At 38.8% G+C, this 121,896-nt stretch overlaps 3 protein-coding genes and 1 long non-coding RNA gene across 9 annotated transcripts; 2 read left to right on the top strand and 2 right to left on the bottom strand.

Moving 5' to 3' along the window:
- Positions 1-2,925: 2,925 nt before the first annotated feature.
- On the bottom strand, positions 2,926-53,186 carry LOC310649479 (charged multivesicular body protein 3). 6 transcript variants are annotated; one of them, XM_083377933.1, is made up of 8 exons: positions 51,141-51,338; positions 50,308-50,578; positions 36,583-36,722; positions 15,919-15,979; positions 14,871-15,050; positions 7,257-7,378; positions 6,823-6,937; positions 2,926-3,310 (listed from the first exon to the last, which is right to left on the bottom strand). In XM_083377933.1, the coding sequence occupies exons 2-8, from the start codon at positions 50,531-50,533 to the stop codon at positions 3,171-3,173; spliced, it is 984 nt and encodes a 327-aa protein (XP_083234059.1). In that variant the 5' UTR covers positions 50,534-50,578; positions 51,141-51,338; the 3' UTR covers positions 2,926-3,170. The 6 variants fall into 6 exon arrangements, with proteins under 6 accessions (XP_083234059.1, XP_083234058.1, XP_083234056.1 ...); XM_083377932.1 differs by lacking the exons at positions 36,583-36,722; positions 50,308-50,578; positions 51,141-51,338 and adding an exon at positions 18,332-18,434; XM_083377930.1 differs by lacking the exons at positions 2,926-3,310; positions 6,823-6,937; positions 7,257-7,378; ... (1 more) ...; positions 15,919-15,979; positions 51,141-51,338 and adding exons at positions 25,270-26,947; positions 28,705-28,820; positions 53,010-53,186.
- A 143-nt stretch (positions 53,187-53,329) lies between these two features.
- On the top strand, positions 53,330-69,652 carry RMND5A (required for meiotic nuclear division 5 homolog A). Its single transcript, XM_083377938.1, has 9 exons — positions 53,330-53,607; positions 55,446-55,588; positions 58,040-58,174; positions 58,292-58,392; positions 61,034-61,200; positions 62,242-62,407; positions 64,690-64,792; positions 65,909-66,063; positions 67,679-69,652. The coding sequence occupies exons 1-9, from the start codon at positions 53,466-53,468 to the stop codon at positions 67,740-67,742; spliced, it is 1,176 nt and encodes a 391-aa protein (XP_083234064.1). The 5' UTR covers positions 53,330-53,465; the 3' UTR covers positions 67,743-69,652.
- A 2,480-nt stretch (positions 69,653-72,132) lies between these two features.
- Positions 72,133-85,272, top strand: LOC310649534. Its single transcript, XR_014494254.1, has 3 exons — positions 72,133-72,241; positions 82,702-82,957; positions 83,790-85,272. It is a non-coding gene; the product is annotated as an uncharacterized lncRNA (long non-coding RNA).
- On the bottom strand, positions 80,745-94,363 carry CD8A (CD8 subunit alpha). The gene is made up of 6 exons (XM_083378031.1): positions 94,148-94,363; positions 85,157-85,501; positions 84,751-84,855; positions 83,443-83,556; positions 81,754-81,790; positions 80,745-81,269 (listed from the first exon to the last, which is right to left on the bottom strand). Exons 1-6 carry the CDS (start codon positions 94,191-94,193, stop codon positions 81,215-81,217), a joined length of 702 nt encoding a protein of 233 aa, XP_083234157.1. The 5' UTR covers positions 94,194-94,363; the 3' UTR covers positions 80,745-81,214.
- Between the last annotated feature and the right edge of the window lie 27,533 nt (positions 94,364-121,896).

Raw genomic sequence — 121,896 nt, 5'->3', positions numbered from 1 at the left:
TTGTATTTTAATCGGGCATGTATTTAATTATCTTTTAGTTTTTGTAAATTTCTGTGTTTTATTCTTGCCCTGTACACCGCCCTGAGTCCTCCGGGAGAAGGGCGGTATAGAAATATTAATAAATTAAAATTAAATTAAATTAAATTACTCCATGCTTCCATCCACTTTTGTATAGTGCTCTGATGTTCGGCCAGCAGCTTAAGCGCTGTGAGGAGTGGTGGATTTCTTGACTTTAATTGACATCTTAAGAGATCAGAGGTATAGGCATGAATGGGTAGAGAGGAGTTTAGCAGGATCTTACTATACTCCCGAATGAGAGCTTCTTGTCGTCGTAAGTGCGAGGGAACTATGTGGCTAAGAACTGGTAGCCAGTGAATAGGTGTAGATTTTATGCACCCAGTAATTAATCTCATCGTATGGTTGAGTTGAACCTCAACAAGTCTTGTATGTGAGCTGTTTATCCATACAGGTGCGCAGTATTCCGCTACAGAGTAGCAAAGCCCAGGGCCTGCGCATTGAAGAGTTGGAGCTGAAGCTCCCCAAGTTGTTCCACATAGTTTTTGCAGAATGTTGTTTCTGCTGTTAACCTTGGCAGCCATATTCTGAATATGTTTTTAAGACAGGGTCCTGTCTAAGGTGACCCCCAGATATTTTGGAGTTGCCTCATATGGGAGCAATTTGTTATTTAGGTATACATTGAGTTCTCTTTTTGCCAGTTTATTATTAAGGTGGAAACATGATGTGACTGTCTTACTTACGCTTGGGATTAACCTCCATTGGTGGAAGTATGTGCTCAGAGTTGTAAGGTCGGCTGTAAGTACACCTTCTGTAACTTTGATGTCCTTGTGGCTATATGCTAATCCCAAGTCATCAGTGTAAGAGAACTTTGTTGATAGCGTGGGTGGTATATCGGAAATATATAAGTTGAATAAGGATGGGGCCAATACAGAGCCCTGAGGGAGTCCATTATTCAGATGTCTTTGCTTACTAATTTTATCGCCCATGACTTGAAAGGTCCTTGCTGAGAGCATGTTATTTATTAGGCCGCCCATGGTCCTACAAGGGACAGCGTGGAGGAATTTGCTTAATAGACCATCCCTCCACACTGTATTGTATAAATCTTCTTTTTCAGTGCTGTCAGAATTTTGAATGGTCACTGAACAAATGTTTTAAGCAAAGACTACTTATATTGGCAAAAGGTCTTATAAAATATATTTCATCCTTCTCAGTATAGATTTATTTAAAACATAGGACTCAGATAATTTTTATTTATTAGCTGATATTTTGGATATAGTTTGAAATAGAATTAACTGAATAACAATGGCAACTTCTTATAAAGAAAACTTATATAAAATGTTTTATAGATGGCATTTACCATCTGCTAGATTAGCAGAAATGTTTAAAAATATGTCTAGTAAATGTTGGAAATGTAACCAAAAATCCAGCACTTATTACCATTTGTGGTGGACCTGTGTTAAAGCAAAAAAACTTTGGACAAAAATACAAACTTGGTTAGAAAAAATGTTAGAAAAATATGTAGATTTTAAACCTGAACTTTTCTTATTAGGTATAATACCAGAAAAATTGGATAAGCAAAGTGTATATTTAACATTGCATGTACTAACAGCAGCAAGGATTGTATTTGCTCGGTACAGGAAGAATCAAGAAACATCACTAGACGAAGAGATATTGGACTGTGCTGAAATGGACAGACTTACATTGAAGATCAAAGAGAAAGAAGATACAGAGTATTTTCAAACATGAAATGTATCTTATCAATGGTAGGAAAAAAGGGGTGGAGGCTAAGAATGTAACTTGTATTATTAAGCAGATTAACTAACCCAGACAACACTAAACACTAATCAAATGTAATAATAGAAAATTAATTAAAAAGTTTGAAAAAACAAATAGAATTAACTCTGCTTTGTTAACTTTACTTGCTGAAAAACTTTTGATATGAGCCAAATTAATTTCTTAAGCAGTGATGAGTAGATATGGATTCCTATTTTATTAAATGGGTGGAAATGTTTCACCAACAATCCTGTGTGAAAATTCTAACAAACAATTGATTTCAGAAACATTGCAGTGTGCAGGAGATTGGACTTGATAGCCTCTTAGATCCTTCTGTCCTATCTCAGGTCACACACAGATTTCAAGCTTTGCTGGGAAGTTTATGAAACAAATAAATGGCAAATAAATGTACACACAGTAGAAAAAAACAAGTCATTAAAGTACAGCCAGCTTGCCTTAAGAAAGTTCCACATCCAAATAGCAGGGTAGTAAGTGGTCAAGTGACAACCAAGGATCCTAATTTTATAAAAGGGCCATTAGCCAGTCCAGGTGCAGAACCAGGCTACAAATTACAACCATATATTGTAAATGAATCAGCATACCACACAAACCAACTAAAGCCCCCCCTCCCCGCCCTCCAAAGTATCCCGAGTAAATCAAAATTCTGTCTCTCTGCATTACCAGAGGGATAAAATCAAGATCACATTAAGTGTTAATACCATTTTATAATGCCGTGGTAGGACCACACTTGGAATACTTGGTCACCAGAATATAAAAAGATATCAGACTCTGAAAAGAGTGCAGAGAAGAGCCACAAAGATGATTGGGGGCATGGAAGCTAAAACATATGAAGAATGGTTGCAGGAATTGGGTATGGCTAGTCAAGCGAAAATGACTAGCGGCGACATGATAAGCAGTGTTCCAATATTTGACGGGCTGTCACAAAGAAAAGGGAGTCAACCTATTTTCAGTTGCATTGTTTATTTGTAAGGAACTATTACTGTTCTTTTATTAATCTCACCTGAGACTGTAATAAGCATTAAAAGCTGTTTATTAAAATCCAGCTAATGCTTTAAAAATCTGTATAATACTACTGTGATATGTTCAAACTAAAAAAAAATGAATTTGAGGAAATCATAAGTAAATCGTACATATTTTATTTTAGTTTGACAATATACTAGATTCTCTTTATTGTGTCAGAGATGTTTTGACCTGACATACATTGATATGGCAAAAAGGGTTAAAAAAAATATTTCTGAACATAAGCGCACAAAAAATAGAATATATACAGGAAAAACGTCTGTAGGAAGATTTATATTATAAAGGCATGACAGAATTGCCTATGGCAAGATGAATCCAGCTATGCAACTGCTTTCCTTTTAGCTACGAAGTGTAGCTAATCTTGACTGCATGGCTTCAATATCTTCCTCTTCATCATCTACAACAGCTGCTGTGGCCCCTTCAGGCTCCTGCTCCGGAAGAGCATCTGTAACCTTACTAGGTGCTTTGCCCAAGGCTCCTGCAGAAATAAACCAAAGCAAGCAGGTAAGCAACAAAAAGAAACACTGCGATATAGAAAGGACCATCTTAAAACCAGTTTGATCTAACAGTTAAGGCAGACATGTCAAACACAAGGCCCGGGGGCCGGATCCGGCCCGCGAAGTGGTTTCATGTGGCCTGCGAAGCCATCCTGGAAACAGTGAGGGAACGGCCCCTGCTGCCTTGGCCCTGGCCCAGAGACCCTCCTTCTGCCAGAGACCCTCAGATCTGTCCCACTCCTGCCCAGGCCCCAATAGGCATCCTTGATGCGAATGACGTAGAGCTGGCCACGCCCACCCAGTAGGCCATACACACTCTAGCCACGCCCACCCAGTAGGCCACGCCCACCCTGGCCATACCCACCCGGCCCCCTGAGGGCAACCGCAATGCTGATGTGGCCCTCAATGAAATTGAGTTTGACACCCCTGAGTTAAGGCATGTAGCTAGAAATCAGGAAACAGTGACTTCTAGTCCTGCCTTAGACACAGAAAACTGACTGGATGTGTTTGGTCCAAGTCACTCACTTACAGTCCAACCCATCTCACAGGGTTGTTGTGAGGAAAGGAGAAACGAGTATGTTCACTACCTTGATTTATTAATAAAAAAAATAAGGGTGTTTTAAAAATCCCTTCCTGTATAAGTGCTTGTTTAAAATATTGTTCAGAGAGTAAAATCAGCCTCATCCTGTTAATGGACCAGTTTCAATGCAAGTATTGCTCCCCCTACAGAAGATACATTTGGGCGCTACTAGCAACCCAAAGAAAGTGGGGGCCTTAAATGTCCAGGCAAAACAATCTAAGGAACTTTAGATAATAGCTAAAATTATGCATGAAAGGCTTGTATAAATCTGACTAGATGTAACAAAAACTTTATAACCAACAGTTAGAACTACCTGTTTTATTGAAAGCTGTCATTCCCCCTCCCCCTATTAACAAAATTTGTTCTGAGTACAACTCAGTTCATCAGTTTTAATCTTTAGAACTATAGCCTGCCATCAACAACTCTTTCTGCTTGATATAGCTTTGGGAGTTGAAAATAGATTTCAAATTAATTAATTCATTATATGCGGAGAGGATTCATTGGAAGAATCTTGCTGCCCAATGCACTCAAGGAAAGGAACCAATGATGATAATGAATTCATTCTAAAAACACTGCCTATCGCTCTGCAAAATTAAAATTTAAAGATATCTAGGGATGAGTCCAACTGTCCAAATAACTAAATGGTTTAAAGATGGCATGAGCATTTGAGCAAAGAAGCTTGGAAAAATTTAGTAGAAAAAACATGGTCACTGGTTCCCTAAAGAGGCCCCTTATATCCCAACGAACTGGCAAGGACGTATTATGTGAGAACCAAATATTAAGAGAAAGAATATTAGGAAGGCAGAAAAGAACATCTGAAAACCAGAATAAATAGGGTGAAGTGTAGAGACATTGATGCTTTCTGAGGTTGGTTGTTTTCTTGCCTGATTGTTGTTCTGATTACAATCACCCTGATACGTAGGTATTAACATCAGGATTAATAATAGACTAGCAGTCAAACAGTAAACAATAGCCTAATCAAGGAACTACCAAGAAGAAAAAAGGACACCCACCAACACAAACAAAACAAGCCATCTCCTATAAACAGAGAGCAAACCCCATTCCTTTCTAGCACTGAAGTTGTTACGTTGTTGAGTAATGAAACATCTATAAGAAAACAACCAAACAGAAAGCAACAAGAACTCTACAACCAGGACAGAGCTAGACCATGACTGGAACCAAATAGGAAACAAAGAATTTCTACAAGGAGAATGCTTCATTGCCAAGAAAAATCTAGACAAATAATATAAAAATATTTAGCAACACTAAAAGCATGTATTCATGCCGCTCAGACTATAAAGATGAAATAAAAATTATTTTCTATGCATTTTACTTATATAGGAGATTATAGGTAGCTTTTATGATTTTTATGTTGTAAAATACTTCTCATAACACATAGTTTAAAAAAGCCTCTAGATTACTGTTTCTCAACATGGGCTACCTTAAGATATGCAAACTCCAGTTCCCAAAATTTTCCAGCCAGCACAGGAGTTAAAGTCCTTTAAAGAGGACTTGAGAAACACAAGAGAAAGTATGACTCTTATTGAAATGACTCAATTAATTTAAGCAGCTGTTTTGGCCTACTTTTATTTGTTATAAGACTTTAATAAAAATGTCTTGTTTGGAATATATTTTCCTACTCCTTATTTTTTTAGTACTGAATATACTACAGCGTCAATAAAAGGTGTGAAATTTCTATAGGGAATAAATTCATATTAGAACATATTATGTCAAAATGAAGTTGAAATTGTATATGTATTAAAGGAATGCAGTCTACTTCTAATTTTAAAAGGCTGAAATCTCAATGTTACGAAATTCTGACAATCTTACCACCTGGGTTAGAGAAAACACAGCATGATAATTGATAACTGGAGCAGTGAATAATAATGCTTAACCTCTTCCCTCACAGTTTCTCGCATCCATACTGTACAATTACCACGTGTGTAAGAAATAATATAATAAACATAATAAATTATGAACGACTGCAGAGGAACTGCCCTATTTCCTCCCCCACCGCTGGGTCTACACAGACACTGGCCTTGTGCATATTCACTCACCTTGCAAAGATCTAGTGAGCCTTCGATTTCTTGGCCTGCTTCGGTGCTTCAGGCCTTCAGTGCGTTCACAGAGAATAGAAGCCTAAAGTACCTCAAGATCATGCAAGATCAGTAGTGCGACATCTCGTGCTACCGATCTCACATGATCTCAAGGTATTTTAGGCCTCTGTTCTCTACAAAAGAAGGCCTGGATGAGAGTTGCAGCAAAAGGGAAGGCCTGAAGCACTGAAGCTCAGATCCATCTTTGCAAAAAGCCTTTGCTACCAAGAATGGAAGCCGGGAGGGCTGCATGCGTGCCTCCAGGCCTCTGTTTATAGCGGCAAAGGCCTTTCCTCAAACCCTTTGCCACCGTAAATGAAGGCCCAGAGGAACATGCGAGCCCCTCCTGGCCTCCATTCTTGATAGCAAAAGCTTTTTGCAAACTCAACTGAAGCCTATAGGGAAGCAATCTCCAGTCCCTGCAGGCCTTGGCAAGCCTTTGCTCAAGGCGAAACTGTGGCAGAGAGGCTGGAATGGAGACAGCTCCCCTGATCATTGAGATCTACATAAGTGACCTGGTCAGGCAGGATGGGGGGGAGGGGGAAACATGAAATATCTAAGTGGGTCGGGGGAGGCCTTGGGGGTCAGAAGCCCTAGCCACCACTCCGAGGTCTTCCCCACCCTAGATACCTCATGCACTTAATGACCTGCACATTCGATTAGCGAATGCATGGGCAAAAGCAGGGAGTGATCACGTTCAAGTAACATGATTCACTCCTATAAATCCTTGGGTTATGAATGTAATTGGCAGGCTCCATTACATTCATAACTCGAGGATTACCTGTAAAGCTATGTGGACATTTATGCCCCCACTCACCAGCAGTAATTTCAAACAAAATTTTGTCAATCTCTATCTCTGCTTCCTCTTCCATTTCTTCTTGATCTTCCATACTTTCAAAAGTGTCCTCTAGCATGTCTTCTATGATACCTGCCTAAAGGATGTGCAGAAATTAGATCATAATATTATTTATATGCACACGATAGTAAGAAACCAATCCTCCCAATCACACCTTTAAAAGATCTAACTATACCAAACTAACTTCACCAATTCAATGGACTGGAATGTATGGCAAGCATTTGCTCTGAGCTGATTTTAAATCTACAAAGGAAAAGGGCAGGTGAGAATATGAAATCAGGAGACACAAATAGAGAGTCCATATTTGAAGTCTAGCCGCATCTCTTATATAGTTTGTTACATGTTAAATGTGTAAATGATACACCCACTATACTTTAATAAACTTTTAATCTCACCTTCATCATTTCTTTGGATAGCTCTCTCATTGTAGCCTGAATTTCAGGGATTTTTACTAGATTTTGCATAGCTTTCATGACTTCTGTGCTCTTTTGCAGGGAACCAGCTACTTTCAGGAGAGCTGCCAAGAAAACGCATGGAAGGTTTTAAATCAAGCTGAGATCACTGGAAGAGCATCTTTGGCCTCAAGATTGTCATGGCCACCCAGTTAAAGCTTCCTATTTAATTCAGAGGGGAATGAAGATAGTCAAGGTTACAAAATACTAGTATTTTTCTCATAGCTTACCTTTATAAAAACCCATAAGAATGAATATGAACATCATGTGTCTAAAATTCCAGCCTTTTTCCAATTGTTCTATTATACTTTAAAGTCGTACAATCAAGGTAAAATAATATTCCATTAAGACAGTAATGTAAACAACTATAACAACAGTAAAGTGCTAAATTTAGTTTATTTCAGTAACATTCAGTGTTTTTCAGAACTAAAACAGTTAACTATCAATAAATGAGCAATGTTAAGTTTAATGTATCAGTAGATGGATTTTTAAGCAAGAAGAATTTGTAATTTCCAAAAATACTACATGCTATTTTGCAACCTAGAATCATCTTTTTTTGACAGAAAATAGTACAGCGAGGAGAAAAAAAAAAGATCTCCTGCTGATTTTGTATGTTTGCCCACTGACAGAGAAATGATCAGTCTATAATTGTAATGGTAGGTTTATTTTAACAGTGAGAGGTAGAATAACAACAACAAAAAATCCAGAAAAACGCATTTCAAAAGAATTATAAATTGCTTTGCATTTTAATGAGTGAAATAAGTACTTGACCCCTTTGCAAAACATGACTTAGTACTTGGTGGCAAAACCCTTGTTGGCAATCACAGAGGTCAGACATTTCTTGTAGTTGGCCACCAAGTTTGCACACATCTCGGGAGGGATTTTGTCCCACTCCTCTTTGCAGATCCTCTCCAAGTCAAGGTTTTGAGGCTGACATTTGGCAGCTCAAATCTTCAGCTCCTTCCACAGATTTTCTATGAGATTAACATATGGAAACTGGCTAGGCTACTCCAGGACCTTAATGTGCTTCTTCTTGAGCCACTCCTTTGTTTCCTTGGCTGTGTGTTTTGGGTCACTGTAATACCCTTTCACGATCCATTTTCAATGCCCTGGCTGAGGGAAGGAGATTCTCACCCAAGATTTGATGGTACATGGCCCCATCCATCATCCCTTTGATGCAGTGAAGTTGTCCTGTCTCCTTAGCAGAAAAACACCACCAAAACATAATGTTTCCACCTCCATGTTTGATGGTGGGGATGGTGTTTTGGGGTCACAGGCAGCATTCCTCCTCTTCCAAACATGGCAAGTTGAGTTGATGCCAAAGAACTCAATTTTGGTCTCATCTGACCATAACACTTTCATCCAGTTCTCCTCTGAATCATTCAGATGTGCACTGGCAAACTTCAGACAGGCCTGTACATGTGTTTTCTTGAGCAGGGGGACCTTGTGGGTGCTGCCGGATTTCAGTCCTTCATGGTGTAGTGTGTTACCAATTGTTTTCTTGGTGACGACGGTCCCAGCTGTCTTGAGATCATTGACAAGATCCTCCCGTGTAGTTCTGGGCTGATTCCTCACTGTTCTCATGATCACTGAAACTCCATGAGGCGAGATCTTGCATGGAGCCCCAGACTGAGAGAGACTGTTACTTTGTGCTTCTTCCATTTGCAAATAATCGCACCAGCTGTTGTCACCTTCTCACCAAGCTGCTTGGCAATAGTTTTGTAGCCTATTCCAGCATTCTGTAGGTTTATAATCTTGTCCTTGTCATCCTTGGACAGCTGTTTGGTCTTGGCCATAGTGGAGAGTTTGGAATCTGATTGATTGCTTCTATGGACAGGTGTCTTTTATTAGGTAACAAGCTGAGATTAGGAGCACTCCCTTTTATTTATTTATTTATTTAATTGGATTTATATACCGCCCTTTCCCGCAGGACTCAGGGCAGTTTACAGGGTATTTAAAACAAGAAATACAAAAGTTAAAAACAATTAAAAATAATTACAACAGTCCCTGAAAAAGTAAAAAACCCCAATTAAAATTAAAATACTCAGCCTGGGCCAGAGAGCTCGAAGAGCCAGGTCTTCAGGTCCCGGCGGAATGAACGGAGGTCGGGGGCAGTCCTAAGCTCCACGGGCAGCTGGAGAACGCCCTCCCCCTGGGTGTTACCCGCCGGCAATCTTTTACCGGCGGCACCCTGAGAAGTCCCTCCCTGTGGGAGCGCACTGGACGAAGGGAGCTTGATGCCGGCAGCAGGTGTTTCCTCAGATATCCCAGACCCAAGCCATTTAGGGCTTTATAGGTCATTACCAGCACCTTGAATCTCACCCAGAGGGCAACCGGAGGCCAATGCAGCTCGTGGAGTAGAGGTGTTACATGGGAGTATCGGGAAACCCCCATCACAACTTGCGCGGCCGCATTCTGCACCAGCTGAAGCCTCCGAGTGGTCCTCAAGGGCAGCCCCATGTAGAGAGTGTTGCAGTAGTCTAAACGGGAGGTCACGAGCGCATGAGTGACTGTGCGTAGGGCATCTCGGTCCAGGTAGGGTCGCAACTGGCGCACCAGGCGAACCTGAGCAAAAGCCCCCCTGGTCACGGCTCCTATGTGGTCTTCAAAATTGAGCTGGGAGTTAAGGAGGATGCCCAAGTTGCAAGCCCTATCAATGGGGGGGGGGGGTAACACCTCACCCCCCATTGTTAAAGGTGGAATGGTCTGGTTAACCTGAGATGCCGATATACACAGCCACTCAGTCTTGGCAGGATTGAGACGAAGCATGTTTCTCCCCATCCAGACCTGGACCGCCTCCAGGCAACAGGACATCACGGCGAGGGCATCGCTGGGTTGGTTCGGGGTGGAAAGAAAAAGTTGGGTATCATCAGCGTACTGATGATACCCCACTCCGAAACCACGAATGATCTCACCCAGCGGCTTCATATAGATGTTGAACAGGAGGGGCGAGAGAACCGACCCCTGAGGAACTCCACAAACAAGAGGCCTCAGTGGATCTCTGCCCTCCCATCAACACCGACTGCGAGCGGCACAGGAGATAGGAGAACCACCATAAAACGGTGCCTCCCACTCCCAACCCCCTGAGACACCGCAGTAAGATACCATGGTCCATGGTATCAAAAGCCGCTGAGAGATCTAATAGGACTAGGACAGAAGAACAACCCCTGTCCCGAGCCTGCCAGAGATCATTCACCAGCGCGACCAATGCCGTCTCCGTGCTGTGTCCGTGCTGTGTCCGGGCCTGAAACCCGATTGGTACGGGTCCAGATAATCAGTTTTCTCCAGGAACAGAGGAAGCTGATGCGCCACCACATTCTCAACAACCTTCGCCAAAAAGCGAAGGTTGGAGACTGGACGATAATTATTTAAAACAGCCGGGTCCAGGGCAGGCTTTTTGAGGAGTGGTCTCACCACCGCCTCCTTCAAGGCGGCGGGGGAGACACCCTCCTTCAAAGAAGCAGTTATTACTGCCTGGAACCAGCCTCGTGTCTCCTCCCGGGCCGCATAAACCAGCCAGGAGGGGCACGGATCCAACAAACAGGTGGTGGAGCTCAGCCTCCTCATGATCCTGTCCACATCATCAGGGGAAACAGGATTGAACTCAGTCCAGATAACATGCTCAAGACCGTCCGATTCCTCCACGTCAGACTCTGCCCAGTCAGAGTCCAGGCCGGCCTGGATCTGAGCGATTTTGTCCGTCGATGACTAAACTTCTGGGACGTCCCTGTAAGGGATCCTCCCTCACCTCCTGGTTAAGGAGGGAGCGAGTCACCCTAAACAGGGCGGCCAGGCGATTATCTGTGGACGCGATGAGGGCAGCGAAGTAATTAGACTTCGCCGTCCTCATCGCCGCAAGATAAGACCTTATAAAGGTTCTTAACTGCAATCGGTCAGATTTGGATCGGCTGGACCTCCAACTGCTCTCTAGACCCCGTCTCTGACGCTTCATCTCCCGGAGCTCCGCAGAAAACCATGGAGCCCAGAGGTCGCGAGGGTACAACACAGTCAAGTGCCCTGGTGGCCGCCCTTTCCCAGGCATCCACCAAGGCATCGACTGGGCTGTGGGTGAGGGCGATGGGTATAGAACTAAGCGCCATCTGGAACCATTCCGGGTCCATTAGGTGCCTGGGGCGGAACCACCGGGTCGGTTCTGCCGCCCAGCGGTGGGGGATGACATAACGGAAGACCAGCCGCAGGAGGTGATGATCTGACCATGACAGGGGAACAATGGTTGGAGAACCCCCTCCCAGATCATGCAACCACTGTCCAGACAGGAACACCAGGTCGAGGGTGTGACCCCCCCACATGAGTCAGGCCCTGAATTACTTGGGACAGGCCCATGGCCGTCATGGAAGCCATGAACTCCCGAGCTAACTCAGACAACCCTCCCAGTGAAGGCAAGTTGAAGTCCCCCAGAACTATAAGCCTGGGGAACTCCACTGCCAACCCTGAGAGGGTGTCGAGCAGCTCAGGCAGGGCTGTTGCCACACAGCTGGGCGCCAGGTATGTGAGCAACAAGCCCAACTGAGCCGGAGGGCCACATCTCAGGAGGAGGGACTCACTCCCGGCCATCTGGACAATGGTGGTCTCCCACGGGCATAAAGTCTCCCGGACAACCACCGCCACCCCACCACCCCTACCCTGAGCCCGTGGCTGGTGTAGCACAAGGAAACCTGGAGGGCATAACTCGGTCAGAGGAACACCTCCCTCCGAGCCCAGCCAAGTCTCCGTGATGCACGCCAGATCCGCACATTCCTCCTCGATCAAATCCTGAATGAGGGGAGCCTTGTTAACGACAGATCTGGTGTTAAAATAAGCCAGCCTAAGCTCAGGGGTCTGATCGCCCTCATCCCCGGGCAAAAGGGTGCTAACCGGAGGGTAGGAGCGCGCCACTGCACGCAGACAGCGGGGGTGCAATACCAGATGTTGATGCGGCCATTCGTGCAACCACCTGCTGCCATTCCCTATCGTTGTGGGGATTTGAAGAGAGTGCTCCTAATTTCAGCTCATTACCTGTATAAAAGAACCTGGGAGCCAGAAATCTTGCTGATTGATAGGGGATAAAATACTTATTTCACTCATTAAAATGCAAACCAATTTATAACTTGTTTGAAATGCATTATTCTTGATTTTTTTGTTGTTATTATGTTTCCCACTGCTAAAATAAACCTACCATTAAAATTATATCTGATCATTTTTTGTCAGTGGGCAAACATACAAAATCAGCAGGGGATCAAATATTTTTCCTCACTGTACATTTCAGACCCAAATGGATCTATGTTTTGACACCAACTTGCCTGAGGATGTTAATTGAGCTGCTTCTGAATCTTCTTTTTCCACATGTGGAGTATATTCCAAGTCTTTGATGCACATTTCAACTAAGCACATAGCAAGACAGCAAGAATGCAGGTGGAAGAAAATAATGGGTCCTCGGTGTTCTCTGAGCTTGGTTGTTTTATGCAGATGTTTCATTAACAAAATAGCTAAGAACAAACCCCACTCCTTGCTAGCACTGATGATGTTACCTAGTTTGAGTAATTAAATGGCTGTCTAAAAACAAGCTCAGAAAGCACCAAGGACTCATTTCAACAGCTACAAATATTCTCCTTATTAGAGGCAAATCATCTCAAATCTAATCAAATACCAGAACAAGTTCATTATGGAGCCTAATTTATGGTAGCAATGGAGATAAGAAAATCTTTTCTTTTTTCTTTACCACCAGGTTCTCACAGTGTCACTCAAAGAAGTGATTTGGAGTCTTTTAGAGTGTGGCCAAACTAGAAATGTACAAAACCCTTGATATGACCAAATGACTAAATTCATCGTTACTAAGACTCTCTTAATTGGACAGCAATAATCCAACTACAGATAATCCTTGACCTATGAACAAAATTGATACTAGAATTTCAGTTGTTTAGCAAAACAGCATTAAGTAGTCATTACATGATCATTTCATTCAATGTCTGCAATCCACTTCTCTCAGTTGTGGTTGCTAAGTGTCTGGATGGGTAATTTAGCAGATGCAGTAAAACAGCTGCCTGCCAAAGGAGGGACGTGGTGGCTCAGTGGGTTAGGATGCTGAGCTTGTCGAACAGAAGATTGGCAGTTTGGTGGGTCGAATCCCGAGTGCCGCGTAACAGAGTGAACGCCTGTTACTCGTCCCAGCTTCTGCCAACCTAGCAGTTCGAAAGCACGTAAAAATACAAGTAGAAATATAGGGATCACTACGGTGGGAAGGTAACAGCGTTCCGTGCGCCTTTGGCATCTAGTCATGCTGGCCACATGACCATGGAGACGTCCTTGGACAAGTGCTGGCTCTTCAGCTTTGAAACGGAGATGAGCATCGGCCCCTAGAGTTGGAAACAACTAGCACGCATGTTTTACCTTTACCAAAGAGTTGGAAACAACTAGCACGCATGTTTTACCTTTACCTTTACCAAAGGAGAGCAGGCAGTTCCCCTCTAATAGGTCTGCTCAAAATGTTGGATGTGGGCCTTTTAGTGATAATCCTCCCCCAAAATTAGAATGCTCTCATTAATTATGTTTGGTACTATCCTCACTGTCTTTTCAGTGCTAAAGACATTTTTATTCTCCCATGCGTTTCAACAATGTTCACATTGGTGTTACTTTTAATGACTGGTTTATGTTTTGTTATTTATTGATGTTTATCTTGCTGATCTTATTTTGAATTTTCCAGCTGTGGTATAATATGCATGTGTTGTTTTAACTTTTTCTTTTGAATTGTAAAGCTGATTTTTAATGATAGCTTTATTTTTTAATAGGAAGTGATATAAGTATATTAAATTAAAAAAATCATGCCACATTATAGACTAGAAGTGCTGTCTTTCTGATTGCGCTTAATCTAATTTTCTTAACTTTCCAAATTGTATAATCTAGAAAACAAAACCCTTCTGGATCCCAGTACGACAAACCAACATTAAAATTTTTGGGAAAACATCTTTTAAAAAGAGAATATGGATAACTTGCAAATGGGAAAAAAATTCAACTTCCCTTGAATAATTTTTAAAATGTTATTCAACTTCCTTCCGGCCCAACCAAGAGAAAAATCAGCAAAAATCAATTAGTCCATAGAATTTACCGAATTTCATGTTTTCATAGTGTAATACATGAACTTTATTCTTTATTCCTTAACTAAGGTTAAAGACTTCCTTCAGAAGCATTATTCTGATTATATAGACAAAGAGATAATATGCAGATCACACCATTGCATTTCAGCATAGATAACTCGAAACTGATTAGTACCTTCTAAATGTGTGTGTCCCTTTTCAAAAATCCAGTTAATAATGTGAAAGCAGGGTAGACCAAGTGGGATTTACATGCAGCCCATCTCTCCAATAAGGTGTCTCTGATGCAGGAAGCACATGTACACATAATTTAGGAGTATTTTTTATTCAAAAATAATTATTTTTATTATTGGTTTTGTTAGTCTGTATATTAAGCTCCTTTATTGCATTTTAATTAATGTATTTTATTAAAAATTCTATTAATATCTGTATGTGAGGGCCTCATTGCTGACCCCAAAAATAGCCTTACCTAGTTGGTTTTTCATCCCCATCAGGACTGAATTCATGTGGGCCCTGGAAGCATAGAGTTTACTCACAGCCTTGCGTGAACGGATCATTTCCTTGGCCAGGACAACACACACATCTTTTTGTCCCTTTTTTGCAGCATCTTTAATTGATCTTTTTACCTTTTCTTCTTCTCTCTGAATATCTAAATTCAAGGAAAAATATAAGCAGGGTTTATAAGAGTTTATCTCAGGATTTTAAAGAGGAATGTTTCCTGATATCACGCTAACATGGGAAGAACAAGTGAGATTTTCTTGTCACCAAGGTGGGCTCCAGCAACAAGATTTACATTAACACTAAACATCCTTTCTTATGTTCTTTCACATCAAAAATCCTCTTTAATCTTTTTAAGAATATGAAATGGGATTTAGTAACAATGTTTGCTGGCTTGTTAAGAAATATATTCCATATATTTCCAGGAGTTCAAGATAGTTTACATGGGGATTTCTCTTTATTTCACTCTCTTAATAATGAATCTGTTAAGTACTTAGGCTGAAATAAAATAATTTTATATGGTTAAGTAGGCTTGGAACTGGGTCGTTCGAGTCCTAGTCCAATCTTAACCACATTTCTCATGGTCTCTTAGTCTTAATATCCAGCTGTGAAATCTAACCTGAATTTTAAAAAAAAAATATTTTCCAACAATTTATTGACACATATTTTAGCTTATTTTGAAAGAACTTAATGGCCACCAATATCTAATATATGTCTTGAAGAATATAACATGTGCCATGGTCATGGCTACTTAGGAATTTAATTGAATCACCTGAATGCAAGTTGTGCTTAGCTGGGTTCCAGTTGCACTGGAATCAGGGCAGTATACAAACAAAGGCAGCTATGTAAAATAATTTAATTACTCTAGGATAAAACATATGTAAGCTGAACTCACAACAGATAACCTAAAGTTAATTATTATAGCAGAAATGTGAGTAACAATTTTATAACACTAAACAAATCAGAAATAGTTTATTAATATGTTACCACTTTCATTAAAAAAGTATGGCAATACAGACCTCTAATTTGTCTATCAATCACCCTCATTTCTTTCCGTATTTTCAGTGACCACTCATTGACCTGAAGATATAAATATTAAAAATAAGTTTCAGAGATTGAGCTCAAAATTAATGAAATTTTGTTATAGGCTAAATGTCTCAAGAGAGGCAATTTGGAAATAAACCTCCATTTGATTATTAATGAAAGACACTCGCACGGTTACTGGTGGGATAATATTGGAAGAAGGATAGTTTGCCCACTATAGAAGAATGGGTGTTTAAAGTTTCGAATCTTGCAGAAATGTCTAAGATTTCTGCTTATTTGAAAGATCAGTCACAGGAAAGATATATTTCAGTTTGGAGGAGATGGATAAATTATATTCAGAACAAATATGGGACTAAAAAGTTCCATTTAGCTTATGAGTAGATTTTAGTGGGATATTGTTATTGGTACTTTGTTTGTAGTTATGTTAAAGGGGAGTTAAAGCACATTATGAATTTGGTTAATTGTACGAATCCCGAGTGCCGCGTAGCAGAGTGAGCGCCTGTTACTCGTCCCAGCTTCTGCCAACCTAGCAGTTCGAAAGCACGTAAAAATGCAAGTAGAAAAATAGGGACCACTACGGTGGGAAGGTAACAGCGTTCCGTGCGCCTTTGGCGTCTAGTCATGCCGGCCACATGACCACGGAGACGTCCTCGGACAAGCGCTGGCTCTTCGGCTTTGAAACGGAGATGAGCACCGGCCCCTAGAGTCGGAAACGACTAGCATGCATGTGCGGGGGAACCTTTACCTTTACCTTTATATTATGCATAATTTTTATTTAGAATATGATTATTGTAACTATAATCCTGTATTTAGCTCTGGGAAGTGGGCGGGGGGAAGTGGGTGGGTTTGGGGTGGAAGGGATTTGGGGATATATTGTAAAATTTTGTTTTTGTAAAACTCTTTAATAAAAAAAATAAAGAAAGACACTCGCAGATACAGAACTTTAATTATACACATTAGAAAGCATTACATTACTTTTTGACATAATCGCCATTCAAATTGAGACACTTGTCATAATGTCTTACAAGGTTTGAAATTCCTTAGTAGTAGTTGCTTGGCACCAAATCTGGGTTATATGGGTGTGTGTGTGATCAAAAATTTCCCAACAGAACTGCTTCAAAAGTTCTTGAGTGCATCTAGTGATGTGCAGACAAGCATTATTGTGAACCAACAACACACCAGAAATGGTGCCATAGAAAATCCCACCAAATGTGAAGATGCCAAAAGAGTACTGCTAGTGAAGTTCATGGAGCGTTGTTCGACCATCAATTCAAATGTCTACTGTGAAATGTTACGAAAACTCAAGACAAGCCATCCATAACAAGCGTCAGGCATGCTAACTTCTGGTGTGATATTGGTTCATGATAATGCTTGCCCACACACCACTAGACGCACCCAAGAACTTTTGAAGCAGTTCTGTTGGGATGTTTTTGATCATTCCCCCACCTTCCTAATAGCCCAGATTTGGCGCCAAGCAACTACTACCAAGGAATTTCAAACCTTGTAAGATGTTATGACAAATGCCTCAATTGGGAATGGCAATTATGTCAAAACGTAATGTAATATTATAGCTTTCTAATGTGTATAATAAAAGTTCTGTATCTGCGAGTGTCTTTCATTGATAATCATATGGAGGTTTATTTCCAAATTGCCCTCCTAGAAGGCAGCAATAAAGCTCTTGTTCCCCATGCAAGGCTATTAAGATGAAATCCAGCAAGTTTCTCAGGGAACAAATACTGAGAAGCTTTGAAGCATCTTATAAATAACAATACCACTTTCAGTGTAGCTTAAACATCTGCATTTGCTTATCAGATCAGAAGGATTAGGCATATACTCCAAGTATATATGTGGGGTAGAACAATCACTTGGAGGTTTACTTTACCAATTTTGACACCAAGTCAAAATTTACTGGATTCCATGAACCTCAATACACCAAAATAAATAGTTTAAAGCATACAGTGTTGCACGAGCCTAACCAATTGCTTTATTTGCACTTGTCTGATCCTTTACCAACCAGAGGATATGAAATGTACCGTACGTTCCTGACCTGAGGAAGCATACGGAAACGAGAAGTTTCTTTTCCGTAAATAATGCAAGCAATCCTGGTTCCAAATTGATTTTTAATAAATGTGCAAGAGCTACGCTGTGGGAGGATGTATCTGGACAGTCGCCCCTTCCTGTCCAAATTCACTAAGGCTCACACGGGGAAATGACTCCGCTGCTCTTATAGACAGGCGACGGGTTTGCCCGACAGCGACAATCACAACTAGACACATTCCTTCACCAGGACCGGCTGCCTGTCCTTCAGCCTTCCCGCTGTTCATCCTCCTCTTTCGGCCCATCCAGTCCCACCTTTGATCCCCTGAACTTTTCTCCCACGACCATTACCAGTTCTTTGGGCGGCTTTTCTGGCGTCTTCCCAAACAAGCCCATCTCCAACAGTTCTAACTCGGTTTTTCCGGCTTCCGGTCCCGGCAGCTCTTTCTACGGGACAAACAGGAAGTGAAGTAAACTATAGAGATAAAAATGGTAGAGCGATGGTTTCGATAGAGACTCTTCGCTTTTCCAATACAAATAGAAGACCAGGAAGAAAGGCGTATTTTAAGGTTAGCAATAGGAGGATACCGCCCACCCGTATCCCCTTTCTGCGAGAAAAGCGGAAGTAAGACAAATGTTTTTCTGATGGAAAAACTTGTTAGTCTTTCCAAAGTGCAGGTGGTTCAGGATGTTGTAGCCAACGAGATGAGTAAATACAGCAATTTGGAGGGAAGGGCTCATCTGACAGGATTTTCAGATCCTATGAAATGCTAATCACAACAATCGATAGACGACAGCAAAAAAGTATCCGCAGCTCTGAGATAACAAGAAATGGAAGAGTACTGCCTCTGTAAAACCTGTATAATGGCATGTAAACAGGAGGCAGAGAAAGTTTGTAAGTCTTTGCTGAATAGGCATGGGGTAGTTGCGTGCCAAATAAGACATTGTGAGATTTGCGGACCACAGAGAATGGAATTAGCAAACCCCTCTCCTCTCTACCTCAGAAGGTAATTAACATTCTTTCTAACTGAAGGTGTAATTGGTTAGTCGGTGCCTTTGTGCTTTGCTGGAGATTCCTCTTTTGAGAGAAGCAACCCCCATTTATATCGCCCTTCTCCGAAGACTCAGGGCGGCTTACAATTTAAAGCACAAATCAACGTTCTACGCAACAGTAAAGGTACCCATGTGAAGGAGATTTCTCCCGTCCAATGATTTATTTGGCCAGCTGTCTCAAGACTTTAAAAAAAACAACAACACCCACGTGTTTTGGGTTTATCAGCTTATTGTTGCTGGTTTGAATTTTTGCAACCCAGGTCTGACCCTGATCCAGGACACCAGATTAGTATGATTGGGTTCAGTGAATATCTGTTGTTCCTTACGGCTCTCTTAAATGCTATTTCATTGCAGAAAACTAAAATTAGTTGTCACACAAACGGTGATGTCATGCATGCACATATAAACGTTTCTTTGATAATATTGCCTCACCCCACCAAGTGAGTCGGTTTAAATCCTTGGTCAAAAATGTGTCAGGATAAAAAAAGTAATATAAGGATATCTTATGTATCAGTTGGAGACCAGATGAAAGCAGGCTGTGGCTTATCATCTTATGTGACCTAGTGAATAATGATTTTTTAAAATAAATCATGAAGATTACAGGGTTGTAAAATGGAAGTTTTTTATGACAAAGACCTGCCTCAATTAAAGCAGGACTCTTGAAGCTGTCATTGTTTGAAAATGAACTTTTATTGAGAGGCAGTGAAAGCAGAAAAGCAAGGCAAGATCTGAATATTTCCTGTGCAAACTGAACCGTTACATTAAAACCCCAGTCTTCAACCCCCCCCCCCAAGTGCCCAACTGCCCAGTCCATTTCCAGCCAGTTCACAGGTGTGGTTATGGGAACTGGAAGCTGAAAGAATGATGATAAAGTGCTGTTCCCAGGCACTGCATCTTCTTCCCAGCAAAGTAGAGATAAGGCAGATGACCCTATGGACATTCCTCCTCCCTTTAATACCCAAAGAGATACATCAAAGATTGAAAGAACAAAGCAGAGGAAACACATCCCAGAGCCCACAACTCATGGTGGCCTAGTGATGAAGATAATCGCCTCCCACTCTGAAGGTTGAGAGTTCAATCCTAGGTAACAGAGGATGTTTCTCTCCTAGGGCACAAAGAAAAATATCTGCTGTGAATTCCTGGCCAGTAAATGCTCAGCTCCATCCAATCATCCTGACTCTACCCTGAACTGAGGGACTACAGGGCAGGGGGAAAAAAGCAATATGTAAGTTTAAAATAAAATTGATGAGAAAAAAATCATAGGATATGTTAGATGTATTAAAGAATGGTATTTTTATTCTTTTTCAAAGTAGTAAAAAATTAATACAAACTAAAAGAAAGAAAAAAATAGAAAAGTCAAAGGTGCAAAGGGAAAAGAAAAAATAGTAAAGCATAAAGAATAAAAAGAAAAATATAAAAAAGTGACTTCCAAATGTTATCACAAGAAGTATAGACATTTTTAGTGACTGTTCACCTCCTGGTAAATTAGAACAAATGACCTCTTCTTCCCGGATCCCACCTTTTCTCTATAAATAAATTTATAAAGCATCATTATTTCAGTCCTGGTTTATTAAGTTACAAGAAATAATAAAATATCTAGTTTAATGATCAGACAAACCAAATTTATAGTCATTCCTTTTATTTCTAAGAATTTTAATGTTTAATATTTTGAAATAATATTATTTTTTTTGTTCCTTCTCAAAGATTCTACAATAAGTCTCTTTTGTAAACCCAATATATAAAAATTATCTGGGTTATTCTCTTGGTTTAAAGCAGACATGTCAAACACAAGGCCCGGGGGCCGGATCCGGCCAACGAAGTGGTTTCATGTGGCCCGCGAAGCCATCCTGGAAACAGTGAGGGAACGGCCCCCACTGCCTTGGCCCTGGCCCAGAGATCCTCCTTCTGCCAGAGACCCTCAGATCTGTCCCACTCCTGCCCGGGCCCCCATAGGCACCCTTGATGCGAACGATGTAGAGCTGGCCACGCCCACCCAGTAGGCCATACGCACTCTAGCCACGCCCACCCAGTAGGCCATACCCACCCAGGCCACACCCACCCGGCCCCCTGAGGGCAACCGCAATGCTGATGCGGCCCTCAGTGAAATTGAGTTTGACACCCCTGGTTTAAAGTTTGTATATTCCTTTTATTAAAACATCAGCCAGTTTATTTTGTTATGTCCAGTGTAACCTTTTTATTTTCATTTTTGTTTCCTGTCATTGGTAATTCTACTTTCCAGTCAGTGTCTTTCTTCTCAGCTAAAACATATTCCTCTTGAATGAACCTTTACTGTCAAAGTACAACCATGTATACACTGAGATTGGTTGAGCCTCCCTTCGTGCCCCCACCCACAACTTACAGTGACACAAACCCTCCATCTTATTACACCATGTGAGCTAATTGCACAACACACCGGCCTCGCAAGTCAATTATGCATAAAGTTTATAAAATTATTTCCCATTCAAAAGCCTAACAGCCCATGGATAAAAGCTGTTCTTCAGCCTGTTGGTACAGCTGGCTATACTCCTATATCTCCTACCCGATGGTAGGAGAGTAAAGAGATACCGTCCAGGGTGAGTCATCCCTGAGAATTTTCCTCACTCTTCCAAGGCAGCGAGCCCTGGCGATGTCATCCCAGTGGTGTCAGGGGACAGCCCACAATATCTTATGTTGTGCTCACCACCCTCTGTAATACTTTTCTATCCACGGCTATCAGACCAGCATACTAAACCACAATACCATATGAGAGTATGGTATGGTCTCTATAGTAGACCGGTAAAAGAGGCTCATAAGCCATTGTTCTACCCTGTTCTTCCGCAAGACCCTGAGAAAGTGAAGTCTCTGTTGGGCCTTTCTGGTCACCTGGGTTGTATTAACATTCCAGGTCAGATCTTCGCAGAGGTAGACTCCCAGAAATTTAAAGGAGGAAACTCTCTCCACACCGTCCTCCCCGATGTAAAGTGGGGCAGATTCTTCCTTTCTCTTCCGGAAGTCTAGCACCATCTCTTTCGTCTTGCTGATGTTCAGGTGCAAGTTGTTGTTACAACACCATATGGAATTTTTGTACCTCTGCCCTGTATGCTGTCTTATTCCTAACATCTTTTAGACAGTCTATCTATAAAAGCAGTATCACTGTTGACATTATTGATGTCAATTTCTGACTGTTTTTTCTAAAGTATCTTTCAATATTACCAATGTTAGAATATTTTGTGCCATTATGTAGCTGTTAATCAGGTTTGTGTGTTCTGCTTTAATCAAAATCTTTGGTTTCCTCATGTCCAGTTTTTAAAATTGTATTTTTTATTCAAAATGGTAGGATTTTCCACCAGGAATGATTCTTTATAATTGTAAAATCTTATTTCTTAGTTTGTTTGATGCTTTTTAAAATCAAAGTTTTAATCAACCTTTTGCTGTTTACTTTTTTAAGTTCTTAAGCTTGTAGTTAAAGTTTTCTTTCATTAAAAATTGAAAGCAGACTCACCTGGTGTTTTCAAACTTTTTCCAAAGGTTCCTTAACAGATGAAAAGTAGTAATAAGCAATTTTTGAACGTGACTAGAAAAAGAAGTATGAGAATATAGTGTCCTTTTATGAGTGCTGATCACTGTTTGAGGACGATGACTATTCCCTCATCTCCCAGTGCTGAAAACCCTCGATAGATTGCTGTTTTGCAAGGAGCAACTGTCTAGAGCATTTGTAGCAGATCTCTGGTGCTCTCCTTTATCTGGAAAGCCAATGGACTCACTGGTTCTTCATTCTTTATTGCAGTTATCAGCTCTATCTTTTGCAGAGCCCTCTTCAGTTCCATTTCTTCCTCTGGAAATCTGTATTTTTATTAATTCTTTACCACCAGAAGCCATATGGAACAGGGCAGAACTGTCTGGATCACCAAATTCCCATCCAATCAAATCGACCACACTCAGACATTGATTCAAAACACCCCAAAATGTCTAGTAGAATAATTAAATATGGCAGTGAATTTGTCTTCAGATGACACAGTAAATCATATGAAATCAAATTCATGCATGAAAGTGCAGCTTTTCGGCTTAGCTTGCTCTTCAACTGCAGCTAGTATTTCAGTTTTCTTTGATTTCCAAGATTTTATATTCAAAATAACAAAACACTTTCTTCTAGGCTGAAGTTTAGGGATAATAAGACTGAATTTGTACAAATTGGAAGATTTAGCAAATTTGGAAATACCTCCAGCTTTAAATCATTGCAAACTGACAATAGCAACACTATTCAGAAATCATTTTTTCCTGTTTCTTTGATATTTTGTGCCTTTTGTTGTCCTGTACCTCTGTGTAACTTCAGGGTAGTTAATGTTTCTACTGGAGAGAGATCTTGATCACTGCCTCCCTATTTCTCTACTTCCCTTTTATTGCCTATTATTTCACAAAACTTTCAAAAGGAAAGGGGACTAACTGATTTTGCAGATCTTGTTCATAGCAACAACTTACAATCAGAACATGGATTTAGAAGCAAGACACTAGCACTTTGTTTTATCTCTTTTTCGTTATGGAGAAGAAAGAGATTTTTGTTCTACCAGATCCAGGATAGCTTAGAGATGATCACCATGAAATGACATTTTTCCATGGTTCTTCAGGAGTTCAGATCAATGGAAATAAAGGGGTTGCAGAGTGGAAAGAGTGATAGGATGAAAGTCCCTTTCATCAAAAATAAAATTAACAATGCATCGTTAGGCAAGTGAATAGAACAACCAGAGATTTTTTAGGTATCTGTATTAAAGACTATCCTTCAATCCTTGAGTACCGTAAATAGAAAAGTATACTGGCATAAATTGTGCAGTCCCCTTTGTCAATCCTTACTCTGCCACAATAAAAAGATACTGTCCTTATGGATTTGAGGGTTTTGTTTCCCCTCCGAACAAATGCTATTTGCCAATGAGAAAAACCACTACAATTCTCACTGCAGGATAGGATGGGATTGGATAACAGTTAGGGAAACTTAGAGGTAGCTACTAAGCAGGGGATGTGAAGTGAAGCAGGATACTTGTTTGAAATAGTAACCCCTGCTCTGTATCTATGATTTGTTAGGCAATCCTGAATACACATTTAACATTCTTCCAAAAGAAAACTAAATCCGTTTTCAAAAAATAGTTCGATAATTAACATTAATATAGAGAAGAAGAACCAAATTTGGTAGCAGTTTTTAGAGATTTGGGGCTGCCTGGGTCCAACAGTTTTGAAGGTCACAAATATCAGTGCAGCTTTAGTTTGTATACCTGTAACTTAGCCTACGAAGCCAGCCAATTGTGATTTATTAATAAAATATCAATTTATTCAGCAAACCATGCTTAAGCCACCCATGCCTTCAAATGGCCTGTGAATTCAGTACTTCTTTCCATGATAAAAAGCCTCTTGTGACTAATCTCTATACTTTAAATGTAAACCACTTTTAAATTCATGTTTTATTAATTTTCAGCTATAATGGAGACGAAAAAGAATACAACCTACTAGCTATGAACAATAAAATACAAGCCTACAGATGTCAGCATAGGGATAAAGCTTTTATTCATGTCAAATTTGATGCTAGGTGACAATGCTGGACAAAATGCTAGAAATGAGACATCAGAAAGGGGTGAATTCTGAATAACAACTTCTATCAATTATGGCAAGAGATTTGCTTATCTGACTCTCCATTTTTCAGGAGTCAACTTCAGATAAAACATTTAAATAAAAACGATGGAATAAGCCTTATTTGGTATACATGAGAAGAACATGACTGTTTAAAGAATAATAAGAGATAGTTTGGAAATGGCTGGAGATTAAAGATTTGTCTGGGAAGTAGAGTTCCATTTTTTATTTTTATTTTGCAGAAAGGCTAGCATATAAACAGCAATTTAACCTAAAAATGTTAAAATGATTTAATATTGAAAATTATTACTCTTTTAAAATAATTTATTTTCATGAATTTGTTTTTAAATGTATACTCACAAATAATACATTATTCAACAGAGGTATGCTGAACAAACTCTAAAAGAAATATATAAATAAAAGAATTATTTTTTTGTTAAAATGTCTGTTCACCCAAATCTTATGTTAAAACACTTGCAGAAATATACTTTTGTTCACAAACATCTGGATTTGTGCTTGCAAGGAATGCAAACAAAAATGAATATTAATTTAAATGTTCAAACATTGTAAAGGAAAGCTATAACTGTACAAACACATATTCATTATTTCAACATACAAGGCAACCAAATGATTCTGTCATCAACATTAGCATCATGTTTATTTTACTTCACTGCACTAACATTTAAACTAAAACTTCAAACCATGCGGTCTGTTTGTGACTAACATTTAAATGGCAAGCAGTAATACAGAAGAAGTTACAAAGGAACATTATTAGTATACAATTAAGACAGGCTGTGATTTGATAAAAGCTGATGATGTACATATGGCTTCTTTTTCTTATAAGATGCCCATCTACAGACAGGACAGCAATGTCGCCCCCCTATTAGCCACATCACAATGCAATTCTGGTGAAAGACATGGCCACATGGTAAGCCCATTAACAGACACTCATTTATGAAATTTTCTAGACATACAACACATTCAGTACAGTGCAGCATGCCAGCTGGCCAAACTGACCAATCAGGCTCCAAATCATCTCTAGTACTGTATGATCCATATGACTTGGCTTTGGCACATGAACAGGTCTCAGCACTGCAAAAAGTTTCTCCTTCACAAGGTGTTAGATGGGTTCTTCTCTCATCCTCAAATAACTCTTTACCATTATTTGGAACCTCTTTGCATTCACTATCTGAGTCATTTTCACTTTGGGAGAGTTCCATCATTTCCTCTTCTGAGTGTCCATCAAAACATTTAAATCGCCATATAGGTAAATTTTTGATATAATCAGTTGGTATCAGAGGATGAAGCCACAAATCAGGGAAAGCTAAGCGATCAAGAAAGAGATCTGGGTCTTCATCCCAATCAGATTCAAAGGGGAAATGCTGAAAAGATGTGATTGGATGGAATAGATAACTAGTGTACCAGTCCCAAAGGCTTGACAGCCACTCTAAGTTATTGGCATTTATTTCATCACTGTTATTATGTCGTCTTTTTTTCTCAAAATAATCAATTAATAAACCATGTCCCAGATACGTGCTGAGGAACAAGGCAGGGTGTGATGAGTAGAACATCCAGTCAGCTCTTACCCAGGAAGCAAGGGTCGTTGTATTAGAGTAACGGAACAGTTTTAAACTATATTCGTAGAAACTATCTAAATAAGGTAATTGCAAAAATCCCAGAACTGGTAGCCAGGAAATGATTAAAAGAGAATTATAAGTCCCTAAAGTGCTTATAAGAACAACAAAGCGCTTTATAGTAGCACCTTGGGTGATAAATAAGTCCATCCATGCCATCAAATTAACTAAGACTAAACTTAAAACAAATAAATCATTAACTTCAGGTTGTAAAGATCGCAAGAAGGAGTCCATAGCATGAAGGGATATAAATTCACCAGTATTATTTCCATACTTGTAAATCCCTTCAGGAGTTCTAAGAATATAAGATGGTGTCTTATAGATGCCCATTTCTGTGATGTGACTCTTGTTGTCCCAGTTTTCTACATTCACAAAAATAAACTCAACTCTGCCAGTAAATTTCACACTTAGTGCAGAGAAGAAAGCCGGAGGCTGGTCTAATTTAGCAAACAAATATATTTTCACTCTATACTGGTAACTTTTATTCCATTCTTCTTTCAAGTGTTCTGATTTGAATATTGTTTTGATTCGAGAAGCAGCATGAGCTGTTATCCATTTGAAAATATGTTCTGTTTCTATTTTACGTCCACTATATTCTTTAAGCATCACTTTCCCTTTGGATGTACTTGTTTGTGGAACTGACATAATTAATGTGGACCTTACCCAGCCTCTTCTTCTGCAGTATCTACAAAGAAAACATTCAGTTAAACTAAATAGTAATTTAAAAAATACTTCTTATAGATTAATGGTAGGGTATTAATAATTAATAATAATCTGTATTAATAGGTAGATTTAACATTTCTAATATATGCAGGAGCCCATTAATAAGTCATTCAACAGAACTGGAGAAAACCCCACAAAAAATGATCTCAGAATTCCTGAATTCACTTAATTTGAGTAGTGAGTAGTTCTGCTATGAAATGAGGACTGTTGTCCATGACAACTTGGCAAATGCCTATTTTCAAAAACAAAATTACTTTATTTGAGCTGTTTTAAAAAGTGAAATATAATATATAATTACTAGGGAAGGATGATTGGTTAAACTATGGTTTAAAACATTATTGAGAATAGCAGATCTGAAAGTAGTTCAGAGAAAAGAAAAGGTGGTATAAGAAATAACAATAGAAGACATGGCAACAAGGATTCAGAACAAGGCATTAAGGAAGTATTATAGGGAGTTGACAAAGACAACAGGAGGGGAAGAATAAAGAAAAGGAAATGAAAGGTGCACAGCAAGAAATAGGGAAACTGGAAGATAAGGTTATGGTGAAATGCAGCAAGTGACTACAGTAATGGAGAAGGGAAGGCAGCAGCAGCAGGCATTAAAACCAAGATGTCTGAATTAAAACCAATACTTTGGTACGGTAGATAAATTCTTGAAAAGAAACTCAAGGTGAATATAATCACCCAAACCCAAACAGACTCAGCTGTAGAAGGGTATGAATAAAGACACTGAAGAAATGATGTCAGCTGTAACTGGGAAGAGCGCAACTTTTTGGAACAGCACAGAAAATATATTATGGGGCCTGAATTGAGTGCAAAACTGTTGTACGTTGAAAGTTTTCAAGGGAAAATGAATTAGAGAAAGTGGATTAACTGATCACAGAAGGCTGAATGAGCGAACAATGAGCCATGAAGTAATATTTATTTTCTTCTAAAAGTTGATTAAAGCTGAACTAAATTAGTAGCATGCTGACAGATGAACATTGCTTTTTTTTTGCAATTCAGAATTGGTATTGATAATATCCCCAAAACTGAAAAATAACTCTTCCTCTCTCTGAGACCATTCCAAAATCTAGTAATTCTGAATGTTTCCACCCAAAGCATAAAGAATACACCAGCTGCCTGCAATTAGTGCAGGTTCGAGTCCCACCAGACTCAAGGTTGACTCAGCCTTCCATCCTTCCGAGGTAGGTAAAATGAGGACCCAGATTGTTGGGGGCAATTAAGCTGACTTTGTAATAATGCCGCTTGGGGTGTGTGTGTGAAAGCCCTAATAAGCAGGCATATACATAGAATGAAGGCTACTGCTAAGCTTGTAAGCCGCCCTGAGTCTTCGGAGAAGGGCGGGATATAAATGGAATTTAAAAAAAAAATATCTTTAATCCTGGTATATCTTTATGTCTAGAATAATGATTGCAATACACAAATAGATGACAGTATGTCAAATAATCCTTATTGTATTTTGCTTTGGAAAAAATCAGAATCCTTGTTGAAAGCCAAGTTATTTAGCGAATATTTTGAAGTACGGAATAGTTTCAACGATAAATGGTAGTTTCCTTGATTCATAATAAAAATGAATACTGCAACCTGAAGAAATTTATTGTCCAAAATTAGATCACGGTAAAGTGTAGATGGCTATTACTTATCATCAAACAATCTTATCCCCATTACTTTTTCTTCTAGATGGCTACAATATTTCAGATATTTCAGAGAACATACCTGGGGTCACTGGAACAATTAAAAGTGCCTGTACGTATACCAAACCTTGACACTTTCTTCACCATTTTCTCCCAGTGGACTTTTCCCATTAAAGGGCTCCGGTCATTTGCTACGACCTGTTTAAAAAAATGAAGAAAACTTAAATATACAACCGGTCAAAGATTCTACATACTTTGTAATAATCCATCTTAAAAAAGCATTTTTATCAATTCACTTCCATCTTTAACTAACCTGTGTATCAAATGTAAAATTTATATTAATCAGAAATCTGAATTATATCAATGTCTTCCATTGGATACACTTATACAGATAATGTATAATTAAATTCTGATGGTGAATGGAAAGCTTTTAAAAATATAGTGAAATACAAAAAAAGTTCTACATCACTAAAAATGAAGATTTATATGCCACAGTAAAAGAATACCTTTAAGTATATTATAGTAATTAAGATAAACATAATATCCAATTAACAGGAAAAAAGATCCATATAACTATAAAAACCTGTACAAAATAATTTTAATTTATTTATTTTATTAAATTTATATACTGCCCTATTCCCGTAGGAATTATTATCATGTTCATCATTAAATCCAGACCGTATAAGAAAATACATACCGTAGTTTCCGGCGTATAAGACGACTTTTTAACCCATGAAAATCTTCTCAAAAGTCAGGGGTCGTCTTATACGCCAGGTGCTGAAACTTTAGGGACAGGGCTGGCTGGAAAACCTGGAGCGGATCTTCCATTTAGTCTGCACAGGGAAAGCGGGACCAATTGGAGTAGAAGCTGCAGTCTGTGATTTTTTACAGGTTGGGGTCTGGGCTTCTTTCCTTCTAAAGTTGAAGAGCAGCTGTAGGCAGGTGGGGAATGCAAGAGCAACTTGAAAGGCAGGTGGGGAATGTGTAGCCAGAGCAGCAGCTTAGCTCTAAGGACACTCAGGAACTGGGCGGGCTGGCTGGAAAACCTGGAGCGGATCTCCCATTTGGTCTTTTTTTTTTAATCCCATTTATATCCCGCCCTTCTCCGAAGACTCAGGGCGGCTTACAATTTAAAGCACAAATCAATGTGCTTAGCAATAGCCTTCATTCTATGTATATGCCTGCCTATTAGAGCTTTCACCCCCCCCCCCCACAAGCAGCATTATTACAAAGTCAGCTTATTGCTCCCAACAATCTGAGTCCTCATTTTACCTACCTCGGAAGGATGGAAGGCTGACTCAACCTTGAGCCTGGTGGGATGAGAACCTGCACTAATTGCAGGCAGCTGGTGTTACTTAAGGCACTGCGCAGGGAAAGCTTTAGAGTCAATTAGGAAAAGTGAAAAAGTGAATTAGGAAAATACGAAACGGTTGCTGGAATTGGGTATGTGTAGTTTAACAAAGAGAAGGGTGAGGGGTGATATGATAGCAGTGATCCAATATCTCAGGGGCTGCCACAAAGAAGAGGGAGCCAAGCTATTCTCCAAAGCACCTGAAAGCAGGACAAGAAGCAGTGGATGGAAACTAGTCAAGGAGAGAAGCAACCTAGAACTAAGGAGAAACTTCCTGACAGTTAGAACAATTAACCAGTGGAACAACCTGCCTCCAGAAGTGGTGAATGCTCCAACACTGGAAGTTTTTAAGAAGAGACTGGACAGCCATTTGTCTGAAATGGTATAGGGTTTCCTGCCTTAGCAGGGGGTTGGACTAGATGACCTCCAAGGTCCCTTCCAACTTATTATTATTATTATTATTATTATTATTATTATTATTATTATTATTATTATTAAAGTTTAATCCACTTGCACTGTTTTATGTTTACATGTTTGATGACAAACAGCCTTATGTTTATAAGTGACAGTTTTCCTACTAAGTACCTGCATGTCATAAGCATTTGAATTAAAATTACCATATTAAAATCAAATCTGATGTTTTTTAATTTTTATTTGGTATGCGTTGGAAGAGGGGTAGTCTTATACGGCGAGTATAGCCCAAACCCTATAATTTAACAGGAAATGTAGGGGGTCGTCTTATACGCCCAGTCATCTAATACGCCGGAAAATACGGTACTATGTCATCTTCTCATTTTTAGAGCATAAGAGTCTTTAAAACATGATAAACTCATATCCTGGTTGTAATCCAAAAAATTAAGAAAATAACTTTCTAATTATGTAAAATTATCCTTTATGCCATATCTGAAGCTTGATGGACCCAGAGCACTTTATCAAATATGACAAATTCCATGTTTTTAGGAATATAATTCAATATTGCACTGACGTCCTAAAATTATATTCCTCCTAAAATTATACAATATATAGTCAAAGCTAAACATATGAGTTAAAGAATTTTAAATTTCTTACATTACTCACATTAAAAAAATCTAAAGTCCATGAATTTTTTAAAAAACTTTGAAATATCCAATATTTGTTTGGATGAATTTATTTAATATTTAAAATGTAAGTATACTTCACATTTTTAAATATCTGGACCCCTTGTTCCATTAAATTTGAGTATTACAATATTTAATTCCATATTTGGAATATATAATACTCTTACTCATGGTCATGTGATCAAAGTTTGGATGTTTGGCAACTGGCATATATTTATGACGGCTGCAGTCTTCCAAGGTCATGTGTCAAGTAACCTTCTGACAAGCAAAGTTAGTGGGGAAGCCAGATTCACTTAACAACTGTTACTAACTTAACAACTGCAGTAGTTCACTTAACAACTGTGGCAAGAAAGGTTGTAAAATGAGGCAAAATTCACTTAACAACAGAAATTTGTGCTCAGTTGTAATCATAAGTGGAGAACTACCTGTGTGTGAAGGTGATATATTTGACTATTATTAAAATCAAATTTTAGAATAATTGAGATAACTATATAATGAAAATAATTACAATTAAAAAGTTTAGATCTTTTTTTAAATGAGAACCCAAACTTAGAGTGTGGAAGTAAGTTATGCACTAACTTGTATTTTATATTAAATGATTTCCAAGTTAAACTGAAGCTAACAATAGACTGTTTTTCATGTATGAGCTTATTTTACATATTGGCATATATTATCATAATAATCCTGTCATTCTTCTAATGAAGGAATTAAATCTGATTCCCAGTACAATCTATAAAATGCTATAAAGATCATATATAAGGCCAGCTTAGTCAACTTAGTGTATTTTGGAAGTTTGTCAGATTTAGCAATATTTAATGGGGGGAAAAATCTCAATTTAGGAGATCTGCCTCTAAAATTTGCAAAGATATTGAAAATTTTATACATTTTTCTAATAATGTTATATACAGCCAATTAACAAAATAATCTTTAAACTAAACAAAAACCTTTAAAACATTAGAAAAGAGAGTAAAGAAGTTAATGTAATCTCCAAGTTGGTCCAAAAGGAGTGTTAATTGTAGTAAGTCTCCTTCCAGTATGTATGTATGTATGTATGTATGTATGTATGTATGTATGTATGTATGTATGTAATAACCTTGCAAATATGGTAGATTAAAACTACTTTCACCATAAAGTAGCCAAATTATTCTAGGGATTTTAGCCTTATTAACTTAATTAAAATAAAAAAATTTCTTATTAACTTATCTTTTTAAAATAGCTAATAAAAATGAATATTGGAATCCTCTTTAAAATACATCTGGCCTGAATAATTTATGATCAGCCTGGTATTTAACAAAATCTCAATACATTCACCACAGCCAAGCATTACCACAACCAGGAAGAACCACCATAAGAGACCTTGCAGAGTCCTTCCAAGCCTCATGGATGCTACCTGCTCGCTTGCTACTGCTGCTGTTTTGCAAGTTGTCAAACAGCTGATTGGCACGCTAGCTATTCCTTTTTGGCCTGCAATTATTTTTAATTTACCAATGTGGCCCTTTCACTTCTACAAGTTTTGCAAATCTGAAATATATATTACTCATATTGTAATATTTATTTTACTAACAGTAATATTATTACCATAAAGTTTAATGGAAATTTTAACATCAAGTTCTATCTATTGAATTTATATCTATACATTGGATATGTTTCATTCAGGTTACGTTGATATATTTTGAGAAATATGTAAAGCAGATATTTTATAGAAATTATTCAAATAATGAATTCAGGACCACTACTATAATCAAAAGATATAATAGAGCCTAAAAACAACAAATTAACAGTATAACCAAATTATTTTCTTTCAAAACTGTAATTAAGATGGATCAGAGGTTGTGGCTATGCTTCAAGTATCTTGGTACATCTGGACTCATGTTTCCATTTTTATATCCAATTTTAAATAAATATATATCAAGATAATTTTCTCTCTCACACGCACACACACACAGAGGGACAGAGAGGGGGGAGAGAAACACACTACAAGGTACATCTTAACAGAAATGAAAACTCAAGTTTCCTTAAAAATAGTGATGCAGGTTTTTGTAAGAAAACAAGAAATCAGCTGGATCAGAACACAGGCACATCTAGACCAGTACCAAGTCACAAAGTGGGCAAATATGTATATTTGGAAAACTTATTAGCTTGGACTAGAGTGAGCGATGATAAGTCCTTCCATAGTTACTTCTCAGTAGTCGACTAAGAAAACAGGAAAGAGCAATCAGATTTTCTGGCCACTTAAAACATACAGTAATCCTGCTGTTACGTTCCATATTTCTTGCCAGAGGCCCCATCAACCTACCCACGCTCCATATGATATGCCTGTGGTCCCTGCAGGCTCTGTACCACCTGCCTACAATATCCTCTGTACTCCATACTGCCTGTCTACAACATCTGTGTACTTCCTTCCACTCCTTGGATGGGACTCCTGCCTCTTCCTAATTAATGATCCATATAATTTTGAGGTTATGACAGTAGCAGGACTGCTATAGCTAAATGATGAAGTCACATGACATTGTGCTTTATGACCTTAGCAATGGAAATCCAGTCCTAATTGCCATTGTAACCTGTGGACTATCTGTACCATCTGCTGGCAGCAAATTCCACTGGTCAAGACTTTTTTGTCCTAGACTAAACCTGCTATGAATCCTATAGGTCCTTTAAAATTCTATTTATAAAGTATTAAATTACTTTTCATGTCAATATTATTTTAAAATGTAACTACCCATAAATATCACTATCGTATAGTTTGTATGAATGATCAGACAAAACTAGTTATATGGGTGCATTTTCATACATGTAAAAACAGCTAGATTCTGCTTTTAAAGCAATTACTTAAATCTTGCAAAGGACAATCAGTTTTAGTCCTTTGAAGAGATGTTAATTGATCTTATTAAATTCATTTTTCACATGCTTGTACAATCTTAATACATATAACTTAGTTAAAGAACAAACAAAAGTACACTACAGTATTTTCAAGTTAAAGGCAAATCATGCTTCAGGCCCGGACACAGCACGGAGACGGCATTGGTCGCACTGGTGAATGATCTCTGGAGGGCTAGGGACAGGGGTTGCTCCTCTGTCCTGGTCCTATTAGATCTCTCAGCGGCGTTCGATACCATCGACCATGGTATCCTACTGCGGCGTCTCAGGGGGTTGGGAGTGGGAGGCACCGTTCTACGGTGGTTCTCCTCCTACCTCCAGGGCCGCTCGCAGTCGGTGTTGACAGGAGGGCAGAGATCCGTCCCGAGGTCTCTCATTTGTGGAGTTCCTCAGGGGTCGGTTCTCTCGCCTCTCCTGTTCAACATCTATATGAAGCCGCTGGGCGAGATCATTCGTGGTTTTGGGGTGGGGTATCATCAGTACGCTGGTGATACCCAACTTTTTCTTTCCACCCCGAACCAACCCAGTGATGCCCTCTCCGTGATGTCCCGGTGCCTGGAGGCGGTTCAGGTCTGGATGGGGAGAAACAGGCTTCGTCTCAATCCCGCCTAGACTGAGTGGCTGTGCATATCGGCATCTCGGGTTAACCAAGTTATTCCATCCTTAATGATGGGGGATGAGGTGTTACCCCCCGTCGATAGGGCTCGCAACTTGGGCGTCCTCCTGGATTCACGGCTCAATTTCGAAGACCATATAGGAGCCGTGACCAGGGGGGCTTTTGCTCAGGTTCGCCTGGTGCGCCAGTTGCGTCCCTATCTGGACCGAGACGCCCTACGCACAGCTACTCATGCGCTTGTGACCTCCCGTTTGGACTACTGTAACGCTCTCTACATGGGGCTGCCCTTGAAGACCACTCGGAGGCTTCAACTGGTGCAGAATGCGGCCGCGCGAGTTGTAATGGGGGTTTCCCGATACTCCCATGTAACACCTCTACTCCGTGAGCTGCATTGGCTTCCGGTTGCCCTCCGGGTGAAATTCAAGGTGCTGGTTATCACCTATAAAGCCCTACATGGCCTGGGTCCGGGATATCTGAGGGAACACCTGCTGCCGGCATCAAACGCCCTTCGCCCAGTGCGCTCCCACAGGGAGGGTCTGCTCAGGGTCCCGCCGGTAAGAGATTGCCGGCGGGTGACACCCAGGGATAGGGCCTTCTCGGTGGGAGCGCCTGCCCTCTGGAACCAGCTGCCGGTGGAGCCGAGAACTGCCCCCGACCTCCGATCATTCCACCGGGGCCTGAAGATCTGGCTCTTCGAGCTCTCGGGCCCAGACTGAGGAGAAATTTTTAATTTGGGGTTCTTTTTAATTGAGTACAGGGTCAATTTAATATTTTTTAATTTGGTTCTTAATTTTTGTATTTTGGATTTTTAATTCCCTGTAAACCGCCCTGAGTCCTCAGGGAATAGGGTGGTATATAAATATAAATAAATAAATAAATAAATAAATAAATAAATAAATAAATAAATAAATAAATAAATAAATGTTTTCTTTTATACGAAAACTGATTGTCAGTTATGAAGAATTATCATTATAATTAGCAGTATTAGAACATGTTATCTATTTTTGAATTTTGATGGGTGACATCAGATTTCATCTCAACTCTGGCAAGATGGAATGGTTTTGGGGCCACCTGGATCTGGAAATGTACTTTCTTTAGTTTTGGATATGGTGGCACTGTCTCAGACCGACTCTATCACCTGATGAAGGTGTTGAAGGGCTTCTGGAATGTCAAAAGGAATAGAGCTAATCTAATTTGGGGGAAAGGAATGTTCCATAAGGTGGGCACCATAGTAGAGAAAGCACATCTCTTAGGACCCACCAAATGTAGACCCACTATTGATGATACATGCCTTTTCTGCCCTATTGCTCAAGTTAATGTTAAAAACTATAGATCCCAATTCAAATATTTTGGAAAATATTTCTTTCTTGTTTATTTATGCAAAATAATCTGGGTGTCAGCACAGGGGAGGATGAATGGAAGAGCAGTAATTATCACTGGAATCTTTTATGAATAACACCCCTGTGCTGCTTGCAGTAGAGTATGTTTTTTTCTAAGGAAGTTTAAAACTTGATTTTTCTTCTGAACAGAACCTAGGCTGTTGCAATACTTTCTATTTCTCCATACTTAGATTTTTCTATTAATCCCTCTTTTAAAATCAAGCTCAAGTCCTAGTGATTAAATGAAATGTCAATATTGTTTCATTGGCAATAATTTATAACTGATTTCTCATTCTTATAGAATTTTTTTTACAACTTCCTAGTCTAGCCAACAGGATTGGGCTTTTCTGGCTTGCCACTGCTTTATTTTTTTTCAACAGTCAAGAATTATTAAGTAGCACTGTGGAATCTTCAATTGTGTTCACATTCCTCACAACTTGAATGTTTTTAATGCTGTCAATATTTGTGCAAACTAACATCGTTACAAAAATGATTTGAGTTAAATTTGCACCCTATGAAAATGGAATAATGGGAAACATTATCTCAATACTTAGGATCAATATCAGTTTACAAAACATTGAGATATAATCCACCATTTTCAGAGTACTACAAATTTACTCAAAATGAACACATGTATTACCTGTACAAGCCAGATACCATCTTTTGTGTCTTCTACTAACTCATAAAAGTGCATTTCACCACTGAAGTTTGTACTGGAAACAGATTCAGAGGCTTCCTCTTCCTTGAGAGCAGAATAAAGTTCACCTTCCATAAGGTCTCCTGAAAAATGAAACAAAAAGAAACATCAGTACAATAACTCTAAAGGTTATATTAGTCAAAAGGACAATGTCACAAAAAATAAATCAAGATTATTATATTTTAAAAGAGCTGGGAAAAGCTGTACGCATATATTTGTATACATCTTATTTGGTAATTATAGTGGATCTAAAGATCTGCAGATAGTCGATGACTCTTAATAATTTTATTACTCTATAAAATGTCTTCCAACATACAGTAGTGGCCAAAATTGTGGAAACCTTTTGGGAAAAGTGTGCATTTGAAGTTTGATGGCTAATAACACCACCTTTTTTTTGGAGTACCATTAAAGTATATATCAATGAAAAGATAATTTAATCAAGAATGTAATGCAATAACTTTTATGAAGGATTTGTTATTAGAATAGCAGTTATAAAGAAGAAAAGTAAAACACGTAGAAAAAACGAGATATACAAAAATTATCACCATAGAAAAAATGAGATATACAAAAAGTTAATACTTAGATGGGTAACCTTTAGCATGAATTACGGCCTTACGTCTTCCCATGGAGGGAACCAAGTCCTTTAGTTCTGCAGCTGTTATAATGTGAAACCAAGATTGAATGATTGCTTCTATTAACTGGGTTTTATTGCTGGACTAACAGGCTTCTTTAATCAACTCCATATATTTTCAATTGGGTTAAAGTCTGGGCTATTCCCAGGCCAATCCAGCAGTGGAAGATGATTATCTTGAGACCACTTTTTGCACACAGCAGCAACATGACACGGAACTGAATCCTGTTGAAATATAAATGCTTCATTGTCTTGGAAAAGATCATCTGCAGAAGGCTTCATTTTGGGCTCAAGTATTTCATTAATGTATTTTTGGCCATTTATATTCCCATTAATCACACGAATTCTGCCCACACCTTTTGATGTCATGCAACCCCAGATCATAACACTGACTGGGTGTTTCATGGTACATGTAATGCAATCAGGATGCAAATCTTCTCTGATTCTTCTCCTTGCGTATTTTATGCCATTACTACCAAATTGGGAGATCTTGGTCTCATCACTCCAAATAACACTGTCCCATTGTTCCTCTGTCCAGGTAACATGGGTTTTATTTTATTTTTATTTATTTATTTTAATTCCATTTATATCCCGCCCTTCTCCGAAGACTCAGGGCGGCTTACAAGCTTAGCAGTAGCCTTCATTCTATGTATATGCCTGCTTATTAGGGCTTCCCCCCCCCAAGCGGCATTTTTACAGAGTCAGCTTAATTGCCCCCAACAATCTGGGTCCTCATTTTACCTACCTCGGAAGGATGGAAGGCTGAGTCAACCTTGAGCCTGGTTTAGCCCAGTTTAGTATTTTCAACCTTTGTTTGAGAGATAAAGGTGGCTTTTTTCATGGAATTCTAGATTTTAGGCCAAATTCCCGCAGTCTGCACAGAACAGTCCTTGCACTCCACTTCACATTGTACTGCACCATTTCATCTTGTATACACCCAGATTATTTTATTTTGTCACGTAGGCACAGTCTCTTAATTCTTCTATCATCACTTGCTGTTGTGCACCTTTTCCTGCTTTTACCAGTGTGCTTTTATAGTGAGTCTCATACCTCTTCAAAAACTTAGAAATGCCACCTTTGGTTAAGTTTCCACCAATTTTTTCTTCTAATTTCTTTAGAACTGTAGCTTTGTTCACTTAATAATACTATTTTACATCGCTTTCTGGGTGACCAGTCAACTCTTTGCACCATTATTTTATTTTTATTATGTTTTACAAGCTCACTAAAGAACACAAAAAAACCCAACCAACTTGATCACATAACACACTGACAAATGTCCTCCTCTCAGCTTCAATACATGACATCAATAACTGAATCCTACTGGCCTGATTGGCTCATTGCCAAAACAGAATGACACCTGATTGGCCCTCTACACACTCATGCTCACTGGCTACAATCAGATGAAGGAAAGCTACCTGATATCAAGCAAGTTGTGCTTCCTTTTTCTGGTTATTTGGCTATAACTTTTCATAGAATACAGATAATTGAACAAATGGTGTTGCATTACATTCTTGATTAAATTATCTTTCCATTGATATATAATTTTATTGTACTACTCCAAAAAAGATGGTGTTATTAACCATCAAACCTCAAATTTCAAACGTCAATTTCCCATCGTCCTGTGCGCTGCCACAGGGAGCGCCTCCTCAGGGTACCGCCAGTCAAGGATTGCCGACGGGCGATCCACAGGGGGAAGGTGTTCTCTGTGGGCGCGCCTGCCCTATGGAATCAACTGCCAACAGAACTCTGGACTGCCCCCGACCTTCGTTCATTTCGCCGGGACCTAAAAACCTGGCTCTTTGAGCTATCTGGTCTGGACTGAGGGGTTTAATGTTTTTAAATTGTGATTTAATTTTTGCGGCTAGACTTAATTTAATTTATTTTAATTTTATATTGGATTGTTTTTAATTTTTGCCTTGTAAACCGCCCTGAGTCCTTTGGGAATAGGGCGGTATATAAACCAAATAAATGAATGAATGAATGAATGAATGTACACTTTTCCCAAAAGGTTTCCACAATTTTGGCCATTACTGTAAGGCAGGGCAGTGAGATTCAGGTTGGGAGAGGGACTTACGGATGTCTTTCCTCCCAATTTGGGTAGATTGAATGTATTTATTTAGTAAATTTATATAACTATCCATATGGGTTTGTATTAACACAGTGTATTTCAAAACCTCTTTGTTAGTCAATCTGGTTTAGACATGAAATTTGAGTCATTTTACTGAAAAATTTCATCCTAGGAAAGGGACAGTTCTGTTTTATTCATTCAGATTGCAGATGATGGGAGCATACCCATATTTAACAACAGGTGGTCTCAACTTATCTATCTATTCCAGAAAGAACCTTTCTCCTGAAGCAATTACACCTAGATACCTTGAAACTAAGGTAGAAAGGATGGACATTCCAGGAAGGGAGGGATTGAGCAAGTTATGGGTTTGTGAGAAACACCTAAAGGAGAAAATAAATCATGAAACAACTTGGCCTGACAAAATGGCTTCAAAGATGCTTCAATGTTTAGCCAAATGTTTGAAGCTAAAAAAATTCAAGTAACTTACTAAGTGCTGAAACTACAAACCCAGGGAGTTCCCAAGTACTGGAAAAGAGGGAGTACTGGCTTCCTCTGAAGGGAGAGGGAAGGAGTACCGGCTCCCTCTGTAGTACTGGCTCAGCATCAAGCTTGCAGACAAAATAAACGAAAGATTAAAAATACAAGTTTGCTATGAGTAAGTGTTTAGGTGGGTCTGTTGCTAAGGGATGTTATCTTTTTCCTTGTAAACAAGATCACAATATAAACTTTCCCTCTCCTCCTCTCAGGGGTCAGAACTTTGTACTCTATCCCATATGCAGCTGAAAAAACTTGGCTCAAGAAGATTGTGCGTCTCCACTGGTCAATTAGGTCAAGGGATACTCTTATTCACATCTTGCTACAATAAGGAAATTCTAGTGAATGAGATTAGTACCTTTTCATTTTATAATTTGCTATCTCTTTTTATGTTACCAAGATGATAATTACTTCAAACATCAACAATAATTTATATTATTCTGTAAACTAGAATTTTAGTAAAAAAAAATCCAAACCTTTATGGGCAGTAAGGCTAAAATCAATGTTCCAGAAAAAAATAATCAATGTTTAGCCCTTCACAGAATCAGAGGCCAATTCTTAGGAATACTACCTTTAATAATATATGGGTTAGTTCTTCCTATCCTGTGTCCTTTTCTTTGCACTTTTCCTTGCTGAGCAATCCCTTTAGATTCCCCACATACTGCAGATGAAATGGGTCATGGTCTGGAGGCAGAGATTTTTGTGGTGAACCACACTGTTCAAGAGTCTTTTCCCAAAGACTATGCCACCAGTCCATATAGTTGCTGCCTATATTTTTACAGTATTACATTTTAAAAAAGTTTTATTGTATTATGAGTCTTGATTCTGTTTCATTGTAAATTGTTTCAAGTTGTTTAGATTTGGCAGTATGTAAATAAATAAATAAACCTTTATTTTGTTTTCCATGAAATAATCCCAAATCTTAGGGGGTAACATAGCATGATAGCAAAATATATGAGTTCTACATTCAAATATCAATCTAGACATGAACCTAATTGGTAGCTTTAAGCCACCTTCTCTTGGCCTTAATCCCATCCATCTCTACTACAGTATAAAATTAAGTTAAATGACAGAAAATATTTGCATTAGGCAAAGAACATGTGAATAAAAATATTAAGTTTCAAGTAAGAAAAGGTAAGAAAAAGCCTCACAGCAGCTCCTTGCTCATTAAGAAGATTGTCATGCCTTGTCATTCCACTATTTGTTAAATGAACAAATATATAGTGAACATGTCAGTTACATAATCACTTGAGCCTATGAGTAATTCCAGATAGAGGGCTTCTAATTTCATCTATCATAATGCATTATGTAGCTATTCCATCTTTCTCTGGACAAGAAGTTTATAAATAGAGGACAGCATCTGGAGAAATGGTTCCCAGTTTGTAGTCTATGGACTACTGGTGATCCATGAGAGTACTGCAGATGGTCCATGGCTTGGCAGCACAAGTAATGTAATATTATCATCTCTACTGGGAGGCCTACAACAGATAAATGTATTGTGATGAGTACAATGCATCTATGAGTGTGCAGATTACAAATGCAATTTCTACTAATTTAAATAACTTTTAAATACACATTAAATTCCTATTAGACAGGCTATATTAAAGGTTTTTGCTTGCTTGATGGCCTGCAAAAGCTTTAGATGATGATACAGTGGTGGTGGGAACAGGTTGTGAATTACATATCTTGACCTTTTTAATTATTCAGAGAAATTTAAAATTAAATAAGGCATGGTAATTTTATAATAAAGCTCTCATCTAGAAGTACCGTAATCTATATCCTTTCAGTGTGTGTGCAAAGTAATAAAACTGTTAAACAAGCCCAAGAATTTTAACATTCTACATTATTGAACCATCCCCTAATATCTGTTCCAGCATTCCTGTTTCACCATGTGAAAAATCCTACATTAGCTTGTACTTTATGTTGATGGAAGGGAGGAAATAAAACAATCTACATGGAATTTCTTGACAGTAATGAAATTGCTGTAGAGCAAGGAAACTGTAAACTGAGCTTTAACACTATATATTATTTCATGAACATGAGTTTACAAACATACTTTCCTTCCTCATTTAAATATAAATGAGGCTCATTTAAATATAAATGAGGAATTATTCAATAATCTAAATAGATATATAATATTAGGTAAATTATCCACAAAGGCAATAATTATATTAAATGTGTTACCTGTAATAATTACATCAGCAGCTCACCATTCGTATCTCAAAAATATTCAAAGGAAATCACAATATTTAAGGCTATTCAGGTGTCAGAGAAGACTTTTATTTTCCTTCTGTGTAATTAAAAGGTTGAGCAACATACTTGTATTTTCTACAATTTAAGGCCTTATAACATTCTTTATAATAGTAAATAGTAACAAAGGACACTGGAATTCAAAAGTTACTGTGTGAACAAAAGAAGTGTTCCAGATTAAATCCACTCTGTGCCATTCCTCCTGCCTCTCACAGCCAGTCAGCATTCCACAGCTCTGATAATACCTAGTGTCCATTGGATTGTATTGGGATTTTCTAGTGATTTTTGTCCAATATTTTGTGCACTTTTGTTCTTCTGATAAATTCCTTATCTGGGTATATACTCAACAATCATACCCATAGTCTTAACAGAAATAGGGTACTGTAATTAAGAGTTACAATATTATGCAATAGGGAATTCTCCAATTCTCCAGTTTAGGATATTTCCTTTAATTCCTCTTCCCTGATGGCTTTTCACCCCTCCTTACTAGAGGGTTCAATATGTATGTGACATCTATTTCAGTGCTTTTAAAAATACATTTTTCTACTTATATGCATTGATATTCCAAAGCCTAGCAAAAGCTTTCTGTTGTAGACGGTGCTCACAGATATTTGAATTCACTATTATTATATATGGCTATAAATTTCATTGCATAATACCGGTATATATGAAAGACAGAACTAAGTATACCATAGAAAATTATTCCATACAGCTCTATCTATTCCAGCTATTCTATGCTATTTTTAAGAGTAGATAATACTGGACTATGAATGGCAGTAGCAGAAATATGTATAAAATTTGATAAATTGTCTTATTGCAACATATGGTTCACTTTTATTTTTGCAACATGGCGAAGTTCAGACTACAGGGAGTGCAGAATTATTAGGCAAGTTGTATTTTTGAGGATTAATTTTATTATTGAACAACAACCATGTTCTCAATGAACCCAAAAAACTCATTAATATCAAAGCTGAATATTTTTGGAAGTAGTTTTTAGTTTGTTTTTAGTTATAGCTATTTTAGGGGGATATCTGTGTGTGCAGGTGACTATTACTGTGCATAATTATTAGGCAACTTAACAAAAAACAAATATATACCCATTTCAATTATTTATTTTTACCAGTGAAACCAATATAACATCTCAACATTCACAAATATACATTTCTGACATTCAAAAACATAACAAAAACAAATCAGTGACCAATATAGCCACCTTTCTTTGCAAGGACACTCAAAAGCCTGCCATCCATGGATTCTGTCAGTGTTTTGATCTGTTCACCATCAACATTGCGTGCAGCAGCAACCACAGCCTCCCAGACACTGTTCAGAGAGGTGTACTGTTTTCCCTCCTTGTAAATCTCACATTTGATGATGGACCACAGGTTCTCAATGGGGTTCAGATCAGGTGAACAAGGAGGCCATGTCATTAGATTTTCTTCTTTTATACCCTTTCTTGCCAGCCACGCTGTGGAGTACTTGGACGCGTGTGATGGAGCATTGTCCTGCATGAAAATCATGTTTTTCTTGAAGGATGCAGACTTCTTCCTGTACCACTGCTTGAAGAAGGTGTCTTCCAGAAACTGGCAGTAGGACTGGGAGTTGAGCTTGACTCCATCCTCAACCCGAAAAGGCCCCACAAGCTCATCTTTGATGATACCAGCCCAAACCAGTACTCCACCTCCACCTTGCTGGCGTCTGAGTCGGACTGGAGCTCTCTGCCCTTTACCAATCCAGCCACGGGCCCATCCATCTGGCCCATCAAGACTCACTCTCATTTCATCAGTCCATAAAACCTTAGAAAAATCAGTCTTGAGATATTTCTTGGCCCAGTCTTGACGTTTCAGCTTGTGTGTCTTGTTCAGTGGTGGTCGTCTTTCAGCCTTTCTTACCTTGGCCATGTCTCTGAGTATTGCACACCTTGTGCTTTTGGGCACTCCAGTGATGTTGCAGCTCTGAAATATGGCCAAACTGGTGGCAAGTGGCATCTTGGCAGCTGCACGCTTGACTTTTCTCAGTTCATGGGCAGTTATTTTGCGCCTTGGTTTCTCCACACGCTTCTTGCGACCCTGTTGACTATTTTGAATGAAACGCTTGATTGTTCGATGATCACGCTTCAGAAGCTTTGCAATTTTAAGAGTGCTGCATCCCTCTGCAAGATATCTCACTATTTTTGACTTTTCTGAGCCTGTCAAGTCCTTCTTTTGACCCATTTTGCCAAAGGAAAGGAAGTTGCCTAATAATTATGCACACCTGATACAGGGTGTTGATGTCATTAGACCACACCCCTTCTCATTACAGAGATGCACATCACCTAATATGCTTAATTGGTAGTAGGCTTTCGAGCCTATACAGCTTGGAATAAGACAACATGCATAAAGAGGATGATGTGGTCAAAATACTCATTTTCCTAATAATTCTGCACTCCCTGTACATAAAATTATTAAACTAGGATCTAAATTAAGTTACGCTTTTTATATTGAGAGAATATCTGCAAGATATCTTACCTTTCAATTTTTATACATCATTTAGAAAAGGTTATACGCTTTGTGAAATACAATAAAAAACCTTGGTTGAAATATCTGACCTGGCCTATTTCATTATTTTTATTTATTCATTCATAAATCATATTTCTAAGGCCATCTGATTCCAGATGAATCTGGGTACAATCAATAATAACTAAATATAAAGGCTATTAGTCATAGGAAACACAATGATTAACACTGGGGAAACAATCCATTCCTAGCTTTTGTTGTTGTTGTTAGTTGCGAAGTCATGTCTGACCTATCGCGACCCCATGGACAACTTTCCTCCAGGCCTTCCTGTCCTCTATCATTTTCTGGAGTTCATTTAGGCTCACGCCTACTGCTTCAGTGACTCCATCCAGCCACCTCATTCTCTGTCGTCCCCTTCTCCTCTTGCCCTCAACCTTTCCCAGCATTAGGCTCTTCTCCAGTGAGTCCTTCCTTCTCATAAGGTGGCCAAAGTATTTGAGTTTCAACTTCAGGATCTGGCCTTCTAAAGAGCAGTCAGGGTTCATCTCCTCTAGGACTGACCGGTTTGATTGCCTTGCAGTCCAAGGGACTCGCAGGAGTATTCTCCAGCACCATAGTTCAAAGGCCTCAATTGTTTAGCGCTCAGACTTTCTTATGGTCCAACTTTCACAGCCATACATTGCAACTGGGAAGACCATAGCCTTGACTGTACGCACTTTTGTTGGCAAGGTGATGTCTCTGCTTTTTAGTGTGCTGTCTAGATTTGCCATGGCTTTCCTCCCCAGAAGCAAGTGTCTTTTAATTTCTTGGCTGCAGTCCCCGTCTGCGGTGATCTTCCAGCCCAGGAAAACGAAATCTGTCACTACCTCCATTTCTTCCCCATCTATTTGCCAGGAATTGAGAGGGCTGGATGCCATGATCTTGGTTTTCTTAATGTTTAGTTTCAACCCAACTTTTGCACTCTCCTTCTTCACTTCCAACAAGAGGCTCTTTAGTTCTTTTTCACTTTCTGCCATTAGAGTGGTATCATCATTCCTAGCTTTACATGTATAGAATTATTCAAATCTTCCTTGAACCATTTATTTGTTTAAAGGTCAATCTTACTGTTAACTGAACGTAAGCCATTTACTAACCTTATTTGTATATAAGGAAATCTATTTCAGGACTTCTGGTTTGCCATGCAGCCGCCATGGACGGCTGGGAAACTCTCTCTCTCTCTCCCCTGTTCAGTTTCAGATCACTGGGGGCCGAAAAGGCCAAAAGTCGCTCCGAAGAGGTGACCAGCAAGGAGGGGCTCTCGCTGGATCGCGGGAGAGCAGCAACTGTCCCGTTGGATCTGGCAATCTCTCCAAATTGGCAGATGAAAGGACCGGCCATAAAAATATGGCTCGTCCCTAGGCTGCAGACAGCCGAAGCCACACTCACCATCTGGCAACTTCAAAGCAACATGGAAAGGACTAGGTGAGATCTACCTCTCTTAAATCCTAATTGCTTTTTTGTACATATTCAAGCTGCTAAAGTACTTTCCCCCCTGTGGAGAGGGAAGGGGGATTTTAGCCCTCCCTCTAGAAACAGCGGCTATTGAATATAAAGGGGAGCTTTTTTGTAAACGTTAATTGGATCCCAATTGGAACTTTATTTCCTAAAGCTTGTGAATTAAAATATTTTTGATTATCTACTTTTTACTTTCTATTTTTATTTGAAAGTCTGGGTTTTTCCTCTTAAAATAGAAGAAACCCCCCCAGAAAGGATTGAAATAACTGAGATTTAAAGGAATTCCTTAAACTCTGGAGTGACATCTTGTGGCTAAACCTGAAATTGCAATTTATTATTCTTAAAGAAGAGAGACTTGGCTGACAGTTCAGAAAATAAGATAAGACTCATGTGACCTTGAACACCAGCTGTGAGAGTTTTAGCTCTGTTATTTATTTACTGGGGGGAAAAAACTGTAAAAGTTTTCAATTCAACTCATCACTATGGAAGACCAGGAACAGACCTTTTCTATGGAAGAAATGCAAAAAAAAAATTTCTGCTATATTGAAAAATAACTTTTTCTTAATTCCTCATTCAAAGAAGCATAACTACAGTCTTAATAGGAACCCTTGAGCATTGCTTTGAAATTAGAAGCCACTAAATACGAAGTCAACTTCCACCTAGAATTAATCCGGGATGATCTAATTGTATATCACAAAAATCTAGATTAACGAAGGAGGGACTTTGTACAGCAAATATATGATATGCTACGATCTATTAGGACTTTATTTCACTTTCCAAAGGCTCTTCAATTTGAAGGTATGTATCAGATCACTGACTCTTGAAATAACCGAATAGACACAATATAATAACACAATCTTTAGTCTGCAGTCTGTGCAAATTTTCCTGCTGATTTGGGTCCTGAGTCCCAGAATGCTATTTTCCTAGAAAGGAGTCACTATCTGTGCCAAATTGGTTTTGTGTTTTCATAACACCCATCAAAGGTCAATGATATCTAGACTTTTAAATTGGATAGTGAGGATTTTGTGCTGCGCAGGAATATGTTAAGAGTGGATGGGTGTGCAATTTAAGCCAATTTTATTTTCATGTATACATAATTATCAGATGTATTATACTTACAGAAAACCTAGATTCAACTCCTTCTTTTAGAAGATTTAGGTGAAAAACTGGACAGAATGAGCTGATATGTGATATGAATTGGATTGGATGTAAGCCTATAAAATGAACTTCACTATAGTCTAGCTGGAGATATTGACACTCAATTGACAGGAAAATGGGCTCTGATTTGTGATCAGTGGTACATTATCACATTTTCAAATGTTTCTCTTTAGACTTCCACTATACTATCCATGTACCATTACTCAAAATGTCCTTTTATTTCTGTGGTTTTAGCCCATAAGATCATAGCCTTGTAAAATACATTTGAGAATAAGAAGGTTGATTGTAAGTCTTTTCCTTCCTTAATATTATGTATCTAACTTGAACTCTAATCATAGCTGAAAAGCAGGATATGTATATAATAAATAAAAATATTCCATGCATAAAATTCCCTAAACATGTGTTACCATTAAGCCGAATACCATTCTATAAGATATATGTTTACATAAAGAATTGGCTATGTAGTGTTGACATATTTGTGAATAAGCTTTTTAGAAGTATAGGATATAATAGATATAATCAGAATTAAAATATAAAACATGGATTGAAAGCATATCTCAGTAAAGCGATAGAATACATGTATTAAGAGGGCAAAAGTCCAACCATGCATATTTTCAAGTAAGAATCTGACAGAAATCTCTTCCCTCGGTATGTTATTACTTCATCACTGTCAATCATTGTGGCTCTTGATTACATGCCAAAATGTACAGTAATAAAAATATGGTCTCCCGAGATATAAATAGTTGCTCAATCTGAGCTAGATGCTACCAGTGGCTGTTCCTCATAATTGTGTTCTTGTAAATTATTCTCTCCTAGTTCTGAGGAAATAAATCCTAATCTTATTTTTAGCTAGAAAGTGGTACTGTCCTCATAGTTTTAATGTGAACAAGTTAAAGAAAGCAATTAAAGGATTTCCCTGAAGGATTCATTTACCCTGCTATCAAACATCAGGAACCCACAAGAAAAATATTCACTAGTCATGTTCTTTACTGGGGAGGAGATAGCTTAGCGGCAGATGGCTAAGTGGCCATCCATCAAACTTTACTCTGCTTCTGCTTATTCACAGAAAAAAATGACTTTTTGTGTATCTCTCCAGCAGCTGACATCAAAATGGACATGAAATGATCAGGTGTACCTTTACAGCCTAAGTAGCCAGTGTGAGCTGGGTAGATCCTATTCCCAACTGTATCATCTTCAGCATCATGAATGAGGTGTTGTACACAATTTGTACAGCAAAATTTGTGAGGAGAAGAAAAACACTGTTTTAGATCTAGAACAGGCATGTCAAACTTGTGATGTCACATGATGTTGCGTGACGTATACGACTTTTTCCCCAGTGCCAGCAATGGGGTGGGCATGGTTCAGTATGATGCATCTGGCCCACGGGCCGGCAGTTTGACATGCCTGATCTAGAACAACTAAATACAAATTTGGCTGCCTCCAAAGTAGACTGGGTATAAAATCAATGCAATTACTTTGTAAGTTAGTAAGAACTGCTGCTGTTGGTGGGACATGAAAAGCCTTTATTATAAGGCAGGAAGGTTCTAATATTGTTGAATAAAGAACTAAATACCAGGCACTCAAAACAGTAGTCTATGCAACTCAAAGAGAGATATATGTAACTTCTGTGAAAATATCTCATAGTTTTCCTGGTCTATTGAAATGATGCATAAGGCTATGTTACCCACAATGTATTGACTAATTTATCCTATTATATCGACAGCTGCACTAACAAACTTGAAGCATGAAAGTATGCTTGCAAGGAGAAGGTATTTGCTTTAAAGTGATTACAGACAGTCCTTGATTTATGACAATTGTCCAAAATTTCTATTGCTAAGTGAATTTATGACAGTTTTCCCCAGAGATATTAAATGAATAATTGCAGTTGTTATGTTAGTTACATGGTTGTTAAGTGAATTTGGCTTCCCCAATGATTTTGCTTGGCATAAGGTTGCAAAAGATGATCACATAACCCTGGGACACTGCATACATCATAAATATGAGTCAGTTGCCAAGTGTCTGAATTTTGATCATGTGATCATGGGGATGCTGCAATGGTCATTAAGTCACTTTTTTCAGTGCCACTGTAATTTTGAATGGTCACTAAAAAAATTGTTAAGTCAAGGACTACCTGTACATCTTCAACACATTTCTCACTGCTCAAAAGTATTCAAGCTTACTAATGTACACTTTTTAAAGATTTGTATTTTATTAATTACAGATAGTCCTTAACTTACAGCCACAATTGAGCCCAAAATTTGTTAAGTGAGTTTTACCCCATTTTATGACCTTTCTTGCCTCAGTTGTTGAGTGAATCAATGCAACTGATGTTAGTAACCTGGTTGTTACGTGAATCTTATTTCTCCATTGACTTTGCTTGTCAGAAGACTGCAGAGTGGGATGACACGACCCTGGGACACTGCGACCATCATAAATATGAACCAGTTGCCAAGCAACTTAATTTTGATAACATGATCGTGGGGATGCTGCAAATATCGTAAGTCAATTTTTTTCAGTGCCACTGTAACTTTGAATAGTCACAAAATGAACTGTTGTAAGTTGAGGCCTACCCGTACATTAGAATAGGTTTTTTTTTTTGATAAAAGCTTTTTAATTAACAGCAAAACTTAGTAGTATATTTAAACACATTTTCTGAATATCATTGAATTTAATGGACTTAAATATGAACAGTTTGCTTGCAATGAGAACTTGAGCATTTATTTTCAAGGGATCATAGCAGTATTTCGTGAGTATTTTCACCTACATTCAGACAGAATTTCTGTCCTTTTTACTGTTGTGCAGTATGTTTTCCCATCCTGTTGCTTCCTTGCACTCAGAGATACACTTAAATAATTCCTGTTGAGTGACAATGCATTTCAAGCCTGCGGTCATTACTAATTTTATTTAATCTTTTATTCACTTAAGGCACTTGTCACATCATAAAAATGACTGCAAATATATTTATTAAATAAAAAAAATTGGGAGGGGGAGGAGAGACAGCAATATTGAAAAATAAGCCTTCATGAAGATACTGTGCTTACCTGATTTTTCAACCAGCTCTCTGACATCTTTCTTTTCCAGAAGCCCTGAGTACCCAAGTCCCCTGCATTCCAAAATGGTCTTCAGCTTTTTAAAGCTCAGTGCCACTGGGTCAACCAACTGGGTGGCAAAGAAGCCAGTTTCATACCACACAATGGCCTCAAAAAACCTGGCCAGAATAAACAAGACCAAAAAATAAAGAAGCAAGAAAAACAGTTTCAGCCACATCTTTCTTGTGTGGATTTTCGACTCTCAGAAGAGAGTCCCTCAGTCCTACAAGAGAGAGAAAAAGAGGAAAGTCCTGATGGAGGAAGCAAAGGGAGTTAGGCATTCTGAACACTTTGGGTCTTGTCCCTAATGTCAGGATCTTTCCCTTTTTCTCCCCCTTTGGAACACAATCCGAACCGGTTGGATGGATAGTGAATAGAAGACCTGGAGGCACCTCGGAGGAAACACTGGCACTGGCTTAAGGCAGCCAGGGAGTCACCTCTCCTTTCAGACCAGCTGATGATAAGGCAGAAATACAACTAGGTAGTGGTGGTGCAATAGAACTTTACCATGAAAAGGTGCTTTGAGGAGCGGCACCAGTAGAAGGGCTGGAGCTTTTCAGGGATGAAAAAGGATGAGCACTAAGGGGGAAGGGAATCCTGGAGGGGGGGTAGCAAGAAGGGCGATTTTGCGTTAGAGATGTCAACTAGATTATGGGGGGAGGGGGTGCTCGAAAGGGAAGAGAAGACCCAAAAGTGGGATGAGAGGCACTCCTCGGTGGGGGTAGGGAGCACCGCCGAGGAAAAGGGCAGCTGGACTGAACAGGGCGAGGCACCTCGCTTATTACCCCTTCACGGGCAGACGGCGGTCCTACTTCTGCGGGGACCGCTGGCGGTGACTTGGCTGGGCTTCCGCGTGCCCCGTCGTCGTCGTCGTCGCCTCCCCGCGGCGGAGCAGAGCCCGAGCCGGAGGAGACATAACAAGTGACGTCTACAGCCGCGGACGGCCGCAAAGGGAGGGGGAAGGGGAGGGATGTGGATCCAGAAAGCCGGAAAGGAAGAGATCTAAGCCACCCAAGCAGTTCTTCCTTCCTGGGCGATCAACTACGGCGCTCACCCCCGTGACTAACCTGGGCGTTGCTTCCCACGGGTTTGTTTACCGTCCTAAAAAACCTGGCGGTCGGTCAAGTTGGAATACTTTTTATCTTCGTTCGTTTAGCACAGGCCCTGAAGCTGGTCGTTTGCCTTTTAATCTGCCCGGGGCGATTGCTAGACTAGAGACAAACTTCCGCCCACTTTTTGCAGTGGTAGAGAAAACTGGGAGCAAAAAGGGCCGATGGAACAGTCGGCCTTCTCAGTAGGTTCTGCAGTCCCTACTAGAAAGTCGGTTTAGTCGAAAGCGGTAACCTACTAAATTTCGAGCTCTAACCGGGGCTAATGTTAATTAACATTAAAATCAATTTCCTAAGAAGAAACAATAGAACTATGTATATACCATCTCTTCCTCCCCAGAAATCTAAAGAAATATTCTTGCAAGTCAATCATCCTGTATAGCACAAATTTATAGTGTAATAGTGTCTCAAAACAGCCCACCAATGTATCCAGTATTCAAATTCTATATTGCAAGCTCATTGAACTTGTTTAAACATAGCATTAATCATTAATTTATTAAATCATAATTCACATCTTTCTAAGCCAGCAACCAGATACACATTGCATACACATTTCAATGGCTGCCTTTTTGATAAGCCTCAATCAATGAAGCCACATCACAGCTTAGCAGTAGTTGACACAAACAGGACATTGCCATTTTAACACAATTAAGAACACTGTATAGTTTTACTTGAGAGTGAATACAAGATGAAGACAACATTACAGACACAGCAGAAAACACTGCCAGGGCAGAATTATGCTCTGACCAGCTGTAAATAGGGAAAGGCTTTAACTCATTGATTAGAGCTATGTTTAAACTAGTTCAATGGCGCACTGCTGCAGACCAGCTTCAAGATATATAAAATCTGTTAAGTACTGTCACCTATTACCCGAAAGGAAAGCCAGGTGATAGGCAACTGAACTGGTGATGATACTAAATAGTAATTTACAACTTGTTCTGAAGAGTCCTGACCATTGCAACACCCCCGTGATCACAATTTGGACAGTCAGCAACTGACTCAGGTTTCCTGAATCCACGCTATGGATTGAGTAGATTAAAAAAAAAAGGGTGGGGGAATTGTCAACAATAGCTAAATTTGACGAATCCACTATTGAACATTCCATACCCAGCTCAGGAGAAAAACAAACACAATCCCGCTGTGCAACCCGGAAGTAATAATCAGCTCGCGACGGAAGCTTAAAGGAGGGGAGAAAGACCTAAAATAATCGCTTCCGTTTTCGAAGGAGTTTGTTAGTGGCATGTCGAAAACGGATCCATTTCCCGTTAAAGAGCCCCATGGAGGGAAACCCCCTTTCTTGATGAAACCCTTCACAAATAGCCCGTCAAAACCGAGATCCTGTAAAACAGCTCCTTTAAGAGTCTGGAAGCTCTTCGGACGCTCTCAATTCCTGCTTGAGCAAGATCAGTTTTAGCTGTCTAAGCTATTGCCTGACTTAAACGCGGAACACATGCGTGAAAAAATAGTTGACAGAAGACCTTCACTTAATTTTTAAAAAATTAAAAAATAAAAAATTCAAATAACGCTTTCGGTGGGGAAAAATACCTTATTGGAAAACTCCCATCATTTTACTCGTACTGGAACTGGTTTGACTTTGCTGGTAGCAGACCAACAGCATTTTTGTAAGGTTTTCCATGTATCTCATAAGCAGATGTCTTAGGGGTGAGCGGGAAATAATGAATATTCTAAGGTCCCGCAACGGTCCTCCTCAGCCTCTTCAAGGGTGTTTTCGAATCATTTTCTATTTTTAGTCGTAAACTCCAAGGTTTCCCTTGAAGGACCTCCAGGCTGTTTACAGCGCTGCCTGTGACGCATCTCCAGTATTTAGGTGGTGGACCTCAGCTGTCCTCCGTGCTGCCTGCAAAAACAACAACTCGCCAACCTGCTTCGTTTTGCTCCTTCGTTCTCTTTCGCGGAGGTCTTCCGTTGAGTGTCCTCCGGCCGAGCCATACGGTCTTGCTTGGTCGGCGGGAGGACAAGGGGGCACCGGAGGGAAAGACAATGGACCAATGCGTGACGGTGGAGCGCGAGCTAGAGAAGGTGCTTCAGAAGTTCTCGGGCTACGGGCAGCTATGCGAGCGGAGTTTGGAGGAGCTAATCCAGTACGTGGCAGGGCTGCGCCGCGAGATCCTCCAGAGCGAAAGTACGTGCTCCCTTTCTTCTCAAAACTAGCGTTCTGAGTTGCTGTTCCTCCTGAGAATTCCTCTCTGTCCGGGTAAAAATTCAGACGGTGAAGCTTGCTTTAAAAAGTCGGCTGTTTCACAAATCGCACACCAGCCTGTGCTCAACAGGGCATTGTAACTAACCCCAGCTTTTTAATGAATGTGTCTATACCATATATAAAATATTCATAAGATATTTGGGGGGGGAGTTATACATTATTAGAGGTACTCTTTGAAAAAGCTTTTGGACAAAAGAGAAACCCTCACCAATGTTTCAGAATTTTCTTTACGGGGAGTGCTGTAAAGAAATAGGTTCAGGGCTAATTAGGCAAGATAGTAAATCCCTATACAAGTCTTGCTGTGGCTGTTTTAATTGTTGTATCCCAGTCGTCTTGTATGTATTGTATTTCCTCATCTTCTCAAGCTTTATAAATGTGTCATCTCTTTAAATTTGCTTTTAGTCATGTGACCTGCCGTGCTTTCAGTGTAACAATTCTGTTCATTTATTTATCATCATTTGGTTTGATCAGGTTCATTCTCAGAACATGCATATAAAGATAAACCCTGTTTTGCTTTAGTTATACTTTATAGTTGGCTTTAATTTTATATAAGATTCCTGTTTGAAGTCCATTGCAGGAAAAAGTCTGCCCCTCCCAGTGTTGGCCTTTTCCATTGGTTAGAACTGTCTGAAATTTGTTAGATTAGAACTATTTAATAGTAAAAGAATACAGTTGTATCTTCCATTTCTCCCCACCCCAAAAAAGCAGGAACAAATCCTCAAAAATATATATGACTGATGTAGAATTAATTGGGCAGGATATGATTCATATATATATCTTCTGACAATTTCAACATCCCTACACAAATGTTCTTGAAAGGCCATTTTGAGAGAGGTAGGTGGTAGTGGAGTCAGCATTTGTACATTCTTAAAATTGTTGATTAATAAATAGTAGACTTCATTAGTCCTTCAAGGGTGTGATTGTGTATGGCCTTTATACTATCTGCTGTAGAGGGTTACTTGCTATTTCTCACTAGCAGGATTGGGCTCAGGAGCACCTAGTTACTAATTACCAGGCCTATTCCATAAATCTCTTGATTAGGATACATTTGGAACAGCTGTAAGAAGGCTTTTTCCTTAGGCCACTGGTCCATTTAAAGAGACAGTATGGAGAAAACAAAAGCCCAACTTGTGTATTTGTGGATATGAAGCACTGGGGTAAAGTGTTGAATACTTTCTGGCCAAAACAGATGCCTTATGTATTTAAAGTTATTGAACTGACAAGCTAAACCAAAACTGCAGATGGTTAACTCTTAGAAAAAAATATCTCTGTTGATGATATTATAGTGATTTGAAGGATTGATCCACAGCACCCCAGTCTAGTTGTTAACTCTGATTAATGATTTGAAGTGAATTTAGGAAAAGTGAGGTCTGCTTAAACCAGCTTGTTTTTTTTCTTAAAACTAAGATGTTGAATAGAGTCTCAACATAGTTGTGTTTTTACATAGAAAGCTGTGACATGGCTATTTTTTGAAGAACTGAATTTTCAAATACTGTAATTTGTAGTTTTAATGGCTAATATGCTTATTATGTATTAAATACAGTACATTTAATCTCAGATTATAGGTTTGACCTGATTTTTTATCTGTAATAATTTTATTTGTAAGTTTCAGATGTTAACTATAGCAATATGTCTTTGTATTCGTATTCTGTAATCTATTGTTCTACTGTATAGGTCTTTGAAATTAAAGTATGAAGCATGGGCTTTTGATATTGTTCTCATAATGCAATTAATTTTTAATTTTTCTCTCTTCCATTTAGATCCAGATGAAGATATATCAGGTACAATATCACTTGTTATGACCCAATGTTGTAAACGAATAAAGGACACAGTTCAGAAATTGGCTTCGGATCATAAGGATATCCACAGTAGTGTTTCTCGTGTTGGGAAAGCAATTGACAAGGTATTAATAGTATTTTAAGCATCAATTTCAATTCAATTTAATTTATTGCAGCCCTACACCAGTACAGATAATAAAATAAAATTTAAGACAGAATTAATATATTTTTAAAACAACCTAATATCTATAAATGAGATCCAGAATATAGCCTATATAAAATTATATGAATACTAATATTAAAGATAATGTGTAAAATTACAACAAATAAAAGTATCATGCTAGTAATATCCACAAGTAATATCTAAATGACTTATATTTACAAAAATGCATTTCAAGATACTGACCCATCAGGGTTCAACAGGTCTTTTGTGCTACTGCACAAAACCTAGGTATATGTTCTGTAACCAGGGGTATTTTGTCTATGAGCAGCATCTGGGTGTAGGCCAAGTCTGGGCTATCGGAACATGTACTAATCAAATGTAGTATGAATTTGGTTCAGGTGTCTCCATAGAAGAAGCAATGATGAAGAACATAGGATATTTGTAGCTCAGGATGAATTGTGAGGCCCTTTATGCTCTCTGAGCTTGATTATTTTCTTGCAGATGTTTCATTACACGATGAAGTGACATCAGTGTTAGAGGGAGTGGGGTTTGTTCTCTGTTTATATGAAAGTGGCTTGCCTGTTAGTGTTGGTGGGAATGTTCATGGTGGTTCCTGGGTTAAATTTTGTTCATTGTTGATTGTCTTTATTTGATAGTTCCTTCATTGTTTGATTGTTGGTTTAGTATTAATCTTGGGGTTAAATTCTGCTTATTTTGGTGTTGACTACTGGCAAGAAGGTCTTTTAGCTTTTTGATTGTCCCTTTTGAATGGTATCTAGATATTGTTTATCTCTATATGCCTGTTGATGGCTGATTGGTCTGAATGCCAGGCTTCTAGGAATTCTCTAATATTTTTGAACTTAGCTTGATCTTGGATGCTCAGTTTCCCAATTGAAACTATAGTGGAAGTCTGTCCATGTGTTATGCAATTAAAAAGTTTTCATCATATTTTCTGACTGCTAGTTGATGTTCATGGATGCTGGTCTTCCACCTGTTTGTCTTACATGGTGGCTGTTACAGTCCTTACACTGTATGGTATGAAGGATTCCTGTTTTTTTTTTTCTTTTGATGCTACTGGTCTTTTGGTTTACTTAAGATTTTCTGGATTGCTTTAGTTGGTTTGTGTGCAAGGTTGATGCCATGTAGTTGTAGTAGATTATTTCTGAAATGTTTTTGATGTATGTCAGTGTTATCTTTCCACATCTTGAATTGGTTGTGCTGTAGTAGATTGAGTGGTTAGATTCTTTTTGATAAAATTGTGTAAATATCCATTTCCCTTCCAAAAATTTAATTTTTATATTTTAGGGTGTGATTGAAACCAATATTAAAATTACCATGTCAGCTACAGCTCACATAACCTCTGCCCCTATTTGAATCCTTCAAATAGTTTAGTTTTTTTATTTAATACTGTCATAATATAACAAAATTTAACTAATTTTAACCGCAAATTGAAGAGGGGAGATTATGCACAGATCTATTATGATTCATGCTCGTTATGGTAATGATTATTAGGCTTAGTGTGATATTTGAACATGGATGCAGTAGCTGGGCTGGTGCTCTCCATATTGGTTCACCCTCACAATGGAATTGGCAACCCTAAGCAAGGTGCAACCACACTTATTAATACAGTAAATACAATAACTATACTAACTAATACAATAACTAATGATGTTTTGCCTCTCTTACTGCCATTGTTACTTTATATGTTTATTCTGATACTTTATCTCCTGGATTTCCTGAGTAAATCAAGGTCATCTTTGGGATCAGTCAACAGGGCTGTTTTGGAAGTAATTTCATCAAGAGCCCAGCTTGCATTGCATTGCCTATGGCCAACAAGGATTTATTTTGATGAATTTACAGTTTTGGGAAACTCTTCAAGTCATCACTGAAACTATTGGATCCATAATGTGTTGGGGGCACAGCAACTGAATAATATAATCTCATTTGTGATCTTTCTAAGTCAAAGAGTGGTAGAAATTCATTCTAAGATCAGATCAGACAGATTCTATGAGATAAAAAGCACTAATATTTTCTTACAAGGTTAAGTAAAAAAAGTACAAGGATACAAAAAGCATTTTTATATAGGAGAGAAAATGGAAGGTATTTGGAAGTGAGTCCAGTTGTATCCCATGATGAAAACTAGTATCTCTACACTGCAGTGTTCATCTTCTTCCACAATGCCTTACATAAATTAAAATGTAAATATAGGAGTTCTTCAACATTTTATTTATGGGGATAGGGAAAATGAGTTTGGAATTATCAGTCTATCTGCAGTTTTAAAATATGGTTTGAATATAGAAGATGCAGCAGTTTAGTAATTGATTAAATAGTTTAAAAGTGCTAATATTAGCATCTGAATAAAATCAGAAAAAAATGTTTCTTCTAGACTTAATTATCCTTTTTTACTTCACAGAATTTTGACTCTGACATTAGTAGTGTTGGAATAGATGGATGTTGGCAGGCGGATAGTCAGCGGATTCTGAACGAAGTTATGGTTGAACACTTTTTCCGGCAAGGAATGTTAGATGTAGCTGAGGAGCTTTGTCAGGTAATTGTAGCCAGAATGGGGAGGCAAAATAAATTGTTTATCTAATAATCATAGAGAATATTAATGTGAAAAATACTCTGTTAATTAATAGATATGGGCTATAACTTTTTTTTTCAGGAGTCGGGACTTTCTATAGACCAAAGTCAAAAGCAACCATTTGTGGAGCTGAACCGAATATTGGAAGCACTTAAAGTTAGAGTTTTGAGACCTGCATTGGAGTGAGTTATTCAGCTGTTTGGAAAATCTTTAGATACAATCTAAGAGATACTGAAACCCTTTCCTTTAATAAATTTGTGTATGTTGGGATTTAGAGTTAAATAAATGTGTACAAAGTCTCATCTGTCCTGCCTCAACTGAAAGACAGCTTGGATAATTCTAATAAGTAGCAGCAGCTGTCTTTTTTCAATAGAAAATTGCATTTTCTGAGTAAGTAATCAGTACTGCCAAATAGTACAGTACACTCATGCAATAATAAGCTGAGGCCTGCAACTGAGAACTGACTAACTAAAGATAAAATAACAGAATGCCCTTCGAGGTTGTGCTCTTTTGCTATTCCCAGTGCCATACATGGTTTCTGTATTTGCCCATTGTCTTTGCTTGGTGGAAGCCAGTGGAAAATCACGAGGAGATCCTCGCATAATGACCCATGATCCGTGCTTAACAACAGCAACAGGGAGTGTCAGGATTGCCAGGTTACTGAGCAAGCAATTCCATGATATATTTTTCATTGCTTAGCAATGAAAGTTCTGGTCTTAATTACCAACATTAGCCAAGGCCTACCTGTATAAATGAAGGTCTCTAGAAAGTTATTAAGGCAGTTACATCTGCTCTTAAATTTCTAAAAATGTTGGTCCTCATGGAAGCTTGATACTAGGCCACTCTTTATTGCAAATTATTACTTTTCACCTTGTTCCCTAAGTTATCAATTGTGTCATTCCGAATTACTTTTTGTATGGTTGGGACACACACACACACACACACACACACACACACACGACAAGACACGTGTTTTTGTCTTTTTTCCCCAAATTTTTTCTCTGCTTTGGCAGTATAGGTAGTCCTTGACTTACGGCCACAATTGAACCCAAAATTTCTGTTGTTAAGTGAGACATTTGTTAAGTGCATTTTGCCCCATTTTATGCAGTTGATAAGTTAGTAATCCGGTTGTTAAGTGAATCTGGCTTCCCTATTGACTTTGCTTGTCAGAAGGTCACAAAAGATGATCACATGATCTTGGAATGCAGCAGTGGTCATAAATATGAATCCGTTGCCAAGAATCTGAATGTTGATCACATAATCATGGGGATGCTAGAAAGGACATAACTGTGAAAAACGGTCATAAGTCACCTTTTTCAGTGCCATTATATTTCTGAACAACTAAATGAACTGTTGTAAGTTGAGGACTACCTGTAAATGCCTTTACTTCATAGATAACTATTTCCCAAGAAAACATTCTGACATTCCTTATGATGTAGTAGTTATTTAGCATCTCTGTCTAGCTGCCATTTCATGTGCCTGAGAGAGTCAAGAAAATTACACATGAGCAGATGTGTAGGAAAACATGAAAGGTATTCAGCTTCCTTCTCTCTTTGTTTGATATTATTAGAAATACATTTGGAGTCCTTGTAAGTAGTATTCCTATAGTGTTCTATGCTACTGTCAGTTTTTCCAACTCCAGCTCATTTCTAACTAAGGATTCCAAGGATTTCTTAACTCTTCTGCTCTGGAATGGCAAGAATTATGCAACTGTTGTTTAGAAATTAATAATTGGTATAGGCAGAGGAATTCATGTTCCTCTCAGCCTTGGAGAAAGAGTTGCACTAGTCATTCTGCTTCTCAATTACCAGTACAATTCTTCCATAGAGACAAGATGAAACAATTCCCTGATCTTCAAACTTCTTTTTAATATATTCTCCAGACTTTCCCAGAGAGAGGTTTCAATATACATGGAAAAGAAACTTTCATTTTGATATCCTCAAGACTCCTGTTGGAAAATATCCAGGATAACTTCAGCACCCTCCATTTAACCTGAACTGAACTGATCCTTGTTTTAATTACAGTTTTGGAATTGATGAGCAAGGTTGTAGTGAAATTAGGACAACAGAGATGAATAGAAATTAAGGTCTCTGAATATGATTTGCATTCCAAATCTGTATTGGAACGATCCTGCAGGACTCCTTCATCTAAGCATTGTTCCAAATAACAGGGTGTTTTATGGAAGTCCACTGTAGAAGCTTAATGTTTACTTAATATACATTATCTATACAAGATACTAATAGTTGGTTATTGCGTAGTATTAATGTGAAAAAGTTATTTTAACAGCCTTGCAGATAAAGCAGCTATTTGTTCAACTCCTTTGCTCCTGTGGAGGTCATCTTGGCACATTATGACCCAGTGAGGAAAATGTCAGCTTCATGCTGTTAATAAAATATCTCTTATCTGGTTTCCTAGAGGCCTTTCATGTTTGGCAAAGGACTGTAAGCAAGTACCGGTAGTTATTTACAAAACAAAGACATTTCTCTGAAACTCTGACCAGGCTCTAACTGGATGGCAGCTACCAAAAAATGTTACATCACAGTTTCAATGAAGTCCTTTTGAATTGCAACTTGCATTGCAAAATATTGGACATTAATTTTGAAATTTCATTTTATAGTCTAAATCCAAGATACCTACATTTGTAGAAAGCAGTATTATTCTACTGGGTGGCTTGCTGGAGGTATACTGGTGATATAAGATACATAGTAAATAATATTTTAGTTTTAGTGACCTCAGGCAAATGTCAAATAGGTAAACCATTATCCTAATTACTAATTTTCCTGTTTTTCTTTTCTTAAAATTAATTATCCCATTATTTCTTAGGTGGGCTGTTTCAAACAGAGAAATGCTTATGACACAGAATAGTTCCTTAGAGTTTAAGCTGCATAGATTATATTTTATTAGTTTATTAATGGGTGGAACTGCAAATCAGAGAGAAGCACTGCAGTATGCAAAAAATTTTCAACCATTTGCTCTCAATCATCAGAAAGGTAAGCAATATGAAATACTATATGCTAGATACCACACAATATTTCAAGTTAAAAGCTGTATGTATTGAGTTCTCTACAGATATTCTATTGCCCTAAATAGTTTTGTTGCCTGTTTACAGTTTTTTAATTTATTAGTGTATTGACAAATGTTAGTGAATTTGTATCAGAACACATCTAATTATGAAAGTTTTTTTTAGCATGCTTTCTCTCAAGGATATTTTTTTGGTCTATGAATCTGAAAGCTGGTTTAGCCAACCAACGGTTCAATAAGTGGAGATTTTACTGGCCCATTCATTTTCTTTTTGGAAGAAATATTTTCTCACTATCAAATTATAATACTGTTTTTTGATTCCTGTCCATCTTGAAAATATTTTGTTTATCAGCAAAATAGAGGGCTGCTCTTGATGAAACAAATGCAAAACCACATTTGTGCATCACTTAGATTCATTTAAAAATTAAACAACTGTTCATATATATCACTAAATAGAACTGCCAGTTTTTAAAGTGACTGTTTTTTATGTAACTAAATATTTCTGTGGCCAGCATTTCTGAACAACCCAGATCCTGTCTTTGAGAAATTTTGTTGCATTTATTCACTTTCAGATTGTGCATCCGAACATCAGTCTGAAAAATAATGGTGTTAAAAAAACATTCATGAAATGTTCCCATTGTCTGCCCAATGTCTGGTACAGGTATAAGAGAAAACAGCGTCTAATAAAATTTTATTTGGGCTAGCTAGGGAGTTGTAAAGGTACAAATTATAATTATAGGCATAATTAAGCTACATAAAAGCACACTTCTGTTTTTCTTTCTAGAGTGCCATATAGGGGAGATTAAAAAAAACTTAAGAATTTTGAGTTCAAAATGAAAAAGAATACATCTCCAAAAATTATCAATAATTGAAAGAGTCAAATAATGAGATATTGCTAGTGAATTGTCAATTTTTATGTGTTCAATATATATTAGTTTTTAGAATAAAGAAATATAATAGTATCTGTCCATTATAACATAATTAAATTACATTTTTTTAACCTTTTGCAGATATTCAAATTTTGATGGGAAGTCTAGTATACCTGAGGCAAGGAATTGAAAATTCTCCATATGTCCATTTACTAGATGCAAATCAGTGGGCAGATATCTGTGACATTTTTACAAGGGATGCTTGTGCATTATTGGGACTCTCAATTGAATCACCTCTTAGCGTTAGGTATGGCTTCTTTCACGTTACATGCATTTTCAAGTTGAATTATTTACCTATTTCCCTTTTTAACAAAACTCTATGAAACCCAACTCCAAATTTATTACAAAAAATAAAATCCAACTCTCTAGTTAAAACTACAAATTAGCATAAACAGTATTAAAGTCTTAAAAGTCCTGACTAAAAAATATCTATTTTGAGCCCTTTCTAAATTGAATAAAAGGTAGGATTAGCCTTATCTTCAAATAAAGATAATTCCATGTCGGAATGAAAGCTTGTAAACAAATGTATTTTTGATAGAATCTGAAAAGATATTACATGCTATGTGGATGCTGTGACAATCTTTCGAAGTTTATTTTATTCTAATTAACCTCACCATTTCAAACAATATAGAATATGTGGCTTTCTAAGAGTTAATTGCTGGGTTAACAAAAATTGTGAAATAAGCTGATATATGTATTTTTTAAAATCAATCTTAATCAAGTGGTTGCTTTTCTGCCTGACCTGCTTCAGAGAACTGTTTATGGTTTGCAGTAGTTGCAAGCTGTTTGTGGAACTCCCCAGAAAAGGCTACCTTTTGCTTGGATTTGTGAGATTTCATAAACAGGCTGCATTTTGTGAAACTGAAAGAATTAAAGATTTTGGGTAATGTTGCCATCAAGTGTTGTTTTGATACCCTCCTGTCCCATCCTAGAGAAGAATTGTATGGTGTGCTTTAAGCAAATTTTATTAATGTGAAAAGAAAGTTGTGACTATGTATTAGGTTGTACTCTAACATTTACTTTACTATTTTATTTTTAGTTTTGACTTAATTCTGGCCTATCATGAAAATGAAGTTGTATAGTATTTAGATCAGCAATGTATACATTTTCAAAAGCTACTTCCATAAGATGCATTCTGCTTTTAAAGTAAAATTGATTTTGCACTATATTTGAATATTGTTCTACAATGGTAACTTTATACACAAAAGATAGCATAATGAATGCATGGTGTTATTTTCATTCTATTTTAAATGAGTATCTGAAAAATAATCTTTGTTCTAGTAAGGGTCTTACGTTATTTGGCAAGACTGATAACATTCTTAATATAATTTAGAATATATTATCATATTTACTCAAAAAGAAGGTTATTGTGAATGTAGGATTACTTTCACCAAAAAAGGAAAAATAAATTGAAAAATAAATAGTACAGACAACTGTGTACTGCTAAAGGGTTCTATTCTATTGTTTGTTTGTTTTTTTAATCCCATTTATATCCCGCCCTTCTCCGAAGACTCAGGGCGGCTTACAATCTAAAGCACAAATCAATGTGCTTAGCAATAGCCTTCATTCTATGTATATGCCTGCTTATTAGGGCTTTCGCCCCCCCCCCCAGCGGCATTATTACAAAGTCAGCTTATTGCTCCCAACAATCTGGCTCCTCATTTTACCTACCTGGGAAGGATGGAAGGCTGAGTCAACCTTGAGCCTGGTGGGATGCGAACCTGCACTAATTGCAGGCAGCTGGTGTTACTTAGGGAGGCATTAGCCCACTGCTCCACCAAGGTTATTGTCGGGCTTGCCAAATCCACATGAAAGTAAACCTGAAGATTATCTTCCCCCCAGCAATAAATACATGCATATCATATATTTCTTTTAATACTTATCAGTGGTCACGCTACTGAAGTAGGGAAGGGGTCAAATAGTGATGATAATAAAACAACAACAATAGTAGAATTAAAATTACTCGCCTATAAACTAAGATACAGCAGTTATAAAATTCATTGAACCACAACCATTTCATATCAACCATTGCCTCTCACACAGACTGTTTTTTCTCATTGTACTCACAAATACATAAGCACAGATTCCCTTCCCTCCTTTTATAGAAATTTTTTTAAAAAAACCAAGTTTGGAAAAAAGTTAAAAGGAAAGAATAGTTGCCCTAATAGGAGAAGAAGGAAAAGGAGGGGAGGCAAACTGAATGGAACTGAGGTAAAAGAAAGAAATACCTGTAGAGAAAAGAAAGAAAAATAAAACAAAAATGCATTACATTCATCCTGCTAACCACCCCTTTCAAGCAACTGCTGATCCTTAGCTCATTCTCAAACTCATTCAGACTCCTCAACACTAAGGTCTGCATAGTTTATTTTTCCATTCATTGTGCCAACATCTTTCTCAGCACATCCAATTCATGGCTAATAGTCGGGGGGGGGGATTTTTCTTTTGGGTAAACACAATGCTTAGTAAATGTACTATTGCAAGGGAAGTTTCATAATAGTAAACTTTAAGGTGATATTTTGCTTTCTTCAGCTTTTCAGCAGGTTGTGTAGCATTGCCAGCTCTAATTAATATAAAAGCTGTGATAGAACAAAGACAGTGCACTGGTGTTTGGAATCAGAAAGATGAATTACCAGTGAGTAATTTTTTGTATCCCAATAGGTAATTTCTTCCCTGGAATAGGAATTATTTCCATAATGTAAATATTTGGATTAGAGTTTTGCACAAATCATATTGTAACTTGAATTAACTTGAATTGCTGGAACACGTTCAAAAGGCATCTTAATCAGTCATATTTATTTGTAAATTACTTATTTAAAAAGTTCAGTGATTAAGAATTAAATGTTTTATAGCTCACAAATTGATATTTGTTTTATAGATATTAAATGAAGATATTTTGTTTTGTTTTAGTGTTTTGTCTAGATTTTGTTTTATTATTTAGCACTATTAATATGTCTTGTGAATGCCAGTTTAGTGTAGTAGTTAAAGACACCAGACTAGAATAAGGAGGGTGTGAGTTCTAGTCCTACATTAAAACATGAAACCGGTTGGGTGGCTTTGAACCAATCACTTTCTCTCAGTTCTGGGAAGAAGGAAAGGCAAACCAACTATGTTGCCAATAAAAAAGATTTGGATTTCTGATGTAATCATCAGGAATCAAGTCCAACTCTAAGGTGCATATGTACACACAAAAGTACACCAGCCTGCTGGTGGCATTGACATCATCCTAATTGTAAGCAATAGTTTAAATTTTTGATGATTTTAAATGATAGAGGAAAGACAGAAAGAGGAATCCAGGTAAACCAGGTAGGTGCAGTTGCTTCAACTGCTAAATTATAGTATGGCATGGTAGTCTCTGTTTACAGCCATTGTCTATTGAGGTGTTGGGTTATAGAGGTGAGGTGATAAAAAGTCGAAGAATCTTTCCTTATGTTAATCTTGGGAAGAGAAAATCAATATAGTCATTGCTTTTTCAAGCAGTCACACATGTATCATTGCTCTACATTACTTGGAAAATGCCATTTCGTAGCAAGGAGAAAACAAGGGATGCTATCCATGTCCATCATCACAAGGCTTTTAACTTTCCTATGAATTGCCTTGAAAACCTATGGGAAGTGGAAAGTAATTGAGGCATTTCCAATCACTTATGATCCTTTCCAATCAATTATCCTTTCCAATCAATATGTCTGGAAGGATATGATATAAATCATTGATCTGAAACGGTTAGTGACTGCATCTTTGTTTTATACAGATTGAAGTGGACCTTGGCAAAAAGTGCTGGTATCATTCAATATTTGCTTGCCCCATCCTTCGTCAACAAACAACAGATAATAACCCACCCATGAAGCTGGTTTGTGGTCATATTATATCAAGAGATGCTCTGAATAAAATGTTTAATGGCAGCAAGTAAGTCAAAATTTAATTCACAGAGAAAATTGAATTAATTTTTAACATATATTTGGAAATGAGTGTGAATTATAATAAATATTGGCAAGAAGACAAAAAGTAAGAAATCTTTTGAAACCATCTATTATAGCAACATGTCCATAAATTGAGTTGCTATTTAATTTTATAGGAACATGCCTAGTGTTCTGTAAACATCTGATATTTTAAATCAATCTTCCCCAAACTGGTTTCCTCCTTTGTATTAATTATAGCATCTGATACTCTACAGCTAACATTTCAACATCTGAAATATTTCTAGCTGGAAATATGTTCCCAGTGAAATGAAATAGAGTGCAAGGTGTTCAAGTGAATTATGATTTCTGTCTTTAGATGTAGGGAGAGTGTTTGACACAGAACAAACCGTGGCTTCTAACCAGAAGTGGAATTGCTTGTAGCACATTCTCAGAGTGCAAAGAAGCAGTAAATTTAGTCATTTTGTTTTACTTCTTGGAGGGATTCAGTCATCTACGTGCTCTTTACTAAATAATTGGCTTGATAACAAGGATAGAATAGCAACAGTGCTCAATGAAGAAAGAAATGGAGGGTCTTCTTTGGACTCCTCTTTTTTAGTCTATCTTCTTTTGTGTTGTAGTGCAGAAAAGGTAGCTGAAGTGTTCATTTTTTTAAAGTTGAGATTTTTGAAAAAGTATATTCCCCTTTAAGGAATCGGATCATATGCCCATTGAGCCTAGTATGATCTACAATATATTGACTGATACGTCTGGAATGGTTTAGGGTAGATACATTCTGTAATATAACAGTGAACATAATGTTTTAAGCTCTAAGGCAACCCAATATAAAAATTTCACCTTTTTTATCTTTTATTTTATCTTTCACATAATGGGTTAAATGCCTTTCTCATTACTGCAGCAGGAAATGAAAGCAAAAGCATTTTAAAATTACTTTGATAATTTCTAGTGCATTATTGTTTTTTCAGAGGACTTGAGAGTGACTTAGTCTTTGTCATTTATAATAGTTTGGACTAGTAGTATCATGAAACTGATTTAAAGGGAGAATAAGTCTTCCCTCCAAAAAAAAAAATCAGGAGCCAAAAGTTTAAAAGTCTTTTAGAATGTGCTAAAAGTGATAGCTGGTATTTGAAATGGTCCAGAAAATGTATTTAATAAAGATGTTGTACCAATAGGTCTTACATGATCCTGACAGTTGATTCAAATCAAAAATTTAGTGCTGCTTTTGGCCAGAAGATGTCTCTATATACTTCTCAAAGTCTCACACTGTCATTTTTACAATCCTAAATTCATCATCCTACCTCATTTTTGGTTTGGGTAAAAGATTTTCCATCTACTTAAGAGATCTACTTAAAATCTCTTACATAGACATGGTAGGAGTTGTATTTGGTGGTTTTCTTCTTTCTCAATTTTAACCTAGATTTTTTATTGTAAATCTTGGTCTCTAGTTGTTCTTTGACTTTTTTGTTTCAATATTGTTGAATCACAAACCAAATGTTGAAGTGAGATAGGTAATGTCAAATATTAGTTATTTAAATGTGTTATCTTTAAATGTGGCTATCTACATGCCATTTTGTGGCTAACTTTAATATTTTCTTTATTCTTAGATTAAAATGTCCTTATTGTCCTATGGAGCAGAGCCCTGGGGATGCCAAACAGATATTCTTCTGAGGACACAAATTATTATATGTGTGTGATCTGGAACACTAAAACAGGCAAATGTTCCATTTTATGCTGTACATACGAAGGAGAATTCTTGTGTTTTATATAAGTCTGATGCTCCAGAAATTTTTGCCAACATTTATTGCAGATGTACAGTATGGAAAAGCTCCAGATGTAATATCTGTTATAGGGCTTTTACTGTAAGCTTGGTCACGATATCTGATCAAGATACTACACCAGCAGTCATTCAATGCAGATTTTTTTTGTACTTAATTCTATGGTGACTTTGCTTTATAAAGTAGATACCAGTCATGATATAATTCTAATATTTGTCCTGCTGTTATCATTCTGATTATTGTCACCATAAAGAATGTGAAGGAATTTTTTTTTCATTAGCATGTAAATAATTAAGAGAGGATTTCAGGAAAAAAAGTTTAAAAATTGAATAGCGGATACATTTGTATTTCTCTTGTTATTTTTCCAAGTCAGAACTCTGACATGTTCAGAGGTTTTTTTTTTCTCCTGTTGGAATATTTTCCCCAGCTTTTAAATTCCACCTGACTTCAATGTGCTTATATATAAATTGCACAGTATTTACATAAACATAACAGATTTACAATCAATTCAGATTTAGAAAAATAGCAAATGAATAAGGTTTCCTGCACTTATGAATTCATTTCAATTTTTTTTTCATAACCAAGAGTTCTTTGGGTAGCTGAGAGTATTCAATACCCCAGAGCTCTGGAATGGAAAGTTTTTCCAGGTAATACGTACTTGTTTTTCAGGTTTTATTTTAGTTATACTGATAATTTAAGGTTTGATTTCAAGATCAGTGTCTTGTTGGTGTACAGTTTACTGGACATGATTGTTACATTATTTATAAAGTTATCAGAACCAAATGCACTGTTGCTAACGTTCATTGTTAAAAAGGGGAATAGAAAGTGTTTCACTAGTCTTTTCATCCCAGGATTGGATGAAATATGTCCTCTGTTGTTAAGAGCATTGTGCCAGTGACCATGTTCCCTTTAATATCATGGTAATATCATTTTATTCTTAAATTTATTATACTGGTGACAGAGACTGGATTTGATCACCATTCTCCCTACCTGGAGAATCTTTGAGTATCATAGTCAGGAAGAAGAAATATTAGTAGATTCTAATATCCAAAGTCTTGCCAATTTGCAGTGGCCTGGATTCTCTGGGAAAAGCTAGGATAGCTAAAGGATTATGCATTTGTACTATAAATAATATCCAAAGTGAATATATACTTATAAATTTGATGCGTGTTATAGCAAATGTCATGGGTGCATTCAATGCACTGTCTTACAATAAAGCAGAATTGCTACTTGATATTTATTGCTGCCAAGACTCCATCTTTCTATGGCTGGATACTAAAATAATTAAATATACTGGCTCAGCGCATTACACAGAAAAATGTTCATAAAGGTTTTAGATGTTCTGATAATTAGTCATAGTCCCTAAGAATATACCAATGCAATCTGACACTATTGTTCAAATAGAAAAAAAAGAAGTAAAACTGTACACTGTATACTCTTGAGTTACTTCTATAACGTGCTTCTATAGAAATTTAATAAAGATAATGAGAAACAAGAAAAAGTGTTTTCTGTTCAGGTTCAAATCTCAGTGAAGTTGCTTTTATTGTAATAAGAGAACTGCACATATGTGAGTCAAATATAGTCTCAGTGACGTAAGAAAATGTTGTAAATGTAGCAGTATAATACAACTGTACTCAAGGGGAACATTTATAATGTAAGGATATTTGCAGACATAAATAATTTCATGTATATGTGCCATCAATCTCAATGAGTATTGGGGTTTTGTAAACGTTTAGCAAAATTTCTGTTGCTCTCAGTCTCTATTGATTTCCTGGCTTTATAAAGGACCACATAATTCAGCTATATTTGTTTCTTCCTTGTTTCCAGTTTAAGTGACTAAATGTTTATTATCAAATTAATTAGTAAATGTTTTTGTATAAGTTGGTTATAAATCTTTATAGATGATTCTTAAAAACATGATTTCCTATTATAGTTTACCAGCTCAATGTAGTATGGCTCAACCTCAATGACCAAGAGTGTGATTTTGGTGGGAATAGGAGCTCCTGGTAGGATCACCTTTTTGTGTAAGGATGAAAGGGCTTTTTTTAAATATTGGAAATACTTTAATAACTTCATGGCATTCATTATAATACTGACTATTGCCCTACTAAGTACCATCTGAATGTTTTGCTTAACTGACTTGAATATTTTTTTTTAGTTTATGGATCATGGCTAGAAATTTTAATCAAATATTAAATCCTCTGTTAGGCTATTCTTCTAGTGAACCTCTTGTAAAGTCCTACAGGCATATAGGTTGGAATTTAACTTGGTAGTTTAACGTGATGTAATTACTTCACAGTAAGAATGCACAGCAGATTTGTTCCTGGCTTATTTTTTATTATCTTGATTTTTATTTGGATAAAGAAATGAAATATCAGCCTTGTTGTAGTAGGCAATCATGCTCTAGTAACACTATTATTACAAGAAAAATACTTTTTTAAAAAAATGTTTGAATGCATTACTATTAAAAGACTGACTTTTTATAAAAAGATGAAACAAAAATTTTAAGATTTTTTTAAATAAATCTGTGAACTTAAAGGTTGTTTTCATGGGGAAAAAGTAGGTCTATACAAGAACATTTGGAAAATAAAGTTAATATGCAGGACAATCTACACTGGAATTATTTTTTGTCTGCTAAATTGGAACTTAATTTCCTTTATGCATTTGATACAGAATACTCATTAATTGCACAGATATTCAGAGGAGGAAAGTCCTGGTAAATTATTGGCTTCTTACTTGAAACAGCAATAACAAATTAATATTTATGTTATTAAGAATGCTTACAGCAATGTATGTAATAGCTCTGATTCAATAAATAACATTTTTTACTTTATAGTAAAATAAAAGTTAGCAAGGAAGAAATTACTTTAAATATATATATAACTCTTCCAAACATTACTGGTGGTTAACCTGTTTATTTGATTGCATCTTACTTTTAAATCAATACAAAAAGAGCTCCCAATCTTGATTACTATCCTGATTGGCATAAACATGTACTGATTTTTTTTTCTCAGCTGCTTATGTCTGGAAGTTTCTAAAAATCTTTTTTTGGACAATTTTTTCCCTAACATCCTTTAAATACCATGATTTAAGTATGAATATGAACCCTGGTAAAAGTTCAGCTGATTGTGCCAAGAGTTATCTGATTTTCTTGTTAAATGTTTGAGAAAATCTCTGGTTCATGCATTGTAAATGATACTACCTTCAGTGGTCTATCCTGTGCCATTTTGTTTTATAATGGGTGTCAAACTGCCGGCCCATGGGCCGGTTGCGTCATAGCAAAACCACCCACCCCATTGCCTGCAATGGAAAATAAGTCGTGATACGTTGCGACCCGTCACATGATGTTGCGGGTTTGACACCCCTGTTTTATAATGTAGAAAAAACTCACCCATAGTGTAATATAGTGGGTCCGACGCAAGGAAGAGACGCCAGCCGGAGTACGTGTTCAGCTCTTTATTGGAAGGGGGTAGCGTACTGAGGAATGAGGGTTACCTGGCCTCCTTAAATACCTAGCCAGGTAAGTGGACAGCCAATGGGGTTGGCCCTAGGTTTCCCGCCGAAAACTGGGTTTCCCACCAAAACCGTTCAGGCCAACACCCCCTGGTGGCTGTTGTTATGCAGGTGCCTGCATACATAACACATAGATTATACTTTCAATAGATAATGTAGTTATTCATTTAGAAAACTGGAATTGATGGTGGTTTCATTAGATGTGGAAAAGGCAGGTAATTGATGTGGTTCCAATTTTAGAACAAGTTTTGGCCTGTTGCAAATTTCTTTTTCCTATTATCTGGATTACAATGTATATTATATGTTGATTATTGTAAAGATGTTTTGTGAACCATCAAAGATTCTTTTTATCTCTTATATTTTATACAACAGGTAATCAGACATTCTGACCATAAAAGTGTCTTGAATTAAACTGAGTTATGTTGTGATGATATATTATATAATTATGAATGTTCTCTACTAAAATATATCAATACAGTAAATACTTTGATAAATTGTCAGATTACTGAATTAATTGAAATAAGTATGTAGCCTTCAATGTATCTAGAGAAATCTGTTATATAACTGGGGCTTTAGTTGGAAGAAAGATAGTGATGGGGAAACACCTCCCATAAGGAGCTCTCTTAGGAAGGCTGTTTCTGTTGTCCTTTATCCCATTATACTTTTCTATTTTCTGTTACGTTTTATTCTGTCTTACTACTTGTATTCTGCTCCTATATACATTTTTTATCTTAAAAACTACCTGCTTCAACCTTCTGATACTCAGAGCAATCATATCGGAGAAGAGGAATGGTGTCATCACTGGAAGGAAGACGAAAAGACAGTCCTCTCATTCTGCAACACAGGCTTCACTCAAACCCCCGGAGCAGCTGAAAGTTGGTAGATACATTGCAACCAAGCGGATTTGATCTGTATGTAATATAAGCCCTCGGCTTGATACCTTGGAATGGGATTTCTAGCAAGAAATCAAAAACCAATAACTTATTGATCTGTCACCATCTCTATAAGAGGACACCCCCTCCCCACAGATTGCTACTATCTGCTCAGCAGCAGCAGCTTAAAGTGAACCTGAGATTCTAGATCTAAAATATTTAAAAAATGGCAATGTAGCAGACTTCGTGGGCAGACATAATAAAGGAAGAGAGTAGGATTCAGCTTCTGCCAACTCTTCCAACTTGGTCAGTTAGAAAAGAAAGACTCTTAGGCCCAGGGCGAGCCAAAGGTATACTTTACTAAAGCCAAGCGGTTACAGAAGTGAAGTTGGATCTGAAACTTTCCTGCCCAAAGTATATGGTTAACTTTTCCATGTCTCCTTCCAACCCCCTGGTTATCAAGGAATGTCTAAGTGCTAAGAAATTGTCCTTGTCTTCATAGCTGGCATTTCTTTCTTGATCTTGAAGCAGCCGGTGTTTATGGTGCGAGACTTGGTTTTGTTACCTCATGGTGTCCCTGGCAATCCTTTCTCATTCCACCGCACTTTCCTCCTCCCGCCACTTTCTATGGCAGGCTGCCAGTGGCAAGCAGGTTGCAGTGTAGCTTAATGGCAGCCCTAGTAGCTTCTTTTTAAAACTGGATTGAAACTTTTCTTCAGAAATTTGATCTTAGTTTTCTAAATTGCCCATTTCTCCCTACCATATATTTGATTCCATATAACAAAGTGTATAAAGGCACTCTCTTAGGCATAACCATTTTTCCTTTTAATATTCATTACTTAAAATGGACTATATGTTACCCCCATCTTTCCATTAGCATATATGCATCTTATAATTCATTTCCCCATCTTTAGCAATCATTCTGCCAAATATACATATTTAATTGCTTGTTTTCCCACATTTATACATAACTAGCACTTGTTCATTCATTGTCTCTGTAAAACACAATTACTTTGATTTTGACACAGTCATGTTCAGATCCACACTCCTCATTGCATAATACAGGTAGTCCTTGAGTTGCAATCATAATAGAGCCTGCAATTACAGTCATAAGTCATAACAGTTGTAAAATGAGTTGTTCATGTGACCAGCACAATTGTATAATATTTTTTGCAGTGAGTGAGTGACTGCAGTTAATTGAACACAAGTCACTAAGCAAATCCGTTGTTCACTATGGTGTGATTTAGCTGAAAACTAAAAGTACATATTTTTTGGCTAAACTGTAGTAAAATGTGGCTATGTGACTCTGGGATGCAACAAATGGCAGTAAACGGGCTTTGTTTCTGAGTACCTGAATATAATCATGTGACTGGGGGAGGGGAAGTGACCCTTGGACTTTAGGATCAGGTTATAAATCCCATTTTTCAGGTAAGCCACTAAATGACCGATTGTAAATTGAGAACTATCTGTACATGTATACATAAATATATAACATGCTGTCTTTGTCTTGTCCCTGCCCAGTGCTAAGCATTCCATTTATTCCCATGCATTCATTCATCAACCTATTTTCTCTTCCATATCCAGGAAAAAACCTGTAATAATACAGAACAAATCAGTTTATTATGTTCTATGTCTAAATCAGTAGTCTGAAACTATTATAAAGACCACCTGAGGGCTCAACAGTGATGCATGTTTATACATGGCCATAAAAGTCTCTAGCAAGTAAAGAATCAAGGAAACAATGCATATGATAATATGCCATTAGATACAAATTTACTAAAATTTAAAAGAACTTTACTAAGAAGCACAACTACTTTTTCACCAATTCACTTTGGCTACTTAATTGGCACTGGTTTTCATCAACCAGAAGTTTGATATTTGATTTTATATCTTGAGAGAAAACTAGCACTGAGGATGTTACCTACTTTGGGTAATGAAATGCCTGCAGGAAAACAACTAAGTTCAGAGAGCATCAAGGACCCTTTCTTTTCAACCCTGAGCTACAAATATTCTCTTTTATTGGGAGAAAACTGCTCTCTGTGCTACTTGGAAACCTTCATCAGTCAACCTTGGTTTCCAGATGAGAAAAACCTTGACTTGTATATGTCCAATATATATTTCAAGGTGTTGGTTTTGACCTTTAAAGCCCTACATGGCATGGGGCCAGGCTACCTACCGTATATGGAATGGGACCATTTTCACCCCCATCCCATCTGGACAGGTATAGAAGATACATGGTGGACCCCATCAGTTAAGGAATTCCAAGTGGTGGGGTCCAGATGTTGCCCTCCCACCCCACCCCCCCTTTAGAACATTCTTCCACCAGAGAAGAATGATCAGGAGGATGGACCCTCTTCCCCTGGCCTTTATGTCTCCCCTATCTCACTTGGAGCCATGGGGCTGGTTACTGCCTTGGGAGCCCACTATCGTTTTAATTATCTTTTCATGTCAAATTTTAACATTGCCTCCACTTCAATTTTTTATGTTCAATTTTTATGTTTTTAATATTTTATTTGTGTACCATTTAGAGACCCTCTGTGAGGGAGATAGGCAGTTCCTAGATTAATACATGAATAAAAATAGGTGCCCACAAGTATTGCTAATATCCTTATGGACGTAGTGAATAATTTACAAAATCTTTTGCAGATAAGACCGAAACATGTAGAAAGCTTGACTTCCAACATCATGTATTTCTGCTCCAGAATTGCCTCACACCAGAGCTTTGTGAACTCCATTTCTATATCTTCTGTAGTAGGGTCATTTTCCACAGTGAAAAAAGAAAAGCTGGAGCTGACTCAAAGAAATCAAAAGTGTTTCTGTGAATTCAGAATGATATTGGCAAACTCTTTGAAACATTTTGGTTAAACTTTACTTATAGAATTGACAGTTGGGAAATATAGTAAGTCAAACAACCAGCGGCCAGCTGTTTCCTCCCACAAAGTAAGCTTAGCTTTGAATGATTTAACACTGCTACACATCTGTGTTATCCTGTTTTCTTCACTGAAATTTCAGTTCATGTGAGCCCTTACATCTGTTCACAAAATGACAGTTAAATGTTGCTTTACAGGCTGAAGAACCTCATTGTTTTCCTTGTTCATGAAATAAATAATATCCCCCCCTCTCTCTCACACACACATACACACCCCTTTGGTGTGACATAGAAGTTAGCCATTCTGGTAGTTTAAATAGGCTAAAAAGTAATTGCTTATGATTGAGCCCTCATGCTTGTTTAACAGCTACATCAACAACTTTCTTAGTTTGTAAGTGTTTATAACATAGCGTTCTTCATAAAAATGTAACGCTTATCAATTTCATTGATTCCTGTTACAGTGATGGTGTGAAGTTTTTTTCAGCATACCAAGCAAACAGTGTTTACAGAACAGAATGAAAATGTACTGTTTGCAGGCACAGATATGTTTCTTCCATGTCAAAGAAGTTTATTTGTTCTGGTCTTTGAAATAAGTTTTGACTTGTGATATATTTCAGTTTAATTCTTTAATTATTTTCAAATTACAGTCCACACCTCAAAGGAATGCTATGCGTGGTGAAGTACTTCAAACTTCTGTAAAAGATAATTGTCTTTTGCTGTTGAAATCAATTGTCTTTTTTTTTTTATTATCCGCTAAATTATAGCTGTCAAGCTTTTGCCTTCAGAAATTTACCAGGAGATAAATCTCTGTTGGCCTTTATAAGACATTTTATAAAAAGTGATGGTGATTTAACTATGATTTCATTTATCTCAGAAATTATTTTTTAATGAATCTTCTCTAGATATGCTAGTATTTCAGGTGGCAGGGAGTGAAATCTGTATAGCAAATGCTGATTTAAATCATAGAACTTTTTCTTCATGTTATTTTCTAATTTGGGCTCCTGATACATTGCTGTTATGTACATCAGTGATCCCCAACCTTTGCGACTTGGGGGGGAGGAGAAGGAAACCGAGTCGCTTGAGTGGTGGCCTGGCATGAGCGCAGCTCCACTCACACAAGAGAAGCTTTTGGGGTGTGATTTTGCGCTCCTTCAGGCTTTTCTGCACCAAAAGCTTTTGCAAAGGGAAGGTCTGAAGCAGTGTGAGATCGCTCCCTGAAGCTTTTCGTCCATTTGCAAAAGCTTTTAGCGTGGAGAAGAGAAGCCTTTTGGGGGCACAGTATCATACTCCTTCAGACTCACCGAGGCTGCCTAGTGCTCTAAAAGCAGATTGGATGTCCTGTGCTGGCAGCCTTGGTGAGCCAAGCTGAGCAGAGCGTGCTTATCTCACTCAGCCTTTGCTCTCACCACTCTGCATTTGGACATCGGGAGCAGGTGGCTTGGTGGCCTGGCTGGGGAGGGAGAGGGGAAGCTGGCTGTTTGTGTGAGTAGAGCTTTGCGTGCACACCTGCCTGCCTTTTCTGTAGCCTGGTTCTGAATAGGCCATGGTCTGTTAGTGGTCCGGGGATTGGGAACCCCTGATGAACATGATACAAGATGTTATATTCCTTGGGAATCAGAACTGCTGAAAAAGACACTGAACTTTGCCTATTATTTCTATGAAAAAATATGTATAGATTTCCCCATTTGTCTTGGGAAAACATTTTTCCTTCCATAACTCTTTTTTAACATAAATATACTGAATCTGCTGATGCCTTCAAATATCAATTGTACAACACATAGGAATGAAGTGCCTGAATACCCTTGAACACTTGCTTCATTCATATTGGTGATAGGCATCAAAAAGAATAATGCATAGAATTGTACAACCATTATTCTATGTTATACACTTGTTTAGTACTTCTTTTTCTATGCTTTTTGTTTTCTTTTATGTTGATTAACCAAAAAGAGGCTAGTGTGATGAATGTGATTAAAAGGTCTACAAAGGCCTTTCAGTGCATTGTTGGTATTTTTCACCAATTTCAGCTAATTCTGAACATTTGCTTTCCTGACATAAGCTCATTAGTTCCAGGCTACTTCTGCATACTCTTCTTTTTTAGGTTATATGATGTGTACGTATATATACAATCTTAATAATGTACTGTTGAAGGAAAAATCTTCATCAGGGTCCAGTCCATGCTGGGAATAAACAACCTGGCGACTGCTTTAGAAAGAAGGTTGTAGTTTATTGAAGAGGAGAGCCAGACAGAAAGATGGCTCTGGAAAAGAGAGAGAGAGAGAGAGAGAGTGACCACATGCAGCAGGGAGTGGGTTTTTATACCTTCTGGAGCTCTTGAGGTTGTTTCCTGTTCCTGTTTGAGGCTTTGTATTTCCTATGTCATGTACTTTGACCTGAGTCTGAGTGTGCCCTTTTGGCATCTGTGGGTTAATCCTATTAAGTCCTGTCTTAGAGTTTGGGTGGGGTATGATTTTAAGGGTTTTTGTCTTCCTGATCCCTTCAGCTTCTAGCTGGAGGGCCTTCCTGAATGGATTATTATATCTGCATTTCTAAAAGCTGTTTTCTTGTGTGTGTGTGTGTGTGTGTGTGTGTGTGTGTGTGTGTGTGTGAAGTTTCTTCCTTTTTAAAGATCTTCTCCATTATTCCTTTGGGGAAATATATTCTGCCTTTTTAATATTCCCCAAAATATTTCTTTCTCTGGATTCTTCCTGCAATACTTTTCAGGATTATTACAATTCCTTTGTTTTGAGTAGTCTCATAATCAGATTCATTTTCATCTTGTCCATCTATGTTCACAAAACATCTAATTAAGAATGTTTCATTTCTGCTTTAATCATTCCAGATTCCTTTTTATTCTTCTTATACTCCCTGTTCCCCTTGTATTTATCCTTGTAAAACAAAGAAGTTCTTTTTGAATATTGGAAAAATCAGTGATCAGAATTTCATATGGTTTAGTCTGGTTATCTTCTCAAGATCTTCTTGTGAAACTTCAGTGCCCTTTTCCAATACCTAGAAGAGGATCCTATGATCTGATTATAAGGGATTATTTTTTTTTCTAAATGCAACCATGTCAATATGGTTTTATTGGCATTAGATTGCTTATTTCCTTTTCTATATTTACTTCTGAAGGGTTTTCTTTTCTAGCTGGATCAACTTCTCTCATTATTTTAAATCCTACCTTCCCTTTTTCCTCTCTGAATTACTCTTAGGCTTAATCCTAAGATTAAGGTGTTAGTAATGACTTACAAAGCCCTACATGGCATGGGTCCAGATTACCTACGGCAACACCTGCGGCCGGCGTCAACTTCCCTCCGTCCAGTGCGCTCCCACAGAGAGGGCCTCCTCAGGGTGCCTCCGATCAGAGAATGTCGATTGGTGGCCCCCAGGGGGAAGGCGTTCTCTGTGGGCGCGCCAGACTTATGGAACCGCTTGCCGGTTGAGCTCCGGACGGCCCCCGACCTTCGCTTCTTCCGGCGCGATCTAAAAACCTATCTATTCGAGCAGTCTGACCTGGTCTGATGGGTTAGGGTCAGGGTTTTAAATACGTCTTAATTATTGTTTTAACCTTGGGCATTTATTTAATCGCTTTTAACTTTTGTATCCTGTTTTGTATTTATTGCCCTGTACACCGCCTTGAGTCCTTTGGGAGAAGGGCGGTATAAAAATATAATAAATAAATAAATAATAAATAAATCCATTCCCAATCAACTTTAGAAGCCAGTTCCTTTTCTGGACAGTACCACATTCTGGATCATTGACACTACAGTAAGGACTGCTTTTTTTTTTACAAAAAATAGACTATATTAATACATTTTAAAAGTAAAAGTAATTAAATGTGCACTAGGCTGGCTTTCCCCTAAAACATACAGTAAAAATAAGAAAGCAAAGATACTGAATTCAGCTGCATCAGATCTGGTAGACTGTAGCCTCTTATAGCAATCTAAGGGTAATTTGTTCTACTTTCCATTTTCTCTATTGAAGAAAGCAAGATAATTCTAGAAAATGAAAAGCTAAAAAGCATGCCAAGGTAAGTACTTTTCTTTAAAAAAACTTCAGACACTATTTTTACATCACATATAAAATTGCTGTGAAACTTTGACAATACTAATACTATTTTTCCCAGTGTCACTATGATTAATTTCTATAATTAAAAAACATCCAAAATTACGTCATAGGTTAATATCTTTATTAGAACAATTTAAGATGTTACAGTGATGTTCTGGAGATCTCAATAAAAGCATGCATGAGCCAACAGAAGAAACATGCCAAGCCTAAATTTAAATGCACATGCATTTAGTATGTAACATATGAGAAGTTACTAATAGAACATTTTCAGCTGTGATATATCTGTGGAATGAAAGTAAGTAAGCTTTCATTTTTAATAAGCAAACTATCATGTTGATAACATGATCAAATACTTTCCTAGCATTGTGGTAAGTCCTATTGTAAAGAAGTGGGCAACTGAAATATATTTTATCTTCCTTTTCTTTCTGTGAGCTCTACCACACGCTAATTTGACTGGCATGCATCCCTATTGAACATTTGATGTTGTTTTTGAACAAAGAGAGATACATTTCAAAAAGCTGTGCTGTTTTTGGAAAATTCATTTATATTAACTTGGCTCCTCTTCAGGAATGGAAGAAACTGGTAACCTCATGAATTCACTCTATGCTTGCAGAATCTGTTTTCCCCAGAAGGCACTGTTTGCTATGTCCTAGAGCCTAGATAGATTTCATTTGGTTTGTTTAATAAAGTTTGCTTCCGTTTTTGCTATTGGGCATGGAAGATGAAATGGGAAGTACTGAGTGCTTAACATTATCTTGACTTAGTTTATTGGATACCTTGAACAAAGGAAAGCAATAGTTAACTTAAGCTGTTCTCTGCCATATACAGACAATATCATTCTGAAAGTATTACAGATATCTGTGGAATTGTGGCAAAATGGTGGGTTGCCAAAACTGATGGTAAAAAACATCTGCTTTTCTTTCCTGCCACTATAGATAGAATGATTGCAATTAGATCAGATTTTTAAAAAGCTGCTCTATATTGAGTCAAATCACTATTCTATCTAGCTTTGAAGTTTCAGACAAGGTCTTCCCCAGTTCTACCTTGAAATGCTATAAAACTAAATTTAGAGAAGATTTTCTATATACTCTAATCCAGACATGTCAAACACAAGGCCCAGGGGCCGGATCCGGCCTGCGAAGTGGTTTCATGTGGCCTGCGAAGCCATCCTGGAAACAGTGAGGGAACGGCCCCCGCTGCCTTGGCCCTGGCCCAGAGACCCTCCTTCTGCCAGAGACCCTCAGATCTGTCCCACTCCTGTCCAGGCCCCCATAGGCACCCTTGATGCAAATGATGTGGAGCTGGCCACGCCCACTCAGTAGGCCATACGCACTCTAGCCACGCCCACCCAGTAGGCCACTCCCCCCTGGCCATACCCACCCGGCCCCCTGAGGGCAACCACAATGCTGATGCGGCCCTCAATGAAATTGAGTTTGACACCCCTGCTCTAATCCTTCTTAGGTTAGGATAAATTGTATATTCTGACACTGTTTAGTGGTAAAACATCATCTCCCTTCAGTCCTTCTATAGTCTATTTTAGAGATTTGGGAATGCAACTCATTTATATGTCCATTCCTCCCAGGCTACTAAATATTAAAACTCCCAGGGTGGAAAGAGAGAAGGCAACTGCAACAAGAATGATACTCATATGTACCTACATGTATGAGGAAAGATAAGATAATGCTTCCCTTTCCTTCCACTGGCTATCCAGAAAACAAATGCTATTGAATGTTCCTTGAATTTGTAATTTTTCCATCATAATTATAGCCATAAGTATCACAAGATTATTACATATTTCTAAACTATTGTTTTAAAGCTACAGTATTGACTTTGTTTTCATAACAAGGCAATATGTTCAACTGGACGAATAAATTCATAACCTGCTAATTTACAGAAAAACTTTTTTCTGAGTAAATGATATGAGTAAATAATAAAATATAACAATGCAGCATATGATTTCAAAGATCTGATCTAAGACATTCATTCTTAATATATGAACAGAAAAGTATTACAAGTACATCAGAATCTCTTTGTTGATCATACTGGATCCTATTTATTGCCCTGGAATGGTTTCATGTGAGTTCCATTGGTTCCATTTGTTGGCCTAAAAAGAAGAGAGAGCTTGAAAAACAAGTGGCCAATCTTTTTGGATCAATGGGCACATTTTAATTTTAAAAGTTCTCATAAAAGGGATAATCTTTGGTGGACTGCCTGTTCACTGCGGTTATGGTAAATCACAAAAATATATTTATTAGTGATAGTACATATGGGCTACAAAAATCTGGAGAGCCATTAGACCATGGCAAATAGGACACAGTTGTCTGGATTTTTGGAGCCCAGAACTGGTAAACCTATTTATGTCACAAAGCCAGCTATCCAGTTTGCATTCTGCCAAACTCATAACTTTTTTTATCATGTGGGGTCGATCTCTGGGCTGCTCATGTCCATCAAATGTCAACCTATTTCTGCAATTAAATATTGAAGTTTAAAAAATAACCTGGAGATTGATAGCATGTTTCAATCCAATTTCAGTAAGTGGAACTTAAGTGTATGGAAAGGGGCAAAGGGCAGCATAATGGAAAACTCACCGTATACATTTGCATTTTCTTCTTCTTCTCCTTGGACCTTTGGCAGGAAAAATATATATATATGTATTTGAAGAAATAACATTTTGCACTATTTTGCTATTCTTTCATTTTTTTATACACTGTATTACCCAAATTCATAATGATGATAAATAGATACAGTAGATGGAGACCTCTATGGAAATTCTCAATCATCCAGATCATGGTTGCCCAAAGTGCTTTTCAAAAATCAACTGGACTTTATACGGTAAGTTTTTTCTAGAAAATGTTTCACTTCTCAACCAAGAAGCTTCTTTAGGTCTGACTGAATGGCGGGAAATGGAAGAATTTATATTGTTTGCAGTCATCTGGTCGTTAGCGCACTGAAGATTAGTTGTTAGCTCTCTGACAGTCATTGGCGCCACTTGGGGTTTTATCTATATCCTCAGGGTCACCTGAGAGAACAAATGGATGTGGAACCTGCTTGCGATTGCTGAAAGGACTGTATTGAAAACAAGAGATAGGTGGTGTCGTATCTCTCCCCCTCTGTTGAGAGAGGGCTGCTCAATTTTAACATATGTAGATGGCCACTTAGACCTCTTTTTCAAAGAAGCGGTCCTACTGAATCCACCAGGTGGACTGCTGAATCTTGTCCTGATGCATTTGCCTTCCTATGTTGTGCCATGCATTTTTGAAGTGGTTGTTTTGCTTCTCCAATGTACAGCTCTGCACATGTCTCGCTGCATTGTCCTGCATGTATCACATTGCTCAGTATGTGTCTGGGTGTTTTATCCTTGGGATGAGCAAGCTTCTGCCCTAGTGTTTTTGGGTTTAAAATGTGTATGTATATTGTGTTGGTTGAAAATCTTCCTGAGCTTTGCAGATATTCCTGCAACATATGGAATGACAACATTGTTTCATTTGTTCTCTTTTTTGTCTGTTCTCTTCTTCATCTTCTTTGTTTTTCTTCAGATCAGTGCATGCTGCCACATAGGAGGACAAACCCATCAGGACAAGATTCAGCAGTCATTTGCATTTGAAAGACAAAGGTCACTCTTTTGAAGACAGCAAAGTCCATATTCTGGTCAGAGAGGACCACTGTTTGAAAGAGGGTTAAAAAGGCCATCTGTGTTAAAATTGAGCAGCTCTCTCTTGACAGAGAGGAAGAAATAAGAAATACAATACTCTCTATCTCCTATCTACAACACAGTCCTTTCAACAATCCCAAGTAGGTTCCACATCCATTTGCACCCTGACTCAGGTGACCCTGAGGGTACAGATAAAGCCTCAATGACTCTCAGACTCAGAGAGCTAACAACCCATCTTCAGAGTGCTAACAACCAAATGACTACAAAGAATATAAATCCTTCCATTCCCCACCATTCAGTCAGAACTGAAAAAGCTTCTTGAGTACTATTATGAATCAGTCATCTCTTCCCCCCACCCCATTTTCCTCTTGCATGTGGATATGTGGACTGCAGAGTGGTTTTAAATTTCCATCAAAAATGTTTCACAGTTTCACAGTTTTAGAATGGCTCAAGTAAACTAGTTCTTAATGTGAATAAGTATTCATAATCACTCCAGAAATAGGAAGTAAGATACTAGAATGGGCTCTATCTTTACATGAGTAGATATATGTCTAATTTTAAACTAATCTCTTAGTAACTGTCAACAGTTGAACCATCAAACATGGTTTAAAGGAAATCTTCTTACCACAGCACAGTGATATGATTATCAGGATTATCAGCAGAAGAAGAGAAACACCAGCTAAGGGAACCCATATATAAAGTTCACAGGAGAACATTGTACTTTTTGTATTTGTCGTGACTGAAATACAAAGCAAAGGAAGAACAATACTTTCAAAAATGTTATCCCTCCAGTTTTTGATAAAGTCTTATTATTTGAAGAAATTTATTAATCTATTATAATGAGCTTCTTGTTTGTGTTGTACAACTGGTTCTAGAAGAGCAACATTGTTAACTGCCAGCCTAGAAACATAGTGGGAAAATGTAGTGGTTTTTTTTTTAATTTTCACTATTTCTCTTGTCTTTTCTCATCAGGAACATCCCACATGTTCACCAACTGCTCTGTGGGAAGGATTCCTGAGGGGAGGGGAAGAGAGAGAGAGAGAGATGATACAACCTGCTCAGTTGAACTTTCCCTCCCACACTCACAAGGGCCTTATCAATAACTACCATACCGTGCAAATCCCTGAATTCCACCATCTTCCTATTATGCTTTATCTTCTTATATCTACTCCATATACTTTAAAAGAGAGGTTAATATAACCTGACCCTGTTGTGAAGGTGTATCTTCAACTCCTGATATGTTGAAATGATATTCTGAGTTCTGTAATGCTTTAGCTGAACAGCAATATGGCTGTGATCCTCAAGCAGCTATAGTGGCAGTGATTACTGGGAACTTTACAGAAATGCTTATTAATACGTATTTTCTTTTCCTCCAGTTAAAACCTTTACACCCACCTCATGAGACTTGTCCCATCCCCTTGGCTTTTGTTTGCATTGTTAACTGACTTGCATTAATCCTCTCTTAGCTCAATGAGCCTTTCCAACTGTTTGCTCCATTGGAGAAGGGATCCACAAGAGGAAGAAAGACAGAGGAGCATTATCAGGATGCTCTGCTCAGCTAATGTTAAGCCATAACCAAAGATGCTTCTCTCAACAACTTAGAATGACTATGGAACTTGCATTTGGATGAAACACACATGTGAAAAATATTGCCTCTAGTATGGAAAAATAGAAGGATACCTTGAAGCACCACAGTAAAAATCCTACGTAACCTATTGCAGGAGAATAGTATATGTGCATGTCTTTACTTGTTGAACAATTCAGTTTATCTCATTTCCATTCAATTCCTCGTTCAATTGATTTCCCTTGTTTTCTCCTGATGAAAAACAAAGCTATATGTTGTTTGCAGCATGAGGTGTTTTTTGTGTTAAATCCAGAGCCTAAAGTGTTGCATTTATGGCCTCTAATTTGTAAGTAAGCTAAGGAAACATACCTATGACTGTAGAATTGGGACATTTCATAGCTTCTTCTTTTATCAGTTCTTTGGTGGTGATTGAAATTTGCTGTGGGATGGTAGGAAGCACAGTAGTAGTTTTCACTGTAAACAAGATACATATGAAAGTGTTTTTCTTCTGTTTTCATGGCTAATGACTGGATGGTTTATAACAAGGTTTCTCCTCCATAATTTTAAATGATTCCAAAATCATGATAGATACAATAAAAGGAAAAAATGCAGAGAAATCCAGCAAATGTCTCCTGATTAATATCATCCCCAATGATGAGAGGAAAAAAAAATCGTACTTTCCCCATATATATATGATAAGAGTACATGCTACAGCAGAAGCTGATCTGGCAGGGAAGATATAAATGGGAAGTTTAAAGCTTATGATGAAACCTACCTGGCAGGTGTACTGAGATGCCGGAACTAAAAAGCAGCTTCTGATTGCGAATGCGCATACAAAAATAGGTACCCTCATGGTACTCCTCAAAGCTGACAATAGTTAGCTGGTAATAGCTGCCAATTTTTGCAGACGTGTAGCCTTCAGGAATACCCATTATCTCTTTAGATCTTAATGTAACATGTGTAATGAAATGGAGGTTTCCATTCGATTTCTGAAGAACCCAGAAAACACCAGCATCTATGTAGTCAGTCTCACATTTGAATTCCACTTTAGCTCCAAACATTTGGGGAGAAATGCTGATCATCCTGATTTCTATTCGGTCTGTTTGGGACCCACAGCAGCCTAGAGAGAGGGGGAAAGTTCAGTTACAACCCAAGAATTTTAAACACATTTTGAGTGTCTGGATTGGCTGAAAGGCTATGAAGTTAAGAAAAAAGTATTAAACAGTTCTGAAATGAATGTTGATCTAGGACTGGGGAAACCCAATTTCTAGTCCATTCTCAATGGTTGGTCATGGAATAACAAGCCCAGCATGGCCTACAATAACATGGTGGTGGGAAAAAGAGATGGAAGAAGTGCAATTTGCTATCTTTTGCTTTTAAAGGAAAGGCAGGGTATAAATCTTTTTTTTTAAAAAAGAAATAGCAACAAGATGCAGATAAAAAGGTGTAGGGCAATAAAGCATATTGGAAAAGTTTTTAATTTAGTCTTGGAATTGTTAGTAATAGTCCAGTTTTTTATATAAATGGGATAAAGGTCAATTCTTTTGAATACAAGATTTTTTAAAAATGCAATTATACTTCATCATTACCAGCCCTAATAAGTAACAGAATAACAGAGTTGGAGGGGACCTTGGAGGTCTTCTAGTGCCATTTAGACAAATCGCTATCCAATCTCTTCTTAAAATCTTCAGTGATGGAGCACCCACAACTTCTGAAGGCAAGTTGTTCCACGGATTAATTGTCAGGAAATGTCTCATTATTTCTAGGTTGCTTCTGTCCTTGATTAGTTTCCATTCATTGCTTCTTGTCCAGCCTTCAAGTACATTGGAGAATAGGTTGACTTCCTTTTCTTTGTGGCAGCCCCTCAAATATGGGAACATGACTATTAAGTCACCCTTAGTTGTTCTTTTCATTGAATTAAACATGCTCAATTCCTGCAACTGTTTTTAGCCTCCAGACCCCAACTCATCTTTGTTGCTCTTCTCTGCACTCTTTCTAGAGTCCTTTTTATATTGTGGTGATCAAAACTGGATGCAATATTCCAAGTTTGTGTTCTTATCAAGGCCTTATAAAGTGGCACTAACACTTTGCATGATCTTAATTCTATACCTTTATTAATGCAACCTAGGTCAGCATTGTTGCAAATCCATCTAACTGAGATGCTGTCTAACCCATATTTTTCTATCTTACCAAGTAGTAGGATGTAGTCTACTTTATGAAGTGCCTTACTGAAGTACAAATTATGTCCACATCATTTTGATGGTCTAATTTAGTTACTTTTAAAATTACAATAATATTTGTCTGGCATGATCTGTTTTTGATAAACCCACGTTGGCTTCTGATTATAACTCTGCTTGCCTGTAGGAGATCATAGTTTCATTGCTTGATTATCTTTTCTAGGATCTTGCCAGCTATTGATGTTAGGCTCATTGGTCTGTAGTTTCTTCCTGCATCCATTCTGCCCCCCCCCCCAGCTTTTTTTGAAAATGGGAACCACATCATTTTTTTTTCTGGTCATATGATTTATATTCTGGATGTAAGATTAATTGAAATAAATCTAATTTACTTCCTTTAGGGTTGGATGTCTCATTAGAATGGTTGATATATAGGATTTCTGGTCTCTATCAATTTTATTAAATATTTATGGATTTATATTCCTATATTTCCAAATCTGTCCAAGTTAATATGTCTACTCTGCTGGAACATTACATTAGATTTTGATAGATGTTATAAGATACTTTTGACTTAGTGGGGTAAAATAAATGTGATTAAAATGAATATAACTCTCAATCATGTATAAGCTTTAAGAGCAATAAATATGTTTAATTTAAAAAATATTTTGATCAAAGTGGTATCAGTTGGGAAAGTAACACACCTAGAATCTCTCTTTCTAAATTAAATTTGCCTATGACAGATGGCAGTTTTAATCATCTAGATTTTCAGAACAGTTACTGGCCTTGCATTTTAGTGTAGATATTTTATAGGAATAATTCTTTTGGGAACTGAATGCCACTATAATTTAAATTGGAATGTGATTGTACTTACTCATTTAAGTCTTGGCAGTTGGTAGGTAAAAGATTTATTAGCACTAATTTAGTGTTTCCAACTTTGTTAGTGGTAAGATGTATTTGGGCCTTGTTAGGTTTAGTTTTGATATGAACTCACATGAACACTCAATTTTTGGCATAACTTTACTCTTAAAATCAATGGGAAAAATGGTCATAAAAGGACACCATCTTTTTAGCAACTTAAACGTGGAGGTAAACCCAGTTAAAGCATATCTCAACAGTTCAGCATGGATTCAATGCTTTAGCAGCTCCCAAAATATCTATGTTATTAATTTTGAAAAATTCAATGTCAGAATTCAAAATTACTTTTTTTTCTGGTCAAAAGCTAAAGTAATAGTTTAAAATATCTATAACAAATATACAAGAAGCTTGGAATTAAGAATGAGAAACTTCAGTTCCTTACAACCAATGGATTGAAGTTTTGAAGAACCAAGTTTATGTTTTGTGATTTAAAATTGAAATTATTCAATCAAAAGTTTTTTTTATCAGATGGGCACCATCTAGAATGCTCTGTAAAGAACAGATTAATGATTATTGACCAAGCTCATGACCACTTCAAGGAAAGGTAAAAAGGTAAAGGTTCCCCCGCACATGCGTGCTAGTCGTTTCCGACTCTAGGGGCCGGTGCTCATCTCCGTTTCAAAGCCAAAGAGCCAGCGCTTGTCCGAGGACGTCTCCGTGGTCATGTGGCCGGCATGACTAGACGCCAAAGGCGCACGGAATGCTGTTACCTTCCCACCGTAGTGGTCCCTATTTTTCTACTTGCATTTTTACGTGCTTTCGAATTGCTAGGTTGGCAGAAGCTGGGACGAGTAACAGGCTCTCACTCTGTTACACAGCACTCGGGATTCGACCCGCCAAACTGCCGACCTTCTGATCAACAAGCTCAGCGTCCTAACCCACTGAGCCACCACGTCCCTACTTCAAGGAAAGGAAATATCAAAATAGAAACTGACAGTGAAAAGATAGAATGTGTGGAAAAAACCACTTTCTTAGGATCACAGATAGTTCTAAGTGGTGAATGTAGCACAGAAATAAAATGTTGGATTGCACTTGGTTGGCAGCAATGATGCATATGAACCAAATATGGAAAAGCAAGGACATCATCCTGGCAATCAAATGCAGGTTAGTTTGCTCTATTGTGTTCCTGGTAGCTATTTATGGTTGTGAAAGTTGGTCCTTAAAAATCAAAACAGAAAGAAAATTGATCAGTTTGAGCTATGGTGCTGGAGAAGGCTCCTGCACATTTCTTGGACAGCAAAGGTGACTAACAATTAAATACCGGAGTGCATAACACAACATATGTCATGAGAAGGCAAAATCACAAAATTGTGTCTCATTTACTTTGCCCATGTCATGCAGGGAAATTCACTGGGCAAAACAATTATGTTAGTGGTAAAAGGAACACAGTGACCTGACACTATTAAAGCTGACACCAGCCAGAACATAGGAAAACTCAAAGAAATAGTGCAAGATTGGAAGATACAGATAGACCTGACCCATAGAATTGCCAGGAGTCAGACTCAACTGAATGGATAATACCGTCGTCATCATCATCATCACCATCATCATCATCATGAAAGAAATTTAGGGCACTTAACTCAAATGTTATAATCATACTTCTCTTTACATCTCTTTTGGAATAATGGCATATAGTACATTGACAGAATTATTAGATAAGACTCTGGTTTTAAAATGTGTAGATTGTACTGAATTATACATTGACAATTTGGGATTTAACATGTTCAGAACAAATATGGGTTTTTGTTCTATAATATCAAAAAGAATAATCTTTAGAAGATAGAAAAATAGTATAATTTGAGATAAAAAGATTGGATTTCAGAGATGTGCGAATTAGCATTTTTTGAGAAAATTATATATTTGATTAATTAGAAAATGTCACATTATTTTTTCCATTGTAAAAAGTTCGTGGCCAACTCAGTCAGCATTGAAAGCTTAGGGTTATTTTAAAAAAGACATGAAAGATCACTTGAATTTGGAATATAGCTATAATCATAGGTTTGGGTGGGTTTTTTTTACATATTTTCTTGTTTTTCTTTCCTTTTGTATTTGTCTACAGTAAATTGTTCATTTTTATTTTACATTACCTTATGTCTGTTAAAATGGATTAATCAAATCTAAAAGATAAAAAAGAATACAATCGGAAATCTTGCACACTGGGGTGGCCCTGGCTTAAGTTGGAAAAACAATGCAGTATTCATGACTGTTTGTTGTCACCAAGGATGTTATTGCTTTTTATTGTTTTATACTGGGTTTTTATCTTTGTAAATTATCACTGAGAGTGAGTTGGGTGGCCATATACATTTTCTTTAAAAAAAACCAAATATTTAATTCTTCAATCATTTAACAATATTGAAATACTTTGTTGGTTTAATGCTCATATTGATTTTATTGCAGATTAGTGCAACTTGCATAGCATTCTTGGGAGAATGAAGGTATGGGATATTATTTATATAAATAAGCAAGTTTAAGTTCCCATCTTGAAAGCTATATTTTAACAAGGTACGGCAAAGTACTTTATCAGTTAAAGCAGAATTCAAGATATAAAAAATATCTTGTTGTTTGAGTTATTAAGAGAATACATATTTAGAAAAGGCTAAGGCATTCTGTGTGGGCATACTTTCAAGTTATTGGTGACTCCTAGCAACTGCCTGGACAAGTCCCTGCAGTTTTCTTGGCAAGCTTTTCCACAAGTGGTTTGTCATTGCCTTTCTCCTAAATTTGAGAGAGAGGGACTGGCCCAAGGTCACCAACTGACTTTGTGCCTAAGATTGGACTAGAAATCCCAGTCTCCTGATTTCTAGCCTGCTGCCTTAGCCACTGCATTAAGCTGGTCCTACAAATATGCCAGGGAATGCGGTGGCTCAATGGGTTAGGACGCTGAGCTTGTCGATCAGAAGGTCGGCAGTTTGGCGGGTCGAATCCCGAGTGCCGCGTAGCAGAGTGAGCGCCTGTTACTCGTCCCAGCTTCTGCCAACCTAGTAGTTCGAAAGTACGTAAAAATGCAAGTAGAAAAATAGGGAACACTATGGTGGGAAGGTAACAGCCTTCCGTGCGCCTTTGGCGTCTAGTCATGCCGGCCACATGACCACGGAGACATCCTCGGACAAGCGCTAGCTCTTCGGCTTTGAAACGGAGATGAGCACCGGCCCCTAGAGTTGGAAACGACTAGCACGCATGTGCGAGGGAACCTTTACCTTTTTACAAATATGCCTCTTAAAATCTTGGCCTCAACAAAACAGAGTTAGTGAGTGCTTTATGGGGCTATGGTTTACCCTCTCTCTATAAGGTTGATGTGTAACCCAGTGGCGGGATTCAAATATGTGAACAACTGGTTCTCTGTGTGGATGCCGCTTCCGGAAGTTCATTCTGGGCCTGGGCAACAAAAAATTAGCTCTGGTTCTGCCCAAGTGGTGTGAACTGGCTGAATCCCACCATTGGTGTAAGTTTATGGAGGAAGCCTGTGGGAAGCAGCCACAAGAGCACCTACAGTGCAAGTGGTTATTCGTTACCACATCATTCACTGCAGGATGAGGGCAGCAGCTCTTTTTTTTCACATTGTAGAGGAGTATGTGACAATTTAGGTACTTATGATCACTAAAGATGGAGAGAAATCAATTTAATTCATTCCTGAATGAAAATGTAAGAACTGAAATCTAGTTCCTTTGTAATAATACTGAATATTCAATGTACTTTGCCAGTTGAAATTCTCTGTGTGAGAGAGACAGTGAGAGGACGTGAGAGAGATAGTGGGTGGGAGAGAGCACACCTACACCAGTGTATAATTCTTGGAAACAATTCCCTCACATTTAAATGAATAAAACTATTTATTTAAGAGAACATGTGCCCATAAGAAAAATTCTAAATAAAAATGCATATAGGTGAGAAAATGTGCAGCAAAAAATCTAAATTTTAATGATTTTTTTTTAAAAAAAAACCCTCAGTGGAGTGAGCTGGACTTAGAAATGATAAATGAGCAACCATGAGAAAATGACAGATTCAATGGTCTGTACAAGTCAGCTGGATTTCCTAGGAGAATCAGTTGACAGCCAAGCAATTGGTGTTTATTTTTATTTGTTGTGACAAGGAAAGAAGGCTGCTTCTGGATGAGACCAAAGGCCTCTCTATTAATTGGTTTCATTTCCAGAGGACCTGAGCAGATGATTCTGCGTAAAATCTACAAGTGGGGCAAGATGAGAACTTTTCTTTCTCATTTTGTTGAGAAACAGATAATTTGAAAACATTGTTATCTCTAATATATATATTGCCATCCACAATAGTGGCTATTAGTTGTGACTAATTATTTCCCTGAATTTTTCTGATTCCTTCTTAAAGCTCTCTCATTTGGTGGCGGGTATCATGACTTAGAGTTGGAAATGTTATAGTTTAATGATAAGTGGAAAAGCTCTCTTTTGTTTGTCCTCGTTCCTACCACTTAAATTTATTTTGGTCTATTTTTCATTACGGTACAGCCTTTAAACAATTCAACTAAATATGATAGTATTTCAGCATCTAAATTATTATGAATACCATAATACTTTCCCCCCTTTCTATTAAAGTAGACATACCATTTTTAATTTGGAGGAATTACATTGAGTTTACTAACCACAATTATGCACAGAATTCAAGTGCCCAGAAATTTTCTGATCTTCTTATGCTAAATTCTACACTTGATTATGTTATTCTCGACTCCTTGATCAAACAGATAGATTTTCTCCATAAGAATTCTGGGTGACAGTGTTAATTTTATTTGAAGAGTTTTGAGAAGAGCTGCTAAGATGATTAGGGGTCTGGAGAGAAAAACATGAATAACGGTTGCAGGAATTGGGTATGGCTAGTCGACAGAAAAGAAGAACTAGGGGTGACATGATAGCAGTATTCCAGTATTTGAGGGGCTGCCACAAAGAAGAGGGGGATCCATTTATTTTCCAAAGCACCAGAGGACAGGATAAGAAAAAATGGATGGGAACTAATCAAAGAGAGAAGCAACCTGAAATTAAGGAGAAATTTCCTGACAGTTAGAACAATTAACCAGTGAAACAGTTTGCCTTCAGAAGTTGTGGGTGCTTCATCACTGGAGGTTTTAAAAAGAGACTAGATAGCCACTTGTTTGAAATGGTATAGGTTCTCCTGCTTGAGCAGGGGGTTGGACTAGATGACCTCCAAGACCTCCCTTTCAGCTCTATTCCAAATTGAATTGAAAAAGTGAACTGAAATAAAAAAAAAACTAAAATTATGTCAGAACCAGGACTGAATATTTTTTTTTATCCAGAGACACAAGTCTCTTTCAGTAAAATTCCAGATTTCCATATATTAGTGCTGAAATTCGTTGTGTTGGCTGTATTTTGTTGTATGCTTCCAAGATATTTAATATCATTGATATAATAACAGTGATATAAATTTCAATAATCCCTTAAAAACCATTGATTGTTTCCTTAATAATCTGTTCATATGGCAAAGATGCAGATATTGATACCAAATTTTGAATTTTCAGAAGAATAACCTGGCTGCAAAAACAAAAACCAACTCTTGGTAGTTTCATGCATTCATAGAAAAATGTGGTGGTATGTATGCTGATGTATGTTGATTATAGATATTGAAGTATATGTATTTTTCTATGCAGAGAATTATACCAAAGTTTAGCTTGTTTGAGGTAATGAGATATATGGACCAGAAATTAATGTATCAAATATTAAAGTATTTGTATTGGATCATGAATTTTATATGTGTAAATGCCAAATTTTAGCAAGTAAATTAATTTGTTGATCTTAAAAATATTATTTTGCTGAATGTTGCAGACATTTTACCTTGTAAAATAGTAATGGTAGTACCTGGTCTGCTGGAAGAAATGAATATTTGTTCAATAAGTAAAAATGAGGACTGAATTGCGAAACAATATTGGAAGGAAGGAAGGAAGGAAGGAAGAAAAGAAGGAAGGAACAACGAACAAATGTGTTAGAGAAAGGGAAAGACCAAGAAAGGTGCAGTTGACTGAAACTCATGAACACCTGAAAAGACATAGATGAGAATTTTAAAGAAAAACAGGCACTGTATGAAGTAGCATGCAGACATCATAAAAGCAAAAGTGGTCTTCTAGGAACAGATAGATACGGAGAGGAATAGTAAGTAGTTTTGTGAAAACTAGCTGTGCTTCTTTCCTTTTTGTTATCTCATGCTTTTAATTTTTTAAAATGTTTTTTTTTCTATTTCTCAAAATTGCTTACTTTGAAAAGGAATAAGTGTGAAAGGTATGTAAATATGTGCATATGGAAATTATTTTTTTTCAGGTATTAATTCGGTTTTCTATTATCTGTGTTTTTTCTCAGTAGTAGCCCCTTCACCTTTATCCAGTCAGCCTACCTAATAATTTTTTAAAAAATAGACTTGTGGATATAATAATATTAACAGTAACAAGTTAGATTTAGATCCCATCTTTGGCTTTTCTATGGATTCCCTCTTCACTTTTAACTCACAGTTACAACAATATGAGATAGGCTGGACATAATTTTGTTACATAGCCTAGGATTCTGATTTTTCAAATAAAAGAAATTTACACGACTTTAGAAACCCACTGAAGCCTTGTATCATGTTCAAAATATTTTTAAAAGTTTTTCAATTCTTGCTTATTTAAAGATTTCCCCCCAACAATCCACTCAAAGAAGTAGCTTCATACTCACATAAAATCAGACCAAGGAACCACAGAAGACAGAAAATTTTGACCATTTTTTTTTCTTTTGGCAATCTTTCTTTAGAAAAGGAAGAGGAGAATTATGATAAATTTGATGGATGAAATAGGTTCCCATTAGTGGAAGAGGATGTGATGTCAGCTACTTCCCCTCCCTCTCAGAAGAGTTTGAGCTTTCCAATGAGCAAATGGAACAAGAATAACCTGAAGGGGCATCTGGTGGATTTTTATGCAGAATTGAAGATAGTCAACTATTTTGCTTATCCAGGCCATAAACAATATGGGAAAGAGTTAAAAAGGAGAAGGTATGCAAAAATAATGGCTTATAAGTTCAGTTTAGCTGTCTTAGAACTTCCTATATACCATTTGTATATCTGTGCATTATTGATGTAGATTCAGCTGAGATAATGAGGTTAAAGGAACATTAAGATCATCATAGAGTAACAGTACTCTGTCAGCTCTAAAGGCTGTGTGTTTGGGTATCTGGACAGATGTTGATTGCTGGAAATGTGGGGGCAGCATAAGCTAACCTCTCATACATTTCTTCAGACGATAGGATTATAACATCTTTTGGGAATAAAATGTTAATACATATAGTGTCGTCATCATTTTAGCCATTGTCTATCCACTGCAGGATGAAGGCCTCTTTTGAATATTTCCAACCAATAGGGTCCTGACCTTTCTTTTGTGAATTGGGCTCACAATACTTGCTGATGTCGTCTATCCTTTTTATTTATTTATTTATTTATTTTAATTCCATTTATATCCCGCCCTTCTCAGGGCGGCTTACAAGCTTAGCAGTAGCCTTCATTCTATGTATATGCCTGCTTATTAGGGCTTTCACACACCCCCCCAAGCAGCATTATTACAAAGTCAGCTTAATTGCCCCCAACAATCTGGGTCCTCATTTTACCTACCTCGGAAGGCTGGAAGGCTGAGTCAACCTTGAGCCTGGTGGGACTCGAACCTGCACTAATTGCAGGCAGCTGGTGTTACTTAAGGAGGCATTAGCCCACTGCTCCACCAAGGCTCTTTTTGCTTTAGGTCTCTTTTGTGGATGCTTTTGATCAAGTGGGATTCATTCCATGACTGTCTTACTCCACTTGCCATCAGTTCTTCTTGCTATGTGACCAGCCCATTTCCATTTTAATCATCAACACTCTTGATGATATTGTATACTTTTGTTTGTTCTCTAATCCATGTGCAGCTCTTTCTAGCTTGTCTTGTAATGTTGAGCATGTGTCTTTCCATGGCTCTTTGTGCCACTCTTAGCTTTTGTATTGATTGTGAGGTTAGTGTCCATGTTTCTCCAGCTGGGCCTTACACCTGCTACCCCATAGAGGTGAGAGCTCTATGGGGTATGCCTCACCCAGAGTACGTTCTGGACCACCTCCGGAAGCAGAGACACAACCCATCGTGAGAGGATGAGGAGTGGCCTGCTTCTGGGGGTTCGCCCGGCCAAGTGGCAGTGGCAGGGCGACGATCCAGATACGCACCTACCCGACTCGACCCTCCTGCAAATTCACCATCCAGGGGACAGCCTTCCCGGAACCACCTGTGACTATGCTCGTTCAATACTCTAGCATAGCACTGAACGCCCTCAGGGGTTCCCCACTCTCCTGGGTGCGACCCGCCTGCATCACATCCAATCTTGATGACGGGCCCAACCACTGGGCCTCTGAGAGATGGCCAGGCAGGGTCAGGGGCCTCCAGCATAAGCCCAACAAGAGGCCCCTGATTAAGTTCTTAGTTAAGTTTTTTGTGGGGTTAGGGAGGGGGGAGGGAGGAGACTATGGTTGCGCGGGAAAGGCACGCCTTCCAGCCACCATAACGCATGCCAGGCCCACGGCCGTTCGCGACGGCGTACAACGAGGACCAGTCGCCGATAACACCCAGTGGCGTACTGACAAACGTCCCATCCCTAGGATGGTGGGGAATGGCAGAAGGTGCACAGACAGAGGGCCGTATCGTCACCGGGAGTGTCATCTCCGCTCTGTACAGGCGGTGAGACGCTCCGACCCTCTGTTCTCCCCCGGAGGACCCGGGAGCAAAGGTGCGCACCCTCCCATGCTAAGGCTGGTCTACCTGAATGCAAGGTCCGCAGCTAACAAAGCTCACCTCATTCGTGACCTAGTGGAGAGTGAGCATGCGGACCTGGCCTGCATCACAGAAACCTGGCTGGGCCCAGAGGGGGGTGTTCCTCTGGTTGACCTCTGCCCGCCAGGTTTCCAGGTACTGCACCAGCCCCGGGCTCATGGGAGGGGCGGGGGAGTGGCAGTTATCATCAGGGAATCCCTTAGCCCTCGAGAGACCACCGTCCCTCAGATGGTCGGGTGTGAGTCTCTCCTACTGAGATTCGGCCCAGGGGCGCAGTTGGGTCTGCTGCTGGCGTACCTACCACCTAATCGTGCAGCGGCGGCCCTACCCGAGCTACTCGATGTCCTCTCAGGGTTGGTGGTTGAATTCCCAAGACTCATGGTCTTGGGCGACTTTAATCTACCGTCCCTGGGAGGATCGTCCGAACTGGCTCGGGAATTCATGGCTTCCATGACGGCCATGGACCTGTTGCAAATAATTTCTGGGCCGACTCATGAGAGAGGCCACAACCCAGACTTGGTGTTCTTGTCTGGACGGTGGCGTGATGATGTCGGTGGGGGTGCCACAACTATTACGCCCCTGTCATGGACCGATCACCACCTCCTGCGGCTAGACTTCCCCCTTGCCACCCCCCACCGTGGGTGCACGGTGCCAGTCAGATGGTACCGCCCTAGGTGCCTAATGGACCCTGATAAGTTCCAGGCAGCGCTTAGGGACTCGCATGCACCCCCTGCTCACAGCTCGGCGGAAGCCTTAGTGGAAGCCTGGGAAAAGGCAGCCACGGAGGCTCTGGACCGAGTTGTACCCTTGCGGCCTCTGACCCGGCGCAGATCCCAGCGAGCCCCATGGTTCACCGAGGAGCTCCGGGAGATGAAGCGTCGGAGACGGGGCCTAGAGAGCCGTTGGAGGTCCAGTCGATCCGAATCCGACCGATTGCGACTAAGAATCCTCACCAGGTCTTATCTCGCTGCGATAAGGGTGGCAAAATCCAACTACTTTTCCACCCTCATCGCGTCCGCAGATAATCGCCCGGCTGCCTTGTTCAGGGTGACTCGCTCCCTATTAAACCAAGAGGTGAGGGAGGAACCCTTGCAGGGTCGAGCCGAGGAATTTGGTCAATATCTGCTGGATAAAATCGCTCGGATTCGAACTGGTCTGGACTCCAACTGGGCTGAGATGGAAGAACAAGACATGGACAGTCTTGTCGACGTCATCTGGGAAGAATTTGATCCTGTAACTCCTAAGGAAGTGGACAGGATTATGAGAAGATTGAGCTCCTCCACATGCTTACTGGACCCGTGCCCTTCCTGGCTGGCCTATGCAGCTCGAGAGGTGACACGAGGCTGGTTCCTAGCGGTCATCTCTGCTTCTCTGAGTGAGGGTCACTTCCCCACCGCCTTGAAGGAGGCGGTGGTGAGACCTCTCCTCAAGAAGCCCACCTTGGACCCATCCTCTTTGAATAACTTTCGTCCAGTCTCCAATCTTCGCTTCCTTGCGAAGGTTGTTGAGAGCGTGGTGGCGCACCAACTTCCTCAGATCCTGGATGAAGCGGTTTATCTAGACCCGTACCAATCGGGTTTCAGGCCGGGCTACAGCACGGAGACGGCATTGGTCGCTCTGATGAATGATCTCTGGAGAGCCCGGGACAGGGGCCATTCCTCTGTCCTAGTCTTATTAGACCTCTCGGCGGCTTTCGATACCATCGACCATGGTATCTTGCTGCGACGCCTCAGGGGACTGGGAGTGGGAGGCACGGTTCTGCGTTGGTTCTCCTCCTTTCTCCAGGGTCGCTCGCAGTCGGTGCTGACAGGGGGACAGAGGTCGACCCCGAGGCCTCTCGCTTTCGGAGTCCCTCAGGGGTCGGTCCTCTCGCCTCTCCTGTTCAACATCTACATGAAACCGCTGGGTGAGATCATTCGCAGTTTTGGAGTAGGGTACCATCAGTATGCTGATGACACCCAGCTTTTTATCTCAACTCCTAACAATATCAGTGATGCCCTAGACGTGATGTCCCGCTGCCTGAAAGCGGTCCGGGAATGGATGGGGAGAAACAGGCTTCAACTGAACCCGGACAAGACTGAATGGCTGTACGTACCGGCAAGCCAGGAGATTCAGAACGTCCCACTGCTTAACATTGGGGACAAGTTACTTCCCCCTGCTGATAGGGCCCGCAACCTGGGTGTCCTCCTAGACTCGCAGCTCTCCCTGGAAGACCACATTGGAGCTGTGACCAAGGGGGCCTTCTCCCGGGTTCGACTAGTTCGCCAACTACGGCCTTATCTGGACCTGGATTCCTTACGTACAGTCACCCATGCCCTTGTGACATCTCGCCTAGACTATTGTAACGCTCTCTACATGGGGCTGCCCTTGAGATCCACTCGGAAGCTTCAACTGGTGCAAAGTGCGGCGGCACGGACACTCTTGGGAGCCTCCCGATACTCCCATATCACACCTCTCCTCCGTGCGCTGCACTGGCTTCCGGTTGCCTTCCGTGTGAAGTTCAAGGTGCTAACAATGACATTCAAAGCCCTACATGGCATGGGTCCGGACTACCTACGGGAGCACCTTCTGCCGATGTCAGCACCCCACCGTCCTGTGCGCTCCCACAGAGAGGGCCTCCTCAGGGTGCCACCGCTCAAGGAATGTCAGCTGGTGGCCCCCAGGGGGAGGGCATTCTCAGTGGGTGCGCCAGCCCTCTGGAACACCTTACCTACCGAAATCCGGATGGCCCCTGACCTCCGTACCTTCCGTCGCGACTTAAAAACTTTCCTGTTCCAGCAGGCTGGCCTGGCATGATAGCGTTAATTGGGGTCCCAGTTTGTGTTCATTAGTGTTTCTTATTATTTTACTGTTCGGTCTGTATACCTTCCTTCCTCTGTACACCGCCCCGAGTCCCTCGGGAGAAGGGCGGTTTATAAAAACTAATAAATAAATAAATAAATAAATATGTTAGAGCAGATAGCACACATTTTCTCTTCAGGCATAGGGGGAGGCTGTTCTTGAAAACTACTCTTAGCTTGCCAAATGCCTGCCAACCACATTTAATATGCCATTCAATTTCCTTTACTGTATCACCTTTTATTGAGCTCCATTGGACAAGGTACACGTAGTGGTCTACTACGTCTAGTTCTCTCACTCTCTCTCTCTCTACACACACACACACACACACACTTCTTTGGTGAATTTATTAAACATAACCTGGCTCTTTTTCAGGTTTATTTTTAAGCCAAATGCTTTGTGCAGCTCTTACATGTGTCTTTGTAGCTCTTCTGGGTCTTGTGAGAAGTGAACAACTTCATCTGCAAATCTTATGTGATTTAAATAGGTGACATTAATTTTATCCTATCTTTTGCCCAGTCTAATTTGTGAAATACTTCTTCAAGGTAGGCTAAGAAAAGGATAGGTGATATTGTATCGCCTTGTCATACAATTCGTTCTATGTTGAGTTCCACTTTGAGATCATTAAGGCAAATCTTTGCCGTTTTTTCATATATTGATTATAGTAAGTTTATGTAAGCAATTTCTACACCTCAGTTGAGCAATGCATGGATTATTGCTTGCTGGAATACTGAGTCAAACACTTTTTCATGGTTAATGAAAGTCATGCACAGAGGCATGGTGTACTCTTTGTGCCTTTCAATGACTTGCTAAACAATCTGGATGTGATCCATTTTGCTGTAACCAATTCAGAACTCTGCCTGCTCCTTTGGCTATGCATTATTCTCAATATTCTTTATACACACACACACACACACACACACAAATTATATGTACAAAAACTAAAACAGTTTTATTGTTAAAAGATCAAGCTTTCGTTGGCTAACTGCCAACCTCATCAGGATGGAAACGCTGGGGTGGGAGATCACATTTATACTGTCAGTGTCTCTGTGCTCCGCTCATAGAGCGCGTCACTGGTCTGTTCGTTCTGGCCTTTGAACCGCCTCGCATCTGTTTAGCGGGGATGCGGTTGTCCCTGGGAGTCTGTTGTCAGAGATAGATTATTGTCAATTCCATGTGTCAGAGCCATAACCCTAGTCATTGCCCGTGTTCTTATACCAAAGGCTCTAGATGATTGTTTCTCTTCTTCCCTGTGTTCTACAATGCAGGGTGATTGTATGGTTGTGCAATCTTGATCTTGATTCAATAAAGCGCTCTGTGAGTGTGTGCGCTGTTTGCCTCCCTATCATGCATGCCGTTCCTCTTCCCAATTCCTTAGTGCCTGGTATGCAGTGGGGAGGTCTATTTGCTGGTTGATAGAGGAGCGGTTTGAAAACCAGGCTTCCTTAAACAAATGGCCACCTTTAGTGTTGTCACTAGCAATTGCCTCAGAATGTGGTTATGTGTGGCCATGTGTGCCCACACCTGGAAATGTTGCTCTTGTCTTCTAATAGCGAGCTTGTGTTCGTGCACTATAGTCCTCAGTCATTTTGCTGTTTCTCCAATGTAGTTGCAATTGCAATTTTGGCATGACATCTTATACACGACTGAGGATTTTTCTTCATTGGGGAATGGGTCTTTAGGGTGCATGACACAAGCACGTAGAGTCTGATCAGGTCTGTGGGCAACACCGATCTTATGAGGGACCAATATGCACGCTGTGGCCTCAGATACACTGTGGATATAAGGCAGTGTTATCTATGATGTTAAGGCATTGTCACGTTGATGTTCATCTGGCATGCTGTATTGCCTAATAAAATTAGGTGGGTACCTGTTGTTTCTGCAGAACTGCATCCCCCAAAACGGATGTGAGGCGGTTCAAAGGAATACGGCTGGCCGCAATGAACAGACTGGTGACGCGCTCTATGAGTGAAGCGCAGAGACACTGACAGTATAAATGCGATCTCCCCACCCCAGTGTTTCCATCCCGACGATGTTTGCAGTTAGCCAATGAAAGCTTGATCTTTTAACAATAAAACTGTTTTAGTTTTTGTACTCTATCCCAGTGTTCGTATAGTTTGTTAATTTTAATATGCCTGGAATTCGTATTTTTAATTTCATTAAGGAATATATATACTGCATATCATACTGCAAAGATGGAAGCCCACCAGTGTCAATCAATGTGTGAGGCATTCATAGCACACACACAAAAAAATACATTATAGAAAAAGAGCAGTTTTCTGTAATTTCAAAATATTGTGAGAAATATTTTAGAGGGGTGAAATAATCACTTTATCTCTTTGTCCCATCAACCCCCAGCTTTGCTGTTTTCCTTGTTACCTTCTGGGAGGAGGCTCTGTGGCAGAACATCCAGATTCAGTCACAGCTTTGTTCCATACAGTATTAACCTTGTGAACTCTAAAGCTTCCTCCTTCCGTTATGTATTCAAGATGGACAGTGAATAATATTTATATGTTATTTATATACAGTATAAGGGGTAGGGACGCGGTGGCTCAGTGGGTTAGGACGCTGAGCTTGTCAATCAGAAGGTCGGCAGTTTGGCGGGTCGAATCCCGAGTGCCGCGTAACAGAGTGAGCATCTGTTACTCATCCCAGATTCTGCCAACCGTTCGAAAGCACATAAAAATGCAAGTAGAAAAATAGGGACCACTATGGTGGGAAGGTAACAGTGTTCCGTGTGCCTTTGGCGTCTAGTCATGACCACGGAGACGTCCTCGGACAAGTGCTGGCTCTTCGGTTTTGAAACGGAGATGAGCACCGGCCCCTAGAGTTGGAAACGACTAGCACGCATGTGCGGGGGAACCTTTACCTTTACCTATATGTAAGGGTGTAGGTCTATACATATGTTGTATATAGTATGTTTAAAATCTGTTATGTATGTGTACACTTTGAGAGGAAGCAACTACATTTCATTTTTAATGTGTGCCATTGTGCCCACAGTAAAAAATGACAATAAAGATTATCTATCTATCTATCTATCTATCTATCTATCTATCTATCTATCTATCTATCTATCTATCTATCTATCATCTTTACCTTTTTTTAAATATGAAATAATCTTCCAGTATTAATTTTCTTGATTTTCTCTGTATGATGTTATTTTGAAGGAATCCAGGTGGGCTTGTTGGTTTCTATAATTGTAGTTCCAATTGAGATTAATTTGGGATAAATGGGATGAGAAGGAGAATTCTTTAGGTTTTCTATTTGCAAACATTTCATTTTAATAGATCATTAAACCTCATACTAAAACTAAAACCATCCCAAAGAAAAAGAAATGTGAGAAAGCAAAATGGCTGTCTGAGGAAGCTTTGCAAATAGCTGAGGAAAGGAGGGAAGTGAAAGGCAAGGGAGAAAAAGAAAGATACACCCAATTGAATGCAGAATTCCAGAGAATAGCTAGAAGAGATAAGAATACCTTCTTAAATGAACAGTGCAACGAAATAGAAGAAAACAATAGAATAGGGAGGACCAGAGATCTCTTCAAGAAAATTGGAGAGATGAAGGGAACGTTTCATGCAAAAATGGGCATGATAAAAGACCAAAATGGCAGGGACCTAACAGAGGCAGAAGAGATTAAGAAGAGATGGAAAAATTACACAGAAAAACTATACAAGAATGAGCTTAACGTCCCTCGAGCCAGACATCCTAGAATGTGAAGTGAAGTGGGCCTTAGGAAAGCTGAGCAACAACAAAGCTAGTGGAGGTGACAGTATTCCAGCTGAGCTATTCAAAATCTTTAAAGATGATGCAGTAAAATTTGCCAGCAAATTTGGAAAACTCAACAGTGGCCATAGGATTGGAAAAGATCAGTTTACATTCCAATTCCAAAGAAAGGCAGTGCCAAAGAATGTTCAAACTATTGCACCATTGCACTCATTTCACATGCTAGTAAAGTTATGCTTAAAATCCCACAAGCTAGACTCCAGCAGTATGTAGATCGAGAACTACCAGAAGTACAGGCAGGATTTTGAAGAGACAGAGGAACTAGAGATCAAATTGCCAACATACGCTGGATCGTGGAGAAAGCTAGGCAGTTCCAGAAAAACATCTACTTCTGCTTCATTAACTATGCTAAAGCCTTTGATTGTGTGGATCACAACAAACTGTGGCAAGTTCTTAAAGAGATGGAAGTACCAGACCATCTTATTTGTCTCTTGAGAAACCTATATGTGGGTCAAGAAGCAACAGTGAGAACTGGACACAGAACCACTGATTGGTTTAAAATTGGGAAAGGAGTCCGGCAAGGCTGTATACTGTCGCCTTGCCTATTTAATTTATAAGCTGAGCACATCATAAGAAAGGCAGGGCTAGATGAATCGAAAGTTGGAATTAAGATTGCTGGGAGAAATATCAACAATCTAATGCAGATGATACCACTCTAATGGCAGAAAGTGAAGAAGAACTAAAGAGCCTCTTGTTGCGGGTGAAGAAGGAGAGTGCAAAAGTTGGGTTGAAACTTAACATTAAGAAAACCAAGATCATGGCATCTGGCCCTCTCAATTCCTGGCAAATAGATGGGGAAGAAATGGAGGTAGTGACAGATTTTGTTTTCCTGGGCTCTGAGATCACCACAGATGGGGACTGCAGGCAAGAAATTAAAAGACACTTGGTCCTGGGGAGGAAAGCAATGGCAAATCTAGACAGCACACAAAAAGCAGAGACATCACCCTGCCAACAAAAGTGTGTATAGTCAAGGCTATGGTCTTCCCAGTTGCAATGTATGGCTGTGAAAGTTGGACTATAAGAAAGGCTGAGCACCAAAGAATTGAGGCCTTTGAACTATGGTGCTGGAGAAGACTCCTTTGAGTCCCTTGGACTGCAAGGCAATCAAACCGGTCAGTCCTAGAGGAGATCAATCCTGACTGCTCTTTAGAAAGCCAGATCCTGAAGTTGAAACTCAAATACTTTGGCCACCTAATGAGAAGGAAAGACTCACTGGAGAAGAGCCTAATGCTGGGAAAGATTGAGGGCAATAGAAGAATGGGACGACAGAGAATGAGGTGGCTGGATGGAGTCACTGAAGCAGTAGGAGTGAGCTTAAATGGACTCCAGAAGATGGTACAGGACAGGAAGGACTGGAGGGACGTTGTCCATGGGGTCGCCATGGGTCGGACATGACTTCGCAGCTAAAAACAACAAAACCTCATACTACTTATGCTTCACTGATCCTAGAAGATTGCTTGGGATATGTTGGAAATGCTTTTATTAGCTGTTGGAAGGGACAAGAAAAACAGGAGAAGGGAGACTCCTACAGTAACAAACAGAGGTACCATTCCTGATAGGACCAAAGAAAGAATTAAAGTGTAATTAGAAAGAATAGTATTTAGTCCTAGGGAAAAATAAACTCTTGAAAATGAGAAGATAGTGGTGGATCCAAAGATAAAATACTACAGAATATTAAATGAATAATTTTCCAGGCTAAAGAAGTCATATATAAATATAATAGCTAGAGAGAAGTTACTGTTCTGAAACTGATGATTTCTTAGAATATAGTACAGAACTACCTATTTGGTAACTAAAATCATTTTTAGTTCCCTTTGCAAAGTTTTGTGACAATACAATTTCTGTTCCAAGCATTACCCTGAGCTTCAGTTTGACATGGAATGAAGTCAGACGTTGTTAAATATTTTTCTTTGTGATTCTGCTGTCACCCAAAATAGTCAGGGAAATAGTCCATATCAACAATGAAGAGTCAATAAAACAGCAGGGTTTTAAAAATTGTCAACTTATGCAAAACTGGAATGAAATAAACACTTTCAGAAAAATGAGAAATTATTTGTCAACCAAATTTCTTCTCTCTATCAACATTAGTATGATAGTGATTCCTAATTCCAAGTGAATGGAAGCCTTCATCAACACAACAACTTCTGTTGTATCTCTATGATGTTTCAGTTTGCTCTCTTGAATTAATGACCTTGAAAATTAGTGGCTCAGTGTGTTAGGACACTGAGCTTGTCGATCAGAAGGTCGGCAGTTTGGCGGGTCGAATCCCAAGTGCCGCGTAGCAGAGTGAGCGCCTGTTACTCGTCCCAGCTTCTGCCAACCTAGCAGTTCGAAAGCACGTAAAAATGCAAGTAGAAAAATAGGGACCACTCCAGTGGGAAGGTAACAGCGTTCCGTGCGCCTTTGGCGTCTAGTCATGCCAGCCACATGACCACGGAGACGTCCTCGGACAAACGCTGGCTCTTCGGCTTTGAAACGGAGATGAGCACCGGCCCCTAGAGTTGGAAACGACTAGCATGCATGTGCGGGGGAACCTTTACCTTTACCTAAACTGAAGATGAAAGGCAGAGCTAGACCAATAGCCAGGAGGTCTAAAGTTTCATTCTAAACTTTTGGACCTCCTCGAATTTAATAGCACAAGATATATTGCTTGAGAGAAGAATCTTTATATTTAATCAAGTTTAGAATTGTTTTGATTTGAAATTGTGTGAAGGCTGAAGAACATATTTTTTCTCTAATTTATTTTGGAAGAGGAAGATTGTTATTTTTCTCATGTTTTGTTATTATTTGTACTGGTGGATTTTTTTTATCTCTGACTCTTAATGACACCCTTGATTTTTTTGTATCTGTATGTCTTACTTTAGGTATAAATTTCAGTTTCTTTTACAACTGGCTCAGTCTTCCTTTTTATTTCTCTTCCCTCTTTCTATGCCTCCCCTCTTGCTTTTCCTTTTTCATATTCCTATTATAATATATTATAATAGCTTAATCTGAAAAAGATTCTCCCTTTTCTTTCCCAGTGGTTCAGGTAGCATAACAATAATTTGATTGATTCATTCATTTGTGCAAGGAAATGTTGTATAATGTCTTCCTGGGGGCCAATCTGGGTTTATAGATTTTTGAAAATCATCACCATTAAAAAAATCATTTAATTTTTTGTCTCATTGCTTTGATTGAGATGTAGCATGGATTAATCTGAAAAATGCCTTTATTCTTATGACTTTTTGAAAACATTTAACAGTAATTTCTCTTTTATCATGGATTGTTAAAAGGATTGGAGTCTCCAAACAAATGTAGCTGAGTTAAAAGTGGTTTTTTTTGCAGGAGACTCCTATGCTGCATGAGGATAAACAGTTTTTATAGGATAAAGTAAGGTGGAAATTCAAAAGAAGAAGTACATGCAAGAGTGAACAAAGCATGGTTACCGTGGAAAAAGATAAGTAGTGTGCTCTTTGATCAACGCATGCCAATCCAGCTAAAATCAAAGTGCATAAAACCATGGTGTGCCTAGCAGCTCTATATAATGGTGAGTGCTTGCCAGTCACCCAATGTGTTGAATGTGTTTATATGCCAGGGAGATGTGCATGGTTCATTGGTCATTAAGCATCTCTCTCCTTGACCATGTCATCAATGACACTGTTCAGAAGCAAATGGGCACCGTGCCAACATCAGGGAAAATATGGGTGAAATGCCTACAGTGGTAAAGCCATGTTCTACAAGCAGCATCCTACATCGCTTTCCACTTCAATATAGATGGCAAGCACCAATGTGGAATGTAGAAGCAAAGATGGCAAGATACAATAAATGTAGACATAAAAAATGCCCAGTTGCACCCAGATGCTTGTATGATTGTGCAAGATGGTGTTTGTTGATCTGAAAAGTGGACCCTGAACCTGCTGGAAAAATGATGATGATGATGTAAGGTGGCAGTTCAAAATGTGCTAAATTTGACAAATGGTTGAAGGACAAATATCAGATCGACAAAGTTACTTTTTAATACTGCCACAATCATTGCTTCTAAATTTGTGTAGCCAAACTCCAACAAAAGCACAATACTATTACTACTACTACTACTACTAATAGAGTTGGAAGGGACCTTGGAGGTCATCTAGTCCAACCTGCTGCTCAGGCAGGAAACCCTATATTGTTTCAAACAAATGGCTGTCCAGTCTTTTTTAAAAACTTCCAGTGTCGGAGCATTCACAACTTCTGGAGGTAGGCTGCTCCACTGGTTAATTTTTCTTACTGTCAGGAAGTTTCTCCTTAGTTCTAAGTTGGTTCTTACTGTCAACATCTGAATATTGTACTATTTTGGGGCGCCAACATAAAGGGAGACAATCTGATTCAACTCTTGATTCTTTTCAGATTCCATTACCAAATTACACTCTCAGATTTTTAATATTTTACAAGATCATATATAAGAATGTAATTTAATAGATATTTTGTATTTCTCAACCATTCTGAACTGTAATTATATTTTTTCCTCAGAATTGAACTGCTTTTTGCTAGAATATTTACCAATATCTCAAGTTTTGATCTCTATAGTTAAAATACATTAAGGGGTATTACATGATGTTTCGTTTAGTGACTGCAGTAATTGCTTAACAACCAAGTTGGAAGTGAGCTTATAGGTCTGTCACAGAAATGTGATTTTTCACATACTTTTTGCCGTGCTTAGCAATGGAATTGCCAGTCCCAACTGCGGTTGCTAAGCCAGACTACCTGTACTCTTTCTATTTTACTTTGTCAAAGTCTTTCCCTTTCATTGAGAATCCTAAGGAAAATCACTGGCTGCAGAGTTCTGATGACTGCAGATATACTGTAGACAACTCGTGGCATCTGAATATCTTTTCCAAGACCTTCATTGCACCCTAAAAGTGCTAATTTATAGCATATTTCTTGATTGCTATTATCTTTTTTGACAAGATAAAAAACTATTCACCATTTCAATATTTTTATTGCCAATTTTAAGAGCAGCTGCTATCCATGCTGTAGTTTGGTGGAAGCAAGAGATCCTCCTCTCAACCCCTACTATGCGGGGTGCTGCAGGGTTCTGTACTCTCTCTGCTCCTAGCTGACATATTCATGAAGCCCCTGGATGAACTCATCTGTAGCCGTGGGGTAGGGTGTCACGCATATGCTGATGATACCCAGCTACATATTTCAGTCTCTGGTGAAGTAAACAGTGCTGTTAATGTTCTGTCTCAAAAACTGGAGGCTGTGAGGTTTTAGACAAGGAACAACAAGCTTCAGGTAAATCCTGATAAGACTAAATATATTTGGATTTGGGGACCTTCTGAAACTTGAAATTTACTATCTTTAGTGCTGGATGGGTTGGTGTAGCTTGAAATAGACCAGATGCATAATCTGGGGCCCCTTCTGGACACATGATTCCTATTCAAGGTACAGGTACAGTCATGGCTAGAAGGTCTTTTGTATAACTTTGTGCTGGCAGTTATGTGTGCTCCCAGAACTACATGTATCATACCTCTGCTCTGCAGGCTGCATTGTTTGCAGTTTGCTTCCAAGTCCAGTTCAGGATTCTGATATGGGGTTTAAAGCCCTAAATAGCATGGGGTCAGGTAATCTGAGGGGCCTCTGTCCCTGTTATATTTACTCATCCCATCAACCCAGTCAATGAAGGAGCTTTGTTTGGTGGAACCCACTCAAAGGAAGATCCTTTTCTGTAGTAGCACTCCTTTTTTGGAACATCATTCCTCCAAGGTGAGATTGGCTCCAATTTTATTGTCCTTCTGGAAGGCCCTGAAAACTTGGTTTAGCCATTGGGCCTGGGAGACCCATGGAAGACAGGAATCTATTAAATTATTGTACTGTGTGTAAATTTAGAATGCATTTTTCCCTGTTTTTTATTATATTTTAACTGTTTTAATTGTATTTTAATGGCTTTTAAAAATTATATTATTTGACTTTCTAGTTTAACTGTGTGTGCCACAAGTCACAAGCATGAGATTGAAAAAAAATCTTCCTAGTCACATTTTTTCACTATGCTCTTTGATTTTTATTAGTAGAGGTTGCAGATCATTTGCATTTTCACTTTTGGACTAATAACCATAGTTATTGATGATTCTTTCTCCAATTTTAAATTGTGCTCATCTTCACCTAGTTCAGCTTCCCTCAATAAAGGTATGTAGGTTGAATAATTAAGGAGAGAGTGTATATCTTTGTTTCTCTCTTTAGCCAACCTAGAGCCTGACTGTTTTACCAAGATGTGTCCAGACGATGTCTTCCTGACCTGTATGTAGGTGGCTTGTATGATCAGTGAAAATTTCTGGGATTCCCTACTTCCGGTTTTGGCAGTAGCAACCGGCTGCAGGCTTGTGGATTTCCGCACCCTCACGGCTAATCTTGCCCTGCCAGGGGACCCTAAATGGGTCTAAGTCACCCCAGAGAGGCTGCAAAGAAAGAAGAGTGTCCCGGCAATTCTGGAATGATGGCGGTTGTTATGTTCGACTTGAGGAAAGTCTTCTAACCCAACAGGAGAAGGGCTGGCCATACTTCATCAACAAGCCCAAGCTACTTGCAACCAATGTCCAAAAGTACTAACCAGCATAACAGTGAATAGCGTGTTTGAAACTGGGTGAAGAATTTGATCTTCTCTTCTCTTTTCTATTCTATATTTAATTTCTTGGAAAAGATCCCTAAGAATCAAAATACCTCCGAAAGGGAAGGAGGGGGATTTCTGCCCCACTCTTATACTAAAGGAAGCAGCGAATTAATCTTTTCATGGAGGATCAAAATATATGGAAGTGAAATAAATATAAAACCTGAAATTTAAAACTTAAATTTGGATAAATCTAAAATTGTTGAATGGTTAAGACTCTCATTCTAAAGACAATTATTAATTTTGGAAATTGAAAAACAAATAGATGCTGACACGTAGTGGTGGATGAAGACTATGACAGCTATGACTTTCATATAGGACTTGGCAAAACCTGGGAAAAGCTAATCTGTGTGACCTTCAAAGCTTTAATAACAAAGAATAGCTGTGACAAAAAAAGACAATAATCTGACCTGTAGACAAAAAGAGAATTATAAATTTCAGGGGGAAAAAAATCTTTTTTGAACTCTGGATTACAAATATCTATTTAACTGGGACTCTAAAGCTATTTGCAGAGAAAAGAAAAGAAGAGAAAAACTCAAATTCTTGGCCATTGTGGATCAGAGACATGTAGAAATAACATATCAAAAAACATAAATACATCACAGGAGGAGATATATATAGTGCAGGGCTTTTCAACCTTTTCACCGATTGTACCACTTTTAGGATATGGCAATATTTGAGTACCACCTAGCAAGGTGTCAAAAACTTGATGACCAACCCCCCCACCTCTGTTCAAAGTTGCAATTGCACTGAAATGACTTATGACCATTTTTCACACTTATGACCACTGCAGCATGCCCAGGGTCATGTGATTTATATTTGGATGCTTGGCAACTTATTCATATTTTATGATGGTCACAGTGTCCCAGGGTTATGTGATCCTCTTTTGCAATCTTTTGACAAGCAAAGTCAATGGAAGGGCTGCTGGTGGCCAAGTGCTAAGGCCGGACTTCCTTCCCTCCCTACCTCCTTCCCTCCCTCTTTCTCATTCCCATCTCCTTCTGAAGGAAGAATTTGAACCCCACCCCCCATATTTTCCCTCTTCCATATATTCATCAAACAAGGAGAAGCCTCCGGAGATAGAAAAGACAAGCCATTGAGGGAACTAGCTTAAAAAGGTGCATTCCCCTTTAAGAATTAGCTACTGGCTAGAAAGGAAAGTTAAGGAGCCGGCAGCTGGCACTTAAGGAAGAAAAAAAAATGTAGTAAGTATGGCTGCTGGCTAAGGCAGCCTCCCCAAATGGCTCCATTTGTAAGTAAAGGAATGCTACAGGCAAAATCCATTCAGGAGAAAAATACAAAACTTACAGCGAACAATAGAAAAGCAATAGAAGCTAACATGGAACATCAGCCATTAGCCAAATAGAAATTGCGAAACACTCCTTAAGAACACAAAGCCCACATTGCACAAATCCCAGAACTTCAAAGTCACAAAAGCACATAAGAATCCTCCCACTCTCCATCTCCCTCTCTCCCTCCAGCCGATACTGCCTTGCTTTATTGCTGCCTTTCTTCATTCCTAGTGGAGGGCGACCCCTCCCCCGCTGCATTTCTTGCCTCTTTGTTGCTGTCAACACAGGTGGCTGCCACAGAAGTTGCAGATTGGGTCATGGCTGGCATGCTTGATCTCCTCTCCCCCCACCCTCCTCCTTCTTTCCCTTCCGTGAAGCTAGAGCTGACTCCGCCTCCTCCCAAGTCTGCTTCTTTTTCTCTCTCTCCCTCTCCAGCCCAAACTGCCTCCTTTTATAGCCTCTCCTGTATTCGCCCCTCCTTCTCCTTTCTCATGGGGGAGGGGGATGAGCCAGAAGTGAGCCTGGGGCCTTTGCCTCGCCTCAGCCACTCTACAGCCTTGGAGAACTCTCTCACAGTAAGTCCTTGCCTGTGCTGGCTTGTTCCCTCCCCCACTACACTTGGCTGGGCAGGGTTGTGCACTACCTGCCATGTGCTAATGTACCACAGGTGGTACGTGTACCACCAGCTGAAAAGCCCTGATATAGTATACTGCAAATAATTCAAACAACAATGATTTTAAACCACAAAGAAATCCAGAATAACTTTGAAAATATAAATCAATCTATTTCCAATTTAACTTTACAACAAAAAAATTCAAGAAAACAACTACAGAGAATGAGCAGATAAAACAGATAAGTGGATACAAAATTGAGAATAGAGACTTAAAGATGGAATTCAACAAAACAAGGAAACATGATTTAATCTTAGTGGGAAAAAATTCACAAGAAGTGGAAAAAAACCAACTTATCCATTAAGACTATAAAATAAAGCTGAGGACAAGAAAACAGATAGGATAAGTGGACTCTAGAGATGTCAGGAACAGCAGAGAGAATGGAAATGATAAGAGAAGTGTAGAACATGGAAAGGCAGAAGCCCCGTACAAAGACATTTTACCTGATTTACTTTTTATATCTACACTAATATTTCTGAACATATGGAAAGACGTTTCGACTCAGCAAAATACATTGATCAAGAAAGATACTGGGCAAAGGAAAAAGACTAAAGTGGAAATCAAGAAAATAGATGATGGGACCTACCGGAGAGAATACTTAAAAAAGAAACATTTGATTGAATATGGTTACAGAAACAGAAAAGATTTTGAATATATATATATATATGTCATTCTAAGAGGGATGGATCCCTTAAATAATATAGTATGTTTCCCCCCTTTTTTATTCTATTTCTTGATATGAGTAATATAAAAAAAGTTGAAATGGCTTAGATAAAGGAAATGTTTTAGATATTTAAATGTGATTGAATTTAAGAAAATTATAATGGATAAAAATGTTTTGAATAAGAATTAAAGGACTAGATGATTAGATGTATTAAATGGAATACTTAAAGATTAAACATACGGTATTTTTAATTATGGTTAAAAAGAATAAGAAATTTTGGAAACAAATATATATTAGCCTAGGAGGAATATATATTTTAAGTAGTGTGCTATTTTTTCTGTTGTTTTACTCCTGCTCTACTTTCTTTTTTTCACTGTTTTATCTATTACTTAAGAAATGTAAAAGTGCTGAAATGGTTCATATGGAAAAAATAGACTTAAATTTTTAAATATAATTATTTTTTGAGAAAATCTTAACCAGTAAGAATACTTTGAATTTTGTGGGAGAAACAAATTTAAATAAGGACTGTAACAAGATCTCTGATAAGGCAAGCAGAAAGATTAGATAGAAAAGAAATATTATATTGATGTGATTATTATTTTTAGGAATATTGGGAAAATATATATTTAATTGTTATCTATCAAAACAATAAGTATTAACTCGATGTTTGCAAAAGAGGACATCTTGGGGAAAAGAGGAAATCAACTAAAACCATTATGTGGATTATGGATTATAGAAATCAATTGTTGTTTTACAAATGTAAACTCAAACAACACACTGTTCACCAATTATTAAGTGATCTGTGTTTAAAAAAACCAATAAAATACATTATAAAAAAATTCTGGGATTCCCATTTTTTTGTAATATATATCAAGTTGTAACAAACATTTCAACATTTTTTTAAATGTGACATCAGCAGCAAAACATTTGTTTGTGAATATATACATTGTGGTTATATTGTGGTTGCTTCTGAGAAAAGCTAAATGGAACATCTGAGAAATAACTAGAAAATCTTAAGAACTGAACCACCTAACAGTAGCTTCAGCCTCTACTGTGAGTCTATAATCACCATAGCTTTCAGTCAGTAGGAAAGTTGGTGGGATTAAACTTCAAAATCTAAAATAATGGAGAGCTTCATGTTGGGGGAGTCTGCTGTGGGTCAATAAGTTGTCCATCTGGGGGAAAATGCATTGAACGATGCAGTATTAAAGCACTCAGAGATAATTCATTCCAACATGAATTACCCTGAAAGCTTGAAGAATACTTAGGAATGATATTTGAAATGGAAGAATATGTTTGATACTGTATATCAGGTAAGAAAGCATCCATAAGAACAACCAAAACTTTGGTACTTTTGGTTTCCAGCACTAGAAATATAGGTAGAAATATGATTCCATTTAGTGATTATAGACAATTATTTGATAGATCTTAAATTAAAATTATTTGATCTAATCTGAAACTCAGCTACCATGGGTGACTCAGTAAAAATTACAATACAGCAGTATATTATTCATAATTACAATCACTTAAATATGTGGACAAACACTTAAATATGTGGACAAACACTTAAATATGAGCCAGCAGTGTGCTGCAGCTGCCAAAAAAAGCCAACACAGTGCTAGACTGCATTAACAGAGGGATAGACTCAAGATCACGTGAAGTACTAATACCACTTTACAATGCCTTGGTAAGGCCACACTTGGAATACTGCATCCAGTTTTGGTCACCACAATGTAAAAAAGGTGTTGAGACTCTAGAAAGGGTACAGAGAAGAGCAACAAAGATGATCGGGACTAGAGTCTAAAACATATAAGGAACGGTTGCTGGAATTGGATATGTCTAGCCCAGGGGTAGGCAACCTTGGCTCTTTTATGACCCATGGACTTCAACTCCCAGAATTCCTGAGCCAGCTGGCTCAGGAATTCTGGGAGTTGAAGTCCATGATTCATAAAAGAGCCAAGGTTGCCTACCGCTGGTCTAGCCTAATGAAGAGAAGGATGAGGGATGACATGATAGCAGTGTTCCAATATATCAGGGGCTGCCACAAAGAAGAGGGAGTCAGGCTATTCTCCAAAGCGCCTGAAGGCAGGACAAGAAGCAATGGATGGAAACTAGCCAAAGAGAGAAGCAACCTCGAACTAAGGAGAAATTTCTGACAGTTAGAACAATTAATCAGTGGAACAACCTGCCTCCAGAAGCTGTGAATGTTCGAACACTGCAAGTTTTTAAGAAGAACCTGGACAGCCATTTGTCTGAAGTGTTATAGGGTTTACTGCCTAAGCAGGGCGTTGGATTAGTTGACCTCCAAGGACCCTTCCAATTCTATTATTATTATTATTATTATTATTATTATTATTATTATTATTATTATTATTATTATTATTATTATTATTATTATTAGGACACAGCCTTTCAGTATAGATGATTTGGTAATATTTATTTCCTGCCTTTATTATTTCTATAAATAACTAAAGACAGTGAATATTCTCATTATTCCTTTCTCCCTATTTTTCCCATAATAATTCTCTGAAGTGGTTTGGGCTGAGAGTAGCTCAAAGTCATCGGGCCATCTTTCATGTCTAAGATGGGACTGGAACTTACAGTCTCCTGGTTTCTAGCCTGGTGTCTTAAATACTAGACCCTCCAACATTGTTAATGATAAGGTATCAAATTGCAATAGTTTAAAGGCCAAAATTTGTTATTTGTGAATTGAGCCAGATGTAATGCTGGTTTAAAATGAAATTTACTATTTCCCCCAGTTGAGTTCCAAATGATATATTGATATATCTGGTTTGCAATTTTATGTCAAGGAATCTTTGTTTAAGAGCTACCATTGCCTTATCATGACTCAGGGGCATCAGCATCTCACTGGAGAATGCCAATTTATGCAATTTGTCATTTATATGGAAATTACCAAGGGAATAATTATCTGATAGGCTAAGCGGTATTAGGCCTTGGGACAGGACAGCAATATGACAATCCTAAGCATTGAACTGTTCAGACATCTTTGATGTTAGCTTGTTTATATAACCCTTTTTTCAATATCGTCAATTTTCAAATGACAATTCTGGATTTTTTTAAAAAAAATATTTATTTAAAGGAGCATGTACTCAATGTTTAACCTGAATGTTCAATTCTGAATTCATAATGGAGTATAATAATCCTTCTGTTCCTATTGATGGAACAATATTTGAAGAGTAAGAATACATGTACATAATGAATCTGGCAGACAGAATGTGGCAATCTTGTTTGACAAATCTTGCCTGGAAAAATCTTCAGCCTATAATCCTTGTAAAGAGACAAATTTCTGACATCTGAATAAATCTGCTGACTATAGTTTTGGCAGAATATATGATAGACTGGTTCTGCATGTGGATTGGAATTCTTGAGGGTGAGGCCAAATAAACTTGTTGTCAGTGAAGCAGTATGCTAAGCTCTAAAAGTGTGAATTTCATTGAGAGAAGATCAATTATTTGGGTTATCACATCTCGCAGGAAGGGGTGGAGATGGGCCCAGAAAAAGTGTGGGCTGTGCTAGAGTGGGAGGTCCCATGCACCAGGAAACAACTGCAAAGCTTCCTGGGCTTTGCTAACTTCTATAGGCAATTCATCCCTCCTTTGCCCAGATTGCCCTCCCCATCACGAACCTACTGAGAATGAAGGGAGGGGATAAGGCAAAGTCCAGCCAGCCACTAAATTGGACCATGGAATGCCAAGCCGCATTCGAGAAATCAAAAAGACTTTTTTCCATGGAGCCAGTTCTGAAGCACCCAGACCCAGAGAGGATGTTTGTTATCCTGTCTGACGCAAGCAAGGTGGTGGGGGGGCAGTTTTACTTCAAGAAAATGAACAAGTGAAACTACAACTCTGTGCTTACACCTCAAGAAAGCTAACTCAGACAGAGCAATGTTGGGCAGTGTGGAGGCTTACGCTGTGAGGCTCTTCTCACCTGGAGGCATTTCCTAGAGGGGAGCAAAATTCCATTCCAGGTCTAGACAGATCATAAAAACCTGGAAGCACTGAAAACCCCAAGAACACTGTCCCCCAAACAGGTCCGATGAACACCGTACTTCCAACAGTTCAATTTTACTCTATGCTATTTGCTGGGGGGGGGAACTTCCTAGCAGACACCTTATTGAGATTACTGCAATATAACAGTGTAAAAATAGAAATAGTTAAACCCATGCTTCCAATGCAGCAACTGGCAACACCAGTGACCATGAGAGCACAGTCAAAAGGTAAAATCCCTGCTAGACACCACTGTCACATCTGGGTTCAAACAAGTGTTGGACAAAGATGACTGGTTCCTTAGCCACAAAAACTTCTGTTCCATGCGAGATGGACTTCCACGGGTAAGGGGGAAATTGTGTGTGCCAGCCAGCCAGAGACTATGCAGACCTGCCATGACTCCAAAGTGGCTGGGCACTTTGGATTTGTGAAAATGTTACACCTCCTAAAATGACAATTTTGGTGGTCCTCCATTAAGAAAGATATGTCGCCAGCTGCCCTACCTGTGCAGCAGCAAAGCAAAGGCAGGGAAAAACACCTGGTCTTTTGCAACCAGTCGAAAGCCCTTCAGCACTCTGGAGAGAGATCTCTATGGACTTTATTGTAGAACTACCCGAGAATGCTAGAAATACCGTTATTTGGGGGGAGTGATTGACCTGTTTTCAAAACAAGTCTATTTCATCCCTTGCTCAAAGATACCAATGGCAAAGACTTTGGCAAAGATGTTCCTCCACCATATCTATTGTTTGCATGGAGCCCCGCAATGCATATTTTTTGATGGGGGGTTCCAATTCATTTTAAAGTTCTGAAGGGCATCTTTGGACTTTTTGGGTACAGACCAGGGCCTGTCATCTAGTCATCATCCTCAAATTAATGGTGGGACAGAACAAATGAATTCAGTATTGCAGCAGTGCCTGTGATGTTTATTAACTATCAGCAGGATAACTGGACCCACCTCCTGCCATTTGCTGAAGTAGCATACAACAATGCAGTCCATTCTAGCAAGGGGTTCACTCCTTTTCAAGAGGCAACAGGCTAAGTTTTTAACCCCTTGCCTGAATTGCCAAATAACGAGCCCACCATCCCTTCCCTTAAGGAATAGATTAAGCAACTACAGGACACCTGGCCAGTGGACAGAAAAGCCTTAGATGAAGTCAGACCAGCTTATAAGGCTCGGGCAGACAAGAAAAGGGTGGAACCTAAACAGTTCAGAGTAGGGGACTGGGTATACCTGTCTACTAGGTTCCTTCAGTTGTTGCAGCCAACAACTGCATATAGTGGGAGGGGGAAGGTTTTCCTCTGTGTTATGGATGTATTTCCTCTACTTTATTCTTTCTAAACTTTGATGTATCTCTTTGGGTCTGAAAAGGGGAAAGGAATGTGCCAGGAGCCATCTGCCTTATCTCCATTCCGTTGCAAGACCCAGTGAATCGGCCCTTATCAGCTTTGATTCCTGTAACAACTTTGCACCTGTGGATTGGCTGGACACGAACCGGACAGTTTTGCTCTGGGGTGGGGTTTTGTGAATGAAAGTTTTAATGCAGCAATTTGCATGGAAAACAATGCCAGTTGCAAGAGTTCTACTTTCTTGAGAATTAGCTGAGGCAGGTCCTTACGCTTTTCATATTTTCATTCAGAATATGTAAAATATGTAAACTTTTGGGTCTGAAAATTCAAAGATATTTTATTTTTGTTTTGAGGTGATATATTATATTATTAACATAATAAAGATCCTTAAAACTGAAATTAAAGAATTCTAATCTGTAAGGATGTGCCATATAATTACTGAATCTGATATTACATTTTGATCCAGTCTTTTGGCATCTATATCAATAAGTTTATTAAAGGGCTTTATTCATATTTGCTTTTGAATATCTAAAAAAATGAGGAAAATGGCTAGCAAAGGATACCTTTCAGAATTACCTTTATGCAGAAAGACCTGCACAGATATTAATTAATAGCTGTGATTATTCTTGTTATTGCTGTTATTAATAGTAGTATTCTTATTAAACTATGCTTATTAAACCCTCCTCAAAGCTATTGAAGCTATGATTGGGGGTACAATTCTTTTTCAATGTCCCCGAGGCATTCTTTGTAATATAGATGAAAAGAGGCTGCAAAAGAAAGACAGGAAATTTGTAGAATAACAGGAAACCTCAAGCTTGGTTAGTGGGACTATGAAACCCCACCAGGGTTGAGAAAGGCAGTAATGCCCCATCTAACATTACCCAGGTGGTGCTAGGCTGGATTTCATGCCTCCCCACCACAAACTTTGTAAACTGTCAGTGGAAAAAAATCAGCTCTTGTTCTTTGTTTTTTGAATAAAAGGATCTATCATCTGAACTATCTAATTTGTATATTAAGAAATTTTATGGTCACTTCAAATCTAGGCGTGATGCAATGAGCCAATAGGCTAGTCAACACTGCCACGGGATTCTTTCCATTATGCTGAGAAAGGAGAATCACTTTTGCTTTGCATATTTTCAGTTTTAATATTGTATCTCAGTAGACACTTTGCAGTCTCCAAGTGTTGGCTTATGGCATGTCTGGTCATTACTGCTTCTAGTCCATCCGGGGCAAATGATTCTCTTGCTCAGGGCACACAGTGGCATAACTTGGAATGCATGTTTCTTTATTAAAACCATTTTATTGTGGGACAGAATTCATCCTCGGAAACCCTAGGGATCACCAAAACAAAAATCTTACAGAAATTGATTCTGTAAGCTTTGTCTTCATTTTATAGATGGAACAATTTTATTTGGGCCAATATTTAACTCATCTAGTCAATAAGTGACATATATGTCTGCCAAGTTATAAAGGTAATAAATGATGTAGATAAGGCAATTAAGGGGCGCTCATCAAATTTGCGGATGGCATCAAGATGGGGAGAACTGCTAAGACTTTGGAAAATAGACTTAAGATTCTAAAGGTCTTGACAGAATTGAGCACTGCAAGTTCAGTGTTTGAAAAAAAAGTTAGCTTCTGCACTTAGGCAGGAAAAGCCAAATGCACAGAATAGTTAATACCTAGCTCAACAGTAGAACCTATCAAATTCAGAGAACTTGGAAAATATTTTAAAATAAATAATAACCAGTGTAAACTACCTCCATCATGGGCTGGAAGTTAACATCATAAGGACGTGTCCTTTATATTCAAGCTGTACTGGCACCAGATCCAACATATGTTGCAGTGGACAGTCTAGCGACCACATTTACATCAACTGCAACTTCTGCACATTTTTCAAGTGTTCCTGACAGAGTGTCAGGATGTAGAATGAAGCCAAAATATCTAACATCCTCACAAAATCTGGCAATCTTGGATTAATTTTTTTTCTCCAAAATCATAATAGCTGCTGAATGCATGACAGGGAGGATTTGCCTCAGGCTATTGTAAAACTAGTTCCACGGTTTTACAGATATCTTTTATTTATTAATTAAATGTATTTATTTATTAAATTTATATGCCTCCCATTTCAGTGTTGGAACAACTCTGGGTGACTTTAGTTTAGATTACAACTCCAAGAATTATTTATTTATTTATTTGTTTGTTTTTATATACCACCCTTCTCCCGAGGCACTCGGGGCGGTGTACAGAGCAAGGTAGGTATACAGTTAAACAATAGTAAAAACAAATGAAACCCCAAGAGCTATCAGGCCAGGCCGGACTGCTGGAACAGGTAGGTTTTTAAGTCGCGCCGGAAGGTGCGAAGGTCGGGGGCCATCCGGATTTCGGTAGGCAAGCAGTTCCAGAGGGTTGGCGCACCCACTGAGAATGCCCTCCCCCTGGGGGCCACCAGCCGGCATTCTTTGACCGGTGGCACCCTGAGGAGGCCCTCTCTGTGGGAGCGCACAGGACGGAGGGGTGTTGACGCTGGCAGTAGGTGCTCCCGTAGGTAATCCGGACCCATGCCATGTAGGGCTTTGTATGTCATCAAATTATATAGCTGCTACTGTTGAATCAACTCGTGAAAAGTGTCTTTCTTAGATATTTCATTTCCTTTTTCCTTTGTAGAATCATCAGTTTATCTTCCATTCGATTTGTAGCTATCAACTTGATACTAAATAAAATCGTGGATGAGATTAGTAATAACAAATTAGCTTGCTTTCGATAAAAGCCAATGTGCCCACCTGAATTTATTCATATGTTATGTATGCAGGCACCTGCATAGCAACAGCCACCAGGGGGCGTTGGCCTGAACGGTTTTGGCGGGAAACCCAGTTTCGGCGGGAAACCTAGGGCTAACCCCATTGGCTGTCAGCTTACCTGGCTAGGTATTTAAGGAGGCCAGGTAACCCTCATTCCCCAGTTCGCTACCCCCCTCCAATAAAGAGCTGAACACACACACCGGCTGGCGTCTCTTCCTTGTGTCGGACCCACTACACTATAGTGGCGGTGAAGGTGGGATCACTGCCGACCTAGAGCTGAAGTCACTGGGGCAATGCTCCGCGAGCTGAAGGGAAAGGCATTTTTCCTTCCTTCTACCCCCACGACCGCCAGCCGACTGGAGCAGCCGACCAGACCACGCCGGTCACCGCATCTGCAACTGAGACCGCACACCGCACCTCGACCGCAACTGCCGCCATGGCAAGAGCCGGTCAACCCCGCGAGTTTGACACCCGCCACCCCGAGACCTGGGCCCATTACCTGGCTCACGTTGAACTGTACATGTGGTTCAACCAGATATCAGCGGCCGCCCTGCTTTGCCTCGGGGGGGCCAGCGCTGTTGGAGATCACCGCGAACCTGTTTCCCCAAGAGGCCATCAACACCGTCACGTACCGGGACCTCATGGCCAGACTCAACGCCCACTTCAAGCCCCGACGCTCCAAGGTGGCCGCGCGGTTGCAATTCGAAAAAAGGGACCAGCGCCCTGACGAGACTGGTGCCAATTTCCTCGCCACCCTACGAGAAGCCGCCGTCGCCTGCAGGTTCTCGTACTTGGAGGAGCGGCTACGGGACCGGCTGATCTGCGGCCTACGAGACAGGCGGCTGCAAGAGCGCCTGTTCGAGAGAGAGGAGGTTTGGCTCCAAGAAGGCGAGGATGCCATCCTAGCCCATGAAGCGGCAATCGGGGCCGTCCAAGCATGCCAGGAAACCAGGTCCGGCAACCAGGCGACCAGCGTCCACCGGCAAGGTGCCACAGAGGTGAACGACCACAGCATCAACCTCCTCCAGCGGAAGTCAACCCCCGACCAGCGAGCCAGACGGCCAGACAAGCCCAGGCCTCCCAGCAATGCCGCCAACCCTCTGAAGTGCGCAGGGTGTGGTGGGAACGTGCGCAGCCTCTGCAAGTTCCGGTCAGCCATGTGCCGGGCCTGCAAGAAAACAAGCCACATAGCCGCAGTCTGCCGTAGCCGCCGCCCCCGAGAGGAGATCCACGAGCTGCAGCCGGAGGACTCGCCAGTCGAAGGTACTGGGGCCCCGACCAAAACACGAATTGGCTATGTTGAGAGCCGGCTGGCCATTAATCACGCGGGTAGCCGCCGGCTGCTCAAACCTAAAATTAGACTAACAATCCGCTTACAAGGCATCCCTTGCAGCATGGAGCTTGACTCCAGATCAGCGGTCTTGATCATCTTGGACGAGACCCTTAAATACATAAATAGCTGGAGCAAGCAGCGGATTAAATTACGGCCTACAAATTTAACCCTGACCGATTTCCAGAACTCACCGGTCAAGGTAAGAGGGGAGGCCACCGTCTCGGTGGGGTTTAAGGGTCACGAAGAGCACCTGGGGGTTGTAGTAGTAGAGGGCCGGAGAGCCAGTCTA

The sequence above is a fragment of the Vipera ursinii genome, assembly GCF_947247035.1.
Source record: "Vipera ursinii genome assembly, chromosome: Z".
In the NCBI taxonomy this organism is placed as follows: domain Eukaryota; kingdom Metazoa; phylum Chordata; class Lepidosauria; order Squamata; family Viperidae; genus Vipera; species Vipera ursinii.
This window is presented reverse-complemented; position numbering and strand designations above follow the sequence as displayed.

Coding starts and splice junctions, on each gene's coding strand:
- LOC310649479 (XM_083377930.1), bottom strand. CDS start 50,533: ATGTGGCTGAAACTGTTTTTCTTGCTTCTTTATTTTTTGGTCTTGTTT. Junction 36,723..50,307: donor AGAGCTGGTTGAAAAATCAG/GTAAGCACAGTA, acceptor TTCATTTTTCAG/GAGACCTTATGGAAGGTGAA. Junction 26,948..28,704: donor AATTGTTCCAGTGACCCCAG/GTATGTTCTCTG, acceptor TTTTCTTTGTAG/ATACTGCAGAAGAAGAGGCT.
- RMND5A (XM_083377938.1), top strand. CDS start 53,466: ATGGACCAATGCGTGACGGTGGAGCGCGAGCTAGAGAAGGTGCTTCAG. Junction 53,608..55,445: donor CGAGATCCTCCAGAGCGAAA/GTACGTGCTCCC, acceptor TCTTCCATTTAG/ATCCAGATGAAGATATATCA. Junction 61,201..62,241: donor TGCTCTCAATCATCAGAAAG/GTAAGCAATATG, acceptor AACCTTTTGCAG/ATATTCAAATTTTGATGGGA.
- CD8A (XM_083378031.1), bottom strand. CDS start 94,193: ATGGTCAAAATTTTCTGTCTTCTGTGGTTCCTTGGTCTGATTTTAT. Junction 84,856..85,156: donor CATCTCAGTACACCTGCCAG/GTAGGTTTCATC, acceptor TCTTGTTTACAG/TGAAAACTACTACTGTGCTT. Junction 81,791..83,442: donor AATCATATCACTGTGCTGTG/GTAAGAAGATTT, acceptor TTCCTGCCAAAG/GTCCAAGGAGAAGAAGAAGA.